Source organism: Callionymus lyra, chromosome 1 (assembly GCF_982586985.1).
Source record: "Callionymus lyra chromosome 1, fCalLyr1.hap1.1, whole genome shotgun sequence".
In the NCBI taxonomy this organism is placed as follows: domain Eukaryota; kingdom Metazoa; phylum Chordata; class Actinopteri; order Syngnathiformes; family Callionymidae; genus Callionymus; species Callionymus lyra.
Genome location: NC_141818.1, coordinates 37,759,924 through 37,904,102, shown reverse-complemented (window position 1 = coordinate 37,904,102; position 144,179 = coordinate 37,759,924). Strand labels below are relative to the sequence as shown.

General features: G+C 37.7%; 4 protein-coding genes across 5 annotated transcripts; 1 reads left to right on the top strand and 3 right to left on the bottom strand.

The window, feature by feature from the left end:
• Window positions 1-12,144: 12,144 nt before the first annotated feature.
• LOC148089394 (uncharacterized) lies at window positions 12,145-19,754 on the bottom strand. The gene is made up of 17 exons (XM_087806420.1): window positions 19,670-19,754; window positions 18,936-18,982; window positions 18,827-18,865; window positions 18,081-18,457; window positions 17,933-17,997; window positions 17,698-17,846; window positions 17,585-17,635; window positions 17,158-17,285; window positions 17,023-17,087; window positions 16,817-16,956; window positions 15,934-16,103; window positions 15,795-15,859; window positions 15,589-15,728; window positions 14,348-14,541; window positions 14,229-14,293; window positions 13,291-13,433; window positions 12,145-13,181 (listed from the first exon to the last, which is right to left on the bottom strand). Exons 2-17 carry the CDS (start codon window positions 18,964-18,966, stop codon window positions 13,078-13,080), a joined length of 1,926 nt encoding a protein of 641 aa, XP_087662546.1. The 5' UTR covers window positions 18,967-18,982; window positions 19,670-19,754; the 3' UTR covers window positions 12,145-13,077.
• Window positions 19,755-22,562: 2,808 nt separating this feature from the next.
• Window positions 22,563-30,144, bottom strand: mettl14 (methyltransferase 14, N6-adenosine-methyltransferase non-catalytic subunit). The gene is made up of 11 exons (XM_087783693.1): window positions 29,955-30,144; window positions 29,684-29,772; window positions 27,046-27,127; window positions 26,805-26,882; window positions 25,978-26,065; window positions 25,804-25,894; window positions 25,574-25,715; window positions 24,800-24,892; window positions 23,878-23,994; window positions 23,363-23,573; window positions 22,563-23,252 (listed from the first exon to the last, which is right to left on the bottom strand). Exons 1-11 carry the CDS (start codon window positions 30,018-30,020, stop codon window positions 22,945-22,947), a joined length of 1,365 nt encoding a protein of 454 aa, XP_087639819.1. The 5' UTR covers window positions 30,021-30,144; the 3' UTR covers window positions 22,563-22,944.
• A 1,311-nt stretch (window positions 30,145-31,455) lies between these two features.
• prss12 (serine protease 12) lies at window positions 31,456-55,578 on the top strand. The gene is made up of 13 exons (XM_087806408.1): window positions 31,456-31,793; window positions 34,439-34,577; window positions 36,425-36,597; window positions 36,658-36,808; window positions 37,163-37,341; window positions 39,353-39,494; window positions 39,570-39,790; window positions 43,058-43,199; window positions 46,086-46,285; window positions 46,696-46,777; window positions 48,020-48,142; window positions 50,168-50,463; window positions 54,837-55,578. The coding sequence occupies exons 1-13, from the start codon at window positions 31,496-31,498 to the stop codon at window positions 55,142-55,144; spliced, it is 2,454 nt and encodes an 817-aa protein (XP_087662534.1). The 5' UTR covers window positions 31,456-31,495; the 3' UTR covers window positions 55,145-55,578.
• A 2,203-nt stretch (window positions 55,579-57,781) lies between these two features.
• ndst3 (N-deacetylase/N-sulfotransferase (heparan glucosaminyl) 3) lies at window positions 57,782-107,727 on the bottom strand. 2 transcript variants are annotated; one of them, XM_087806429.1, is made up of 14 exons: window positions 106,714-107,727; window positions 90,881-90,968; window positions 88,275-88,429; window positions 84,237-84,422; window positions 76,682-76,810; window positions 68,860-69,042; window positions 68,610-68,706; window positions 65,986-66,109; window positions 64,820-64,994; window positions 62,788-62,958; window positions 61,595-61,704; window positions 60,172-60,274; window positions 59,380-59,490; window positions 57,782-58,320 (listed from the first exon to the last, which is right to left on the bottom strand). In XM_087806429.1, the coding sequence occupies exons 1-14, from the start codon at window positions 107,710-107,712 to the stop codon at window positions 58,291-58,293; spliced, it is 2,661 nt and encodes an 886-aa protein (XP_087662555.1). In that variant the 5' UTR covers window positions 107,713-107,727; the 3' UTR covers window positions 57,782-58,290. The 2 variants fall into 2 exon arrangements, with proteins under 2 accessions (XP_087662555.1, XP_087662562.1); XM_087806436.1 differs by having other exon boundaries at window positions 57,783-58,325.
• Window positions 107,728-144,179: the final 36,452 nt, after the last annotated feature.

Below are 144,179 nucleotides of genomic sequence, written 5' to 3'. Positions count from 1 at the left end.
ATGAAGAGACAAATGAACGGATGGCTGGATGGAAGGACGGACGGCCACACAAATGGATGGATGGATCAAATTGTAATCCGTTGCAACCCAACTTCCAGCTCTGTGAGCCTGTGTAGAAGTGTGTTGCTTCACTGGTGCTGCGTGAAGAACTAAGTAAGTAAGTCATTTGTATTCATAGAGCGCTTTTCCAGACCAGGGTCACAAAGTGCTTAAACAATCAAAACAATACTCAATTAAATATATAATTTAAACATACTGACAACACAGGAGTTCCAGAAAATCATGGAAAAGCACAAATAAGAATGTCTTTGGATGTTTCTTGAAGGAGTCAGTAGATCATCAAACACAGAGAGAGAGGAAGATCGTTCCAAAGCTTAGGAGCAACAGCCTGGAAGGATTTCTCTCCTCTGGTCCTGAAACCATCAGTAGATTCTGATCCACAGACCTCAGAGCCCGAGCTGGGGTGTAATTCTGGATCAGATCACTGATGTAAGGAGGAGCCTGACCATGAATAGATCTGAAAGTAAGAACCAGAATTTTAAAGTTGATCCTGAAAGAAACTGGCAGCCAGTGAAGAGTTTTAAGGATCGGATAAATGTGAGTTCTTCTACTAGAGCAGGCGTCGGCAACCTTTACCACTCAAAGAGCAATTTTGACCCGTTTCTGAGGTTAAAAAAAAAACCTGAGAGCCGCAAAACCCTTTTGATTTTAAAATTTGATATAATTCCAGATAATGTTCACTTTCTCTATTTGCCTTCATGCTATATATAAATAAACTTTATACAAAACGTTAGAGATTTCAAAATTCAAACTTCACTATTTTCAGAGTAATCTGCTCCGTTTTTGAGTAATAGGCAAACATTTTTGTTCATTTTAATGTGGCAACTGAAGCTTCGTCTTCAACTACATCCAAAGATACACTTAAGAACATCCAAATACCTCTATGCTGCTGACCTGTAATGTCCATCTTGTATTGAAGCCTCGACATGAGGAATTCTTCTGAATTTTAGGTGAACTATCACTTAGCTAAGCATTGAAAATTATCATAACAATGTTTTGTACTGTATATTTACTGCAGTTGTTTGACTTATCTTAACTTTGTCTTTTCGTATGTAGAGCAATATGTGACTCTGGAGGGTTTTATATACATTAATATACATCATAATAATTGTATAACCATTATTATATCATTATTACTACTATAATTTCAACAATAAAGAATACAAAACGAAACGATTTGATATCAAACTTAACCTAATTTATTATAATGTACACGTTTGTAACTGACTTGCTAAAAAATATTAAATATTTTCTATGTAGGCAGAAAGAAATTAAAGTTCACCAAGTTTTTTTCAGGTCTGCATGAATTTGAAATTACATTTTTGGACAAACCAATGGAAAATACGATAACGATAATACGGTTGTTTTGCGTGTCACTGTTCCTTTAAGAGTGAGACAGGTGAGGGGGGGGGGGGGGAGCGAGGAGTCAGCGTTCTGATGATCGTGAAGAACTAACGTTGTTCTTATATCATTAAATAACTAATGTTGTTCTTATATCAGTGAAGAACTAATGTTGTTCTTATATCATTAAATAACTAATGTTGTTCTTATATCAGTGAAGAACTAATGTTGTTCTTATATCATTAAATAACTAATGTTGTTCTTATATCAGTGAAGAACTAATGTTGTTCTTATATCATTAAATAACTAATGTTGTTCTTATATCAGTGAAGAACTAATGTTGTTCTTATATCATTAAATAACTAATGTTGTTCTTACATCAGTGAAGAACTAATGTTGATCTTATATCATTAAAGAACTAATGTTGGTCTTATATCAGTGAAGAACTAATGTTGTTCTTATATCAGTGAAGAACTAATGTTGTTCTTATATCAATGAAGAACTAATGTTGTTCTTATATCAGTGAAGAACTAATGTTGTTCTTATATCATTAAAGAACTAATGTTGTTCTTATATCAGTGAAGAACTAATGTTGTTCTTATATCATTAAAGAACTAATGTTGTTCTTATATCATTAAAGAACTAATGTTGTTCTTATATCAGTGAAGAACTAATGTTGTTCTTATATCATTAAAGAACTAATGTTGGTCTTATATCAGTGAAGAACTAATGTTGTTCTTATATCAGTGAAGAACTAATGTTGTTCTTATATCAATGAAGAACTAATGTTGTTCTTATATCAGTGAAGAACTAATGTTGTTCTTATATCATTAAAGAACTAATGTTGTTCTTATATCAGTGAAGAACTAATGTTGTTCTTATATCATTAAAGAACTAATGTTGTTCTTATATCATTAAATAACTAATGTTGTTCTTATATCAGTGAAGAACTAATGTTGTTCTTATATCATTAAATAACTAATGTTGTTCTTATATCAGTGAAGAACTAATGTTGATCTTATATCATTAAAGAACTAATGTTGGTCTTATATCAGTGAAGAACTAACGTTGTTCTTATATCATTAAATAACTAATGTTGTTCTTATATCAGTGAAGAACTAATGTTGTTCTTATATCATTAAATAACTAATGTTGTTCTTATATCAGTGAAGAACTAATGTTGTTCTTATATCATTAAATAACTAATGTTGTTCTTATATCAGTGAAGAACTAATGTTGATCTTATATCATTAAAGAACTAATGTTGGTCTTATATCAGTGAAGAACTAACGTTGTTCTTATATCATTAAAGAACTAATGTTGGTCTTATATCAGTGAAGAACTAATGTTGTTCTTATATCAGTGAAGAACTAATGTTGTTCTTATATCAATGAAGAACTAATGTTGTTCTTATATCATTAAATAACTAATGTTGTTCTTATATCAGTGAAGAACTAATGTTGTTCTTATATCATTAAATAACTAATGTTGTTCTTATATCAGTGAAGAACTAATGTTGATCTTATATCATTAAATAACTAATGTTGGTCTTATATCAGTGAAGAACTAACGTTGTTCTTATATCATTAAATAACTAATGTTGTTCTTATATCAGTGAAGAACTAATGTTGTTCTTATATCATTAAATAACTAATGTTGTTCTTATATCAGTGAAGAACTAATGTTGTTCTTATATCATTAAATAACTAATGTTGTTCTTATATCAGTGAAGAACTAATGTTGATCTTATATCATTAAAGAACTAATGTTGGTCTTATATCAGTGAAGAACTAACGTTGTTCTTATATCATTAAAGAACTAATGTTGGTCTTATATCAGTGAAGAACTAATGTTGTTCTTATATCAGTGAAGAACTAATGTTGTTCTTATATCAGTGAAGAACTAATGTTGTTCTTATATCATTAAATAACTAATGTTGGTCTTATATCAGTGAAGAACTAATGTTGTTCTTATATCAGTGAAGAACTAATGTTGTTCTTATATCATTGAAGAACTAATGTTGTTCTTATATCACTAAATAACTAATGTTGTTCTGATATCAGTGAAGAACTAATGTTGAGCTTATATCAGTGAAGAACTAATGTTGTTCTTATATCAGTGAAGAACTAATGTTGTTCTTATATCACTAAAGAACTAATGTTGTTCTTATATCAGTGAAGAACTAATGTTGTTCTTATATCAGTGAAGAACTAATGTTGTTCTTATATTACTAAAGAACTAATGTTGTTCTTATATCAGTGAAGAACTAATGTTGTTCTTATATCACTAAAGAACTAATGTTGTTCTTATATCAGTGAAGAACTAATGTTGTTCTTATATCAGCGAAGAACTAATGTTGTTCTTATATCAGTGAAGAACTAATGTTGTTCTTATATCACTAAAGAACTAATGTTGTTCTTATATCAGTGAAGAACTAATGTTGTTCTTATATCACTAAAGAACTAATGTTGTTCTTATATCAGTGAAGAACTACTGTTGTTCTTATATCAGTGAAGAACTAATGTTGTTCTTATATTACTAAAGAACTAATGTTGTTCTTATATCACTAAAGAACTAATGTTGTTCTTATATCAGTGAAGAACTAATGTTGTTCTTATATCAGTGAAGAACTAATGTTGTTCTTATATCAGCGAAGAACTAATGTTGTTCTTATATCAGTGAAGAACTAATGTTGTTCTTATATCAGTGAAGAACTAATGTTGTTCTTATATCAGCGAAGAACTAATGTTGTTCTTATATCAGTGAAGAACTAATGTTGATCTTATATCAGTGAAGAACTAATGTTGATCTTATATCAGTGAAGAACTAATGTTGTTCTTATATCAGTGAAGAACTAATGTTGTTCTTATATCAGCGAAGAACTAATGTTGTTCTTATATCAGTGAAGAACTAATGGTGTTTTATATCATTAAATAACTAATGTTGTTCTTATATCAGTGAACAACTAATGTTGTTCTTATATCAGTGAAGAACTAATGTTGTTCTTATATCAGCGAAGAACTAATGTTGTTCTTATATCAGTGAAGAACTAATGTTGATCTTATATCAGTGAAGAACTAATGTTGATCTTATATCAGTGAAGAACTAATGTTGTTCTTATATCAGTGAAGAACTAATGTTGATCTTATATCAGTGAAGAACTAATGTTGTTCTTATATCAGCGAAGAACTAATGTTGTTCTTATATCAGTGAAGAACTAATGTTGTTTTATATCATTAAATAACTAATGTTGTTCTTATATCAGTGAACAACTAATGTTGTTCTTATATCAGTGAAGAACTAATGTTGTTCTTATATCAGCGAAGAACTAATGTTGTTCTTATATCAGTGAAGAACTAATGTTGATCGTATATCAGTGAAGAACTAATGTTGATCTTATATCAGTGAAGAACTAATGTTGATCTTATATCAGTGAAGAACTAATGTTGTTCTTATATCAGTGAAGAACTAATGTTGATCTTATATCAGTGAAGAACTAATGTTGTTCTTATATCATTAAATAACTAATGTTGTTCTTATATCAGTGAAGAACTAATGTTGATCTTATATCATTAAAGAACTAATGTTGGTCTTATATCAGTGAAGAACTAACGTTGTTCTTATATCATTAAAGAACTAATGTTGGTCTTATATCAGTGAAGAACTAATGTTGTTCTTATATCAGTGAAGAACTAATGTTGTTCTTATATCAATGAAGAACTAATGTTGTTCTTATATCATTAAATAACTAATGTTGTTCTTATATCAGTGAAGAACTAATGTTGTTCTTATATCATTAAATAACTAATGTTGTTCTTATATCAGTGAAGAACTAATGTTGATCTTATATCATTAAAGAACTAATGTTGGTCTTATATCAGTGAAGAACTAACGTTGTTCTTATATCATTAAATAACTAATGTTGTTCTTATATCAGTGAAGAACTAATGTTGTTCTTATATCATTAAATAACTAATGTTGTTCTTATATCAGTGAAGAACTAATGTTGTTCTTATATCATTAAATAACTAATGTTGTTCTTATATCAGTGAAGAACTAATGTTGATCTTATATCATTAAAGAACTAATGTTGGTCTTATATCAGTGAAGAACTAACGTTGTTCTTATATCATTAAAGAACTAATGTTGGTCTTATATCAGTGAAGAACTAATGTTGTTCTTATATCAGTGAAGAACTAATGTTGTTCTTATATCAATGAAGAACTAATGTTGTTCTTATATCATTAAATAACTAATGTTGTTCTTATATCAGTGAAGAACTAATGTTGTTCTTATATCATTAAATAACTAATGTTGTTCTTATATCAGTGAAGAACTAATGTTGATCTTATATCATTAAAGAACTAATGTTGGTCTTATATCAGTGAAGAACTAACGTTGTTCTTATATCATTAAATAACTAATGTTGTTCTTATATCAGTGAAGAACTAATGTTGTTCTTATATCATTAAATAACTAATGTTGTTCTTATATCAGTGAAGAACTAATGTTGTTCTTATATCATTAAATAACTAATGTTGTTCTTATATCAGTGAAGAACTAATGTTGATCTTATATCATTAAAGAACTAATGTTGGTCTTATATCAGTGAAGAACTAACGTTGTTCTTATATCATTAAAGAACTAATGTTGGTCTTATATCAGTGAAGAACTAATGTTGTTCTTATATCAGTGAAGAACTAATGTTGTTCTTATATCAGTGAAGAACTAATGTTGTTCTTATATCATTAAATAACTAATGTTGGTCTTATATCAGTGAAGAACTAATGTTGTTCTTATATCAGTGAAGAACTAATGTTGTTCTTATATCATTGAAGAACTAATGTTGTTCTTATATCACTAAATAACTAATGTTGTTCTTATATCAGTGAAGAACTAATGTTGAGCTTATATCAGTGAAGAACTAATGTTGTTCTTATATCAGTGAAGAACTAATGTTGTTCTTATATCACTAAAGAACTAATGTTGTTCTTATATCAGTGAAGAACTAATGTTGTTCTTATATCAGTGAAGAACTAATGTTGTTCTTATATTACTAAAGAACTAATGTTGTTCTTATATCAGTGAAGAACTAATGTTGTTCTTATATCACTAAAGAACTAATGTTGTTCTTATATCAGTGAAGAACTAATGTTGTTCTTATATCAGCGAAGAACTAATGTTGTTCTTATATCAGTGAAGAACTAATGTTGTTCTTATATCACTAAAGAACTAATGTTGTTCTTATATCAGTGAAGAACTAATGTTGTTCTTATATCACTAAAGAACTAATGTTGTTCTTATATCAGTGAAGAACTAATGTTGTTCTTATATCAGTGAAGAACTAATGTTGTTCTTATATTACTAAAGAACTAATGTTGTTCTTATATCACTAAAGAACTAATGTTGTTCTTATATCAGTGAAGAACTAATGTTGTTCTTATATCAGTGAAGAACTAATGTTGTTCTTATATCAGCGAAGAACTAATGTTGTTCTTATATCAGTGAAGAACTAATGTTGATCTTATATCAGTGAAGAACTAATGTTGATCTTATATCAGTGAAGAACTAATGTTGTTCTTATATCAGTGAAGAACTAATGTTGTTCTTATATCAGCGAAGAACTAATGTTGTTCTTATATCAGTGAAGAACTAATGTTGTTTTATATCATTAAATAACTAATGTTGTTCTTATATCAGTGAACAACTAATGTTGTTCTTATATCAGTGAAGAACTAATGTTGTTCTTATATCAGCGAAGAACTAATGTTGTTCTTATATCAGTGAAGAACTAATGTTGATCTTATATCAGTGAAGAACTAATGTTGATCTTATATCAGTGAAGAACTAATGTTGTTCTTATATCAGTGAAGAACTAATGTTGATCTTATATCAGTGAAGAACTAATGTTGTTCTTATATCAGCGAAGAACTAATGTTGTTCTTATATCAGTGAAGAACTAATGTTGTTTTATATCATTAAATAACTAATGTTGTTCTTATATCAGTGAACAACTAATGTTGTTCTTATATCAGTGAAGAACTAATGTTGTTCTTATATCAGCGAAGAACTAATGTTGTTCTTATATCAGTGAAGAACTAATGTTGATCTTATATCAGTGAAGAACTAATGTTGATCTTATATCAGTGAAGAACTAATGTTGATCTTATATCAGTGAAGAACTAATGTTGTTCTTATATCAGTGAAGAACTAATGTTGATCTTATATCAGTGAAGAACTAATGTTGATCTTATATCAGTGAAGAACTAATGTTGTTCTTATATCAGTGAAGAACTAATGTTGATCTTATATCAGTGAAGAACTAATGTTGATCTTATATCAGTGAAGAACTAATGTTGTTCTTATATCAGTGAAGAACTAATGTTGATCTTATATCAGTGAATAACTAATGTTGTTCTTATATCAGTGAAGAACTAATGTTGTTCTTATATCAGCGAAGAACTAATGTTGTTCTTATATCAGTGAAGAACTAATGTTGTTCTTATATCACTAAAGAACTAATGTTGTTCTTATATCAGTGAAGAACTAATGTTGTTCTTTTATCAGCGAAGAACTAATGTTGTTCTTATATCACTAAAGAACTAATGTTGTTCTTATATCAGTGAAGAACTAATGTTGTTCTTATATCAGTGAAGAACTAATGTTGTTCTTATATCACTAAAGAACTAATGTTGTTCTTATATCAGTGAATAACTAATGTTGTTCTTATATCAGTGAAGAACTAATGTTGTTCTTATATCAATGAAGAACTAATGTTGTTCTTATATCAGCGAATAACTAATGTTGTTCTTATATCAGTGAAGAACTAATGTTGTTCTTATATCACTAAAGAACTAATGTTGTTCTTATATCAGTGAAGAACTAATGTTGTTCTTATATCACTAAAGAACTAATGTTGTTCTTATATCAGTGAAGAACTCATGTTGTTCTTATATCAGTGAAGAACTAATGTTGTTCTTATATCACTAAAGAACTAATGTTGTTCTTATATCAGTGAAGAACTAATGTTGTTCTTATATCATTAAAGAACTAATGTTGTTCTTATATCAATGAAGAACTAATGTTGTTCTTATATTTTTGCTGATGACATCCAGCTCTACTGCTCTTTTGACCCAACTGAGCCCCAAAGGCTGAACAGCTTAGTCAATTGTTTGCTAGAAATCAAACAATGGCTGAGTGAAAACACTTTACAGCTTAATGTGGACAAAACTGAAACTCTGGTGATTGCTCCTGATGATACGATTCCAGGGTTGAGTCAGTACTTGGGTGACTTAGGTCAGTCTGTCAAACTGAGCCTGAGAAACCTGGGTGTTGTATTTGATAAAGACATGTCTCTTGTTCAACACTGCAGAAAACTGACCAGAAACTGTTTCCTTCAACTGAGAAAAATCTCTAAACTTAGGAAAATGCTGTCACAACATGATCTGGAGCTTGTAATCCATGCGTTTGTTTCTTCTCGTCTGGACTATTGTAACAGTTTGTTTTCATGTCTTAACAAGAAGGAGCTGTCTCGTCTGCAGTTGATTCAGAACTCTGCAGCGAGAATTCTGACCCGCTCTAGTAGAAGAACTCACATTTCTCCGGTCCTTAAAACTCTTCACTGGCTTCCAGTTTCTTTCAGGATCAACTTTAAAATTCTGGTTCTTACTTTCAGAGCTATTCATGGTCAGGCTCCTCCTTACATCACTGATCTGATCCAGCCTTACACCCCAGCTCGGGCTCTGAGGTCTGTGGATCAGAATCTACTTATGGTTCCACGCACACGGCTCAGGACCAGAGGAGAGAAATCTTTTCAGGCTGTTGCTCCTAAGCTTTGGAACAATCTTCCTCTCTCTTTGCGCTTGATGGAGTCTACTGACTCCTTTAAGAAACATCTTAAGACGTTTCTATTTGTGCAGGCTTTTCCTTGAATTTCTCGAACTCCTGTGTTGTTCTCGGTGTTGTCTTGATCTTTGAAGTATGTACTGTTTTGAGTATTGTTTTGATTGTTAAAGCGCTTTGTGACCCTGGTCTCGAAAAGCGCTATATAAATATATATTACTTACTTACTTACTTACTTATATCAGCATAGAACTAATGTTGTTCTTATATCATTAAAGAACTAATGTTGTTCTTATATCAGTGAAGAACTAATATTGTTCTTATATCAGTGAAGAACTAATGTTGTTCTTAAATCATTAAAGAACTAATGTTGTTCTTAAATCATTAAAGAACTAATGTTGTTCTTAAATCATTAAAGAACTAATGTTGTTCTTAAATCATTAAAGAACTAATGTTGTTCTTAAATCATTAAAGAACTAATGTTGTTCTTAAATCATTAAAGAACTAATGTTGTTCTTAAATCATTAAAGAACTAATGTTGTTCTTAAATCATTAAAGAACTAATGTTGTTCTTAAATCATTAAAGAACTAATGTTGTTCTTATATCAATGAAGAACTAATGTTGTTCTTATATCATTAAAGAACTAATGTTGTTCTTATATCAGTGAAGAACTAATGTTGTTCTTATATCAGTGAAGAAATAATGTTGTTCTTATATCAGTGAAGAACTAATGTTGTTCTTATATCAGTGAAGAAATAATGTTGTTCTTATATCAGTGAAGAACTAATGTTGTTCTTATATCAGTGAAGAAATAATGTTGTTCTTATATCAGTGAAGAACTAATGTTGTTCTTATATCAGTGAAGAACTAATGTTGTTCTTATATCAGTGAAGAAATAATGTTGTTCTTATATCAGTGAAGAACTAATGTTGTTCTTATATCAATGAAGAACTAATGTTGTTCTTATATCAGTGAATAACTAATGTTGTTATTATATCAGTGAAGAACTAACGTTGTTCTTATATCAGTGAAGAACTAATGTTGTTCTTATATCAGTGAAGAACTAATGTTGTTATTATATCAGTGAAGAACTAATGTTGTTATTATATCAGTGAAGAACTAATGTTGTTCTTATATCAGCGAAGTTACATCTTACACTAACAGTTTTTGTTAAATAAAAAGTAAACGGAAGAAGATGTTTGCACGTTGTTCCTGCATCATTGTAAAAACGCTAAGAAACATTTAATTAAAATTCCTGCATTTCTACTTTTTTTTTCAAAAATTCAGAGCGCCAGATCAGAGGCTGAAAGAGCCCATGCCGCTCCGGAGCCGCGGGTTTGCCGACCCCTGTACTAGAACAAGTCAGAATTCTCGCTGCAGAGTTTTGTATTAACTGCAGGCATGAACATGAGACCTCAGAGCCCGAGCTGGGGTGTAAGGCTGGATCAGATCACTGATGTAAGGAGGAGCCTGACCATGAATAGATCTGTAAGTAAGAACCAGAATTTTAAAGTTGATCCTGAAAGAAACTGGAAGCCAGTGAAGAGTTTTAAGGATTGGAGAAATGTGAGTTCTTCTACTAGAGCAGGTCAGAATTCTCGCTGCAGAGTTCTGAATCAACTGCAGGCGAGACAGATCCTTCTTGTTAAGACATGAAAACAAACTTTTGCAATAGTCCAGGCGAGAAGACACAAACGCATGGATTATAAGATCTAGATCATGTTGTGACAACATTTTCCTAAGTTTAGAGATTTTTCTCAGTTGAAGGAAACAGTTTCTGGTCAGTTTCCTGCAGTGTTTAACAAATACATAAGTAAGTGTCTTTATCAAATACAACACCCAGGTTTCTCAGGCTCAGTTTGACAGACTGACCTAAGTCACCCTAAGTACTGACTCAACCCTGGAACCTTATCATCAGGAGCAATAACCAAAGTTTCAGTTTTCACTCAGCCATTGTTTGATTTATTGCGAACAATTGACGAAGCTGTTCAGCCTCTGGGGCTCAGTTGGATCAAAAAGAGCAGTAGAGCTGGATGTCATCAGCAAAGATGTGATAAGAAACATCAGAAAAATCTCTGAAGGATTTTACCGAGGGGAATCAAGTACAGCAAAAACAATATCTTTCATAATCATTACATATTTTAGAAAATGTTCTTTGTTTTAACAATATTCAGCAGGAAAAACATCACATGTTGTCATTCATGTATTCAGTTGTATACAATATGATGTAGTTTAAATATCGATTCACATATAAAGACAGTGAAAAGTTCTTCTCTGATGTTTCTAGTATTTTACGTCAGTCCTTGATTTTTACAAGACAGTTTGAAGGTCTTTAAAGTTAATGTGTTGATTTACGTGCATCTTAAATATATGTTGGACTCTATTGTATCATCAGTATGTTTCTGTTTGTACTAAAACTCTCTTTTCATTGAAATATTTATATTAGAAAATGTCTGAAAGCCTCAGTTTTATTTAAAATATATATATATATATATATATATATATAATAAAATGAATGAAAGCCAACACAACATAAGTTTATAAATCATCAACCATTAAAAGATAAAAGCTTAAAAAAACAAATCAAAATCAATATATTCCCTAAATGACCAAACTATACAAATAAAAATTATCATTCGGATTGTAGTTCCAGCTGTGTCCACTAAACGGCGCTGTAACTCGATACAATATTGGTTATTAAACGCATTTAGATTTGTTGTTGTATGTTTTCTATCAAGTGCTGCTAAATACAACACCACTTGAGTTCAATAAACGTGCTGTCAATCATCTTTTTTGGTGAAAATAAAAAAGAGCTGAACTCATAAACGTGACTGAAATGGAGGCTTTAGTGGATATAAAATATATGACGTCAGACTTAAAAATGGTCAATAGTGGCAGAGGATGTTTGATATTGTATTTTTTATTAATCTATTTAATTTACATAACGTTATTCTTTTATAATGCACTGTCACCACACACACAAATCCTGTGTTGTGTTTCCAACACTGGCAACACACGTGACAGATTCTGATACAAACACACAACAGTTTTAAACAACAAAGTAACTGGAAGAAGTTCATCCGAGTGTCATTTAGTGTTGATTTAAACCAGTTTAAGAAGACTTCTCTTTATATTTAACCTTCTAAACCAGAAAGATCTTGGTGCCATGCGTTTGTGGTTAATATCTTTAAAAAATAGATTATTTAAGACAGAAGATTTATTTCTGAGAAGCACAAAACAATAAAATGAACGTCATTAATTGATTAAATTATAGCTCAGTAGGTGGCGCACGAATAATAAACAAAATTGTTCTTAGGATTGTAGAGCAGAGGGTTCCATCTAGTGGCCCCTGTCAACGAGTATTCCCTGAGAATGAAATAGAAAAGTGAGGATTAAGTCTGAGACAGTGATGAACTCGTAGAGAAAAATATTGCATCGTCAAAGGTCAAAGGTACACTTAAATGTTTATTACTCAAATGACATTATTTTCTTCACAAAACAGATCATGGCTTCATCTGGATGGTTGGCTCAAGATAAAGTAGATACAATTTAAACGCAAAAATAATGAAGAAAGAAGAAAGTGTACAAGAAAGAAAAAGACAGTATCACAGCCATTCTTTTTTGGAAAATAAAACATCTTGCTTTAAATATGAAAAGATATACGAAGATGTGAAGGCTTGAGTTTGACGCCCCGGGTTGTTAAACGTCCTTTCACATAAGAAGCTTGTCAGTAAAAGTCTGACTCATGGATAAAAATGACAACAACAAAAAAAAAGTACACGTCTGGTCACACACTGTAAACATCATCATGTACACTTTAAAACCGAGGCTCCCTAGAAGCGGATCAGCGTCTGTGCGGCCGCCACCAGTGCGAGCGAGGAGGCCAGGAGGGCGAGGACGGAGGGCGGAGACTGGCAGCCGGACGAGGCGGTCGACTCTGAAACGAACGAACACAAAGAAACATGGATTCACGACTCGGTGGTGGTGGGGGGTGGGGGGGGCGAAAATAAAACAAAAAACGCCAAGAAAAACGATGGACGACTCACGGGCAGAGACGCTTCCGTTGACCACCTTCAGGACGGAGGAGTTCATCAGCGCTTCGCTGAGCAGGGAAGTGGCGTTGCTCGCCGACGGAACCGAATCCTTATCCTTGTACACGAGCGTCAAGTCCACTTTCACCGACCCGGACCTGCGCACAGAAAGTAAGTAAGTAAGTAAGTAAGTAAGTAATACTAATAATAATACTAATTTATATAGCGCTTTTCCAGACCAGGGTCACAAAGCGCTTTAACAATCAAAACAATACTGAGAACAACACAGGAGTTCCAGAAAATCAAGGAAAAGCCTGAACAAATAGAAACGTCTTAAGATGTTTCTTAAAGGAGTCAGTAGATCCATCAAGCGCAAAGAGAGAGGAAGATCGTTCCAAAGCTTAGGAGCAACAGCCTGAAAAGATTTCTCTCCTCTGGTCCTGAGCCGTGTGCGTGGAACCATAAGTAGATTCTGATCCACAGACCTCAGAGCCCGAGCTGGGGTGTAAGGCTGGATCAGATCAGTGATGTAAGGAGGAGTCTGACCATAAATAGATCTGAAAGTAAGAACCAGAATTTTAAAGTTGATCCTGAAAGAAACTGGAAGCCAGTGAAGAGTTTTAAGGATCGGAGAAATGTGAGTTCTTCTACTAGAGCGGGTTAGAATTCTCGCTGCAGAGTTCTGAATCAACTGCAGGCGAGACAGATCCTTCTTGTTAAGACATGAAAATAAACTGTTACAATAGTCCAGACGAGAAGAAACAAACGCATGGATTACAAGCTCCAGATCATGTTCCGACAACATTTTCCTAAGTTTAGAGATTTTTCTCAGTTGAAGGAAACAGTTTCTGGTCAGTTTTCTGTAGTGTTGAACAAGAGACATGTCTTTATCAAATACAACACCCAGAAGGAGTCAGCGGCGGAGAAGGTCGAGGGTTGAGGTCGAGACTCACTTGAAGGAGTTGAGGATGGATCGACGGAACGAAGAGCCGAACAGTCGCGTACAGATGCTGTTGACCTGCAAGCACGGGTAAGAATGGAGGCTCCGGTGGATTCAGTTTCTCTGCCTCACCTCTGTGAGGACCACGGTGGCCAGGGCCTTGAAGGCGGACGAGGACGAGTTGCCGAGGTCGGAGGTGTAGTTCTCTATCAGCGTGAACAGGAGGCTCAGCGTGCCCTCGCTGGACGACGGGGGATCGGTCGACAGCCCGGAAGCGCTTGCTGTGGTGGCGTTGGGCGCCGCCGTCGCCGCAGCCGCGTTCGATGCTTGAAACGACAAAGATGCAAATGTGACGCTTGTTACTGAACTGACCATCTTGGAGAAGTTGGGTTCGGACGGGCTGAATTTTTATTGGCTGATGAAACTATTTCCATTCAGCGCTAGCTCGGCTAATAGGCGTTAGAAAATATCTAAGTAAGTTACTAAGTAAGTAAGTAAGTAATATTTATTTATATAGCGCTTTTCGAGACCAGGGTCACAAAGCGCTTAAACAATCAAAACAATATTCAAAAAAGTACATACTTTAAAGATCAAGATAATACTGAGAACAACACAGGAGTTCCAGAAATTCAAGGAAAAGCCTGAACAAATATGGCATTTGACCGCACTGTATTGATGGAAAAAATAAAATATAAATTGACTTTTTTAAATGTTCAAATCACATTTTATTTTTCTAATCATACTTTTAATATTATCGTGTTTAAAATGAACTAATCGGATTATTTAATTTTCTATTAACATTGAGATATTTACATCGTTTGTTCATTTTTTTTGTGTTGCATTTCAACTCCTGGCCACTAGATGGCAACAGTCTTTAGGTCTTTCACAGCGTAAGGAACAATGAAATCACAGGGGGTGACTGAGGCCGAGAGGATACAGGATACTGATGTTTTTTGATGTTACGACTCTGTCAAGAGTCATGTGGTCTGTAACATCTGCAACACCAGAGTCAAGTACTCAGCAATACTACAAATAAATCCTTGTTACTACAGTGCCACAATATATCGTAAAATATCGTATCATATCACGAAAGACCTAAATTTGTTGTTTTTTTATGTAATACAAATTTCTTAAGTGTTGTTAGCTTTACAATATTTAAACAAGCGTTTACGACTTCATCAAGAGTCATGTGGTCTGAAAATTCTGCAACACCAGAGTCAAGTACTTGACAATACTACACATATATACTTGTTACTACAGTATCACAATATGATTATTGTAGGATATCGAAACAGGAAGTAGAAAGACTTATCGCTCGTTTGGACTCATGTAAGATACGCAGGGATGACATTAAGAATTCAAGAGAAACTTACTTGCAGTAACGCTGCCAGCCACCACTTTCAGGGAGGAATTGGTCAGTGAACTGCTGAGTTGCGAAGTGGCGACGCTGGCCGTCGGAACAGAACTTTTGTTGGTGAACTTCAGAGTCGAATCGACGACGACTGATCCGTTTCTGAAAAGAATGAAACCGTGAGCGACGACGGGAACTGAGAAGGACAACGGTCGAGCCACGTCTTACTTGAAAGAGTTGATGACGGCTCCAGTGAAAGAGCTCCCGTAGAGTTTATTTCCTATTACGTCCAGCTGAGAGGAACAACAATGGGGGGGGCGATCAAACCTTAGGAACGCGTTTGGCGAGCGAAGTGCCGACATCTTACCTCCTTTACGACGGTGGTTTCAAGAGCCTTGTACTCTGATGAGGACGAGTTGGCGAGTTCAGAGGTGAACGTTTGGTTCAAACTGAAGACCAACCCCAGCGTTGCATCGGCAGAGGTTGTGACAGCCGCGGTGGCTTTGGCCGCCGCCGTCGCCGCAGCCGCGTTCGATGCTTGAAACGACAAAAGATACGAATGTGACGCCGACCTCTTGTTACTGAACTGACCATCTTGGAGAAGTTGGGTTTCGGACGGGCTGAATTTTTATTGGCTGATGAAACTATTTCCATTCAGCGCTAGCTCGGCTAATAGGCGTTAGAAAATATCGATAAGACTATATATGGCAACGTTCGGTTTTTTCGCGATACCGAATCAATATTTGACCGCACTGTATTGATTGAAAAAATAAAATAAAAATGTACTTCTCTAAATGTTCAAATCACATTCTATTTTTGTAATCATACTTTAAATATGATCGTGTTTAAAATGAACTTTTCTAAATATTTACGCCATTTGTTCATTTTTTTTGTGTTGCATTTAAACTTCTGGCCACTAGATGGCAACAGTCTTTAGGTCTTTCACAGCTTAAGGGACAATAAAATCGCAGGGGTGACTGAGGCCGAGAGGATACAGGATACTGATGTTTTTAGACAGTTTTTTTTAAAACAAGCAGTTACGACTTCGTCAAGAGTTCATGTTGTCTGTAACATCTGCAACCCCAGAGTCAAGTACTCGACAATACTTCACATATATCCTTGTTACTACAGTATCACAATATGATTATTGTAGGATATCGAAACAGGAAGTAGAAAGACTTATCGCTTGTCTGGACTCATGTAAGATACGCAGGGATGACATTAAGACTTCAAGAGAAACCCAAACTTACTTGCAGAAATGCTGCCAGCCACCACTTTCAGGGAGGAATTGGTCAGTGAACTGCTGAGTTGCGAAGTGGCGTCGCTGGCCGTCGGAACAGAACTTTGGTTAGAGAACTTCAGAGTCGAATCGACGACGACTGATCCGTTTCTGAAAAGAATGAAACCGTGAGCGATGACGGGAAGTGAGAAGGACAACGGTCGAGCCACGTCTTACTTGAAAGAGTTGATGACGGCTCCAGTGTAAGAGCTCCCGTAGAGTTTTTTTCCTATTACGTCCAGCTGAGAGGAACAACAAGGAGGCGATCAAACCTTAGGAACGCGTTTGGCGAGCGAAGTGCCGACATCTTACCTCCGTTAGGACGCTGGTTTCAAGAGCCTTGTACTCTGATGAGGACTTGTTGGTGAGTTCAGAGGTGAACGTTTGGGTCAAACTGAAGACCAACCCCAGCGTTGCATCGGCAGAGGTCGTGACAGACTCTGTACAAATGCGAGTAGAATTATTATACGAGCGGAAATGCTAGTGTTAGTTTCATCTAAATTGGGATTTGTTTTATTTATATTTTCGATAGTATTGTTGAATTTTCATGAGGGGCATTTGCGGGGGGTTCGCCACCTTATAATGAATTAAAGGACCTGAAATGTTCTAATCTTCCTTACAATACCTATAGTTAACATTGATTTTCAATCCCTGGGGATCTAATGCCCCCCTTTCCTTGATCTAATCTTGTGCCCCCTCCTCCCTAAAACCTTCTCTAAGAGTTCATATTTTTTGTTACCTTTTGGCGTAACAGGAGCGGCTGTTGTGGGGTCAGCTTTAGGGGTCACCACTGAGAAAAAAAACACAGGAATGTTTAATAAAGTTCGTACCACACGTTGACGTTCGACTCACCTTCCGCCTCAATAGACGACGTGTTGACACTGAGGGAAAAGTTCCCGCTTGAAGCCGCCTCCACCAGAGTACTGGCGACCTGACTGGCCTCCGGGAGATCGCTGGCGTTGTTGAACACCAACTCTGCATCCACCTTGACGGACCCCTGGCTGTACACCACCGAAGAAAAAAAGACTGTGTAGAGCGACTTCCTTTCTTCAGGAAAACACAAAAGACCATATTAAAAGATTCTTACCTGAAACCTTTGATAACGGTTTTATTAAACGCAGGTCCAAACTTTTTGCTATAAACGGCATCAAGCTTTAAACAAAAAAAAAGGAAAAAAAAGGTCAATGGATACGTAAAGGAGACGTAAATTATAAAAATGAAACGATTCTTCTTACTTGTCCGGCTACTTCCGTTTCCAGCTTTTTAAATGCAGGCGATGAGGGGTCTTTGAGATCCGCTGTAAAGTTTTTCTGCAATTTAAACTTGACGTTCATTGTTGGAGCCGGGGGTGGGGCAGGTTTGGTAACTGGTGGCGGCATGGTCATGTTGTGGGGTGGATGGGTTTCGTTCTTCGGTGGCATGGTCACGTTGTGGGGTGGATGGGTTTCGTTCTTCGGTGGCATGGTCACGTTGTGGGGTGGATGGGTTTCGTTCTTCGGCGGCATGGTCACGTTGTGGGGTGGGTGGGTTTCGTTTTTCATAGGCATGGTCATGTTGTTACAAGTCATGTTGCCTTGTGGTTGGGTTGCGTTGTGGCAGTTGGTGTCATTCGCTGGAGGAGAAAAAAGACGTTCATTTCAGTTCAGGAGAGAAAAAAGGTGTAGTAACGGTACAAATCAGAAATTCAGAGTTATTTTGTTGAACCAATTTGAATATTTAGATCTTGCTGATAAATTGGTTGATTGTACAGTATATTTATATTTGTAAGTAATGAGATGTTCAAGAAACCAAGCTTTATAAAGCAGTGTCCTTATATTCTGAGCTCAGCAGATGGCGCTGTTGGCTTAAAATAGACAAGGGAATTTTTCATTGAAAGGTTTCCTCAAAGTCATCAATCATGCAGTCAAGAGCGCAGTTTGAAAATGAGGCTTCATGAAGCTTCATGACCATCAACCACGACTGAAAGAAAGAGAGACGTTACCTGTCGCGTTTCCCATCATGGCGGACCACCCCAAGTGTCCTGGAAGAAACAAACAAAAATCAATGAGTTTTTCAAAACTCAAACTCCAAACACACAACGCCTGTAATACCTGCGAACATCAGCAGGATGAGTGGACCCATTGCTTCTGCTTCTTATCTGTGGACAAAAAAAAAGAATCATAAATACTTCATAGAGATAATCCTAATTTTTTTTTTTAAAAACTTGAAATCCCATAATTGTGACAATAAAGCTGGTTGATGATGCGAGGTTAGTCACGTAAAAGGATTAATTGCGGGGAAGTACAGACGTGAATCCACCGGACGACATTGCTGGTCTTGAAGGAGACACTTCACGGATGTTTGAACCCCAAATAAGAATGTATATACCAGGCGTCCCCGTATTCCTATATGACCTTCATTGTAACCTACATTTGTTTTCTTTTTCAGCTCTATGACAGTGGTCAACGGAAAAGTGTGTTTTCTTAAAAATCTATATGTTGGTCCACTTTTAAAAAAGAAAAATCAGCTTTTGAATCAATTTACTTTACATTAATATGAAACATATGAATACATTTTCAATTGGACAAATCCACTACTGAGAAATTTAAATATACTTTGAGGGCCACAAAAACACTTCAGTGATAAATTTAAAAAAAAGATAAATACAAGAATGTTTTGTCACAGTTTTTGTATGAAATAGATGATTATCTAACGCATCATTAAACAAAAAACCTGTTCAAACCAACTTTAAATCCATCCTTAATTATAAATATAACGGCTAAATCTTTTGGTAAAGAATATGTATATATATATATATATATATATATTAAAGAAAGGAACTTACCTGAGATGAGTAAATATCAGGTGACCTCCTCCACTGGGCTTCAGCGACGACTAGATGTGAAGTCCGCGAGTGTTTATCCAAAGTAGAAATACTCACAAAACCTGCAAGACCTGTTTCCACTGATGATGATCAATGACAGAAAAACTCCAGATTGCTAAACAATTTCCCAGCAAGCCTGGCAGGTAGAATGTGAAATGTCAGATGGGGAGGAAACAATGGGCCTGTGTAGAATGTTGAAGCTGGTCGGAGTCAAGCGTGTTGCTTCACCGGCGCTCCGTAAAAGAACTAAAAGTATCTTTGATAGAATCTTTTGCTGATAAAATTGATAATGACTCGTGTCCTCACGTTTCAACAAGTCAATGTTTATAGTCAATATCAGTTAAAAAAGGCTGAGAAAATAAATGACAGGATCAGGATTTAATTCTTCGGTATATTGGTTAATTTATTTTATTCATCAGGAGAGCGTTTCTAATTCGTTCTGTTTAAATTGAAAAAACTTTGACCGTCAAATACTAGACAAAACATAACTGTTGTACTACAATGGTAAAGCATTCAAAACGGATCTATTATAAAAAAAGAAATAGGAAATATATGTAAAAAAAAATCGTATTCTTTAAACATATAAAATGTATTTGTTTCTCAGCACAGTGTGGATGCGTAAGTGTGCAAACGTGGCTGCAGTCGTTCAAGTAAGAAGAAATCGCACAGTAAAAAGTATTTATTAATTACCTTTTCTCAATATATGTTGCTTTATTTACTTAAGACTTTTTCCTTTTTTATTAATACAAGAAGTACCTGACCTAAAAGGGTGTGTAACGAAACTTGACATACATCCGTGGTTCAGCCCCTCGCACAAAGACAGGTTTAATAAACCTCCCCTTTCTTCTTTGTTTTGTTTTTTTTAAATACCAACACGGAAATGTTTTCGATTCACACAACTCATGAATGTAAAAGCCTTAATCTATATTATATATCTATCTGGAAATATTATGTAAATTATATACCGTATATTCAAATATGAATGTGAAGAGGAAATTATATTCAATCCAATCTCAACCATTGTCTTTAGTAAGTATCATTTTATTTGACTGAGCTAAAATGCTTTTTAGTCCATAGTCTTAAGTTAAAGGATTGTGTTTCTATTATATTTTTCGAACTACAGGGTTTTGTTACGTTTTCTTTTTTAGTTTAATTGGTGTTGTTATTTGTGCAAATAATTGACAAATATTTAGTTTGAAAAAGTTCGAAATAAACAAGTTAATTCACTTATATTTCATTTAAGCTTTACCAATTACCTGAAAACATGTATTTTTCAAGTGTATTTTTGGGGTTTTAATTTGATTCTGTTGTTGCGACGTGTTGTTTATCAACGCGATAACCTCTGATCGAGTAACCCGTTCTCCATCACTACTAAAGAATAAAAAAAAAACATGCCACTCCTTAAGCATCCCACGAGACATGAGTGCTTCAGAGTAAATTGTCCTTTGGAAGCACCTGTACCAGTTTATTCCTAAGTGCATGAGATCATTCTCTTTCATCATAGCCACTTTATTTACACCTGAACACTGAATCATCAATTATGTAATTTAAAAAAAAATCACGATTTAATGAATCAAAGAGTGTAACATGTTCGACTCAGTCACCTGACGATGTTGTCCTACACCTGCCATTTAGTCAAACCTTCTGGAATGTGACTTTTCCGCACCAACATCCGAAGCTCAGGCGACGACTCAACGGGTTTTGGAAAATTGCCCCGGGGCGAAGTTGTTGCTCGATTTCAAATGGTAATTTCTGGAGGAATGCAGGTGAACTAGGAACTTTCAAACGTTTATTAACACCAAAATTGTGACACGGACGAGAAGTACATACTTGTAATTTGGTATTTTTTATGAAACATTCTTGCCGCTTTAGTACTGCCTTTTCCAGGTTAAGAGCCAACAGTTAAGGGTCTTTTTTAAAGCTGACCAAGAACATTCTTATTGATACTGAGATGATCAAGATAAAACCTAAATTCCTTGCATTTCACCGCCGACATCAACTTGTATCTAGATCGTCAGCCAAGATGGCAAAAGTATTTCATTAATGAATAGATGAACACGGCACTATTTCTTGAGGGTTCAATGTGCTGAACCTGTTGGCATAAACTAGATAGTATCATGAACATGAAAGGGTTTGAGTCACTTAGATTAGATTGTATTTACACCAGACTGATAAGAGGGGTTGCCAAGCAAATAAGGAAAAGAATGGATGAAAGAATAAACCCTTTATATGAAGGAAAAAGCAAATTGTTTTTATAATGAATTACTATATAATTTATATATATATATATATATACATTTATATATATATATCACAGTATTATTAAATAGTAGTACAATACATTTCAAATTAAAATATTTATTTGCCAAATATTTTGAGGTATGAAAATAACAAAAAGGTCATGTTTAAACTGGATTTTTTTTTGATAAATATGAACATTTTAGGAAACCAGATACTGAAAACAGTCTGTACAAAAAAAATAAAAGAATCTGGGTTGACCGGACTTGTGAGTTTCGGTGCAGGGATTATCAAACGTTCGGAGCTTAAAGGTTTAATGGTGACGTTACGGTGATCCATCACTGTGGGACACGCAGTCACTCCTCCAACTATTAGGTCCAGTGAAAATGTTCCACTTTAGCAGGAGTTGAATGTTACATAACTTTAATTTTGTCTTATTACCTGCAGCTTTATTGCTGCATTTCTGGGTTAAAACAGTTGATGAACTTTTTTAAAGCACTAATTTCATCATAGAATCCTATTTATTGTGTTAAAACGTATAATCGTTTAAATTTTTGACATTGAATATTTGTATAATTTGACATGATTTAATAAAATGATTGTTTGGTAGGTTTTTATTTGGTCATCAAACAGAAGAGAAGTGAGATAAATCTAATCAGCAGTACGAGGATCTTGACACCGAGACGCTGGATCAAACTCAAATGAACAAGTCGTCTGCATACATGTTGTTACAGCAGGTGAACACTGACGTACTCACACACACTTTATTCAAAAATGACAGTATCGTAAAAAAAAAAAAAAAATGGTGACTCCGGGAAAAATCGGCAAGAGGATGTTTAACAGATGGTTATTTTATGGTTAAACTTTCGGAAAAGGATGTGTGAAATCAACAACATTAAGCACTTTTCAAACAAGGCATCATGTACTATGTACCAAGACCAACATGTACTACTAAATAATTACATTTTTTTTGTTCGTCCAAATCCAATGAAGCGGTTTTAACGGGGAGGAAAACCCCGGTGCGGGGCTCCCCGTCCCCGGAATCCACCGCGATCGCCGCGAAAGTTGGGTCTGTTCCTGTCCCGGCCTCGGTCGCCGCCCCTCCCGGCGTTGGGCCCCCCTCGGCCCCCCCTGGACGCGCCGCCTCCGCGGTCGGACTTGAGTTTGCTGGGCGGGGATTTGGGCCTGAGGCGCTCTATCTCTTCGGTGCATCCGGACAGGTTTGCGTCCGGCAGACCGAAATACGAGGAGTACGTCTCTGGGTTGAAGTTGCTGTTGGTCAGCGTGGGGCCCACGGTGAGCCAGCCTGGGGGGGGACGCATCAAGGACAATCGTCAATAACGCTTTTCTAAAAATAAAAAGTAGCTAAAAAGGAAGACGAGGGGAAAAAGAACGACTTCAATGGTGGCGTCTCACCTGGTCTTATGGTGGAGTCGCGTCCGAAAAGGTGCAACCTTCTTCGGCCCAGACAAAAGTGTTCGATGATGTGGAAGATCTCCACGGGCTTCTCCACGTTCCCCATCTCGGGCTCCTCGGTGATGATCAAGTCAATGTCTACGTTGGCGTGGATGAAGTCCCCGTCGGTGCTTCGACGTACGGTTCCCTTGATGCCCATCAGACAGTGCTCCTTCAGGAAGATTGGAGTTCCGACATTTTGAGTGCGCAACCATTTGGTGCCTTGTTGCTTTTACAAATGAGTTCTAGTTCTCTTGGGAATGTACCAGCTTCAGATACACAATGTAAATAAACCAATGTATAAAGAGTACATTGCAAAATGTTTCTGTGTATTTGTTGTTTTTAAATTGGATCTCAAATAATGCCTTTTTAATAAAAAATGATAAACGAAAAAATAAAACGCTTTATTTTTCAAACATTCCTCAACATTTCGATAATTAAGCTTCTATTATTATTCGATGATGCGAGTACATTACCTTGGTTCTCTGAAACACCGCTTTAGGGTCCAGGGCTTTGGTCTTGCCGGGGTTGTTCTTGTTGGTTTTGATCCAACAGATGTCTTCACAGCGCCGGAAGCCCCACTTTCTCAAGCACTGCACACATCGGAGGATGGTGTGGTTTTGAACCATCAGATTTAGTATGAAGTATTAATCGTAATAAATGAACAATGTACAGTACATGTTTGAAAAGAATGCCAACATGGAATATCTCAATATCTCAATAAGAATATAATGTTTGTGTAGTATTGTATAATGTAGATATTATTCGATTTTGTTCAAAGAACGCCACAAGTATGCGTTCCATACAATACAAACAGCTATGATACATGAAACCATGAAGGGCAAATGAATAAAACTTCTCATTTGTTAGTCTAAAAACGCACTTTTGTAAATTCAAATTACTGGTGTTAACGTTTAAAAGAAAAAGTTCTTCAATTGTGACCCAGGCAGCTAACCAATTAAAGTTCGCAGTCGCACTATAACCACTAGAGGGGCTCTGTCTTAATTTAAACCCTTCCAAATCTCAAAACAGCAAAGCCCTTCCAGTAGTTATAAAACAAAAACGTATTATTGTAGACCCATTTCAATAGGTACTAAATTAAAACAAACATGACAAATACACCAAGAACATTTCCGACTACTAGGGAAACCTAAAATACCCTCTTTTTTCTTTTTTTTAAAAAAATAGTTAGCATGCCTTATATAATAATTATGGTTGTACTTACTGACTCCGACTTTATGTGTTACACATGCTCAAAAATCTGCCAAAATGTTGGTCAACTACATAGACGGACCGCGAGTCACCTTAGTATTACTTCGCGAGGGTCCCCGTTAATGAAGTCTGAGTCCCACATTTGACCAATCACACAAAAGTAGACACTCATACGAGCAACGTTACCATTCTTCCCAGATCCAGGCCTTCACCAGAGCCACACCAGAGGAACACAAACGAACGTAAATCTGAGATCTCCTCCATGTCCAGTTTCATAATCTAGAGAAAAAAAGAAAATGTAATAAACTGCAATTTACTATTCAGTAGGACATAACAGAATTCACAGGTGGAATAATTGACCTTACTCTCTAAATCCATGTTTGCTTTTGCGTTAGTAAGAACTTACAATAGTTAGTAAAAACCTGTGAATGACTTACTAGCTCGACAATATTTAAAATATAGTTTCCATATTTTCTGTGACGATCACGATCCACAACAGTAATTGCTCATTTCTATAGGATCATTCATGACTCATACTAGTAGCATGTATGATAACAATGCTCTACAGCAAAGAGTCGAGTGTCACATGACCATCAAAGTGCGTCACAGGAGGGAATTTTTGTAGTTTCGAGGAAGATAAACCAGAAAGTGACACAACAGCAATCATTTACATACAGAAAATTCCCAACTACATTTTTGTTATACTATTCCAACACTAGTGGGAGCCATACACACCATTTAAAAAAACACAGATTAGGCCTTTAAAATAATTGATAATCCTACAATTAATGTACAGCGTACAAAAGATAACTTCTAACTCGTCTTACTTTACATTTATTTAAGACATTTTTGATCAAGTCCATTTCTGAAGGCAGCTGACTCTCACTAAACCGAAGCTGTAGTACAGTCATCGTTAAAGTAAGACATGCACTCGTTCAAAAATACACTCCAATTACTTACATCATCCCAGGACCAAAAGGATTCCGTGTGACTTATGCCCGACTCCCTGTAATACTCCTCCAGCGGAGGCTCAAGCAGAATGACATCAAACTTGCATTTCAAATCCTGGAGGTCGAAATGTCGTGGGTCTGCTTGGAGATACCTGAGAGGAACAAGCAATACAAGCGTCTCTGTGAGCAATAATGAAAACGCTACGACATCATTTCTGGCGGCCACTTGGGCGAGCGTACATTGGTGGCGTGTTGGTGGCGCAGATGAGTTCATCCTTAAGACGGATCAGCTCTCGAAGTTTTGGATATTCTTCAAAGCGGTCCGCCAAACCTGAACCACAGACAACATTGTTGTTAGAGCCTGACCCCCCGCCCTCGGGGGAAGAAGCATGTCCAAATCAAGGCGACACCTACCAACATCTCGAATGAAGTTCTGCGGCCGGTGTCCCGTGTCCACAAAGTGTTGACAGTAATCGTTGTGCGGGTTCAAACTCTGAGTGCCCTGAGAAGGAGAAGAAGAAGAACTGATGACATGCATTTATCTCGTGTAGTTTAAGAGTTTCATCTGTAATATTGATGTAGTTATTTTTTCTGTGTGCGTAAAACAAATACAGTTACTAACGATACTACTTAATTACTATAAAACTAATGACAGTTGGATGTTACAACAGTTATTCATTTCCAAAGTGTATTAAATTACAATCGGGTTGAAGTAATATTAAGGAATTTTCCTCAAGTGGAAAAAGGACATTATTGGTAATTAAACTATAACAATAGAAATACAGTTTTTTTTTTGGTCACCATGTCTTTGTAACATTGTATTGACCTCGGTTACAGTTATATGCAAAATTGTTGCAACAAAAGAAGTAAAGGCTGTGGATTATAATCGACAGTGAGGAATGACGCACGACTAGATGACGAACAATTGAGGATAATTTGCCTTGAATTACAATTATATAAAGAGTATATTACTTTAAATATCAATAGTCTTTTGGGTGTTTCAGTAGTAATGCGTTAGACAGAAATATTTGAGGAACAATGAAGTAGGTCACTGCAAAATGGGGAAGTTTTTGTATGCGTTACTCAACGGCTAGTATAACAATTCCACACATTGTTTTGTGTTTGCATCCATATTTAAAGTGTTTATTCAAATGACTCCGTAAACAAGGACACCACAAACCGATGTAAGATCAATCACTTTAGATGTTGAGGTAATCCGTCTAAAGTTAAGGGTGGCTTACCTTGAGGAAAGTGCTGGAGTCCTTATAGACCTCCTCATACGAGTTGCCTTCTTCCGGGGGTTGCACCTCGACCTCATCCTGTAAAATATCATGAATAATAACCATTAAAAATAATTTTGATAATATACAGCAGTAGGCATAAGGTGTTTTAATGACGCCTTAACTATCTGAAAAAGATACCCGATAAAAGATTAACCGGGACATACGAGTCAATACTTAATGTTGATGAGTTCTTTATTACCTTTTGCTCTTCAACCTCCTCCTCCGTGTCTTCTCCTTCTGCCTTCCTTTTAGATTGTGCGGTTGAACTATCCAGATACGCCCTAAAATTAAACAATGAAAAAAACAAAATCCATATGAAAATTATTGCTCAATAGATTTTATTGACGTGGTCTAGAAAATATAAAATGTTGGTCACTTTATACTCAAGTTACTTCTCTTTTCTTTGCATGATGTGAAATGTTTCATAGCGTAGATTTCTTAATAATAATTAGAATAAAGTCCACTGAATCTTAACAAGGCAACATGAAAACCTACCTAATTTAACAAAGCAAAGGGGATAAAAAAAACATTAAACAAACATTGCAGTTCAGAGGCATTGAATCGACTGGTGTGGATCAAGTTACACAACAGTTAAATGTCAACGTTTATCCCAAGGTTAACTTTGTACAGCGATGACTCACAAAGGTATGAAGGTAATGACAGGTTTAAACCCATAGAATGATCCTGCTCCTTCATGAAATCAAATTGATACTCCTTATTTTCAATTTTTTTAATGTTAAAACATCTTAATTGTAATAATGTTATGGTTGGTTAAATATTTTGTATAAATATATATTTTAATTAAGATTCAGTCAGTAAACAGTTTAACCTTAATATTTTGGCTACAGGTTGTAAAAAGAAAAAAAAAAAAAAAAGATGTTCAGCGAGAAACCAATAATTAAATCTGTATGTGAATTCCCACACAGAGAACAACATGTGATAAACTGGTTTCGGAAAAACAACGCACAGTTGTTATCTTTGACTGCATGAAGAGAAGTCTGCAATCGTCCTCCTCTCGACATTTACCCAAGAAACGCTTGAGCAGCCGATTTAAAGTCTCCACCGTTGTCACTTGTTTGCTCGTGATCTGCTCTGGAAATTATTTTTTTTCTGTAATCTTGGAGTGGAAGTTTAGTGAAAATACATTTTTAAAAGACGTGTAGTATGTGTAATGTCATTTTCATTTTTGTTAGAATTCATCTCATAAAAAGGTATTGTTCAGGAATCGTTTTTGATTGCTAAACTATTGAAAAACATGTTTTATTCAACATATTTTATTGCTTTCAAATCATGTTTTATTTTTTAATCAGTGTTCATTTACAGTAAACATTTTCCCAAAAAAGTGTTAAATTAAACAACAATTTCTTAAAATTATAGAAATATTCTCGACGACATTGCTACACATTTCTTTTGCAAACAAAGCTTTAAGCTGCTAGAGCAGCTGCAGAAATCATGACGGAATCAACAATGAAATCCTATGAGATCCTAGCAATGACTAAGGACAAGAGGATACAGTCGACTCCAACAACCTCTAAAAAGGTGTTTTGACATATTTTGTTTTCAAAACAAATGACAGCAGTCATGTTATCTGTAAATTCCGCTACGCCAGAGTCAAGTACTCGGGTGACACTACAAATACAGTATATACTTTTTTCTTATATATATACACTAGTATCATCATGTCCCTTGTATCAAAAACTATGTTCAAGAGTTGATGTGTGAAATAAAGTCATCTTCTGAAAAATTGTTATTTTTTGTCTTTTTCTGGCTCAGCATTCAAACAACTTCCATTAGAATTAGCAAAACAAAAAAAAGAGTTTTTCTTTTAAGCCACACATGTTTAAATACATTTTTAGATTAAACAAGAAATTTCACGTAGTCCAATGGCAGTTTTGATGTGCAAGTTATTTAATAACATTACATTTTAAGTAGGTATGTGTATATTTGATGCTTCCTAGATATGAGCAAACATCGTGTTTCAACTGTGTTTGCATTGTTTTTGTCACCATTATACAACAATACTGATGATGTAGAACACTAGATTATCAAGAATATCCACATTTTCTGATTGACCAAGTACACGCTTCACAAATCTCGACCACATTTTCCAAGTTTTCACTTGACAAAACTCCCTCACAAAAAATGTAAGGCAAGGGGAAAAAAAATTGAAATCCCTTATGTAATATCAGTAATATATTAATCTGCGAGTCTGCCAGGTAGACCAATGGTTACTGTCATTTTCTCTCACTTATTGCTAACGCTAATGTCATGTATTTAATAAATTTGAAATGCAGTATAACTGTGATTTATGTTCCCATTACTGTACATTTAAACAACTTATGGTGCCTTTTTTTTCCCAATCTGAGCTATTACTTTTCTTCATTTATGCATCATTTGAGATAACTTTCTCACTTAACTTTCATTAAACGACTGATTTAAATGATTAACAACATTATTAGATACTGAAACGAGAACTAAAATATTTGTTTATTTGTTTAGCAAGCTTGCCAACGACACCAGCCTTTTTTAAATGCGATAAATATTAAGCACGTTATATCGTTTTGACAACAACAACAAAAAACACAGGTCACACCTAAAATATTGAAGGATATTTATTTATTATTAAGAAGTTGCCCAGAAATTGGTGAATTTCTTTTAAACCTATTTTAAGAATTAATAACTTAAATATTCATCACTATATCATTTGTCATTTATACTTGACTATGAAACTGGAATCGTAGTGGAAGACCTGCCTGATAACACTTAAATAAATGAGATTATATTGATCGAAACATGTTTAAAATTGTACACACATATATATACACACATAGACTTACCTGCATGTTTCTCTGGTCTCTTCTATCTCTTTCAGTTCATCTTTACTGTTCAAAACAGCACCGATACTGTCTGCACTCTCAGCTCCCAGCTGCAGACAAACAACAAGCATCCACGATTATTATTTAAATGGATAAAAACACGTTCATAATGTATTGCATTAACAATATTTGACCATAGATACCCTTAATAAACGCACACTCGCCACATAAGGTGAGCGAAGATGCACTTGCAGCATCAACAACAATAAAGCTAACTGTTAGCACTACTCGCCTGTTGAGCTAACAGCTGTCGCCTCGGCTTCTGTCGCTCCCGGATTTCCTGAAGTCGACTGTTCATGACTCCGGGTTTTATACTTTTATTTAACACTTGTCTCCCGTTTTTTTCGCCAAAACTTTAATACAAAGGTATACGTTGGTTGTTGTGGTGCGTTCAGGGGAAGCTAACCACCGGCATTGCTTCTTGCCGCTCAAATGACGACGCGTGGGCTCGCTCGATGTTGACAACAGCGTGGCCCGGTTGGCCGTGATTGTTGAGGCGGTGTCTGATGAATGCAGGAAGAGAGAAGCACAAGCAACGGCGCAGCCTGTGTTCAACGCCGCCGCGTTACGCTGATAAATAAATGAAGCTGCGTTCTGCAAGTACGTAAGCAGGCCGCTCAATCAATCACAGACACCGTGGGTTCTCTGCACATAGAAGATGAAAAAAAAACATATATATTTTTTATTTATTAAAGTTAGGTTTTTATGCTTATAGATTTAATTTGCATTGTTTATGAGCTTAATTTCCGCAGTTGTATTTGCTAGATAGTCACATTATCTAAATGCACAAAACTGTAAATTTGTGAAATAGATAATATAATGTAATTTATTAATCCCTCTGGACATTACATAAACAAATATAAAAATGGCACTCAAACAACAATTATATACTTATGGAAAGGGGTATCTATCTATCCATCCATCCATCCATCCATCCATCCATCCATCCATCCATCCATCCATCCATCCATCCATCCATCCATCCATCCATCCATCCATCCATCCATCCATCCATCCATCCATCCATCCATCCATCCATCCATCCATCCATCCATCCATCCATCCATCCATCCATCCATCCATCCATCCATCCATCCATCCATCCATCCATCCATCTATCTATCTATCTATCTATCTATCTATCTATCTATCTATCTATCTATCTATCTATCTATCTATCTATCTATCTATCTATCTATCTATCTATCTATCTATCTATCTATCTATCTATCTATCTATCTATCTCGTCTGTTATTATCTTTCATTTAAATAAAACACCACGGGCATGGATCCCACATATTAATATTAATGTTGTTATTATTCATATTAATTGTATAATTGTTATCATGGTTGTTGGGACCCTGGTAAGACATCTTCAAAACATAAAAATGTTTTACGTTTTTTTTTGTGAGAATGTTTAAAGTGAAACGATTTTGGTTTTAAAATGTCATTAAATCAAGTTCTCATCAGTTATTTAAAGTTTGTATTTATTAAGTTTTCATACAAATAGCTGCAGCTTCCCATTTTTAAATTCCATTAATATTAAAATAAATAAATAATAATAATTATAATCTGCTGGATTAAACGACAATATAAGATTGTAAAGCCATGTATTGTGAAAAAAAATGAATGACACCTTCGATGATGTAGTTTCCTCCCTCTCCTCTCCTCTCCTCCCTCTCTCTCTCCCCCTCAGGAGAGAGACCGAGTCCGTCTCTCCAGTCTGGATCTCCCACATCTCTCCTGTCTCTCACCCACCCCAAAAACCCGACCATGCATCTGACGCTTCCATTCTTTCCTCTCGTGATTCTTCTTTCCACCCATCGCTGCACGTGTTCATTCAGTGCGTGCGTGCGCGGGGACGGCTCGTACCGGGGCGCGATCGACGTCACGGAGTCCGGAGCGCTCTGCGCCAACTGGACCGAGGCGGCCGGCTTCGTGGAGCGACACCCGGGCAGAGGGGTCGGGGAACACAACCGGTGCCGCAACCCGGACGGCAGGATCCGACCCTGGTGCTTCTTCAGGAACCACAAAGGACGAGTGGACTGGGGCTACTGTGACTGTAAACAAGGTAAGCAAATGGGATGAAAATGTCAACAAATGAGGATTTAATGGATATTATTTTTTGTCACAATAATAATAATAATAATACTAAAAAAGCAGAGCAAACTCATCGAAAGGATTTAGAGAATATTTTTATGTGAAAAACTAAGATGCACTAAAATCAAATCACACTGAAATAAACGTTGTTTTTTTAAACCATTTAGTCGCTTTTTCCACTATAGTCTTACTTCAACTGTAAAGTGTCTTGAGATAACTTTGTTATGATAAGACACTTTAAATAAAATTGAATTGAATTGAATAGACAGACAGACAGACAGACAGACAGACAGACAGACAGACAGATAGATAGATAGATAGATAGATAGATAGATAGATAGATAGATAGATAGATAGATAGATAGATAGATAGATAGATAGATAGATAGATAGATAGATAGATAGATAGATAGATAGATAGATAGATAGATAGATAGATAGATAGATACATAGATAGATAGATAGATAGATAGATAGATAGATAGATAGATAGATAGATAGATAGATAGATAGATAGATAGACAGATATGATGGATCTACTGACTCCTTTAAGAAACATCTTAAGACGTTTTTATTTGTTCAGGCTTTTCCTTGATTTTCTGGAACTCCTGTTGTGTTATCAGTTTTATCTTGATCTTTAAAATATATACTTTATTGAATATTGTTTTGATTGTTTAAGCGCTTTGTGACCCTGGTCTGGAAAAGCGCTATACAAATAAAAATGACTTACTTACTTACATGTTGATGTTTTTTGGCTCTTTTTGACAAGATTTATATTGTAGGTAGGTAGGTCTTTATTGATCCCTCAGGAGGTCTCCTTCGGGAAATTGTTTTTGTCCAATTAGAACACAGCAATACAGCAATTATTCATAAAAAAATAAAATAAAATAAGAACAAGAACAAAGAGAAATAAAGAAAAAGAACAAGATGATACAATCTTAAGACATATTTATTTGTTCAGGCTTTTCCTTGATTTTCCTGTTGTGTTCTTGATCTTTAAAATATATACTTTATTGAATATTGTTTTGATTGTTTAAGCGCTTTGTGACCCTGGTCTGGAAAAGCACTATACAAATAAAAATTACTTACTTACTAACTTACTTTTTTTCTTATCACATTTTTGCTGATGACATCCAGCTCTACTGCTCTTTTGATCCAACTGAGCCCCAGAGGCTGAACAGCTTCGTCAATTGTTTGCTAGAAATCAGAGTGAAAACACTTTACAGCTAAATGTGGACAAAACTGAAACAATGGTGATTGCTCCTGATGACAAGATTCCAGGGTTGAGTCAGTACTTGGGTGACTTAGGTCAGTCTGTCAAAATGAGCCTGAGAAACCTGGGTGTTGTATTTGATAAAGACATGTCTCTTGTTCAACACTGCAGAAAACTGACCAGAAACTGTTTCCTTCAACTGAGAAAAATCTCTAAACTTAGGAAAATGTTGTCGGAACATGATCTGGAGCTTGTAATCCATGCGTTTGTTTCTTCTCGTCTGGACTATTGCAACAGTTTGTTTTCATGTCTTAACAAGAAGGAGCTGTCTCGCCTGCAGTTAATTCAGAACTCTGCAGCGAGAATTCTGACTCGCTCAAGTAGAAGAACTCACATCTCTCCGGTCCTTAAAACTCTTCACTGGCTTCCAGTTTCTTTCAGGATCAACTTTAAAATTCTGGTTCTTACTTTCAGAGCTATTCATGGTCAGGCTCCTCCTTACATCAGTGATCTGATCCAGCCTTACACCCCAGCTCGGGCTCTGAGGTCTGTGGATCAGAATCTACTTATGGTTCCTCGGACACGGCTCAGGACCAGAGGAGAGAAATCTTTTCAGGCTGTTGCTCCTAAGCTTTGGAACAATCTTTCTCTCTCTTTGCGCTTGATGGAGTCTACTGACTCCTTTAAGAAACATCTTAAGACGTTTCTATTTGTTCAGGCTTTTCCTTGAATTTCTCGAACTCCTGTGTTGTTCTCAGTATTATCTTGATCTTTAAAGTATGTACTTTTTTGAGTATTGTTTTGATTGTTTAAGCGCTTTGTGACCCTGGTCTCGAAAAGCGCTATATAAATAAATATTACTTACTTACTTACTTACTTACTTACAATCTAAGTCTAATCCTAAAGATAAAGAACATAGATCAAAGAAAAATTGTATTAAAAGCTGAAGAGTCGCTGCTGAGTCAAAGTCAATAAATGGCATTTGAACCATGGTTGTGGTGATACTTGGGTGTACATCAAGGAGAACGAGTGAAGTTTGGATTTGTTTTTGGTTTTCTTTTCCACGTTAAAAGACCATGATGAGTGTCCTTGTCGAATCTTTTTGAGTTGATGGTTTGGCTCAAATATTTGATTTGAATTGCTTTAGGTAAATCCTCAAGACCACTTTTTTAAGTCTTGAATACTCTATTCAACATATTTTGGGAGCGCGATGGACTGATAAATGAAGTTACATCCAGCCAAGATGAATATTGTGAGAGGAATCCAAGTCCCACACCTCATGTATTCACTCCATCTATCCTGTTTTCAAAATGCCTCATAATAAATATACATATATCATCAGTTTAAAACGTCGAGACCTGGCTAAAGGGTGAACAAAAAAGAAAGTTTTGTTCTTGTACCAGGTTCAGTGCGTCTGCAGGGTGGACGCTCCAAGCTGGACGGCAGGTTGGAGGTCTACCTGGGCGGAGAATGGGGGTCCGTGTGCGCCGACAACTGGCAGGACGAGGACGCCGCTGTGGTCTGCAGGCAACTGGGGAGAGGGTAAGGCCGGACACATGTGTCACATGTGTTTGTTGTTTTTTTCCTCACACATGTGTCGGTTAAAAATGTCACGCTCTCCCATAAAACGCTTTTTGAGTTTGAGAAGAGAAATTCCGGACAGATGGTGCCAGCAGCACGGTGGAAACTCTACGTGAACGAGCAAGAATTTCACTAAAACATGAACATATTGACGGATTCTTCCCGTCGCAGCCTTCGCACACATATCTTCTGTGACCCTCACATTCCTGCCCTTCATTCCATCCTGGTATTTAAATACTTTCAGTGCTGCAGCTATTTACTGTCACTTTCTTTGTCCCTCACCTGCCTTTTCTCTTATCTTCAACGGAAATGATGAACTGAACACCACCTCTATTTAGAGATTAAATACAACAATTGCAACAAGATTTCACTACATGTGGGTTATTCCACAATTTCAAGTGTTTATTTCACGATGAAGTATAAATCAGTTTTATCTAATACTTTTAAACTGTTTATATGGTGCCAAAACATTTATTTAAATTTCATTTTTACCATAGTTAATTTATGTTTTATATTTAAATAAAAGGTGCAAAATAATATTTATTCATAATTTGACTTTTTATTTACAATTAACATGCAAATATTCACAGCGTTTGTTCATTTTTGTGCTGCAATTAAATCCCGGGCAGCAATGACATCACGCAAGATCCTAGTGATAACTGAGGATGAGAGGATACAGTCGATTCGAGCAGCTTTTAAACCCTCATGTCGTCTATAAATTCTTCAACACCAGAGTCAAGTACTCGTAAAAAGTATAACCTTGTTCTTACAGTATCACAATACCATATCGCCAGATCCTTGCAAATTCCGACCCCTACTGTCATGACTTTAATTTTAAATAAAATGTTAATTGTCATTGCAAAATGTACAAAAACATTTTTAAACATGTCAAACTGTTAGTGCACCATTATTGAAATGTTGTTAAAAGAAAGCACAACAGTGGTAAACAATACATCGATAAATAATCGGTCTACACATTTTAACCAAAAGGTACATTTTACAGAGGTCAAATTAGACTAAAAGTGAAATTTAGGCACCAAATTAAAGCCAACAAATGAATCAAAAACTAATATTTATTTATTCTTGTAGTTCTTTTTATTATTAAGATAACGTAGTCTTTAGTCAATATCTTGACAAATCAACGCCTGCCCCCAAAATGAATAACAAATTATAAAGTCTAATAGCACAAGGAAGGAATGAGTCCCTGAGTCTATTAGTGTTGCATCATGGGAGGAGCATTCATGCTCCATCTGCTTCACTGATGACAGTGTTCAGAGGATGACTGTCATCATCCATGATGGACAGTAGTTTGTCCAGTGATCTCCTGTCAGCAACTGTCACCAGTGAGTCCAGCTTCATGTCAACCCCAGAGCCAGCCCTCCTGATCAACCTGTTGACACTCCTCCTGGACACATTCCCACCCCAACACACCACAGCATAAACACACTACTAACACACTATTCACTTCTGTATATTTTTAAGAATATCCTCATCACCCTCTAATTAAATAACAGACCTGTAATTTCACTCTCTCCGGTATTCAATCATAATCACTTGGAAAAATCCGTCACACACACACACACGTTTATGTTGCCAATCACCCTTCAGGCATGCCGACACAAACACATGCTTGTATTCACACACACCGGCGGCAGAAGGAAAGAGCAAATGTCAGCCACATGTTAGAGAGAGGAGCTCGTTCGAAACCCCGAGTAGAAACATCAGGGCTGCCGTGCGGGTGTCAGAACTTTGATGTAAGATCAACCCTGATGTCGGGGTCTAGTCTTGATCCTCCATTTCTTCCTCAGCTCCTCGGGCCGTGCACGTGAGGTTCCCCTGTTCCGTCCCGGGTCGTTCAAGCTCCACTGGAGCGCCGTCCATTGCGAGGGACGCGAGCCGGACCTCCTTCACTGCGGCAAGACCCCTTGGAACGGAGGCGAGTGCAACCGAGCTGCAGCGGTGACGTGCACTGAAGAAAAGGGTACGTCTTCCTAAGACTCCAACCCAGAACCGATGATGCAAATAACTGTTTTTATTACAGCGGCGGTGAAACTCCTGATACGCCTCACCGGAGGTCAGACCGGGTCAGAGGGCACGGTGGAAGTCTTCCACGCGGGCCAGTGGGGTTCCATATGCGACGACCAGTGGGATGACAGTGATGCCGAAGTCGTGTGTCGACAGCTGGGGTTGAGGTGAAGGGGGGTCCCACAGGGGGGCCACACGCAAATCATTTGTCGATTTAAAATGCACAATAATTCCGGCGACTGCATGAATCGCCCTCCATGTGGGACAGGGAAAAATTCTCTCCCTCAGATTCCTTGCCCTCGAGTATGACAAGTATTCTTTGAATTCAGCGAGAGATGAGCGAGCCGTAAAAGAACATCTGGCTCTCTGAACTGAATCAGGCTCATTGTTTCCGCGCGACCGCAGAGCTATTGAGCCGCACAACACTTCTTATGTCAATGTTCTAGAATGCTTTGCTATAACTGGGGGTTGGGGGGGTGAATGAATGACCTTGAAGGTAGCTCATTTTATTTCTGTTGCAGTGGCGTGGCGAGGGCGTGGGGCCGGGCGCACTTTGGAAAAAGTTCCGGTCAGGTGTGGCTGGATGAGGTGGCGTGCACGGGCAACGAGCTGAGTCTGGATCAGTGCTCCAAAAGTGCCTGGGGGGGCCACAACTGTCGTCACTCTGAAGACGCCGGCGTTTCCTGTAACCCTCTCACGGGTAGGTCGACGAAATCTGAGCGTCGGATTCAGAACTCGTCGCAGAAATGTTGATGTTTTTTGAGTTAATCTGTAGTTTGTGGAAGCAGCCCTGCTTAACCCTTGGGTAATCTCGGGGTCAGGGTGACCCGAAGGCCCCAAAAACAAATTTGTGGTATCCCTTGTGTTGCCTCTGGCTCAAGATGAACGACCTCAACCAATGCATATGTATTTATGGAAGCCAGGGAGGTCGTTCACCTTGACCTAAAGGCATCACAAGGAAAAACCAGAGGAAATGTTTTCGCTAAACTCCTCTGAAAGATTTAACCCTATCTCAGGGTCAAGGTGACCCGAGGGGCGGAAAACAAATGTGTTTGTGGTATCCCTTGTGATGCCTTTAGGTCAAGGTGAACGACCTCCCTGGCTTCCATAAATACATATGCATTGGTTAAGGTCGTTCACCTTGACCCAGAGGCAAAACAGGGGATACCACAAACACGTTTGTTTTCTGGCCTTCGGGTCACCTTGACCCTGACATAAGGTTAAGTCTCTAAGTTTAGAGAAAACATTTCCTCGGGCACAAATACTTGAGACGGACAACAATTATTTTGATGCTTATACTTCAAAAATGTCATTTCTTTTTCATTTAAAAATGTATTTAATGCTATTTAAAGTGGGTCGTTTACGATGGTGCTATCTGAGACTGAAGAAATGTCACACGTACAACCGTGCATGCAACGAGATCATCATTACAGAGACACCTAATGGAATTATCTGTGTCCAGACTGTGATCAGACCTGCCTTTATTCACAGTCAGAAAAAAAAAAACTCATTATTTTTTTCTTTCCACAGGATTTGACTCGGTTAATTTTTAGAGCATGAACTATCGATTTCCCAAATGATAAAAGTTCCGCCTTTAACTCCGATATCGCTCTACGATTGGCACCACCTCGTGTTTCTGGTGTACATGTCACTCCATGTGCTTGTGATATCTACTCGCTTTAGCAACATGCTCATGCTTGCACCACGTGTGCTTGGTAAATACAAGCTGTAGGACGTCCAAGAAAACGTTTTTTTCCACTCAAAAATGTTAAAATCAAAGGTATTACTGTATATAGCTGTAGAGAGTCAACAATATTAAATATATTTTATGGAATTTTATTTTTTCATGTTAATGGATCAACTTTTTTCAAAAGCAAATAAATCAATGAAGCCTCAGATCCAAGATGCTCATGCCATTTTTATAAATTCCTGTTTATGAGACTCAATTACATTTTATAGCTGAAATCATCATTTTACCATGTTCATTTTTGGTTTTCTTTTTTATATTATTTTAATTTGTGATTTCAAATACCTGCCTTGAAGCCGCCTTGAAAACCTTCCTTTATTAGAATAGATCTTGTGTATGTTGAGTCAGGATGTGAATAGATCTTGTTTATTTTGGTCAGAAAGCTTATTGGTTTTCATTTTTTCAAAGTATATACTTTATTGAATATTGTTTTGATTGTTTAAGCACTTTGTGACCCTGGTCTAGAAAAGCGCTATACAAATAAAAAATACTTAGTTACTTACTTATTGTCACTTGTAACTTGTTATATTAGTTTGAGCTGATCCCAACTATTGGCAGAAACAATGAAGAAATAAAGACCCGCCCAAAAACGTTATTGTGAATATCTGTAATAATTAAATGTTGGTTTAAATGTTTACCATTTAAAAAAAAATCACTTCCACAGCCAGAAATACAACTGGAAACGACGTGACCTGATGATTCCATCAGTGTAAGCGTTAAACTACTACAGTGTCACAATAGTTACGTTGTGAGATTCACTCTTACTGCAGATTCTTCTGAAATTCAATCTCAAGTAAGACAAAGAAACCATTCTTTAGTTTCTACAAGTTTAGGGCAACTTCGCCTTCGACACATAAAAGGGAACTTGAAGGTGTGAAAAACTGGGTTAGAGTTCAATATAATCCTTCTTCTTGTGCGTTATCTCAAATGAACTGTGGTTGAAGTCAAATGATTGATTTTTCAGACGGCTCCGTCAGGCTATCAGGCGGCGCAGGAAGCCACGAGGGGCGTCTGGAGGTCTTCTACAAAGGACAATGGGGGACGGTGTGTGACGATGGCTGGACGGATTCAAACACGCAGGTGGTTTGCAGACAACTAGGCTACAGGTAATCTCTCACCACGGAGGGACTTGTTAAGAAACCCAAAATGGATTTTTTTTTGTTGGGTTTTCTCTTGTCTAGATCCGGGGAGTCTCTTGTATCGGAAGGCCTCGACATCACCCCGGTGCCACGTTTCAGGGCGGGGCCCGGTCCGATCATCCTGGACGACGTGAGCTGTACGGGGAAAGAGCCGAGCTTGCTGCTCTGCAACAAGGGCCAGTGGCACCGTCACGACTGCACGCATCACGAAGATGTGAACGTTATATGCAGACCCGACGGCGACAGTACTGCACCTCCGTCCAGTAAGACTCCATCTCAACCGTTATTTTTATCAGCCCCTTGGTACCTCTAGTGTTCTTCTTTAACCCTGTAACTCCCACTCATAATTCTAAGCATTTTTTCAACAGCTACGCTTTGAATAGAATAGAATAGAATAGAAAATGTTTATTCATCCCCAGAGGGGAAACACACTTTTACAACAGCACAATGAAAATAAAGTGCAAGGAAAAAAAGAAATAATAAAAGAGATAATAAAAAAAAAACGATCTTAAAAATATACAAATTATTTACAATATTAGAAATTTAACACTATTAACAAAATAAAATAAAATAAAATAAAATAAAATAAAATAAAATAAAATAAAATAAAATAAAATAAAATAAAATAAAAAAAATAAAAAAAAATAAAAACACACAAGAAGAAAAAGAAAAACACACTACGGATTAGCATCAGGATATTTAAAGTAGAGAGTTAAATATCCTGACACCAGTTGGGATGAAGGAACAATCTTCCTCTCTCTTTGCGCTTGATGGATCTACTGACTCCTTTAAGAAACATCTTAAGACGTCTCTATTTGTTCAGGCTTTTCCTTGATTTTCTGGAACTCCTGTTGTGTTATCAGTTTTATCTTGACCTTTAAAGTTTATACTTAATTGAACACTGTTTTGATTGTTTAAGCGCTTTGTGACCCTGGTCTCGCTAAATAAATAAAATTTTCTTACTTACTTACTTACTTACCATTTGTCCTTATCCAAATTCTTTATGTCTTAAATGGAGATATTTGTTTCTTTAAAGGTTGAGGAATCTCGTATATATAGGTTTATTAACGTCATTTCCAGAAGACGACTGGGATATTCGGTTACGTCTCCTGCAGTCGTTAAAATATAATTACTATACTTCATTTCTATGAATGAATTTTTTCTGCTTTTAATTCGTGCAGTAGAACTGAAATTAATCCCTTAGTTTTCATCTTAAAAGTGAAGGAGCCAACATCCTGTTTAAGTTAAAGCAGGGTGTCGTATGAGGCACAGCTGTCCTTTAGCTCATGCGACCGACACCCGCGGAAAAAAGAAAAAAGAAAAAAGGAAAGACAGGCAAAGATTGGTTTGTACAATCAAATGAAAACAGTTGTTATATATCAAAGACGAGGTATGAGTATGATCCTGCAAGCCAGAGAACCACACCTTATTAAATATTCTTTGCTCGAGTCAAACAACTCCTACATGCCAGAACAGTAAGAGCTGAATCTGTAGCCTCAAGACAAAAATGAATCCTGTTTTTAATTTGAGGCTTAGAATCTGTTGACGCCTTTAAAATAAATTAAAGTTAACAGAGTTAACAGAAGGAGATTGCTGCTGACCTTCGTGGTATTTTCCACTTCTCAGGTTCCTCGAAGGATAACCAGAAACCTCCCCGTTCTTGCCAACACCCATGTAAAGAATTATAAAGCTCAGACATCTGCGGATTATCTTATGCCTTTGTGAACGTGTGAATCCCTCTTTCCCCTCTTTTTTAAGGATGCCAAGAAACCTCATTGATCTGTGATAAACACGGAACAGGAGATCTCTTTCGCCACATCTTTGTTTGTGCAAATTGCAGGAGGAAATAATGTGTTTGTGTTCCTAAAGATTAAACATCAACACTCGTTTCCCTCCCTGCAACACATCCAAACACACTGACACGCATCAACACGACCGGCAGCGACATTTTTTAGCGATTCCTCATGACTAGTGGGTGGTAGTGATGCAAATCAAAGCGTTCGAAACGATATCATATCGCATGAAAGGGAAGTCTGAGAGAAACAAAATTGGAGAAAACGTGTTTTATTTTAAACACGTTAGATGCAACAATTGCAAAAGTACACAATGTAACAACACTGAGCCACAGTGGAACTGACCAGACCCATTATTCTGACGAAAGACAAACACATCCGTGAAAGATTTGAACAAATGAGACGTAAAAAAAACAACAAATGATTTATTTTTCCCTTGTGGGGTCTCTGGGTCAAGGTGACCTGGTGCCCCAAAACAAGGGATATGTTGGGGTTAAAGGTTATGTTGACGTTGATAAATATATACATTTTAGCAAAATACATTTGGATGATGAAGGGAAAACTTACCAATGGACAGTTGAGTTTAAGACGCCTGCATTCTACTGTGAATCTACCGGATTTAATGGTGGTATGTTTCTATAGTGTGGTCCAGGGTTGTCAAAACAATGGACCCACACATAAACAGACATTGAAGGGTTTTTTAATACATTTAAGCATTTTAATCTTCACCCAAACACTTATTTTTTCACAGAAAGACAGAATAAAATAGTTCAGTATTGGGGGAATGATGTGGAATGATCATGTCCAACCGGTGAACGACAATAAAGGAGACCAAACAAGGTGTCTTGTCCAGATACAAATATCTGATTAGACAAGATTCTGTATTTGGTTTCTTCATTTACTCATGGGTTATTGTCATAAAAATGTTTGACATTAAATACATTTTGTTTTTTCATCTATTTTACATTCTCTGAGCCCAGGGCCATTTGAAATCTATTCAAGGGCCAAAAACTTTGACTTTAGTTCATTACATTTATGCAACTGGTCCGTCAGAAATATTGTCCCCCACGTCGGAGTCAGTTCAGTTCCGGCTTTTGCAGTTTCCTTTTGGCATTTTGGTTTTAATGATCATTTACGGCAACAATTCCCCCCACTGTTGATACATTTTTGGTTAATAGTCAAACAAACTTATTACTTGCTACATTAATGTACAGTGAAGTATTGGTGTTGGAACCTGTTCCTACGAGGAAATGAATGCAGTACTGGCACATTAACCTATAATCTTATTGTCAAATCTTTCATTGATGGATCATAATTAAACGCTCAAAGCTAATCAGAGAATTCCTGTCAACACAGGCGAACCCTTATCACTCATTTTAGGAATGACGCCGGAGTTATGTCTGTTATGCTGTCGGCATGTGGGGCGGACGAACGTTAAGACCTGAAGCGTAGATCTGATGGAATTGAAATCAAACTTGTCTTTTGCGATAAGAAGCCAGAAGAAGAGAGACAACGATATTGCATTATCTGATCCTGTCACAGTTGGTCAAACACTGTTATGATTCAAGTCAAACTGGCTGCGTCTGTGACGGAGACTTGAGCACATAACTAGCATTCAGCAGACGTGTCGGATCGGTGGAAACACAAAGTGCTCTGTTGCTCGAGGGGGTTTCAGTTTGTACAGAGGATGTATATGAATCTGTTCAAGACAATCCTATGTATGTGTGTGTCGTCCAGGTGTTCCAGTGAGACTTGTGGGTGGAGAAAGCCCCAGGGAAGGCCGGGTGGAGATTTACCTGTCTGGCCAGTGGGGGACAGTGTGTGATGATGGATGGAACGATCGTGATGCCGAAGTGGTGTGTCGACAGATGGGATATGGGTGGGTACAAAAACACACAATGAACACAAGGAACAATGAGATCCTGTGAGATCCCAGAGCTAACTGAGGACAAGAGGATACAGTCAACTCCACATATTGGACGTATTTTGGTTTCAAAACAGTACTACAAATATATATTGATAAATCGTATTGTTGCCCTTGTATCGTAATCCATATCGTATCTTGTAAATACAACCCCCTTATATTTATATATATATATATATATATATATACTTTATACGTATCTGTCGCAAGTTTCTTGACAAGAAACTGCGATACCATACGGATTACTGATTGTCAAACTCAAATGCACAAGTGTCCAAAATGTTTTAGCAGTTTTAGACGTGGGCCAAACAAAATGGAAGGAACAGTGAAATCCTGCAAGATCCCAGAGCTAACTGAGGACAAGAGGATACAGTCAACTCCAGCAGCTTTTAAAGCTGATGTTTGGACATATTTTGGTTTCAAAACAGCACTAACAAATAAAGCATTCTTCACACACTATCACATTAAATAGTATCTTTGCCCTTGTGAAAGAAAATAAATTATGTATATGGTGGCTTGTATTGTCAAGAAACTTGCGATACGATACGGATAACGATACAGAGGCAACAATACGATTTATTGTGATGTTGTGATACTATAGGAAGAATGATATATTTGTTAGTACTGTTTAGAAAACAAAACATGTCCAAACATCAGCTGTAAAAGCTGCTAGAGTTGACTGTATCCTCTCGTCCTCAGTTAGCTCTGGGATCTCGCAGGATTTCACTGTTTCTTCCATTTCGCTAAAACATTTTGGGCCCTTGTAAGATCGAGTTTGACACCCCTGGTTTAAAGACTTTTGCATTTAAATAAATATATATACATATATTTTTTAAAGTGGCAAAGAAACTAACTTGTATATAAAAGTACATTTAGGTTAAGAATTAAATACGTGTCCGTCTCATGTGTAAAACATGAAACTTTTCAAGATTTATTTTCCATGTGTCACATTATGTCAGTTTAAATAACCATCAAGACAACATTGTTGGACAGAAAACATTTTTCATGTTTCGTCTGCACGACTTCTATATAATCACCTGCAGACAGTTCCTCCTGTAAAATAGAATCTCCAGGTGGCTTTCGGAGTCGACATCGTAATTTTTCTCTTTCTCGGTCTATTTCTCAGGGTCTGTTTCCACTTTTGCGACTTTTCGGGGCGAAGTTGACGTGGATTCACGTTGAAGCAATTTCAAACTCCACTCTAGTAAAATCCGTTCAAGAAAACAGTTGCAAATTGATAATGAAGGGAAACCATGTTGTAATTTATCCATGTACATCAATCTTTTCGTAAACTTGTGACGCATCGATGCGAAGATAAAGCTCCATCTGGACTGGATCAACTGAGAGGGAGGGAAAAAAAATGGGATGTTACGGGTTTGGCTGGAGGTGCTGAGGTGGTGATCACAAACAGCTCCCAGAGTTCACATTGAACGTCTCCAAGGTCATAAAAACAAATCAGTCGCAGACGATGGATCAACCTCTGTCTTAAGGTGGAAACATCTTCACTACGCATCCCCTGTGTGGTTATTCTGATGATCACTGTCGGGGATCTCATGACCACGTCGATAATCTCCGTGACCTCTTGTGTCATTCCCGGAGAATGTCAAACAATAACAGGGACAGAGCTTCATCACTTGTCTATTCACACCCAGATGTAACAAGAGTCCCTCGGGGAGAAGTTGATTTCTATAGTCCAATCAATGCACGTTAAAAAAAAAGTGCAATATATATCTTAGAAATGACCTATTTAGAAAAATATTATTCCAGGTGTTGTTACAGCTCAACAAGGACCCGCTGTGGCTCGTGTCTCTTAAAGCAGTGGTCCCCAACCTTCTCCGATTCAGGGCCCACTTTTAAGGCTCAAACCGACCTAAAATACGAAGGCTTTAAAATGCGTTCTCATTTCCTTGTCCTTGTTCCTTGTCGAAGGAAAAACAATAGAATGAAAATAATATTTGAAAATGTTTAATATCCCTTTACCTTAACACGTTTTAACATTTAAAACATTATGTGTATTTTTATTTTTATATATTACATCCACCGTCCCACAAAAAAATGATACCATTTTGGAAACGATTTTGCCACCCACTTGCAATACCTTCGCGGCCCACCAGGGGGAGAATCACTATCTTAAAGAGATTTTTTCTACTGACCCTCATGTCGACTAAGGGTGGGGATTATATTCAGAGTAAACGGCTCCTTTTTAGACTTATAAACAATAAAGTAAATTTTAATGTAGCGACTGGAGCTCAGTTATCTTCATCCAAAATGACAAACTTAAAAACATCTAAACACCTCCATACTGCACGTCTGTAACGTCCATGTTGTGTTGAAGCCTCGACATGAAAAGTTGTTGTGAAAAAACTTTATATTTGTTTAAGTTTGTTTGTAGCAGAAGCTAAAAAGAAGGAGTGTTTCCTGTCCGTGTAGCATATTAGCATTTTAGCTTCTGCTACAAATAAGCCTAAAATTTTGTTTGTTTTAATACTTTTCTGAACCATTTCTCTTGTTTCGGTGCGATTACAAGAAGGACGTTAGAGATGAACAGTATGGAGGTATTTGGATGTTTTTAAGTTTGTCTTTTTGGACGAAGAAAATCGGGCGCCATCCTCAAATATAGACAGAGAGGAAACAACCCTTAGTCGACATGAGGGTGAGTAGGAAATAAGTTAGAATTTTAGGTGAAGTCCACTCAAAAACATGATATATATTAAATATATTTAAGTGTTACAAAAGTAGAAAACAGATCGAGAGGTGAAACAAAGAAACAACACAACAAGGTCAATTATTGACAAATAAACCCCAAAATTGAAAATGTATTCAAACTTTGTTTTCCTGTAGCGGGGCGGCGAGGGCTCGCGTCATGGCGTACTTCGGCGAAGGAACGGGTCAGATTCACGCCGACAACGTGAAGTGCGGCGGCGAGGAGCGCTCGTTGGCCGACTGCATCAAGGAAGCGCCCGGAACGCACAACTGTCGCCACAGCGAGGACGCCGGCGTCATCTGCGACTACAGAGAGTCCGGCCCCAGAGAGGTCAAAGGTGAGCGCGGGACTCAATCAACTCTCAGTAAATATTTACTAAACACTTTTCATCGGTCGAGAGATGATGAACGAGGGGTGACCCAACAGCCCGAAGTATTTGCTGGATTTATAAAAACAATTTTCCAGATGGTAGAAACATGAAAAAGTGCCGTCTGTCAAACAGACTCACAATAGTATCTGTTACCCACACATGTGGTTCGACGTGAACTGCACACCATCGTCTCTCACTTCACAAACACGCCGTCACGTTTTTCCAGCCGAAAAGTTCTGCGAAAAGACCCTTTTTTCTTTATATCCCAGTGAATGAAACCACATTCATTCGTCTCAATTATTTATAGGATGTACGCTAGCACCTGGTTTACGAATCATTCTCCCTCCATTCACCTTTAAAACTTGATTTCGTCTCAGGGGAGTCGGCCGACTCCATTTGCGGTCTGAGACTGATTCACAAGCGACAGCGCCGGATCATCGGAGGGGAAAACTCGTTGAGGTAAAATGGACCTGGATAGACGTACTGTTCACATCGTAGAAGACAGTGGATAAAAGTCTTAAGTGTCTCGGTCAAGTAAAAAAAAACAAAAAAACAATCGAACATACAGTATATACATTATAATATGAATATGAAATACCAGTAAGTACATGTCAGTATAATTACACGCAGGTTATTAATGAACAGATGAATTATTTCACCAATTGAATGTTTAATTTAAAAAGTAACCATTAACATTACAAATACAATTTGATTACACTTTTCACCAAAACCAAAAAATTATAAATATATTTATTTTAATAATTATGAAAAAAATGAGTTTCGTGTATTTAAGTTCAAACAAATTCCGTCAAGTTTGGAATATTCTAAATTTATTTTTATTTTTTTGGAGGTAGATTAGCAGAGTTTTTTCTAAACAACTTGAAAAATACGTACATTTAGCATAATTTATCTTGAACTTCTCTCTTATTTGGACATCTCAAATAATGTAAATGAAATATACAGTATATACATTATAATGTTAATATGAAATAACAGTAAGTACATGTCAGTATAATTACACGCAGGTTATTAATGAACAGATGAATTATTGCACCAATTGAATGTTTAATTTAAAAAGTAACCATTAACATTACAAACAAAATTTGATAACACTTTGTCACCAAAACTGAAACAATATAAATAAATTTCTTTTAATAATTATGAAAAAAATCGGGTTTGTGTATTTAAGTTCAAACAAATTCAATCAAGTTTGAAATATGCCAAATTCATTTTTATTTTTTTGGAGGTAGATTAGTTTTTAGAGTTTTTTCTAAACAACTTTCAAAAATATGTACATTTAGCATCATTTATCTTGAACCTCTCTCTTATTTGGACATCTCAAATAATGTAATAATTCACATTTTAGTACATAGTATAGTATATATGAATCCGCTTACCTAAATAAAATAAAAAAATACATATATATATTTTAATGACAATTTCTTAAAGTGCTGGACAGAAAGCACTAAGAGGAAAGTGCAGACATGGTGGAGGTGGCAGTTATAGGGTAAAAAAGCAATAAGGTCAAAGGATGCAGCAAAGAAGAACAAATAGAGGAGGGAAAAAGGGAGGATGATGGAGGTCAGATTGCTAGAAAATGAAGAATTACTACTTTCTAACTTGCCCACAATTAACTTAAAAGTTCAAAAACGAAAACACTTTTGAGTCTGAAACAGGATGTCATGTTTGTGTTCCTCTAAGAGGCGGCTGGCCGTGGCAGGCGGCGATCCGACTGCGAGGAACTCGCGGCGACGGGCGGCTGGTGTGCGGAGCGACGCTCATCGAGAGCTGCTGGGTCCTCACCTCGGCCCACTGTTTCAAGAGGTAACTCACTCGGACACACCCTTCCAGCGAGGGTCACGAATCAAGAATCAAAGAGGTAAAACACACGGGAAACATTACCAACGTGTAATGGCCTGTGAAAGTTTAATTACGGTGCTAAAAAACACAGAGCAGGTAAAAGCGTTCATGGCTCGCCTGCACACGTCATTAAAATACTTTTGTACGTTTGAAATCTTTGTATGAATTCTTTGAACTTCAATTCAGGTCATAGATCTTTTTTTCACATCCTTTTTTATTATAAAACATCTGTTTGCGTTTAAAATATTTTCTTTTTTTCTATTTGTATTGTAAGAATCACAGTTTTTATCATTAAAATTGTTTATTTAAAAAAAAAAAATTCCCTTAAAGCTGTTTAAAGCTATTTTATATGAATCATTGTTGTTGTTTTTACCACGATAGTGTTTTCAATGATAAGAAAATATCATTTGAAATATCATTTGTGTCTGAAAGTTTGATTCTTTACTGTATACGTGTAGTTGCTGGTTCCATATTTATTCAATGGTAAAACTCAATTATTTGCAGCAGCATTTTGTGACCTCGTGCTCAAACAAACTCCAGCAGCTCCAGACTAGACTAGACTGCCAACAGCATTGGATCGTTAAGATGCGTCACAGGTCATGTAGATTCACTCTATTTATACTCCGGAGCTCACATTCTGTCGGCCTGCCAGGACAACGTTCAGTCCGGGGGCCTTTGCACATTTATCCATGTGGCCCCTCATGACTTCAGTGAGAGGAAAACAGATGATTAAAAAACTGAATTCCTGAAAGTGACATCTGTTTTTAAATATTAAATATGCCTCTTTATGTTTATTTATTGATTATGTTTATTATGTTTGAATATAAACATTATTTCTCAATGTTCTTATCGATAAACTTTTGATAAATGTTGCCGTTTCATGCCCATAAATCAATGAAAAATAAATAAAAATAATAATAAGGTGAATCTAAATCACATCTCCTTTTCTATAGAGATTCTTAAAAAATAAAATAAATATCTATCTAATAAATTATCTTTAATTTGTCTGTTTTGACTTGAAAGGTCTTATAATAAGATATCAATCAAAACTTCTTTTAAATTATTAAAAAGTCATTTTCTACTCACCCTCATGTCGACCAAGGGTTGGGTTTATTATTAGAGTAATCTGTTCCTTTTTATAGAGCAAAATGTTTGTTCATTTTAATGTAGCGATTGAAGCTTAGTCGTCTTCATCTTAAGGTAAGGTAAGGTAAGGTAAAACTTTATTGATCCCTCAGGAGGTCTCCTTCGGGAAATTGTTTTTTTCCAATAGCCATCAATTTTTCATAAACAATAAAAAATAAAATAAGAAGAAGAACATAAAGAGGAAGAACAAGATGACACAATCTAAATCTAAAGATAAAGACAAAGAACATAGGTCAAAGAAAAACAACAAAGACAAAGGATACAAAGACTAACATAGAACAGAACATCAAGATACTCTCACTCCACTCCTGCCCCCGAACTCAGAATTGTACAATTTAATAGCCCGAAGAATGAATGAGTCCCTGAGTCTATTTGTTTTGCACCTGGGTAGGAGCATTCATGCACTCATTCTGCTTCTCTGCTCACTGATGACAGTGTTCAGAGGATGACTGTCATCATCCATGATGGACAGTAGTTTGTTCAGTGATCTCCTCTCAGCAACTGTCACCAGTGAGTCCAGCTTCATTCCAACCACAGAGCCAGTCCTCCTGATCTTTATCCAAAAAGACACTTAAAAACATCCAAATACCTCCACTCTGCTCATCTGAGATCTTGTATTGAAGCCTCGATCTGAGAAAAAAATTCAATATTATAAGTTTTTTATCAGTTTAACTATCACTTTGGAAATAACAAGATAAATAAATGTGTTTGAAACCTTCACCTTCAAAAGGGAGACACTGATATTGATTGATATTATCAAATCCGGTGCAGCGATGGACCAATGAAGCTTCATGAAGCAGTGTTTTTGTGCAGAAGTGTCAAGAGTCTCCGATCTCACCGCAGGTACGGCAACAGCACCAGGCAGTACAAAGTGAGGGTGGGCGACTACCACTCTCTGGTGCCGGAGGAGCACGAGGAGGAGTTCGGGGTGGACCACATCGTACCTCACCCGAGCTACCGGCCCGAGAGCAACGACTACGACCTGGCCCTGGTCCGCCTGTCGCCGGGCGCCGTCGGCCAGAAGCCCGGAGGATGCGTGTCGTTCAGCCGCCACGTGCTGCCGGCCTGTTTGCCCATGAAGAAGGAGCGAGTGTTGAAGCAGGCGAGCAACTGTCACATCACCGGCTGGGGAGACACAGGTGAGCGGCATGAAGGCGTGAACCAGGTCGGTCGAGATTTGGGATGCCTTTACTCTGAGACTGAAAACTAGGGCAGATTGTTCGCGATTTTATAAAATACCATTTTTAATTCGCATAGACAGAAAGTAACATCGTTTTTTATTTTTATTTTAACGTCTGTTATTTATGTGTGAACTACTTTTTACATTGTCATTTCTATGCATCTTGTGTAGGGTTTTGTTATTTAAAAAAGGCTAGTTCACCCCAAATTCAAACTTCACTCATTAAAAGTTTGGATTATCTTTACAGTCATTTCTCTCTTTTTAAGGTAAGGTAAGGTAAGGTAAGGTAGAACTTTATTGATCCCTCAGGAGGTCTCTTTCGGGAAGTTGTTTTTTTCCAATAGCCACAGCAAATACAGCAATTTTTCATAAAAATTAAATCAAAATAAAATAAGAACAAGAACAAGATGATACAATCATCTTGTTCTTTCTCTTTATTTGTCATTGTTCTTGTCATTCATCTTTTTCTTACAATTTTAACAATTTTAGAGTTAAAGTAAAAAATGTATGTTCATTTTAATGTAGCGATTCCCCTTGTGTGAGCTCTGGAAGCGCTCGCTATATTCCCCCAGAGTTCTTCTGGTTTTCAACGTTTATTATTCTGTAACAACTGCCAGAAACTCTCCTAAAATATAGATATATAAATATATATCTCTTGTTGAGGCTTCAATACAAGAGGGACGCTACAGACGAGCAGTATTTGGATGTTTTAAAGCGTGTTTTTGGAGACAACTGAGCTCAAATCGCTACATTAAAATGAACAAAACATTTTGTCAATAACTCTTTAAAGTAACAGATTACCCTACAAATAATACAAACCTGTAGTCGACTTTAGGGTGAGTAGAAAAAAGAGTAAGAATTTTGTTGAACTATCACTTTTAAGGATTTTATTTTTACAATTTAAAAGTTAAATAAAGATTAAAATCGATTGAAATATCACTTGATTCACCTTAATCATCGTAATACGCAGGGAAGGCGTGTTTTATATTGATTCTATCAAATTTTGGTAAAAATTAAATTGCAATGTAATGAATTATTGGTAAAAGAAAAAAAGATTTGATCTTTTCCCCCCAGTTTTTGAAAAAAAAGCAACAGATTTCTGTGCCTCATTAAGGTTTAGGTAAGTAAGTAAGTAAGTTATTTTTATTTATATAGTGCTTTTCCAGACCAGGGTCACAAAGCGCTTAAACAATCAAAACAATATTCAATAAAGTATATATTTTAAAGGTCAAGATAAAACTGATAACACAACAGGAGTTCCAGAAAATCAAGGCAAAGCCTGAACAAATAAAAACGTCTTAAGAAGTTTCTTGAAGGAGTCAGTAGATCCATCAAGGTATCATTTTCCCTGATAAAATATTTTGACATAAATACAAACAATCAGAATGTGTTTGTTAATATTGTTATGGCAGTAAATGTATAGTTATATAAAAAAAGAAGAAAATCTATACATTCAACTTAAAGATCCTTCAATTTTCTACTCACTATGAATATTCTTGAGCCGTTGATACCATCAGTGTAATTTAAACAATATTGAGAGTCAGAAGGTCAGAAGAGTTTTTGGGCGACGCAGCTGACTTTGTTGTCATGTGACGTCACACTCGCCGCTGATGGTTGAATTACTTCCAGCTGTCATTAATCACAGCGACTCGGCGCACACAGCTCGACTACACACTTGTAAAAACAACACTCCCTCGCCGGGGAACAAAGCCAGCAGCCGGTTGTGTTGACTGTGTGTGCATGTGTCGGCTTGTGTAAACGACGAAGGCCTTTTAACGTTTTACGAAGACTTTCTTCTCATGACACCGAGCAAATACACAACTTTGACCTCGGAGAGGGAAGTTTTTGCGTTTTTTCCCATGACGGCTTCAAATGTTGTGACACCTGATGGAGCTTCATGAAGCATTACTTCTTAGAAGTTCTTAGATCGCACTGTTTGCTTTAAAATGATGTACAGTAGGGGTGTGTACTGGAAAGAATCTGGCGATACGTATCAGAATACAGGGGAATGATATTGTATTGCGATACTGTAGGAGCAAGGACAATACTTCTACATGTAGTACTACTATATCTAGTACTTGATGTTGTCGTAACTGCTTCCATTTGTTTAGAAATCAAAAATATGTCCAACTGTCAGCATTTAAAAGCTGCTGGAGTCGACTGTATCCCCTCGTCCTCAGTCATCACGTTTCAATTTCCCCTTTAGCTGCGTAGTACACAATGACGGCCGCAATCTGGCGACAGTTTAATTGCAGTACAAATATGAACAAACGTCATGAATATTTACATGTAAATTTGAAAATTCCAAATCAGTTATTTTGTTTTTTGAACACTTTATTGAACTGTTAACCAACTATGGTAAAAAAACTTAGCTATGACTCTATCTATTTTTAAAAACCAACACAGTACTTTTTCAGATAAAGTAAATTATGTATATTTTACCATATCAATTTTTTCTAACACCCTTTACGAACATTTCAATGAAATTCTCGTTGAGTTGAGTTGCTTATCAAGGTGACCCAGATGCGGAAGAGAATAGAATTACAATGGCTGAGGTGACAAAAAACAATTTAATTCAAAAACACAGTGCAATACAACGAATGTCCAGTAGATGGTGGCAGTGTAAGTGAGTCCCTTTTTTCAGTCCAAAAACTACAATTTCAAGTCCAACAATAGCCCGTAAATAAAAGAGACAGTTCAGGGCGGGCATGGCTGCAAGTCGCGGGATCCACTGAAGAAGAGGAGAAACAAAAATGGAAACCTACTCGCCAAGGAGAACAAAAATCGCTGTTGAAAAAACGGTCAGGGAAATGATGAAAAAAGAGTTCAAGGCAGGAGTCCAAGAAGTCAGGCAGTAGCAATAATTACCAGGGTAGCAAGGGCAACGTGCTAACGCCAAATCAGAGAGGATTCCTGTTTTCAAGCTGGGCGGTAGATCTCGCAGAGCAGCGCCCGAGCCGACTGTCAAAAGAGAGAGAGAGAGAGAGAGAGAGAGAGAGAGAGAGAGAGAGAGAGAGAGCACAGCAGGAGCAGGAAACGATGATACGAAATAATAACCCCTGGAAGAGGGACATGACAGAAATAATGAATCGCTAAAAATCAAAATTCAAACCTCACCATGTTCCTCAGTGCATACACCCTGTATTCTCTCTTCATTCTACTAATTAAAATGAAGCTTCATCAGGCGTTTGGAAATAAAAGTTTATATAGTTATGAAGAATACACAAATACTAATAAATATAATGTGTCGGCTTGTGTAAACGACGAAGGCCTTTTAACGTTTTACGAAGACTTTCTTCTCATGACACCGAGCAAATACACAACTTTGACCTCGGAGAGGGAAGTTTTTGCGATCCGATCAGGTTCTTTCCCATGACGGCTCGAAATGTTGCGACACCTGATGGAGCTTCATGAAGCATTTACTTCTTTTAACTTCTTAGATCGCTTTAAAATGATGTGCAGTAGGGGTGTGTACTGGAAAGAATCTGGCGAAACGTATCACAATACAGGGGAATGATATTGTATTCCGATACTGTAGGAGCAAGGACAATACTTCTACATGTAGTACTACTATATGTAGTACTTGATGTTGTCGTAACTGCTTTCATTTGTTTAGAAATCAAAAATATGTCCAACTGTCAGCTTTTAAAAGCTGCTGGAGTCGACTGTATCCCCTCGTCCTCAGTCATCACGTTTCAATTTCCCCTTTAGCTGCGTAGTACACAATGACGGCCGCAATCTGGCGACAGTTTAATTGCAGTACAAATATGAACAAACGTCATGAATATTTACATGTAAATTTGAAAATTCCAAATCAGTTATTTTGTTTTTTGAACACTTTATTGAACTGTTAACCAAATATGGTAAAAAAAAACTTAGCTATGACTCTAGTTAAAGTAAATTATGTATAATTTACCGTATCAATTTCAAGTCCAACAATAGCCCGTAAATAAAAGAGACAGTTCAGGGCGGGCATGGCTGCAAGTCGTGGGATCCACTGAGAAGAGGAGGAACAAAAATGGAAACCTACTCGCCAAGGAGAACAAAAATCGCTGTTGAAAAAACGGTCAGGGAAATGATGAAAAATATGTCCAACTGTCAGCTTTAAAAAGCTGCTGGAGTCGACTGTATTCCCTCGTCCTCAGTCATCACGTTTCAATTTCCCCTTTAGCTGCGTAGTACACAATGACGGCCGCAATCTGGCGACAGTTTAATTGCAGTACAAATATGAACAAACGTCATGAATATTTACATGTACATTTGAATTACATTAGTACAGTAACTCATGTTTGCTGAACTTTTACTGATTTTTTTTTTGTATGTTCGTTTCAGGCCGATCCTACTCCAAGACCCTCCAGCAGGCGCCCATCGCCCTCCTGCCCCGCCGCCACTGCCAGCAGCTCTTCCACGGGGCCTTCACCAGTCGCATGCTCTGCGCCGGGAGCTCCCAGGATTCCCGGCGCGTGGACAGTTGCCGCGGCGACAGCGGCGGCCCGCTGGTGTGCGAGCGACCCGGCGGCGGCTGGGTGGTTTACGGGATCACGTCCTGGGGTCACGCCTGCAGGACTCAACGCTCGCCCGGCGTGTACACCAAAGTGTCCGCCTTCAGCGGCTGGATCCGGAGAGTGACGGGCCACTGAGACGGAGACGCAACCAACCTATAAACAATGACTTGAAAAGAACCAAGAACCCTCATCAAAGTCATCACTTACCTGTTGTTTTAGCACTTACAAGGACCAGGAGCAAAGTTATTTCTCTCAAGAAAACTGTTTACATTTTTGTATACTGCGATGCAATATTGTTATTTATTACACATTTCAACAATAAGGGACCAAAGGTCTCACTCATGACTGCACGTGTTGTGATTGTGAGATTTGCACTACCCTCCTCCTCCTCCTCCGTAAAGGTTTTTTTTTTTTCAATGCACAAATATCATGGTACTGGTCATCATGTCTGCTCAGCTCTTATTTGTTTTGATCATTTAAACTCACAAGTGATGATACACAAAGGCACAAAAACATTAACAAAACTTGATTGTATGTTTTCTTAGATCGATTATTTTACTTTGGAAATGAGCCGCTTGATGATACAACAAAACTGTATTGTTTTGGGATTAAATCAATTTTGGTCTTTTGATTCTCTCTGGCTTTTGTATTGTATAACAGTTAGAGGTTCGTATTGGCAAGTAACAAGTATATATGTGTAGTATTGTCGAGTACTTGACTCTGGTGTTTACAGAATTTACAGACCACACGACTCTTGACAAAGTCTTAACTGATTCATTTGTTTTGAAACCAAAATATGTCCAAACATCAGCTTTAAAAGCTGCTGGAGTCGACTGTATCCTCTCGTCCTCAGTCATTCATAGCTGCGGAGGTCTTAATGATTGCTGCCATCCACAGTAATTATAATTGCATCAAAAAAATGAACAAATTCTCTAAGCATATGCATGTTAATTAAAAAAAGGAAACATTTAAATATGTTTTTACTTTATTCTACATGCATTTCATTTAAATATAAAACCGAAAATAAATTTGATTTAAAAAAAGTATAATACATTAAATAAAATTGGGATCATTGAATAAAGATGATAAGAAATCGCAACATTTAAGTGTATAAATATTTTCTTACACTTCTAATAACTATGTGGCATTTGTTTAAAACATCTTGTATTGATTATTACTGTCTGAAATGTATTTTAATTTCAAGGCTTTCCCCCCCGTCTTTCATATTTACCCTCAAAGAAAAAAACAACTGTTAACTAGTTAAAATAGTTTAAAAAAAACTGTTAATGGGATTTTTTTTCTTATTTTGTTGCATTTCATTAGTAAAAAATACTGCAGATATTAAACCTTTCCTTAGTACAAAAAGAAAAGTAATAGAAGTAGTCAGTGAAATAACAGCACTGCTGGACTTTCCTGCTCATCCGTGAGAGCCTCAACGTAGAATCTCTTCATGGAAAGCCGTTCATTGGTCCATATCTTCAACACACCTGCTGGAGAAGTCTTGGGGCATTTCACACGAGAAAACAAACACAATGAACAACAGAAATCGTGCTTTTGACACCAACCTGAAAAAGTCTGCACGCACATGTGAAACTGTGTGTTTGTAAACACACAAGACCGTATTGTTGGTGTGTAGCACCCACTTCACAGTAGTGCTTTTCAAACAAGTAGACTTTGTAAAAGGTGTTTTAAAGCAATAAACTAAATAAAAGCGCCATTGATGGTTGTGAGAAAATAAAAATACGGGTATATACTCCCTCTAGTGGTGCAACAATGCAACTTTATTTTATTCATTTTGATTGGATTTAAATTTCTTTTATGTGCTTCAAGAAATCTTATTAAGACTTTTTTTTAAATCACAAAAAGCGGATTTTGTAATACTCATCTTTTTTATTTGAATGGACACTTTTGCATTAAATTTGAGGCAAACCATGAGGACAGAAGGGGAGCTGAGACACATGAAGTCAAACATTATCTGCCGTTTCTTTTTGTTTCAATTCCGCCTCATTGTTGTTGCTTTTTAACATCTCCTGCTCTTCATTAATAACCTGCGATGTCCTACAAAAAAAAATAACAAGCAGGCAACTTATCATCAGTAAATTATTTGACATCTGAGACAGTAGAAAATTCTCCAAGTTAATATAAATCCATTGAAAACAAACAAACCCTGAGTCTTTGCACGTTCTTTCGGAGTTTTGACCTTCACTCTTCTAATGGTGCGTTCACAGCGAACATGACAAGTGACGGATGTAAGGGGTTCCATTACGGTACGAAATAACCACTATATCCATGGCAACAACCGCTTTAGACGTTAACCAATCAGAGTCTGGATTTTAAACCAGCAGAGAGTGTAAATGCAAAATGAATTTTTTGGTTAAATACAAATTGTTTCACAGAAGCTGCATCATAACAAAATATTGATACACTTTATTTTACTCAATCAATATTTAACAATACTGTATCGATATTTTTGCGTTTGCTTTCAAATTCCATTTTTATCATATGGTTTGTATTTTAATAAAGTGCCTACAATAAAATCAAATAGAATTAATTCAGGGCGTTTGTTCATTTTTGTGCTGCTAAACTTCCCGCCAGCAGTCATTACGTCCTCCGCAGCTAATCGAAAAAAGGAATTCCGCGAGATCCCGGTGATGGCTGAGGACGAGAGGATACAGTCGACTCTTTTAAAGCTAATGTTTGGACATATTTTGGCTACAAAACAAATGAAAGCGTCACGACTTCGTCATGAGTCATGTGGTCTGTAAATTCTTTAACACCAGAGACAAGTACTCGAAAATACTACAAATATATCTTGTATCTTGTATATCGTTGTCCCTGTACACAAAGGACCCCAGCACTTTGAAAGACAGCAAGTTGTGTTTGGTGTGAACGCACCATTCCGTTTATTCTACCGGTTGAAAAAAAAAAAAGCAATGTGACAGGTATGGAGGAACCAAACGTAGTGCAACAGTTTCTTCCATGTCAACCACACACAGCTGACCAGCGGCGTTTTGGTGTGATAAATAAAACGTGGAAACTTGAACACAACTCTCAGCAGGACTATTCACAGGTCAGTTTTTTGGGGGGGGCGGCACACATTAAAATGCATCCTGTCGCTTCTGAAACCTCCTCTCAAGGCTCAGAAATCGTCCGTCTCTTAAGTCCATCCTCTCTTTCTCCGGCGCTGAACAACTTCCGTCTTCCCGTCTCCATCGCTGACGGGCCACTTGTCTCGAGGGTCGGATGGTCCCGGATGCACTCCTGTGATTGACCTTTGGCCTTTAACCACGGCTCATGGATGCGAAGGTTATCTAACCTTAAGGAAAAGGGGGGAATGGTGGGGAAGGGAAACACAGAAGAGGTGACAGGAAAGGGACAAGAGTTAGTAATGAAAATCAACATTAAAACACTGTTCATTTATGTCTTCTTGCTAAAAAAAATGAACATTTCGTGCCGTTAATGTTATTATATTTATTATTCGTTCATTATTTTTTAATGTGATAATAAAACTTGAACAAAACAAAGATTCTTAATAGTAATAATAATAGTAACCACTGTAAATTGATTTACAGAAAATAACACATTCATACATATATTTATCTATACACACATATAATACATGTATATACAAACACAGGTATATACACATATGTACATGGAGAAATACATATACAGGTGTTTTATGTGTAGGTTGGAGATAAGTAGAATCACATGATCAGAAGCTGAAGTTACCAAGTATTTGAGAGCCAAACCAAGACTTCAAAGGTTATTAATACGATCTTTAAGTCATTTTTTTTTCGTAAGTCAACAGCTGTTTAAATAAGTTACAACCAGTTGTCGGTGTGAAGGAGATTCCTGTGGATGTTGGCGAGGAGAGAATCACGGAGAACATGGATGAATATATTTAGTAAGTCAGTGGTCATGGGCGTCATGTTTTCGTGTTGTTTGGTGCTTTTATATACCAGCTGCTACTACTTCCTGGTTCCAGTACGTGGTGTCAGATAGTCCAGACTAATATGTTGGTAAAGTTGAAGTGTTCTCTGTACGAAGTGTTCTCTGTGCGTGTTTTCTTTTAACTTTCCTTTATCTTATTGTACTTTATTTGTTGCCTCTTTGTAAACATGTGTTGACAACTGTTTTATTCTGGTTTATTAGCTTTAAGTTTGATTTCTGATGGGTGTTCTGTTCTTAGCTCTTCCACTTCTGATGGTTTCCTTAACCTTTTCTGCACATATTTAAAAAAAATGGTGTCTGTAAGTAGTAATTCTGACAAAAAAAAACAACAACTTTGAAAACACGTCCTGCCTCCACTTCGTGCGCTCCACCAAAGGCAGAAAACGGATTAGCTTAAACAACAAAAAGCCGCTGACCTTCTGTAGCTCTTCCCGGAGCCACGAGGGAAGCGGTTGTCCGAGTCGATGCAGCAGCTTAGACAGCTCAACGTTGTGTTCCCTGTAGTACCTGGACAGATATGCTCTCGCCTGTCAAGGGAAAAGCAGTGGAGGTCAGTAAAGAAAAAAAAAAGTCTTAAATATCAATTTGTTAATCGCTAAAAAAATCAGACTGAGGCTTATAAGCCGGCACAGTTGGGGACAGCCGGAGATAAAATCTCATCGAGGCGCAAATTGCAGAAGAAGTCGGAAGCTTAAAAGGAATAAGGAGCTCACAGGGATTAATAAAGTTATATCATATTAGGATTAACCATTTTTTTTTTTTTCAAAAACAGAAGCAGGAAAAGGAATGTCAAGACGATTTTTTTTTTTTTAGATTCTTATTTACAATGTAATGGCCGCGTCCTAATATAGTGGGATTGTTGGCGTCGATCTCCAGCGACTGAGTCATCGTCCTCTGTTGAATCAGTGGCCAGGATGTATGGATCGGATTCTCCCCCGTCTACGCTGTGTTCCAATCCTGATCCCCCCCGTCTTCCCTCTCCCGGGTGCGGTGTCACCACTCAGTCCTGATAATTAGGTTGTAAGTTTTGGTCTCCGGATCTGATTGGTTGACAGTTTCCTCCCCGTTGTCGAGCCCTCTGGGAAATTCCCGGCGGCGGCAATATCCCCCCGGTTTTATTTCCACTTCCACAAACTCCACATAAATATCGAGCTTTTTTTTTTTTTGTTGTTGCCGAGGACAAATCTTACTGTCTGTTGATTGTTTACCTCCGGATCCATGGGCGGATACTTTCTCCCTTTGCTCTTTCCCAAACACTTTGTCTTTCCTCCCTCAAGCAGCTGGCACCAAAAGCCCTTCTGAGGGTCGAACCTGAGAGAAATACAAGTTGAAATCAGACAAGTATTCACAATAACAAAAAGGAAGAGACTGCCATAAAGGCTGCCAAAACCGCCGCACAAGGAAACAAAATGATCAACAAAAAAATATCCACAGCTGTTACTTTAAAAAAAAACATTTGGAAACTCGGTTTATCAGAGGCTACGTTGTGGGGGCAGCAGCCGAGGACGAAGAGGCCCAAACTTCCCTCTAACTAGAATCAGTGGGTCCACCCCAAGGACTCCTCCCAGTTCAAGGGAAAAAAAAGTTCCCGCCACTGTTTAGCATGTTAGCTTAGCTTCCTCGTACAAACAATCTGAAAAAACAGACTTGCATCATTTATTTTTTTTAACAATACCTCTTGTTAAGTCTTCAATACAAGAGGGACGTTACAGACGAGCAATTTGGACGCATTTCGATGATTTTTTAAGTGTCGTTATGAGAGAAAGTGGACAAAAAAAAACATTAGCAACCGTCATATGAACATATATATTTTCCCTGTTACTCCAAAAAGAGACGGATTCATCTGAAGATAATCGTAACCTTCAGACACAATTAAAAGCTTATAACCGTCCAAAAAGTAAAGCAAAGAAACAACACATAATTCTACATTTCGCACATTTTGTTCTCGCGCCGTCACGTATATCATGTGTTCTTTATTCTATTATATATATTTATATGTGGAATAACTGCCTGTGTTTGCCAATTTAATTCCCACTCGGGGAATACGAAAATGAAAGCTGTATCTGCATCTTGGAATGTTGACAGACTTCGATGGAATAATCAACAGATTATAGAGAGGAATAAATAAGAAATGATGGTATGATGTGTTTGTTTACTTTGGACCCCGGCGTTGTACTTGTCAAGACTGTGGCTGGTATACTAATGCAGAGCGCTGACAAGCAGGTGGTGTCAGAGGGAGACAAGCAAAGCTCTGTTGGGATTTGGTCAGAAGCCAGCAGGTTGTAAGATAAGAAACGACAGACTGTTGGCTTTCTCTGCAAGACACTCTTAAACCAAAACACACAGAGCGAAATAAAAAAAAAAGAAAAATCAAGTCATTATATTTTTGTCACATTTACTATAGATTCAAGTTATTCTTAAGGGTCAATCTCATGTAAATCTTGTAAAATCAATATTTTTTTTAATTAATCTATAAATATTAATTTCAGAGACTTTCGCTTGCGGCCACTAGAGGTCGGGGTTGACAAAGTTTTCCTTTATTGATCGACGCTCCTGAGAGACTTTAAATGGCATCAAACTCATGACCTATCAACATGGCACAAGATAAAAGAAGGAATTAAGGAGACTTACGTTAGGGCCTGAGAGTAGTTAAATTGAGGTGTGACTCCCAAAAACCTCTGGACTTCATCCATTACAATCGCAGGGTTGGACCTCAACTGGTGTCCGTCGATGATCATCACCTGGCGGGAGAAGTTGATTTGTACATCTTTAACAAGCGAACTCAAGTTTCATGTTCAGCCCTATGTATAAAATACATGTGTATGTGTGTCTGGCAGAAGTAAGTATTTTTTATTTGTATAGCGCTTTTCCAGACCAGGGTCACAAAGCGCTTAAAAAATCAAAACAATATTCAATAATGTATATATTTTAAAGATAAAGATAAAACTGATATCACAACAGGAGTTCCAGAAAATCAAGGAAAAGCCTGAACAAATAAAAATGTCTTAAGATGTTTCTTGAAGGAGTCAGTAGATCCATCAAACACAGAGAGAAAAGAAGATCGTTCCAAAGCTTAGGAGCAACAGCCTGAAAAGATTTCTCTCTGAACCGTGTTCAGGAACCATCAGTAGATTCTGATCCACAGACCTCAGAGCCCGAGCTGGGGTGTAAGGCTGGATCAGATCAGTGATGTAAGGATCATGAATAGCTCTGAAAGTAAGAACCAGAATTTGATCCTGAAAGAAAATGGAAGCCAGTGAAGACCCATGAGGCGACTCAAAGTTGGACTTTGCAGCATTTAGTAGCAAAGTATCGACGGGCGACGCTTCGTGTGACCCACTTTTCACTCAGTGTCACAAACATCCCTCTATTTTTAAACCTAAATTATTATTTGAAGACACATATATTATTAAATAATAAGAAATACTGGTTAGAAGAACTTAACACTGGCTAAACATCTTCATTCATCTCCATCATCTCATCATGTGTGTGGACTGACGCTCTTTTTGTTCACCTCCTCAACTCTCACAGACATCCCTGTTGGTTCAACTCATGCTGTTTTCTCTCTTTGCTTGTACAGCAACCAACACACAACACATGCATTATTCAATTTTTTCGCAACCATATCCCATTAAATCCTCCAGCAGCATCTGCTGTTTTTAATTCTGCACCAGTATTTGAGGACGAACGCTTCCCTTTATTGTCTTCTCTTTTTTTTTTAGCTCCCACGAGCTCATGACACTTCCACGTGCACTAATGAAGTTGTGGAACATATTCTAGTGAAACACTGTTGATCAGCTGAGGGATGGTGGCAAAAGCTTCACCTGGTTGGCAGGGTAGTAAGTCAGCCAGCGCTCCAGGTGAGTGGAGTAGAGTCCAGGGATGAGGCAGCGGTTCTGGAGCGATCGCAGCTCCGCCGGTACTCCCGGTTTGGCGCTGATGACATCATAGAAGGAGTAACGCAAGGCGGCGCGATCCTCGTGAGCTCTTTGATGCTGCGGAGACACAGCCATGGACAACATTTTAGCAGGTGATTGTTCAAAAGTGAGTAAGTAAGTAAGTAAGTAAGTAATATTTATTTATATAGCGCTTTTCCAGATCAGGGTCACAAAGCGCTTTAACAATCAAAACAATACTCAAAACAGTACATACTTCAAAGATCAAGACAACACCAAGAACAACACAGGAGTTCGAGAAATTCAAGGAAAAGCCTGAACAAATAGAAACGTCTTAAGGTGTTTCTTAAAGGAGTCAGTAGACTCCATCAAGCGCAAAGAGAGAGGAAGATCGTTCCAAAGCTTAGGTGCAACAGCCTGAAAAGATTTCTCTCCTCTGGTCCTGAGCCGTGTGCGAGGAACCATAAGTAGATTCTGATCCACAGACCTCAGAGACCGAGCTGGGGTGTAAGGCTGGATCAGATCAGTGATATAAGGAGGAGCCTGACCATGAATAGCTCTGAAAGTAAGAACCAGAATTTTAAAGTTGATCCTGAAAGAAACTGGAAGCCAGTGAAGAGTTTTAAATGTGAGTGACATTTACCGGACTTTCGGCACAAATGAATCTATCCGGTCCGAATGATTTTGAGGTTTTTGAACGAGAAATTATTGCATAGGGTCATTTGAGTTCTGTGCACAGGTCGAGTGCTTAAACTGATCACCCCAAATTCAACTTTCACTCATTTTCTACTCTCCCTCAAGGGTTGGATTATTTTCTTAATCTGTTCCTTTTTAGAGTTATAGACAAAAATGTTTGTTCATTTTAGTGTAGTGACTGGAGCTCAGTTCCCTTCATCTTCATGTTTGACCCAAAAGACACTAAAAAAACATCCAAATACCTCCATACTGCTCGACTGTAACGTCCATCTTGTATTGAAGCTTCAACATTAGAAATTGTTCCCAAAAATTAAACAAGTCTATATTACAAGCTTGTTTTAGCAGAAGAGAACACTTCATCAGCGTCATTGTTGTGCACGCGCACAAACTTAAAATATATTTAAGTTTTTTTTCAAACAATACCTTGTGTTGACGTTACCGACGAGTATGAGGGCGAGTAAAAAATGAGTGAAATTTTAATTGGATTATTTTTAAGTGCAACTACAGTGAACTCTCCTGACTCACAAGTTTCAAAAAGATGCAGTAAGTCCCTCATCATGACCATATTTTCAAGTTATTACTTTATGAAGTATTCCCTGAAATCTCGGCGAACGAGAGGTTATGGAAGCGGAGTCCATTATGATGTCATTAATGAGCTTCCCTCATCCTCCAGCCAGCTTTAATCGCACTCCGCTTTTTTATACAGCGGTTATGGTAAACTAGATTTAATCTCCAGAAAAACTAAATGTTTTCATAGGGCGAAGCTTAAGCACATTCTCTAATGTAAGTAAGTAAGTAAGTAATATTTATTTGTATAGCGCTTTTCGAGACCAGGGTCACAAAGCGCTTAAACAATCAAAACAATACTCAAAAAAGTACATACTTTAAAGATCAAGATAATACTGAGAACAACACAGGAGTTCCAGAAAATAAAGGAAAAGCCTGAACAAATAGAAACATCTTAAGATGTTTCTTAAAGGAGTCAGTAGACTCCATCAAGCGCAAAGAGAGAGGAAGATCGTTCCAAAGCTTAGGAATGTAAATATTTAAATGAAAAGAGAGTTTTGTACAAACAAACACATACTGATAATACAATATAAGTCCAAGATCTATTTAAGAAACACTTAAATTAACACATTAGTTGCTCTTTTTAAGAAACAAAAGCTACAAAAACTGGAACAGTTCTATATAATCCATTTCATAGTTCTGCATCACAGACCACGAATAAATCAGTTCCAACCATTCTAATGAAGGCTTGTGTCACCTGGTACCAGCTGTAGGCCCGATCGGACGGGTTGATGAGCAGGGTGAGGATCTTGGCCTTGGGCAGCAGGGCGGCCGCTCGGCGCGGCGAGTCCTCCGACGGGAAGTAGTTGGCGCTCTTTTCGAACAGGAAGTCTGTGCTTATGTTGGAAGGGAGAGGAAAGAACTCCATGTACCTGTGGCCGAGACACAAGAGAGATTTTGGACGTCATTCGACAGCGAACACAGTGAATACCCTCTTGGCAGATCCTTCCATTTCTTTGTGGATCCAGATGTTGATTTACGAACTCTACCATAATCCAAACATCTGTAATTTTTTGCATTTTTTAGGTACTTTACAGACACACTACTATGCGGGCAATTTTTTTTAGACTTAATTCTAAACAGGAAAGGGCGCAGACCTCTGCCGTGCAGCTCCATCCGACTTAAATTATTTTATGTATCATTTATTTTGGGTGTAAATCATTAAATAACACACCTGCTGGCATAGTCTATTCAGAACTAGCTCGCACAACACACAGTAAACACAGAAGATCGTCAGTGCAGCTCTATCTTGACAGATATTAAGCCCCGCCCACTAAACACTTATTTGGAATTTTTTTTTTTCATAACCACGCCCACTCTGCTGTGATTGGTGAAACGTGTGTCATCAATACTGGTCTCTACGTCAACATGGGACTTGTTGTGTAAACAAAGAGGAGTGAATTATTGCCATTATTTCGTTATAATGGACTCCCCCTCTCGTAACCTCTCATTCGCTGAGATTTTAGAAAGGGGGAGAGCTTTATAAAGTAATACGACTTACTGCATCTTGGAGAGGAAAACTTCAACATTTTAAATAGGAGGTAGTTTGAGGAAAGTTTTCGCATCAGTTGCTTTTTAAAAAAAAATGTTTAGTGAATTCACGAACAATTGGTCTCCTCAGGAAGGCACACTTTATTCTACCTTCAGAAGCTTTCAAAAATGGAACAGCTGTACCCTGTCATCTAAGTAACACATTTGCGGGTCAAATCAAAAGGCCATATGTTTACAGTCTGACATTAGCATTGCTGAGTGATGTTAAAATTCACGCCTCCGGTCTCAAATAACCTCTTGGAAGAGCAAACATCATAATCCTCCATTCTGTTGTTGATTCCCGTGACGGGAGAAGCGTTTCTGCGTCCTCACCAATCGATTCCTTTGTGGTAGTTGTTCGTGTTGAAGAACTGGACCTCCTCGTACGTCTTTGGACTTGGAAAGTTGCTGAAGATCGAGGAATGCATGAGCAAGAAGAGATAAAGTGCAGTCGTTCCTAAGAAGAAAGAGCATAATTCACAACCGGATCATTGATTCCCTTCGGTCATCAATACACAAGATTTTCTCTTTTGCCGCATCGTTGTATCGGAGTGTGTGACCCTTGAGCGTGTCTGCAAAATCACTTGACACCAATCAGTTCTGTGGATTTGTTCTCGCCCTCTGTCTGATACTCTGCAACCTCTTGACTGCACAATTCCTCTTGTGATTACCCGCACGCATTGTGTTTAATCACTCAACATCGCGCCTTTCACGTGCCGCAACCTCTCAGGCAGGAAGGGTGCGACCTTTCCAAGATGGATTTTTTCTCTCCACTGGAGGTATCACGTAATGGATTGTCACATTTGACATCTGTAAAATCCAAACAATGAAGCTTCCTTTTTCAAAAGTGACGTTTGAGAAGAAAGTTTTTACGCATAAAAATAGCATGTATGACCACGCATGTCCTGGTGAATTTGCTAAAGTTGTGCCACAGTGTTAAAGGTTATAGTAAGGATGGATAAACAGATGGTATTTCAAATAACTCTAGTCACTAGTTTACTATTGTGCTGGTTGGATCAGTCAATTAAAAAGTCATCTTTGTGTCGGTCGTTCCTATATCAAAGCAGAAAACAAATTAAAGTTGCTCTTGCAAACCATGCCATGGCATTATACCATTTCAGTCCGGGCACTTCAACATGTCGCTAACGTCTCTTCTAAAAGCTTATTTGTGAGTAAACAAAAACATAAAACAGTCAATATAAATGTGAAATATGTTGTAGAAAGAGTCCTTCAATCGCACAGTAGAAGTTATTTTCATTAATCAAAACGTTTTTTTTTTTAAAGACGTTAGCGTTTGCAACCTGTGACGTCACCACGTAGGAAGTGTCCGGACCAAAATAGTGCCCAGGAAAATGACAGTGTCAGTTAGGATTAACACAATTACAGTATTCACACGGGCATCCGCACTGACGCCCTCAGACAGCGATCACAGTGCAGATTTCATTACAGTATTGACAAACTGAAGATGTTTTAATTGACAGTAAAACGTTGTTTTATAGTGTTTTTTTCCGACCGTTTTGCACAAGTGCATTCATTCTTAAACACAACTTTATAAGTTGAAGGTACAAGAAACGATTTATTTAGACATGACAATGAGTTTTGTTTCCACTGTTTGTCAGAGTTGTTGTTGGTGTATGTGTGGAGTCTCGTTAGATCAACAACATTGACATTGAATAAACGTTGTTTGTTGAACAAATGTGTTCCCGTGTGTGTTTGTTTAAGTGTCATCATAAGAGGATGATGATGGTTTGATATGAACCATTATGAGTTGCATGTTGTTGTATGAATAATTAAATAATAGGCTATTTTCCACGTCTTATAATTGACTTCGTTCATGAACCTCGGTGCACGTCATTAAGTACTTAAAATGTTATTATAAATCTACTGGTTCAGTGAATAGTTTTCTTACCATTGCTTTTAAAGTTGTGTTTTGCAAATTAATAAACCCGCACAAAACGATCACTAAAACGTTTACTTTAAGTTTTTCCAATAAGTTATATATTTGATACATCCGTCAAAACATCGTCACTTCCAGTTTGAGAATACGGAATTGCGATCTAAATAGTGATCGATTGTTTCCGTCTGTTTGCTGACGGAGTTCAGTGGCCAGTGTGAACACTCGTGTGAACACTATAATCGTGTTAACTTACCATGAAACTAGTACAAAGTGCATGTTTTACTCAACATAACACCGCTAACATATGCAGATGCGAGTTGAGAATCCGGTAATTTTTCAAAATAAAAAATCACGACTCGGAATTAAAAAAAGTGGAGATTTTTTATATTTTTTATCCTTTCTCTGTGGCCCGGTACCTAATGACCCACGGACCGGTACCGACATACCGGACCTTGGCTTTTATTTCAACCTTTAATGTGCAGTGTCCTCCTTTAACCACCAGGATATTCAGGTTTCATGAGTTTTGTTATTATTTATCAATGACAGCAAAGTACTAACATTTTCCCGAAGCAAGGTTTTGTGTACTTAAAGTGATACTTCAAATTTCACTCATTTTCTATGTCGACCTAGGGTTGGGATCAATTATATTTTCTATAGGCAGAAATATATCTTCAGACTTCTCGTCCAAAACGAAAAACCACAAAAAAAATCCAAGGACCTCCATATTATTATCAAACACTATTTAAAAACGTGTTTTGCAATTGTTTTTTGAATCCTGCTCTTTAAATCACATCAAAAATGTTCCAATGAATTCATTTTATCAATAAAAAAAGAGCTTGGATCAAAAGAAAACAAACAAAAAAGGTACGGTTAAAAGGACCCATTCGATTTCTAGTCTCAGGATAAAAAGAAATCTGTGACTTTGAAGTTTCCTAAGATCCTTCAGACAGCACGTTAGTTAAATAAATACACTTCTTTGTTTAGGCAACGAAAAAGAGTCGACACCTGAGTACACACACAGCTCAGGTGTACTTTGTGTATTTTTTTCCCTTCAGCTCACCTGTCTTTTGTGGACCTATCACCAGGAACTTAGGCAACCTGTCGCATGTTTTCTCTTTCGACCAAATGTCTTTGTGTCGTTTGTCATCACATGGATTCTGCAGGGGGAGAAAAAATAGCATTAAAGGAATCATCCATTTCTCCGGCACCGCCCCCCAAAAAAAACTTGTTTTTGATCTCCCCTCGTCAGCGAGGAAGACATGGTGGCACAGGCATTTCAAAAGCAGCATCTATCTCCTTATCTCACACACCTGCCACAGTGGGTTCCTTTGCTCGGGGAAAAGTTGAAAGTATTTGTGCGCCAGCTGAAGCGGTGGGAGCGTGTGCAGCTTCAGGTTGGTCCACGAGTGGATGAAGGAGGCCAGATGAACGAACGTGTAGAGGCCCAAGCGGTCGTTGCCGTAGTTGGACAGATGGGTCATGAATATGCTGATCTGTGGAACAAACAGAAGCGGGTCAGCAGATGAGGGAGGAAATCAGAGGCAATTATACGCGTCATCTGGCGAAGGAGTCCAGGTCTCTGACGATAGAAAGACCTGTTGTCGTGAGTGAAGTGGGTACACTTTGGTTCGTGTCACACAAGAAGAGACCAAGAGCGAAGATACCGACTGCAGACAGGCCGAAGCAAATCTTCCTCACGAGAAATAAATGGCTTTAAATAAGACGTGTCCCATAGTTTGACTAGAACAGTGGAGCGAAGGGAACCTCTCCCGGTCGAGGCTACCAGTCTTCCCTCCGTAACGACGAAGGCTGCTGAAGATACAAAACGACACTGAGTTTGATGGATCAGCGTCTGGTCAACCAGGAAAGCAAGAAAGAATACTGATCACCTCAGAATACTGATGTGGCTGTGGGTGTCCTTGCAACAGCACTCCTGACACAGACGGAAAAGAGCCGTTTGTCTGCAGTTTGTGTGTGAACGTGATGTATTTGTCTCTTTTTGTAAAGCGTATCATAGAGATGTGGTGGTGGATTCCACAGCGGCCACTTCTCCGTGGCATCATGATGTTTTGACTTTTTGTATCTTCTCTGTAATTGTTTTTAATTAGGAACCATAAGTAGAAATGGGTCGGTGTGTGTCATGCTAAACATGCCATGTTTGTTTTTAAATAATAGGATTTAGTGTTGTAGTACTGAAGATTGGTCTTGGTCTCAAGACCCCTATTTTAGGCTCTCTGTCTTGTCTCAGTCTCAACCTCCAAATGTCTTGGTCTTGACTCAGTTTCAACCTCCAAATATCTTGTCTCAGTTTCAACCTCAAAATGTCTCAGTCTTAACCTTAAAATGTCTCGGTCTTAACCATAAAATGTCTCGGTCTTGTCTTAGTTTCAACCTCAAAATGTCTCAGTCTTAACCTTAAAATGTCTCGGTCTTGCCTCAGTCACAACCTCCAAATGTCTTGTTTCAGATTCAACCTCCAAATGTCTTGTTTCAGATTCAACCTCCATATGTCTGGGTCTTGTCTCAGTTCCAACCTCAAAATGTCTCAGTCTTAACCTTAAAATGTCTCGGTCTTGTCTTAGTTTCAACCACAAAATGTCTCAGTCTTAACCTTAAAATGTCTCGGTCTTGCCTTAGTTTCAACCTCAAAATGTCTCAGTCTTAACCTCCAAATGTCTCGGTCTTGTCTTAGTTTCAAACTCAAAATGTCTCAGTCTTAACCTTAAAATGTCTCGGTCTTGTCTTAGTTTCAACCTCAAAATGTCTCAGTCTTAACCTTAAAATGTCTCGGTCTTGTCTTAGTTTCAACCACAAAATGTCTCAGTCTTAACCTTAAAATGTCTCGGTCTTGCCTTAGTTTCAACCACAAAATGTCTCAGTCTTAACCTTAAAATGTCTCAGTCTTGTCTTAGTTTCAACCTAAAAATGTCTCATTCTTAACCTTTAAATGTCTCGGTCTTGTCTTAGTTTCAACCTCCAAATGTCTTGTTTCAGATTCAACCTCCATATGTCTGGGTCTTGTCTCAGTTCCAACCTCAAAATGTCTCAATCTTAACCTTAAAATGTCTTGGTCTTGTCTCAGTTCCAACCTCAAAATGTCTCAGTCTTAACCTTAAAATGTCTCGGTCTTGCCTCAGTCACAACCTCCAAATGTCTTGTTTCAGATTCAACCTCCATATGTCTTGGTCTTGACTCAGTTTCAACCTCCAAATATCTCAGTTCTGTCTCAGTCTCGACCGCCATATGTCTCGCTCTTGTCTTAGTTTCAACCCCAAAATATCTTGTTTCAGATTCAACCTCCAAATGTCTTGGTCTTGACTCAGTTCAACCCCCAAATATCTCGGTTCTGTCTAAGTCTCGACCTTAAAATGTTTCGGTCTTCTTGTCTCAAATTTCAGCAAATGTTAAATCATGTTTGCACTTATTTTTCCTTTTGTAAAATAATGCAACTGGGGTGTGTGTTTTATTTAAGTTTATATTTGTATTGTTTTTTTTTGTTTTGTGGTTGGTCGGTTGTGGTTCTTCTCCTGGGTAAAATAATTGCACCCAGAAAATGACTATTTGTAAAAGATTTAGTGGACACAAAGCCTATAAAAAAGGAATTGGAATATCTTTGGTTTAAACCTAGTATGAAATATTAGCAAATCTTTTAAATGAGTCACATCAAATAATAAATTTGTCCTTGTGGAAAACGTATGAATCATTTTTGATACAATTGTGATATTTCTGTTCACTTCTCTCGTGTTCCACATGTGGTATCAGAATTTTCACAATTCCTAAATGAACACTTTTGTGGTTAGCTGCCTTTTTGAACAAAAGCATGTTGATCAAAAAGTGATTTATGTTCCTGTCAAACCTCTCAGTGCTCTTGGACGCCTGGTTTTGAGGGGGACTGTGTTCTTTATAATTGTGTGCGAAGGAAAAGATGGAGGAGGGAAGACTGAGTGGGAAATTGTTTGAGGGAATCTGATTGTTATTGAACATGGGTGCATTAATTATAGAGCGCGAGCTTAAGTACTGGCTGCCAAATTAAAGTATGGCTGAGAGACAAGCTGATTGTGTTTGCAATTTGAGAACTGAGGAAGCAAAAGAGGTGCCAGGGAGAGCATAACAAAAGAAACGAGCTTGGAAAGATAGTATGAATTATAGAGCGCAAGAAGAACACAAAAGAAAAACCCAATGTGGTGAAGAACTTCACCCACCGTACTCTATACACCCTTTTAAGCGTCTTGCATCTTCTTTGGTTCCTAAATATTGAAGCACTTTTCGGTCCCGCAAGTGTGTTTAATAAAGAATAGCATGCTAATAATTCAGCACCAGATCATTCTTAGATGAGAGGAAAGAAAAATCATTTGAGAAATAGCTCAAAATTGTCCCTTGTCTTTTTCCTCTAACGCCTTTCTCTCCGCCTTTTTTTTTTTGTTTCCCGCACTCATCCCAAGAAGTCAACTTCTTTTTTTTTTTTTCTTTTCCCAATCTCATACTGACCTAGATGTTCTGATGAGGCATGTCAGTTCAACAGGGAAACATCCCCCCACCCCTCCAACATGATAGGGTTTTAGTGAAAGCTGCGCCATCAGGAAAAAAAGCGTCTCCCTCCATCGATCAATTTAGTCCCATTGAATCAATCCGAATTTCTTCATCTGTCCTTCAACTGCATCAACACATTCTTAAGTCACGTCTCGTGCACCCATGTGTTGTCATAGTTTTCTTCTCGTTTCTAACGGGGCTGAACGTCAACGTCGGTTCAATTATTTTTAATCACCTTTTCGCTTGTATCGACTCAAGAATGAAGGTCATTAGAAAATAAACGTCAGTTCATCTTGACAAAAGACACCGTCGTGTGACTCACTAACTCAATCAGCTACATATTTGCCAGCAGTTCCCTGCAACCATGTCATCCAATTTTCTGAAGTCTCTGCCACAAGGACTTCTGATCCACCTGAAGAATGACAACGATGACCTGTCATTCGTTGGAGTGGTTTGTTGTTGTCAACAAAAGACACCTCACAACTGAAAACAGGTTTTTTTTGTTTGTTTTCAGCCAAACTCTTCAGGTGGTCTGTGCTCTACTTCCTCACCCACTCGTCTTCTGGCAGCAGCAGAGATGGAAGCCTCCAGTCATCCACGGCTGCAGATAAGTTAATAATAGGCAGTGCCAACACTACTTTAAAATAGTAACTTAACTTATGTCAAAAGTAACTCGCTTTACTATAAGTGACGTGTTCCTTTCAAAGTAACTCGTTTTTGTAAAAGAGGGAGAAATGAAAATTAGCCAATTGTAGGTTGGATGGTTTGATTAAACAATTCAGACAAAAGAACACAAAATAAAATAAACAAAAAACAATATGATTGGAAATAAATTAGGGATGTGATGATCATCTTTTTTGTGGCCATATACGGATCCCTAATTTTTTTGAAAGTCTCTACATTAAGATTGTCTTTCCAGCCTTAGGAACTTAAACCAAAAGTAAGTATATTTTTTACTATTGATCAAAGAAACCTATTAAACAATAAATTTACAAGTGTTGAATTAATAACTTGTAAAATAAAGTTTTACCTTACCTTACCTTACCTTAAAACAAGTGCAGACAAAAGTCAACTAATCAAACCCACAGTGTAAACTTCACTTATCACTACATCAACGGCATGTTTTGCTTCACAAAAAAGAGTATTATGTCTTCCCAACTGACTGAAATATTAATTTATTAAAAAAAATCAAAATATTATTTGTATTCAGCCATATACTGTTTCATGTTTAGTTTGAGAATATAGGTAGGTAGGTAGAACTTTATTGATCCCTCAAATTGTTTTTTTTCCCCAAATTATCCACAGTTAATACAGCAATTTTTCATTAAAAAAATAAATAAAAAAAACAAAAAAACAAACAAACATATAATATAAATATAATATAAAAAATATGATGCGTTCTTCAAAACGCTTCAAAATGCGCTTTTCAAAGAAAAAAAAAAAACAGAATTCAAAGAAGAACTCAATATGTCTTTGAAAAAAAAAAAGAATTTTAAGAAATTATTAAAAATAAATGTTGAAAAACATCTGCTGCAAACTTTATTTATGTCGAATGTTTCTTAATTACACACAAAATGTATCTGGTAAAACGACTGCTTTTTTTTTGTCTGTTCCTCTGAAGCATCTGCTTTTTATGTAAAAAGAAACTTGTTAGAAAACATCAACACATAACTAGCTGTTAAGAAAGACACTTGTGTTGTCGACTTCGTCTTTGTCTACGATGCTTACGGACCGTTGCCTGTGTTAAAATGACTATTATCATTTGAAACATATGTAATGAGGTCTAATGAAGATGTTAGGCTATTTTTTAGTCCATTACATAGTGAGTTATATTTCTCATCCCCTGACTAGCAGAAGGCGACTGAGCGCTTCAGTTTTAGTGGAGCTAAATAGAGACCTTCAGTTCAGAATAAACAATGATTTCTGAGGCTTCCATCAACCCCCGTCACGCTAACCCTTCTCTCCGCTCGCTCCCCTCAGCCGTCTTGGTTTAATCAGCGACTCATTTATAGCTGAATGTCAATACTGCAAAGTATTTGATTCAATTTACCTCCAGTATTTAGTTTTTCTTTCCCCCTCTGCAGTCTTACCAAGCTTCACTTTCACCTTGCAAATATTTGCAGAGGCCGTCTCTGATTCATACGTTTGTTATGTGTTGATGAGCTTCCAGACTATATGAGCGTCAGTCAGCGAGAACGTCGATGGAGAACGTTCCACTGGAAGCGAGGCTGGCACCACAAAGATTTAGAAAGAAAGGGGAAACGTAAATAGACCTGAGCTAAAATAGAAAGCCACCAGAGCCCAGGACAGGCAGCAACTGGGTGAAGAATGTGAAAGTGAACTGTGGGTAGAAAAACTGTGTTGATATTTGGTTAATAAGCTTAGCGGCAGAGCTTAGTGCCAAGTGTCAGAGATGATTTATATACACAACTCTACTTAAGTCAGCAGAACGCACACATGCTGACACTTGTGCGCAGTTGAGCAACACATATCAAGTTTGACACCAGCTGAACCTAAACTATACCTCTATACCACAGAGAAATATATGTTTTTTTAAAAGTGAAGCCAATGCAAAAGTGCAAAAAGCCGCAGTTCACCGAATGTCCACTTGAGGCTTTAAGTAGCGTACAGACCCAGCCAATGGTATTTAAAGAATATCAGTATCAGCATGCACTCAATGGGCGACATTTTCTTCTCTAACATTTAAGTTAGCTAAACCTGAATGGGTGCGATTTTAATACCAAATCAAAAGGCAACTCTATACCATAGCCAGGCTAAACTGGAATACTGGGTTTTCAAGATGGCTGTGACCAGACGTCCATTTGTTCTGGTCTATTGATGACAATGTCATATATTTCCCAATAAATACATGTTTGTTATTCTACTAAGAAGTTATCTTTACATCAATAACATTTGTAACTGTTCACACAGTGAATTGTAATTTAATCAAACTTGTTGAAATAATGAACTCAAAGCCATTGCAATATATATATCAAAAATATATATTTGCCACTAGTGAATAGAGGTGTGAATTGGCAAGAATCTTGTGATACAATATGTATCACGATACAGAGCCAAGGATACGATATATTAAGATACCGTAGTAAAAATTATATACTTGTACTATTGTCAAGTACTTGAATCTAGTGTTGCAGAATTTACATACCACATGACTCTTGACGAAAGTCGTAACTACTTTCATATTCTAATAAACCGAAATATATCCAAACATCAGCTTTAACTGTCGACTGTATCCTCTCATCCTAAGTCATTGCCGCGATTTCGCACGATTTTCATAGGACGTAAGGACTGCTGCCATCCAGAGGCAACACAATAATGAACAAATGCAGTTGATACTCGAATAATATTTTAACAACGTTATTTAATTACAAACCATAAAAGAGCTAAGGTAAATAGTAAAATATGATTAAAAAAATAATAATTTATTCGATACAGTACTGTCGAAAAATGATACAGTATTGTAATATATCTCTCTCTATATATATCTACCGAAGTTATATTCTATAACTATATAGAATATAGTTAGAAATTAACTATACTCTATATATAGATATATTTTCTATATATCTATCTATATATAGATAGATATATATAGAATAAAGTTAATTTCTAAAAGACCTACTGGTGTTCCCAAGCAACCCTAAAACAAAGATAAAAAAAGAACATGTTTAATCAACACGCTTTATTTTGTCATTTATTGTTTTATTATTATTTATTTAGTTTTTTTTCTGAACAAAGCAGTAAACGCAGCCTCTATACGAGTCCAGCCACAGTATTTATATGGAATCAGCCACGTTACACCTTTGCAGACCATCAACCCCGGCTTTGATGCCGGATTACTATTGGAGTAAGAAGAGATACGGATGTGAATCCCTCAACTCAACACCATCATTATTCTCGGTGTGTTTGGATCAAAGGACAGCGCGCACGTGTCATGTATACACACCGAAACACATTTTGAGAGAAAAAAAAGAAAAAAAGAGAAAAACAGCACGGGCAGACATACAAAGGGAAAGAAGAAAGAAGGATGAAGATTAAAAGGGAAGTAATGTCAAGAGCAGGGAGCGAGAAGTGGGCTGTTGTGAGAAGCGACGGTTAACTCTGATCTTCATTGACTTCTGACAGCTCCTGTAGTTCAGAGCCTGTAGTCGCCCAACCTGACGCTTCCTGACAAGAGGCGTGTGTGTGTGTGTGTGTGTGTGTGTGTGCAGGTGCGAGTGTGTTGCACACAAATTGAATCAGAGCTGTGACTCGGTGACTCTAATCTCTATACATTGCCTTAAATCCCACCTTTAAAACCTGCCTTTAATTCAAAGCAAGTCAGGCTGACAGAGCACAGCAGGGGGCATCGGAGGATACATGTGCACGGGTGGTGTTGAGACCTCATTTAAAGTGTGGAGACGAAACACAACTCCACAGCGAACGAGTCGCCCTGGCAGGGAAGTCGACGCGCCAAGAACAGAAATAACGCCGGTGCCGCTCACAGGTGAAAGGGACTGAAATAGAACCTCCATTGTTTCCAACAAACACGCCCATGAATATTGGAATCACGTGTTTTTTTTTTTTGTTCGTGAGACTCACCGGGTTGAGGAGAACGGTGAGGAACAGCTCGCCGCCTTGGATGCTTTTGTCCAGCTCTTTGGGTCCGCCGGGATACTCCTTGTAGTAGATGGTGTGGGTGAACAAGCCGCACGTCTGACGCGGCAGCACCTGGGAAAGTGAAACCGCCGTAATTCATCTGATCAAACCAACACACGTATTAAATTAACCGTCAATTACATTCAAGATTGAAGCGAAGGCAACTTGCTGGTTTCTAATGGTTGCCTAGCAACTGTTGGATGTAGTTGCGAGACAAACCTATTCTTGTGTTGGGTGTCACCAAAATTGGAAATTTCCAATATTGTCTGTTATTACTTTTGGTTTATACACTCACGCCCTGAACTCTAGAGTAAACTAGAGGCTGCTAAAATCAACACTAGTAAGTATGGGTGAAAGAAAACATCCATATAACGATATATCGCAATGTTTTTTTTCCCGATACTGTATCGATAGACAATCATTCAATGTTTTATTTAAAAATTAAGACTCAAACAAGGCGCGATTAAACCTCCGGCCACTAGTTGGCGACATTTCCTCTGTCAAAGTAACAAAAAAAACAGCGAAATGGCAACAATGAGTGAAAAAGAAAGGATACACCAGAGTCTAGTAGCTTTTAAAGCTGATGTTTGGACTTACTTTGGCTTTATTCAGGATATCGCATGTTGCTCCAGGTTGTTGTAACAGTTAATGTACTTTATTGTTAATATAAGTTTTCATTTTTTTGTTAATAATTTGAGAAGCACTTTCCTACAAGTACTTTTTTCATTTAATTAGAGAAAGTTTTTGCTCATTTCTTTGCTCTAAAACACAGAAAAAGTGGTGTTTCTTTAAAAGAAACCATATATTATTGTTACTACAGTATCGCAATATTTCCTATCGTCACACATTTATCGTTATACGTATCGTATCGCCACAGTTTTGCCAAAACACAGCTCTACTAGTAATTACTTTTTCTTTTTACAAATCTCAATCTGCTTATCTCGGTCATGATGTTCGTTCTGTTCTTGTTGGTGTTTTGGTTTTCACAACAAGTCTATTCTGAAAAGTAACATCAAAACTGCTTTAAATAACACGTCATAAAGGAGAAATTAGAAATAAAAATATGTACATTTACTTCAAGTTATTGATCTTCAACACAATTTCGTATTTTAAATCCCTATAAAATCTGTATCAGTATCTACCAAAAAGGTCATTTTGAGCCTTTTCTTTCCACGCTATAACTCAGAAACTCCCAAATTACAGGATCATCTTCACTTGGATCAGAAGTGACACGTTGTTCAAACACATCCTTCGAGGACACCTTCATCTGAGTCCGATATGAACTGACTGCGGTTCCGCAGTGACCCACATATGCAGGAACAGCTCTTGATAAAATGTCACGCAGCAGCCAGAGATCGATCCTTTGTGGTCATTGTTGCGGCGATCTAGACGTGTGCATCACTTTTTACCGACTTCCTTTTACTCGATCATCTTTCTGCAATCAGACAAATCGTGGCTGTGGAACGATATTGCTCTGCTTCGTCTGTCGTTTTTTTTTTACGAGTTTATACGATTGTCGGTTGATTTAGTGGAAGTTTGACGAAATGTGATCCGCCTCGATTGAAAGACTTGTGTCTGACCTACTAAAATAACTTCTTTTTTTTTACATCTTTTAGATCAGATCTTAAGAACTGCATAAATAAGCATAATAACACACTAAACGTTTTTTTTTTTACCCCTGCAATCAATCCTGGCATCTTGTCCGTTTACATATCTGACCTCGTCATCACCGCTGAAGCGAGACTTAAGATATCGAACCTCAGGGTTCGTGTTTGCATGGGTGATTCAGAGTCAGCCACAGGAGGTTTATATCTGCTAAAATACACCTGTTGGCTGTTTTTGTGAGTCAATATTTACAAAAGCGAGAGAATAAAATCATGGATTTGTTTTAATCCTAGAACTGCATGCTGCTTTGTCAAACAACAAAAGCCACAATAGCAAACTATTCCTTGTGAAGTCAAGCAGAAAACTTTAACATATTTAGTTTAATATATTTATATTTATGTAAGGGATTTAATTGGTTGCAGAAGTTAAAGTTTCTGTTAAGTTGAACCTCATATACAAGTCAATCTGGTTCCGAATAGAGCGCAGATCTAGTATCTGTTCATTTATTTACTATTAAATGATTAAATGTCTGGAATTACTTTGAGGTATTTGTTTGACAATTGACACTTCTATTTAACTGAGATTTATTTTTTCAAGTTATACAATCTTATTTAATTATAAAGAAAAGAATAATCTTCATAAACATAAATGCGTTACTTTTGATTTTTTCTTTTTCTGGTCAGAGTTATGGAACCTAAGCTTCTGGAATTTCCTAGCTTGGATAAATCTTCAAGAAACTCTGAAAATGTCAACATGGCACCTACTGTATATTACGGTACATTTCCTGGAGATTCAAAATCAATCTAATTTTTGGTGATTTGCATATCCAGCACTGCACTGCACTTTTTTGACAACCTAAATCAAAGCCAATAATAAACCATGTACATTTGGGGAACACAAGATTGTGAATATGGGTTACTTCTCGATTTTCAAAACGAAGGAACCATGCAGTGGTTAAAGGTGACTCTAAAATGTTCTGTATGGCTTTCTTTGTCTTTCAAAATAAAACTGAATGTTCTTCTATTAGTTTATAAATCTCTTTTAAGTCTTAGTCACTGTTTAATCCAATTTGCCTTTATCGTGTCGCCCTCTCAAACACTCATAACTCTTAACCTTGACCCAGAGGCTACACAGCAGTTAGGTGGTCATAAGAGTAAGACCTGCAGCCTATTGAGAAGTCACTGTTATTCTGGCCCATACCTGTGGAATCAGCAACCTGACGAGATTTGGGCTCTGAGACCTACATTTTGAGTGTTGCTTTCGTTTGTTGCTTAAACTCTGTCGAGGACTTTGGTTGGTACGATATATCTACTGTAGTAACAAGGATATATTTGTAGTATTGTCGAGTACTTGATTATGGTGTTGCAGAATTTACAGACCAGACTTTCATTTGCTTTCAAAACATGTCCAAACATCAGCTTTAAAATCTGCTTGAGTCGACTGTATCCTCTCACCCTCAGTCATCACCGGGATCCTGCAAAATGTAATTGTTCCTTTAGCTACTGGACTGCTGCCATCTAGCGGCCGGAATTATAATTGCAACACAAAAATGAACAAACACAGATTTTCATGTTATTTTAAATAAAACATATTGAATTATCTTATCATATACAAAATGCATTTAAGTCAAGAACTATGATAAAAATAAAATATGATTTGAACGCCAAACAAAAAAAAATGTTTTAGTTCTGTGTGAAATTTATATTACTTTTAATACATAATCATGACTCTTATCATTCATTCATTCATTCATTTTCTAACACACAAAGGTTCTGGGCACACAAAGACAGACAACCATTCACACACACTCTCATACCTATGGATAATGTCCCAAAGTTATCAACCTCTGTATGTTTTTGGACTGTGGGAGGAAACCGGAGTGCCCGGAGTAAACCAACGCAACACGGGGAGAACATACAAACTCCACACAGAAAGGTCACAAGTTGGCTCGGCCTGTGTTAAGCTTTTTCAGCTGCCCATCCATATGAGAATGAATTAATGAATTACTAAATGTATTTTTGTTGTACACCTGGCCATTACTGATCTGTAAAGGGTGTCCCCTGTTTCTCCCCCTAACTAGCTGGGATACCCTTAAGCCTCCACGCAAATCCTTAATAGATCAAGGCGGCCGATTATGGCGACGACATCTGACTTGTGTAGCACGACTTTCTCAAGTAACGCTACATATCTCCAGGTCTGTCCGGACCAGAACCAGAAGTTCGGCTGCTAAATGTAAAAAGTAATCGGGTATTGCTCATTAAGTAACTTTTTAGCAGAAGCCACACATTTTAGTAAACGCACGACAGATTTCCCGAAAAAAAAAATACATCTAATGGCCCTATCACACCATCACACAGTCAGTAAATGGGGCGAATGCTAAGTGCAGGACTTATTATTCCCTTTTAGGTCATTTTATTTCGCTGAGGAGAATAAAAAGGGCTGAGACGAGGTCTTCGTCGTGAACTCTATGAGCTGCACTTCTTGTTTTGAAATAGAGAGTTAAGTCTGGAAGCCTCGCTATTGGTTTATCTATAAAACACTGCAGACTCATTCAGCCCGTACACACACACACAAACACACCAACACACACATGCACACAGTGAGAGTGAAGGCCACTCGAGCCACACACACACTCAGCACTATTTCACCAAACCAATTATCCACAGAGCTATAGCTCAAACTGATATAGTACATTTTAAAAGGAAACACACACCAAACACACACACACACACACACCAGACTGTACATGTTTGTGTGGGCGCACACACGCCAACCCACAGCACAATCCCATATTTCAGTCTGATTTGTTCTGATACTGTGGGTCCAGTGGGTGGCTCTCAATCTGCTCGTGGAGAAACACAAATGTCAATTTTACTGCCATGGGACAACTTCCTGTCCTCTTCCCGAGCAAACAAAGACGGAGCGAGAGTCACGGGAGGAAGAGATAAATAAATGACAACACTCACGAGAACAACTGTGTGTGTTTGTGGCCCAGTTAAGGTCGGTGGTTGAGTCGCTTTTGTGGGTGTAAAAGTCATGACAATAACCGGAAGATACAAACCGTCATCGCAAAAATCATCATCATCTTTGTAGAGATATTAAAAATAATCTTTTTTTTTTGGACCATGAACCAGTTTAATGTCAGCAGTATTTTAACAGAACGTCCTTCAGATGAGAGCGACGGAATTTAAATCGCATGATGGCAATGAGACGTACGTTAATGTGATGCAAATACATCTTACTTTAACGCTGAATCAGCAGGTCGTGTGTTCAGGCTTATTTTTTGTAATAAACTTGACTTTAACAAGTATCTTGATGACCCAAGAGCAACTGGCTAAAGATACTTCGGATACAATCAGGTATTTTTCTAAATAAAACACCTTCTACACAAACAAAAAGTGCTTTTTTTTTCTTTCTCTGTGGCTCAGTATCCTATGCCTTGGGGGGTAAAACTCAGCTTGTTGGAGAGCGATAAATAAATGTGTTTTCCTTGTAACCATGGTGATCAAAAGAAGAGGATGTTGTGGGAATTCTAAATGTGACCTATGTTTTTTAGTAGTTTCCATAAGAGCGATAGATGGAATGAGAGGAAGGAAATGTGATAGAAGACGGCAGACTTGACCATTTATCTCAGGGTGACACGATGGCTAAAAACAAATGTGTTCGAAAGTATCCCTTGTGTTGTCTCTCGGTCAAAGGATTGGACAAACACAATTTATTTTTCAGGGCCTTCGGGTCACCTTGACCCTGAGATAAGGCAAGGGTTAAAGAAAAAAAAAAGTTGAAGAACAAGTCAGTCAGTCGTCTCCACAGAAGCTACCCTGCCTGCACTCTCTTCTTAACCTTCCTTTACCCTTTAGAGCTGATTCCAAGTATCGTCAACTTGTTTTAATGTCTTCAGCTCACTCTGTGCGTAGATTACACGTTTAAACCGATGGCTTTTGTCGTCCATATAAACAGAATTACGCACTAAACTAAAGACATTTTTTCTCTAACTCTGTTGAACAAAATGCTTCACAAATTCCACAATAGCAACATGAGCATGTGTCAAACAGACACTGACAGAAAGTGTTCCATGACAAGCTCCAAAGACACAAACTTCAAGGACTAATTAAAAACAGACAAAGCTCTCAGCTTTTAATTGTTTTCTCAAGAGTACAGCAGAACAACTTGGATCTGTCGAGTTTGATCGTCTCTTTTGTCACTGACGAAGCTGTCGGGCGGCTTGAAGGAGCCGACGAACGTTTGAAAGGATGATCGGAGTTGAGGCTGATGAATGTTTGAATCATGAACTCAAACAATGTAAATGTCAAACTAGTGTGTTGATTTAAGTGTGTCTTGAGTAGATCTTAGGACTCTATTGTGTATCATACTGTGCTGTGATTTGTCAAAAATCAAGGTGTGTCACCATGCGTCGTCAATCCTGGAAGTCTCCACCTCCAAGGGACTCGTTTTATAAACAAAGCGTGGCGTGACTACAGCTGGCTGGAGGAGGAGTGAAGCCATTAAAAGGTCATAATGGACTCTCGTATCCTCTCGTTTGCCAAGATTTCAGAAGGGGGAGAATTTATTACTTCAAAACATGGTCATGATGAGAAATTTACTGCATCTTGGAGAGAAAGACTTCAACATTTGAAACGTGTGGTAAACAAGATATCATCAGTGTTTTAAGTGGGCGGGGATTAAGATTATTTTCTAATGTAAATATTTCAATGAAAAAAGAGTTTTGTAAAAACAGAAACATACTGATGATACAATAGAGTCCAACATCTATTTAAGAAACAATTAAATCAACACATTATTTGAACTTTCACAGTCAAAATACTGACAACATCTATTTGAATTATATAAAATATATTTAGTTGATAAGCTATTGCTTGGGCTGATCTGTTCGTATTACGATTGTCAAGGCTGTGTTCCAAATTAGTCCACTTAGTATTTTGATTGCACAAGTGTGTCCCAATTAGCAGTGTGCAAAAATGAAGTGCTCAATGGCGCACTCAATTGGCCAGAAAATTGAGTGTGGATCGATGGACACTTTCCACCCTCAACGTCCACCATTTTAGTGACGAATTTGATGCTAATCGGAAGCTACGTCACTGACTACAAGTCTTCGGAGCAGATACCGGCGTAAAATGTCTCGAGAAAACACTGATATTACCACAAAACAGAACAACAATAATAACACAATGAAACACAACTTGTTTCGATCGACGAAAAGTGTCGGCGATCGTGTTCCAACTTCTGTTTGCGATCAGCATTAAAAAGTAGTAGAAGAAGAAGCTGTCAAGTCTATTCCTGTTAAGTGTGTAGTGACAGTGTTTGATTTGAGACAGTACTACCCTGTTGAAAATTTGCGCACTGGCCAAGTACATGCACTTATCTTAATGTGTACTATAAACCAGTGCACTCAGAGGAGTGAGAGATTTGGGACACAGCCCAGGACTACACTATAAAACCAGGAAGTGAGACGAAAGGAAACATAATTGACGGGACATGATGACGATACTGGGGTGACGGTAAGATGTATTGTAATACCGTAAGGACAAGAATATATTTTTGTAGTATGGTAACGAGCACTTGACTATAGTGCTGAATAATTGACTCACACATAAAAAATATATCATCATCATCATCATAACCTGTGATTTGCTTTCATCGATGTGGACCAACAATAAAAAATGACGGACAGAGGACACAAAAACATTGTGTTTGATTCTGGGGTGCACATCAGTTCCAGTCCCTGCATGCATTAGTAACATGCAACTTGATCAAAGAGAATTTATGGATGAGCACTTGAATGAGCTTGACTGCCCGCTGACACCCCCTTCCCCGACCCACTACCCCCCACAGGGTTTTTACAAATGAACAGTGCTGAAGTGTCATGTCTCACCATGATGTTGTTGTGGATGAAGCCTTTGCGGTAGCGGGCCGGTTTCAAATGGGGGTACTCTTCTGTGCTGGTGACCTGGATGTTCCAGACGCGTCTCCAGGCCTCGTACAGCTGAAAATGGACCGGGTACACCCCCGAGTGGTGGGGAGCCACAGCATAACCCATGTCCACCGGGATGTTTTGTTCCTGGATCGGAAAGAGGAGTTTGTATCAAAACAGTCACAAATAAATTCAGAATCGTCCAAACAGTTAAATATGAATAAAGTATAATCATCAGAAATAGTATTTTTTGTTTTTATGTGGACACTTTAGACTCGGCACAAACACTATTTTCCTTTTCATTAATGTCTACCAGGTTGTCGACAACCTCCTGAATGCTGGCAAACTCTTAGATCAGATTTTCCTTTTTTAGTCTCACAAGGGAAGATTTAAGTCAATTTTTAGTAAATTTCTCTCCTATCAAATTAGACAATAACGATATCTATATTATTTCAAAATGCTAAAAAAGGAATATCATTCTCAGTATTATCTTGATCTTTAATGTATATACTTTTTTGAGTATTGTTTTGATTGTTAAAGTGCTTTGTGACCGAAAAGCGCTATATAAATAAATATTACTTACTTACTTACTTACTTACTTACTTACTGACTTACTTACTTACTTATATTATAGGGGGAATAAAACAAAGTAAAAACAATTGGGTAAGGCTTAGATGTGTGAAAAAATATGATACTAAACAACACTGTATCAACTTTAATTCTGTATTTCATAGTTTTGAAATTTTTAACATTGTTCTTTTCTGGTTAATATTTCAATAAACTGTTTCAAATATAATAATTCAACTTTGTATTTACACTAAACATGCAAATATTCATGCAATTAAACTTCCGAAGCAGTCATTACTTCTTCTGCAGCTAAAGGAACAATGAAAATCCTGTGAGATCCTGGCGTTGACTTAGGATGAGAGGATACATTCGACTCCAGGAGCGTTTGAAGCTGATGTTTGGACATATTTTGGTTTCAAAACTGATAGAAGCAGTTACGACCACTTAAAGAGTCACGTGGTCTGTAAATCCTGCAACACCAGAGTCAAGTTCTCGACAATATTACAGTCTTTGTTCTTACAATTTTGACATCTATAGTATAATTGTCCATGTATCGTGATACCAATCGCCAGGATCACCACTAGTGAAAATCTGGAAACAGTATTTCTGTTGAGCTGCTAGCCAGAGGTCTTCTTTTCTGGAATATTTTCTTCTTCTTTTTCTTTTTACCAATCCTACGTACTGTGGGTGTTAAGTTTCGGTTGCATATAGACTGCTTTGAATCAGCTTTAAAAAAAAAAGACAAACTGTCGCGTCTTCTTTTAATTAAAGATAAAAGGTTACACAAATACTTGCCTTGATCTTAATGGCATTTGTGATTGGTTTGTTATGACGCTGGATTTCAATGGCAGAATAAAAAACTGTATTACATCCTTTCATCTTTTGCAGAATGATGCCGTTGTCCTTCACTGTGACACACACCTACGCACTAGTCAAAGGAAAGCATCGGCAGGCAGAGGATAAAGCGTGTTTATTAGTGTGTGTGTGTGCGTGCGTGCGTGTGTGTGTGTGTGTGTGATAAAGGTTAGGGATCCCATTTTATGATCAAATTAACCTTTCGCTAGATGCTCCAGCCTCCTCTTCGATTGTATTGAGTTTGTGTTTGTGTGACACAACAAGGATTGTCGAACATCACACACGCAGCACGGAGAAAGAACGAACTGACAAAACACTATCAACAACATATTTTAAAACCTGATACTTCAATTTAAAAGAAGCATTTTCATTCTTCATTTCAGATTAAAACGTTACATGATGTTTTTGTAAACACTACTTTTGTTCAACATGTTCAGAACATCCCCGATATAATACTTTTTAATTGAAGACATCAATCAGATGTACACAGACAGATAGCTAAGCCTACTATGGTGTATGGTATTACATTTAACACCCTAACACTTTGTTTCTTTCATTTTGAAGATAAGTTAAAAAAAAGTTTTTATTCCTCAAATTAAAATAAAATAAAATGGAATATTTAAGAAAATGAAGAGCATCTTCTTCTCACTTTTATAAGGTTAATATCAAATTTGATTTATTTTTGTGAATGGGGGGGGTTATGTGTGTCTCGGATCATTTAAAACGAGGGGTGCATAACCTTTTGTGCAACTTGGAATTACTTTTACGGATCTAGATTTTAATAAGATAAAATAGAAGGGTATTATAAAACACATATAGAGTTGTTTTTTTTAAGAATCTTCACTAGTTTACAACCTTTTTTGGGGGCGGGGAAACATGGCCAAACAAGTGTCTGGACCTTTTAAAAGTCACAGGCTAGTTTTATTTAAGAAAAAAATCGAGTTTTTCGTCAATAGTGATGGTTAAATGAGGCCTCATGATACAGCATCAGTTGTTTGATGCTGTCATCATTTTAATATTAGATGGTACTGTCTCCTCTACAATCATCGACTCTAAACCACTCATTCAATGAAACCTTGCCTTATGTGGACAAAACTGAAACTCTGGTTATTGCGCCTGATAATAAGGTTCCAGGGTTGAGTCAGTACTTGGGTGACTTAATTTCAATTCAATTTTATTTAAAGTGTCTTATCATAACAAAGTTATCTCAAGACACTTTACCAGTCAGTCAAACTGAACCTGATAAACCTGGGTGTTGTATTTGACCAAGACATGTCTCTTGTTCAACACTGCAGGAAACTGACCAGAAACTGTTTCTTTCAACTGAGAAAAAACTCTAAACTTAGGAAAATGCTGTCACAACACGATCTGGAGTTTATAATCCATGTTTTTGTGTCTCATTTAGACTATTGTGACAGTTTATTTTCATGTCTAAACAAGAAGGAGCTGTCTCGCCTTTCTGACCTGCTCTAGTAGAAGAACTCACATTTCCCCGATCCTTAAAACTTAGCTGCCAGTTTCTTTCAGCATCAATTTCAAAATTATGGTTCTTACTTTCAGAACTATTCATGGTCAGACCTTCCATCAGTGATCTGATCCAGCCTTACACCCCAGCTCGGGCTCTGAGGTCTGTGGATCAGAATCTACAGATGGTTCCTGAACACGGTTCAGGACCAGAGGAGAGAAATCCTTCCAGGCTGTTGCTCCTAAGCTTTGGAACAATCTTCCTCTCTCTCTGTGTTTGATGATCTACTGACTCCTTCAAGAAACATCTCAAGACCTTTATATTTGTTCAGGCTTTTCCCTGATTTTCTGGGACTCCTGTGTTTGTCTTGTGTGTTGTGGCCTTTTAAAGGATGTATTTTTGCTGAATATTGTTTTTGATTAAAGCGCTTTGTTACCCTGGTCTAAATAGTCGCTTTACAAATAACATTATTTACTTACTTACTTACTTACTTACATGGTTGAAAGGTTAGTGAAACATCATGATACGGCATTAGTTATTTGATGCTTTATCATGATGCAGTGTCTTCACTTTTATATTAGATGATACCGTTTCCTCTAAAATATGTGATTGAAGCCAAATATTGTAAAGGAGACAACGCCATCTAATTTTAGACTGTATCATGAAATAGTACCTTCAGTACACAGCTTGATCTTGATACCTCAATAACCCATTACTAGACAGTACTAATTAATACAAGGATCTTTACGGGGCCATGGCTTGATGGTTTAGGACATAAACATCGAGGTTATAGTCACACGCCTCCGTATGAAAGACTAACTAGTGAGAGAACAGTGTAAATCTACATGTATTGACAAGAACGCTCGGGTTTTGTAGCCGAGGATAGCAATAAACCAAGTGATACCTTCAATAAAGTGGCTCCATCACCGAATTACCTACTTAAAGTCATGCTCAGAACGATTTAAAACCTAGAAACAAGCACTAATCTGTCAGGTAATAGCAGCACGAATGATAATGGAAAAAAGAAAGGGGGCTGGTGGGTACATAGAAAAAATAGATGACAAAAAGGAACAGCTGCAAATAGTATACAATTCCCCGAGATTTCACCTTACCAGAGCAAACTCCTTGTTGAGCACCATCTGCTCCAGCAGTGAAGACTCGTTATGGAAGAGGTGTGGCTGCATGTGGCTCCACATGTGGGGGAACCACCAGAACTGGTCCACGTACTTGAGCAGCAGATCGTCTCCCTCGTCTTCCTGCGCCGTGCCTGTACACATTAGACAAGGACGGAACAAACGAGATTCTGTTTTTTTATAGTCGCATCCTTTTCGTATTTCAGTGTCAGTGAACGACAATCAATTTGAGTCGTGCTGCCGGCTTTACTGCATCCATTACTTTTGTCCTTGCAGCTGCAACGCAACTGATCGAAGAAGAACAACAATAGCAGGAATATTTAGCCATTTTTATCTTGTTCGATTGTCCTATTGTAACAATACAAAGTCAAGATGATGGAAAAACATCTCCTTTAAGTCAGAGATCTGTTGAGGCTTCACGAAACAATCTTCAAAGCTCAGTAGATGGCGCTGTTAGCTTTGAAATAATAGGTTTCATTTAAATAATTGCTCAAAGACAAAGACTATCCATTAAAAGGTGCCATCTAGTGGCTCTGAAAATAATGACAATGCTTCACGAAGCTTCATCAGCCCATCATTAGTATATACAGTATATATAAGTATAGACTAAGCAATGTTGACACAAAAGAAACTAGAATACTTTTTTTCTATTGATTTGGTCACAAGGGGTGTTAGAAAATATTGATGATATATTGCAATATATTTTTTTCAGCGATATTGTATTGGAATAAAAAAACAAACAATAAACAAATATTACTTCATCTTTTAAATCATATTTTGCTTTTTTAAAATAGTTCCTTTATGGTTTACAGTTCTTTAAAGTGTGTTTAAAATAAAATAATTTGATTTAAATCTACAATAAACATGCATTATTCAAAATACTACAAATGTATCCTTGTTTGTATAGTATCACAATATATTGCTATAAATAAGATCATTATCTTGACTGTTGATTAATGAAAATATATATGTTTTTGTCTCATATTAATTATTTCTTTGTGTTTTCTAATCATGATTAGTCTTTATTTATTGTGTCAGGATTTAACATATTGTTGAGGAACAAATGGAATGTTATCGTTCCTCCAATACTGCACATTTTTTGCTTATTTGTTTTACCTTCTGTATTCAAGATGGTATCAGAAGTGCTTAAATGCCACGCACGTCTTGAAGACACAAACAGAAGTATAACCTTTTAAAATTATTTCTGTACCCACTTTCAAACTTGGCAAACATGGTCACATAAAGAGGTTGTTCCAAATATCACGTCTGACGCACATCATCTCTGGTGATGCTCGATTTTTGAGGTTTAAACATCTCACTATTTTGTGGCGAAAACTGTCAAACTGACCAAAATGGTGACTAATGTGTTGATTTAAGTGTGTCTTAAATAGATCTTGGACTCTATTGTATCATCAGTATGTGTCTGTTTGTACAAAACTCTCTTTAAATTAAAATATTTACATTAGAAAATATGCTTAAGCCCCGTTCACTGAAAACATTTTGTTTTTCTGGAGATTAAATCTTGTTTACCATAACCATGACCACTGGCTGTGATTGGTCAAACTTTCGAGGTTTGTCATGCAGCGTCATCAATCCCAGTAGTCTCCCCCTCCGAGGGACTTGTTGTATAAACAAAGTGGGACAGCTGGCATCTTGATAAAAATATGATAAAAAGAATGCGGCCTGCAGCGTAACACTATACTGTTTGACTTCTTTATCACGTAAAAAACAGAATCATTTAATGCTATTCATGTGATGATAACTACAACTGACTTTATGTTGGACAATTGATGCCTAATAAAACCGACAATAAATGTAACTTTACTTTGTTTGGACATGAAGACAAAACTTCATTTAATTATATTTAAAAACACCATGTATCACTCCATCGCATTAAACCAGTGTGGTGCTTTAAATAGACCAGACGTGGCTATGAATAATTCAACAGTAATGACTGTAGGAATAAAAAAAACACACACAAAAACACAATAGAGTAAAAGATATATGATACACGCCTGTTATTGAATTAGGACATTGAATTTAATAGCAATTAAATAACATTTTGATAAGGTAAACATCTTATTTGCCTTAAAAAAGCGAAACCCCTCAAGATTCTGGGTTATTAGGTTATCACTTTGTTAGAATTTATATTTGAAAAGTTAAGGAACCTGTTTTAAAGAGAATATTGTCTTTTTTATGTGGATTCTTGTTTGGACACACTTTTATTTAAAATCCCAAAAATAAAAAGCCTTTCACTCCCCATTCACGCCCGCTTTGTTTATACAACGTGTCCCTAGGAGGTGGTTACTTCTGGGATTGATGATGCGTGGTGACAAAACGTTGATGCTTGGCCAATCACCGCAGAGTGGGTGTGGTTATGGTAAACAAGATTTAGTCTCCAGAAAAACAGATTGTTTTCAGTGGGCGGTGCTTAAGATCGTTTTCTAATGTAAATATTTCAATGAAAAGAGAGACACGTACAATAGAGGAACAAGATATATTTAAGGCACACTTAAATCAACACATTAGTTAATTTTTAAATTAAATAATCTAATTGAGTGAAACGACGATGATTCTGAACTTACCTGTGTGATAGAACTTTCCCGAGAAGCCCAAGTTGAAGGTGAAGTTGGATATCTGTGATCGCAGTTGTCTTTGAGTATCCAGCAGAGCCTGCGTCGAGATAAAAAAAAAAAAAAAAAAAGATTTTATCAAAGCAGCAACCAGAGAAGACATTTTATTAAAGGCATCCGATGAATAATCCCCCCCCCACCCCCCCCAAAAAAAGCCATTATTCTTCTGATTCACTTTAGTCAGCTCAAAATCATTTCAAGTATTTTGCCCCTCATTAGTGTTCATAAGCAGTTTCCCCGACAAGAAACTTTCACCATTGTCTGCTTTTTCTACTTGAATCAGGATTTTTCTCACTTTTTAATGACTTCATTAGTTAACTGGCCTTTAAACAAAGATTTTGTAATGAGTGTTAAGAGAGCTGCACACAGTCTCACTCACACCGTCAGTAATTCCAGTTAATGAAGGTCAATGCATTAGTACCCTCCTGAGGGTGGACTAATAACGCCTGTTCTACCCCCGTATACACAAGACTTCCTTTTCCTCACTCGTTTCCATCCTTCCTCTACAAGGAGAATCCCTCGTCCTCCTCCTCCTCCCCTCGCCTCTGGCCCATTGTCCCCCTTTTTTTTTCTTCCATCTTCCCGCTCGCATGAGCCTGCAGTCGTCTTGCCGCCGCCGCCGCCGCCCTCCCGTTCCCACCCCACAACCCCCACCACGCTCGTCTGAACCTCCATCTATCCCTCGCCTGCTTCTGAAAATGTCACATTCTCGGGAGACGGGGCTGTTCTAATTTAAAAGGAAGGCTGAAGCAGCGTGGAGTATATATCCTCCACTCTTACTTTAACTCTTCCTTTCTCCGGATCGTTTTTTTTTTTTTTAACATGATTCAAACTTTTTTTTCACGGGGAACTCGCTTGTGTCTAACTTTTTGTCTCCAATTACCTTTTTTTGTGAAGACACGGAACGTACAACGATACATGATGGACCGGCATAGTCTCTGCTAGAAGAACCCTTCGAGTGGCGGGACCTCATAGAAAAATCGATTCTTTTTTTTAAATAAAATAAAAAGTGTCAGCGATGAGCTCGCTCTTGTGCGAAGTGAAATATTACATTTTAAACAACATTTATTCCAGTTTTAATCCTTGGATTAAAGTTTATCCCCCCTAAAACTCGTTTGATTAAAGACGTGAATTTTTACGCGTCCACTAAACCAACAGTTAAAAAATTTTACGTTCAAAACAAACCCTCGCAATTTATACACCGTCAGATAGTTAAGAAGTGTTTTTATGATATTATTATTTATTTAGCTTCTATCTGTATTTGATTATACAGTTAAAGTCAAATTGAAAGAAAAATAATAAAGAAAAATTGCCATATTTTCTGTGGCAATTGGAGAAAAAAAACATTTCCCGAGGAGAGGGATCAATAAGGTTCTACCTTACCTTACCTTACCTTAAAGTGATAGTTCACCCTAAATCCAATGCTTTTTTTTCTACTCACCCACATGTCAACTAAAGGTTGGGGTTATTTTAAGAGTAATCTGTTCATTTATTATTAGTTATAGGAAACATTTATGTCCGTATGGCGGTCGCAAATGACGGCTACTTTTCTTCTTATTTCTCGTCCGAAAAGACACTTAAAAACATCAAAAATACCTCCATACTGCTCGTCTGTGACGTCCCTCTTGTATTGAAGCCTCGACATGAGGAATTGTTGGAAAAAAATGTTAAACAAGTCAATTTTTTAAGCTTGTTTGTCGCAGAAGCTAAAAGGCTAACATGCTACTTAGACAGGAAACTTTTTCCGTCTGTTTAGCATGTTAGCCTTTTAGCTTCTGCTGCAAACAAGCATAAAAAAGTAGATTTATTTACGTTTTTTCGGAACACTTTCTCATAGTGTGGCTTCAATACCAGATGGACGTTAAAGAAAAGCAACACAGAGGAATATGGATGTTTTGAAGTGAGTCGTACATACGTTTCTGCCTGTGACTCTAAAGAACAGATACATATTACTCTGAAAATAATCACATTCAATCGATATGACGGTGAGTAAAATATTTAATTTTCGTTTCCACTATCACTTTCAAAAGTAAAGCATTTCTAAAGAAAACCCATCGTCAAATAAGACAAAAGTGACGCATAATCCATAGTGGAACCACCAGACAAAAATACACAAGACAATAAACAATAAACAGCTCCAGGCCACAGTCCAGCTGAGGTTTTTTTTTTTTTTAAGAGTAAGTAAAAGTGTCTTCTCTCTCGGTGTAGTTCTCTATGATAGAGCTTTGAAGTTATCAGGTTAATGAGACGGGAGAGAATTTTCGGGACGTTTGTCGCCGCGAGTTTGAGGCATCGGTCGAGCGCAACTGCAGAAACTCACGTCACCTAAAAACTCAAGTTTTAGAGGTTAAGAGGATATCTTGATGTTCTTTTTTTAGACCTAAAATGTCCATTTAATTCTTGATCAACAAGGGAAGAAGTGAGATAGAGTTTATTATTTTACGTGTATTATTTTACTGGTACATTAGTTAGCTTTTATGCTAGCTACAGCAACATGTAGTTATTAATGGAAGAAAGGGGATCAATAGTATAAGATATTGAAAGGTCTGGAAATGCTATTAATTTTAGCAAACAACAATATGAATGTTGAAAATGTCCTCTTGACGTGACCCGCTATTGAACTTTAGCGTTGTAACCCTTGCTAGATGGGTCACCAAAGCAATAACTACACTTTTCTATCAGGTTACAGCACAGTTTTTACTAAAATAAACTGATAATAGTGTTTTTTTATATATATTAAATTAACTTTAATCCAATGAAATTTGGGATTTTTTTAATTAAATGAATTGTTTGGATATAATCATCTGTTATTAGGACCAGAGGAGAGAAATCTTTTCAGGCTGTTGCTCCTAAGCTTTCGAACGATCGAAGACGTTTATATTTGTTCAGGCTTTTCCTTGATTTTCTGGAACTCCTGTGTTGTTCTCAGTATTATCTTGATCTTTAAAGTATATACTTTTTCGAGTATTGTTTTGATTGTTAAAGCGCTTTGTGACCCTGGTCTGGAAAAGCGCTAAATAAATAAATATTACTTACTTACTTACTTACTTACCTACTTATTATGGTACTTTTATTTAAAGAGTTGTATTATAATCAGGCAGATATTTGACTGAAAAAAAGGACAAAACAAGGAGTTAATAAAATCAGTCTCTCAGTTAAAAAAAAAAAAAAAAACTGTTGGCTAAATTCTAAGAAACCTAAACGTTCATTGATGAAATCTGCGGCGGTTGTTTTGTCTCTCAGTGCGGCAACATGTAGCTGAGATAAGCGTCCCTTGACCCCATTATGGAATAAAAAAAGATCATCTTTTATGGACTTTTAAAGTAATTCCAGATACATTTTTTTTACCCTGAGGCAGCCCCAGAGTTTCGCACTTGGCTCCGAGAGAAAAACGATTTTCCTCCCGTGCTCTAAACGAACAGATACACGGCTCGAGCACAGAGCGTCTTCATTAGCGCTAATCTAATCTGGCTGAAGACGACTTGCATGCTGACAGATGTGCACGGCTCCCTAATCTGATCTCCTGTCACCGCCGTCGTGACATCCGCTTCATCTCCAGCACACGGACAAATCCAAATACACCGAGTCTTAAGAGAGAAATTAAGTTTGTAGCTGAGTGCTTTGCATTCTAACTCAATATGCTCTTCCCAGTTTACTCAGTCCAGCTGCATTATTAATGGCTGTTGTCGTCTGCGGCAGTTCGGCAGAGGTGTGTGTCCACCCGTGCGGTGTGTGTGCATTTTTTACTTCCTTGTTTTCATTCTGCTTCTAAATTGTCACCGCAGACGTTTCTACTTCCTCACGCATTGTCGGTGATATTCGTGGGAAACACAATCTTTTCTCTATCTTATTTAAAAAAAAGAAAACATATTTGAGGATAAAAAAAACAACAACAATCAACTGAAATAATTAAATGACTTTTATTTCATCTTTGAATTATATAAACCACGTCGAGAACCCAACGGCAGGTTCAGTTACGGAACTTTACAACGCACTAGAGAGTAGACGAGATGACCGTGTAGAGTTTAGGGCTGACCTCGGCAAAGTACAGCACTGTAAGTTCAATATTTAGTTTTTTTTTACTTGATTGTTTTAAGATTTAATATCTGTTTTTTTAGGAGGTAATCTGTTCATTTTTTGAGTTATTGTTCATTTTAATGCAACGGACAGCATTACTTGTTCATCTTTGTCCAAAAAGACACTTAAAAACATCCAAATACCGCCATGATGCTCGCCTGTAACGTTGTATTGAAGCCTCGACAAGAGCAATTCGTAAGAAAAAAAGAAAAATTTAAGCAAAAGCTCTAACTTGTGGAAAGCTGTCCCCTTGAAAAAAATGTAATTGCCCATCTTTGATCAACAGCAGTGGCCAGCTACTGACAAGCCTGGTTCATGAGGCTATTGTTACCGTCAGTTGTGGTGATATTATCTGAAAAACATTGGCCTGTTGCTCTTGACACGTTAAGACAATCTTATCAGTTAATTTTACTCTATATTGAATATATTAAAGAGTGAAAATTGGTAAAAAAAATAAAAAAAATGTCATGGTACAGTTTGCAGATTAACTAGTTCAAGACCCCGATATATATTGTGATACTGTAGGAACAAGGACATATTTGTAGTATTTTCCTAAGTACTAGACTCTGGGGTAGACTGCTTCCTCTTGTCCTCAGTGGCCAGTATCTCGCAGGATTTTATTGTTACATTTGGTGCGACTATATCTTCCATCCATCCATCCATCCATCCATCCATCCATCCATCCATCCATCCATCCATCCATCCATCCATCCATCCATCCATCCATCCATCCATCCATCCATCCATCCATCCATCCATCCATCCATCCATCCATCCTCCCATCCATCCATCCATCCATCCATCCATCCATCCATCCATCCATCCATCCATCCATTATTCCATCCTACCATTCATCCATCCATCCATCCATCCATCCATCCATCCATCCATCCATCCATCCATCCATCCTTCCATCCATCCATCCATCCATCCATCCATCCATCCATCATCCATCCATCCATTATTCCATCCTACCATTCATCCATCCATCCATCCATCCATCCATCCATCCATCCATCCATCCATCCATCCATCCATCCATCCATCCATCCATCCATCCATCCATCCATCCATCCATCCATCCATCCATCCATCCATCCATCCATCCATCCATCCATCCATCCATCCATCCATCCATCCATCCATCCATCCATCCATCCTTCCATCCATCCATCCATCCATCCACATCTATGTGTGTGTGTGTGTATGTGTGTGTGCGTGTGTGCGTGTGTGTGTGTGTGTGTGTGTGTGTGTGTGTGTGTCTTTGTTTTGTTTAAATCGACACAGTGCTGTCGAATATCGATAGAGTATCACCGAAAAAAATGTTTTCTTACACTGCAAATCTGCATCATGGTGAGATGTATTTTTATGGTCCTAATGTTTTTTTCAGTCGGTCATGCTATTTTACGTATTAAGGTCACTCAGCAGCCACTTAATAGATTACTCAAATTGTATCATCAATTCTCTGTCTCCTGATTCCTGAAGGTTTTTTAAAAATCCACTCATATCTTTTACACAAAAACCGAAGATGTCCAGCGGTGTTCCATAAACATTCAGAACGCAGAATCAATTCCTCTCCTGCTGTTTTTTTTTTTCTTTGGAATTAAGAGCTGAATCTCAAAGAGAGGAGACAAACAGAAAAACCAGTTGAGTTGATATTGAGCTGAAAGATTTTGAGTAAAAAAACATGGCGGGGTACTCCCACAGTGGTTCCATACGGGGAGGCGATGGTGGTGATGAAACACGCGCGGATTAGCGGCTAGTGAGACGCTTCATTTGCCCAGTTCTACAGATGCTACTCACTGGTGGTGTTAGAAGCAGCGCCAGTTGGGCACCAGACAGCGATGGCACATCCCATAACACCTGGCATTCAGCTGCGAACCCCTTCAACGTCTTTCTTGTTCAACGATTATTTCATTTTCTGCATTTGTGGACTGAAGATAAACGAAAAAAAAAATGTGACGGTCCATTATAATGAAGCATTAGGATGATTTAAAGTTTATGTAACACCCTCTCTTTGTCTCTATTAGTTTAGCCAGAAGCCTGATACAACAACGAAGCCTTGTAAAGTACATTCCAGTTACGAATGTCTACTTGTTGTGAATGACAAATCAATAATGTTTAGAGTGGGAACACATATTAACTAATAATAAGCTTATTCTAGTGTGTAGTAACATCAAATTAGCCACATATTAAGCATCATGAAGTACTAACTCACACCTTGTTCAGTGTGACTATATTATATAACTAAGTTATTCACTCTGAACTACGCCTCAATTACTGGATATTAACAGGAAGTAAAGAAGTTAAAGATTGACTTTGTTTAAAACTACAACTTCTCTATATTTACCCCTTATTAGGTTTAAGAACCATGAGAGGTAATTTACTATTAACAATACTGTCTCTTTTTCAGGAAAAAAAAAGCCAAAATATACGAGTATTAATATCATTGTAGTTACTCAAAAATAAGTATTCTGAATTTGGAATATGTCCCCTATTCTCAAGGGAGCATTTTCATATTTAATTTAAGTGTTTATTGAGTATAATTTACCTGTATTTTACAGTTATAATGTCAAGAATGTTTAATACTTAACAGTCTTTTTATTCTGGGGAAAAACACAAATATAAGTATAACAACATTCTAAATATTATAGATATTTACAGACTTATTTTTTGATTAATTAGGATGCTATTAATTCTATTGTTAACTTTCTCCTTTTTATCCCTTTTAAAGGAGACAGTACTATTAAAGTGAATTACATATTTTTAAGGTACTTTGAGAACTAAGTTTTCACCAAAGTTCATCTTTAACAACTTCTATATTTCCTGTTAATAATCAGTAATTGAGTGTGTTGTTTACACTTTAATATCACGATGTTTAGGGTAGAATATGGGCGTTTATGGCGCGTCATAGCTCAGATGGTAGAGTGGTTGCCTGCAGTCCAAAAAAGGTTGCAGGTTCAATCCCAGCTCCAGACAAGCTTGTGTCGTTGTGTCCCTGAGCAAGACACTTTACCCTGATTGCTCCTGATGGTAGACTTGGCGCAGGTGTGCAGCCTACTCCCATCAGTATGTGTGAATGGCTGTCAAAAGCACTACCGAATTTCCCCTCGCGGGACAAATAAGGGATTCTAAAAAAAAAAAGAAAAAAAAAGAATAGTGTCACAATGAACAAGGTGTCAGTTTCAAATGTTTATAAATGACTAAATAAATATATAGTTCGGCTTTGTAGTACTACTCTGTACAACAAAGCCTCGTGGAGTAATAATAGGGTGACTCGTGGTGCCATATATATCGGTTTGATTTCAGTTGTTAGATCCAGAACTTATACTTAAGGCTCGCTGACGTTTTTTGAGACAAGGATTTGAAGTGTTATGTGATTTATCTGTTTTGTTGGCTATTTTTTTTTTTAAAGAGTTACACAATCAATCGATTAACGCTTAGTCCGAAGGAAAAACTGGGAAGACCAGACCAAACAGGGGGCCACATATGGACCCATGACTTCATATTTTTATGCAGCCTGGATGAGGTCAGAGCTAAACTGTATTGACTGATCAAGTAGAAATGTCTCTCGTAAAGAGACACCAGACTCTATAGTGAAGGTGCGCTCGGTTTGCTTACCCAGCTGTCCAGGAAAAGGCATAACATGTGTGTGCACACGATACCTGCGTTTAGGGTGAGCGTGTTCTGAATGTCAAAAAAGATGACACACGCTGTCTAAATCTTCCGATGCTTAATAAAACACAATGTAACATCTCTCTTCCAGCCAAACAAATCGAAGAAATATTAAGGTAGTACATTTTTCAGAATAAACTTTCTGGTGTCAAGAATGTGACAATATATAAATAACGTCAAGGTTTAGTTATTGCTCAAGACAATGTCACTTTTTGAGACTAAAGCCCTGTTCGCACAGGATAAGTATTACCTGAGGGAACTCGGTGTAAACTTTGGCCTCTTTGATTTTTTGCCGTTTTTACGCATAGGTGTCCATGCGAGATAGAGGCTCGGACTGTAATTAATAAGACCACTGGTCAAAATTTCCAACATTCTTCTATACCAGTACCATTGAAATACAGGTTACTGTACCCCATGATTCACACAGGACTAGTATTATCGCCCGACGTCTGTGTTTGGCGAATTCGCGGCGGAATTATTACAATACAAATCACAGACATGGCGCATTCACACGAGATTAAAACTCAGACATTCTACGTAATTATTACAAATGACCAGAGGTCCCCAGGTAATACTTATCCCGTACGAATCGGACTTAATACCCAAATATATAAATCGCTTCATCACAGTAAGATTCTAAATACAATCAGGTCAAAGTGTCAATAACGAGATGGGTCTCGAACCCGGTATTTTGTTTGTAGCCATTAGCTATACTAGCTAAAGTTGAGGCAGAGGATACTGATCTAAACTACCTCATGGCCACGACTTAATTTTCTTTTTTACCATGTCATGCGTCAAACTTGTCCCTTTAAATGAAATAAAAATCTATTTTTCTATTTCTCTTTATTTTCCTTTTAAAGAAAGTTTGTTGTAATATTATATTTCTACTAAATATTTCACGTTAAAGCTCTTTTCATTTTCGCCTTTCACGAGAGGCTGTATTGTGGCCCCTCAGGAAATCGAATTGCCCAACCATGTCCCAGATTGCGCCGGATCTGGACTCCCGACTGGGACCCAGCAGTCGAGCGCGAGCTCAGTCAGCATCGGGCGACAGTCTGGAAGGTGGACGGAGTCAAACAACTGTAAGGTTTGAGAGCAAAAAACAAGAGTGATGGAGGCGAACAAATGTAGAGAGATGGAGGTCAGCGCTGATGAAGATGCTGTTTGTTTGTGTGCAGGAGCTCCGCGAACACAAGAACAGCGATTTTAACTGGGTCAGGCATCTCTATTTCATGAGCTGGAATAACACCTCACTACTTACTGCTACTCTCGACTCTTTTTTTTTTCTGCTTGCTTCTTCCTTTTCCTGCCTACAGCTTTACAAGAATTCATAAATTAATCTGATCGCTGCCAGTAACGGATGAAGTAACCTGGGATTTCATCGGCGGCTTTTGTAAACTCCCGTCTAGTTTTTCCTGACACTTGAGAAACCTTCCAATTTCTGTCAAGCGAGTCAACATTTACTTTTATCTGAGAATTTAAAAGTCAGCAAAATGTGGTTGTTGATTTGTTTGTTGTTGTTTTTTTTTGGGGGGGGGGGGGGGGGCACGGCGTCATCTTCCTGCAGCGCCGGGTGAACGTTTGCTTGTCAAGATCCTCACTCAGAGCTAACAAATGTCAAGTCGAAAGGCGCTAGAAGCAAAATCCAGTTTCTCACTTGTGTTACACGACATGTTGTCCGCTGCATCTTGGTCATGTTTTTGATACCATTAGCGGATGGACATTTGTAATTCTAATAAACCAATATGTGTAATTCTTGAATATTTATAGACATTTAACAATTTTTTATTTTTTTATTTAATAGTAGAATGCAAGCAGCTTCCATGTTCCCCATTGATTTTATTTTTTAATTTTTTAATAAATGCTATTTTTTTCAAGACTACAAAGCAAACGTAACTAATAGTTCATGTGAGCGGAAAAGGTTAAAGGCTTTAATAAATACGTAAATGCCTTTACAAAAATAAATATATATATATATATATATATATATATATATATATGTATGTATAAATATAACATATTAAGCTACACAAAGCCACACATTTTTATGAGAGTTTTTTTTGTGATGCCTGTAAACCAAAACAAACTGTTTTATAGTCATAAATATCACATCGTAGCCTTCTTAAGAGGGTTGCCAGATCCTGCATGAATTCGAACAAAAAAAACGATTTCAATTAGAGTTAAAAGAATCCTTGTGCTTGTACCGAAAGCGGTTGCGGCGCCATTTTACTTTTCTGCCGCCTTATAGAGCTAATGGAAATCCACGTTGACTTCCATACATTTGCTTCACACCAACAGGCTAATCCGTCGACCTTCATCCTCACAATTTAGGGTCAAAAAGGGGCAGTTGTGTAAAATAACTCAAAAGTCTGTAGAGACTCACATCACAGCCCGACACCTACACAGATATGAACACAACAACATATGGACATGCAGCGGGTCACGGTCTCCTTCACGTCATTCACAACATTTCATCGCTTTAATCCAACCATCATTGACCCTCCAAATCCAAGGGCAGCTTTGCTCAGTCTCAAATCGCACACTTCTCTAAGTGCACTGCTTTACAGTACACTAACTTGTGCAGTGCTCAAATTTCAACAGGGTAGTACTGGTTTCAAATGAAACACTGAAACACTACACACTTGCCGGAAAATACGCGACAGCTACTGGTTTTTAACTCTATCGCCGACATTGTCTTTTGTGTTTTTTATAATTTTGAATTGTGTTATTATTGTTGTCGCGTTGTTTTGTGGTAAAAACTTGTGTTTTCTCAAGACATTTACGCCGGTATCTACTCCGAAGACACGTTGTCAGTGACGTAGCTTCCGTTTAGCGTCATCTACGTCACTAAGATGGCGGCCGTTGAGGGTGGAAAGTGTCCATCGATCCACACTCAATTTTCTGGCCATTTGAGTGCACCATTGCGTACTACATTTTTTGCACACTGCTCATCGTGACGCACTTGTGCACTTTAAATATTAAGTGCAGAAGTGCACAATTTGGGACACACCCTACGTCTAAAGAAAGCTGCCCATTGGTTTATATTCTGACATGTGGGTGAGGGGGGGGGGAAGATCGTAGTAAAATACGAAACTCAACAACAGATGATAATCCGTACGTAAAACCTGGAAACATCGCGGTCACAAGAAACAAGTGCTATTTGTTCATAAAGATGTAGCATTAAATTCAGAAGAAGACGGAAAAACTTAACTTGTAATTGCTCAGTCGGAGGGAATTTTTTTATATAATGAGATTTTAACTGGTGTTTCAGTGCAGGGAAAAAAAAGAAGGTTGTGATTATGCCTCAGCTTAACTCGACATGAGACTGCAAATTAAATCACATATTGAGACGAGAAACCCGGTTGTGGCATTATTTCTCAAATGCAAATCCCTATTGGAGTTTGACGGTATTCAACGTTGCGTGGTACGATAATTAACACAAACTTTTATGTGTCTTGTGTGTCTCTTTTTTCTGATCTCTTTTTAGCGTTTGGGGGCGTATCCTCCATCTTAATGCTATGGACAGCATCCTCTGAAACACCTCTCAGAGAGCGAGAGGTTAAGTGAGGAATACAAATATACGATGGATAATCAATAGCCGAGGTTGAAGGGGGGGACGAGGCGAGATTGAGAGGGAGGCGGTCGCCACGGCAGCCGAGGCCAGACTCCGACACCTCCCTGATGACACCGGGAAGACCTGTGAGGATGAATTAGGAAAACACAAGTACCAGCAACGTGCGGATCATTGATGGGAGTTTCTGACTGGCATCATCTCTCATTTTGAGAAATGTCACCAGCGTGGCGTCTCACTGGGAATCTTTTTTAATAGATGCAGCCGTTTCTCTGTGTGTGCGTGTCTGCAGGCAGGAGTCGACGTAGGTATTGTTTGTCACCAGATAAACTCGTGGGGCGAGACTAATGAAGAGTGCAGAGAAGAGGAGGGTGGCATTTTAATTGGCCTTTCTCTCCCCTCGTCTCGAAACGTCTCTCTCTCTCTCTCTTCTCTCCGGGACGTCAGAGGATGAATTTTGACGAGAAACGTTGGGAGGGATTTAGGGCAATATCGCTGCAAATGTCCCCTTAATTAATCTGAGCATTCGTCTTGTAAGTTCCTCTGGACGGGAAATGATTAAACGTACTTAAAGTCGGGGGGGGGGGGTGGATTACACGCTCTTGAAATATCCGTTACATTCTTCAGCTCCCAATTAGGTCAACAATTAAAGTTCATTTTCAATAGAATTTGGCTACATTCTGAAAACATATTTCGTCCTAATCATCGGTGAGTCATCGATTTTGCATCCGCGGGACTATGACGCCCAGGAGACAGAAGGAGGTCAAGTATTTCCTCGTCTTACGACGGGTGTCATGATGTGGCATTCATGAGGTCTCCGCATCGTCTGTCATGGTGAGAAAAGAGCTGAGCCAAAAGACAAATCTCTACTTGTCCATCTGTGCACCTGATGTCATACACCGTCACCAACCTTGAGTCTAAAGTACAAGATCATAGATATAAAGTGGCTAAAATAATGTGAGAAGCTCGGTCATTCAGGAGAGACTCAAAGTAGAAAAATAAATTGACCTCCTTTTTTTTAGGATTCCTTACCTGATCAAATCATTACCAAATCATTTTTCATTTTTTTTATTATATTACATTTTTTTATTTTTAGGTTGCAATTACAATTCCGGTCTCTAGATGGCAACAATCAATAAGTCCTCTGCCACTTAAGTTACGATTATATCCTGCACGACGCCTGGCCAGGACTGAGGACGAGAGGATACGGTCGACTCCAGCTGCTTTTTAAAGCTGATGTCTGGACATATTTTTTTCTTTCAGTTCTATTTATTCACATTAAAAGAGAGCGAAACAATCACAAGGTGTCACTCAAATTCTGCGTCCCTGGTATTCGTATCCATATCGTGAAATAAATACATCATATCGAATTGTATCGTGAGATACAGTGTATCACTATGTATATTTTATTAATAAAAATGACAAAAATATTTTTGAATTAACAACTACACTTGTTTTTAAATGTAGGTGACCCTGGTCTGTGAACGGCTCTTTACAAATATAAATGACTTAACATGTTGGCTTTGTTATTAACTCCCTCTCTGGTTTTCCTAATTTCCCTTCTGTATTTTTTGTTTCGTGAAGTTGTGAATTTTAGCCAGGAGCGTGTCCCCTGGTTGAGCACACACTCTTCAACTTTCCCCCACTTCAACGCTGCCATCTACACCATCATCCAAAATGAAGGACTGTGGAGAGTTCTAATGCATTAACGCTGCCCTTTCAACACCGTTCTGAGTCTCCGCTCTCTCCTCCACGCCGGGATTATCTCCTCTCGTCCTGCTGTTTTTGCTTCAACCAGAGTGGAGTGGAGAGAGCGACTCATTTCTGTACATGAGCGTGTGCTATTTAAGAGAAAGGAACTCATTACGTCCAAGTCACCTGACGACGCCGCTCGATTAATCAGCCTGTTTCTCCACTTGACAGGTGCCCGTAAGTCACAGCTAGTAGCCGTCCACAAATTTGACGTTTGTTATATACACCCTGTGCAGTTTATATACTTAGAAAGTGTGTAATATGAATCAATAATTAATACTGGATTTTTACTCTTGTTAGCCGTTCGCAAAAAAAACATTTTTCTTTGGAAAAAAATCAATTATAAATCAGTCAATGAATAAAAAAATATATATTTAAATAAACAATTATAAGTATTTCTACTTTGGTACTAATTTGTATTATTTCTCAATATATCCGTTCTTAATATTACTTCTTAGAGTTCTTGGTTTTAGGACTTCATTTTGAGAAAAAGAAATTGTATCATGTAAACATGTTTTCCGTAGATTATTATGATTATTATTATTATTATTATTATTATGATGCTTAAGACTTAATTTTACTTTAAGTCATGCATTTCTGATAATATTACCTTAATATTTTGGATCATTTAAAAAAAATAAAGACAATTTGGCTTGACACCCCTGTTTTATTGTATCAAACCGCCTGGACTGCCAAGAATTTTTTTTAAATAATAAATTGTTGAAGTTTCTCTTATTGTTTTTCCTAATAAAACTGAAACACCCGAAGAGAAACTCCCTGATTTGTGACTTCATGACGGTGGCTACTCATGCAAGACTTTGTAAAACAATGAGTGAGTTGAGAGGCGGGCTGCATCACCAACTTCCCTATAGTTTCACAAAGAGGGGGAACGTGGGAAAAGAGAAATAAGTAACCCATTCATCTCTTCACAGGCCCATTCACCCCCTCTCTTTCTTCCCATCGCCCCCCTAAAATCCCCCTCCTCCTCTTAGGCTCTTCAACTCCACGTCTTTGTTCTCGTAAATGGCCTCTTTACTTCTGGATCAACTTTTTTATTTGAGTTAAAAAACTCTCCATCGCCCCCAAACACATGGGCTTTACAAACAACACACTTGGTACACAACACTCAACACATATTCTTCACCAAATAGCCCTTCGGTGCCGCCGTGCCAGAGATAAAAATCCTCCCAAGCACACTCCAATTGAAATCTTGCGCTGCTTCCAGACTAGCAGTGTATTAAGTAAACATCTCTTATCTCCGGCCGGGACTAGCCGCGGCCGGTTTAAGAACTTGATAGCGGAATCACAGTTCCAAACCACTGGCAAGCGAACGCTTTATCCTCTACATCCAGCTTTATTGGGGGGGGGGTTATGAATAACCTATCATGACCGGAGCTGCATGACAAGCACGACATGTCGTTGACTCTTAAGTATGTTTTGAATGTCAGCCGTGGCAGATTTGCTTACGTTTGATTAAAACATCAAATTATTAAAAAAAAAAAAAAAGAGACATGAGCTGCAGAAGGTTTTACATTTTTCAGCTCAACCAAACAAACGCGGAAATAAAAACTTTCCTGACAAGCAGCTGAATCTTGTAGGTTGAATATAAAATATATTTTTGCTTAACTGACGTTTTGAGGTAATTCGTTTTGCACCATATTGGTTCGTCAGTCTGGCTTTATTGAATTTTGTTTCTTTTAGGTGAGAAACGATTTTAGTTTATTTCTAGTGCTGGATTAGTTGCTGAAACTTTTTTGTGCAGAGTTTGTCATTTCTCCCTATGGGTTTACTGCTGAAACTCTGGTTTCCTCCCAAAGTCCAAAACCATACGACGTGCCCCGGTCTATCATCCTAGGTAGCTGGGAGGCAAATTAAATTTCAACTTTTTAATACCATTTGAAATTAATTATATGACCAACTCAATCGACAATCAACTAATTTTTTTTTAAAAAGGAAAACACCACATACATTACATACAGTGGGTTTAAGGTCAATTTAACCCACATGTTTTTTGTTTAAACACGACATTAAACAAAGAATGAAATACAATTTTCACCACACACACGTTGCCTGGTAACGTGTTCAGAAAAAAAGTTCTTATTGAATTTACACTTTTACTGTTTCGTTAGTTCCGCTGTTGTGTTCCAATCTGTAAATTATTTTAAAATGTATAAATAAATCAATGTTATCAAATAGGTTGTAGATTTGAAGTCTTACTTATCATGTGTTCACATTTTTTAAGATGTTTTAATGACGAGTAAAGCATTGTTTCTGGATCAGCGGTAGCCCTGGTCCAGAAACATCATAACCCTGATAAAGGGAAAAGGGGTTGAAAATGAATAATTGTGTGAAAAGAAAAACATTTTCAAAGCTGATGTACCCAAAACAAATCCACTTTTACTCATCCTGCACATACTCCAAGCGTCGAACATGTCGTCTTCAACAACTCATCTTAAAATTGTAACTCAAAAAGTTGTGTTTTTCAACAAGACTCATCTGTGAAGGCTTCTAGGCGAGAGATTTGAGGCCTCAGGAATGAGCGCCACTGGTTGCTTCATAGTTTCTGCTCATGGATCTTGAATCATAGAAGCTGTTTTATGGTATGTTGCGTTTTCTATTAAGTCATGTGGACTGGTCCTTGCCAGAAAGTGTGTAGTTCTTCCCTAGTTTACCTTTAGTGTAGCAGTTGAATTGTATTCATCTCACGTACCTTGACATCCTTGATGTTCATCCGCGTGCCTTCCTTCCCGACAAAAATGTCATCGATATCCACCAATATGTGCCGATCCAGGCTCAGGGAGAGCTTTCTGTCGGTGAGGTAAGAGATGGCGTCCACCAGGATGAGCCTGTGAAGCCAGTAGCCGAGTCCCTGTCCGAAAAACACCCTCCTGACGCCGTCGTAAAGTCCCACGTCCTGGACCACGGTTGCCTGCAGGTTGTGACTGAACCCCGAACTTTGATGATCCCCGCTGCCTCCCCCCGCTCCTTCTTTGGCCCGGGCGTGCAACACCGCCTGGTACGTGGAATGATTGGACGAAAAAGAGGTCCAGTCCTCCCCGGGTAGGGACCCTCGATCGGTGCCGGGCTTGGTGAGGTGCAGGATCGGGGAGCTGGACACCACGCAGCTGTCCCAGAGGGCCTGGTTCGTCCGGAGAACCAACGGAAAGCCTCTGAGTTTAAGCAAAGGTGGCGAGTTCTCTGTGGACCGGTAGAAAGCTATGATCCCAACTCTGTACTCGGTACAATACTGATGCAGCAACTGTCTGTTCCACGTGTCGGCATTTGCATACTTTAATAGATTCTCATAAATGATGAGCGAAAACCGTCCTCTCCCCTTCTCCGTCAGCGGCGGGAGGTCGCCCTTCCCTGAGGCTATTTCCATGCGGAACTGAAAGTGAGCCGACTCCAGGATCGCCACGACTTCCTGGCCCAGCTGGGAGTACTGGGACTCCACCAGGACCAGCGCGACGGGGTCGGCGTGCACGTTGGTGTGGGGCGGGTTCGGCGGGTAGGGGTACGGCAGGTGACGGTACGGGGACGCCGACAGGGACTGCGAGCACGCCGGCTCGGCGGATTGTCCGAGCTGCATGGAAGGCGAGGAGTTGGTGAAAAGAAAGTACGCCGAGAGGAGAAGCGAGAGGAGGCAACAGGAGGCGAGCAGGAGCAGGAGCCTTCGCAGGTGCCTGCGCAGGCGCACCGCCACCGTCATCGCGAAATCGATCGGCTATGGACGAAAGGAAGCCTCAGGTGTTGCGGCCAAGCTTCCGGCTAAGGGATTCAAGGGCCCACGAAGATCCTCTTAGAAGTAGCACTCAAGAGGCGGGTCATGTCACCATGGCAGAGGGATGGGAACGCTGCGCTGGACGTGCAAAGATCCTCATTGCACTGAACCGGGACCGGGTGATGGACGTCTGCGGGAGGACAGGGAGAGACAAAAAAATATATAAGGGTGGACTTTTTAGGTCCGCGGGGGAACATCTGGGCACAGCTGGTATCTACAGATTGGATTGAAAAACAACTTAGATCCTCAGAGCTTTACCCCCGACCCTCAGTCGCACACACACGCACTGTAACATGGCAAATAAAAAAAAAAGCACAGCAGACAGTCCGCTCAAACAAACAACAGCTGGTTGTGTGTTGGAACAGCGGCGAAAGGGGAGGTGGGCGAGCTGAAAATAATCAGTCCCGTAATGCTCCGCCGAGAATTCCCCGCTAATTGCACCAAACTCCGAGCACCCCTGTCCCATTTCTGATCCTAATCACGTGGAATGCCGCAAAAAAAATTGGGAGACGGAAGCCTCTTCTGCCAGAAGCCCTAATCTGGAGAAGCCCACGACAAGAAGCAGATAGAAAAGAATAAAGCAGACAAAGAATATAAGCAAAGGAGGAGAACAAAACGCAATGAATTATAGAAAGCGAGAGAGAGAAAAAAAAAAAGGGGGGGATTAGCATCTTAATGTATGTGCCGGCAGCCACCGAGAAGAAAAGATTCAACAGAATCTTTTTATCTCTCTCTTATTTCCTTCTGTTCCTTATTCCCCCCTTCTCTCCTTATCAACCCCGAATCTTTCTCTTCGCATACTTTTTTTTTTTTTTTTTAATAACAGCTTTTGCTCTGGATCAATTTAGGTTTGGGCTGCCAGAACGAGAGAACAGAAAGAAAGTATACTCATATTAAGAATACGTTTAATTCAACCCGGTTCAGCATTAAAAGTCTCATTAGACGTAACTATTATATAAAAAAAAAGATATGTTTGTCTCTCCTTTAGTTGTGCAAACTTAAGAGTAGTTCTTGACACATCGTCTCAATAGAAACATGTTTCGAGATTAAATTCCAAGGTTTTTATATAAAAACTAAATCATGGTGAAATACATTTTGCCACAAATAACACCCGCATGTCACAATGTCTTCCACAGGGTGACGCTGCCGATAGACTTGCGAAACAGGAGCAATAGAAGTTTTCGCTGCACTTATAAATAACAAGAATAAACTTTTGCGCAGTTTAAAAAAAAGGAAAAAAAAACAATCTAGGATTGCGGCAACTTTTTAGCCTAATAGTTTAATTATAATTGTATTATTAATTAAATATATGTATTAATTGAAATAAGTAGGTGCGTATTTTAAAGTTATTATTATGAATGGGATATAAAACAGTTAAAACATTTTTTAAAAATCCTAAGAGAAATTAAACTCCACCACGTTACTTGGAATCGTCACACAAAACGTACACAAACGTGAGAGACGAACAAGTTTAAAAAGAGTCAAGAGATGCGAGAAGAAAAAAACGAGGCGCCTGCAAGGGTTTACCTCTCCGCGGGGCCGGGTCGCTCCTCTGCGGGCACGAGTTGCGCGTCGATGCCGGCGAGAGCGTCGCTGCTGCGGGGAGACTCGCTGCTGAACCACTCCCATGTGTTCTGGAAGCGAAACCGTTGTGCCATCATCCTAGTCTCTCTCTCTCTCTTTTTCTCTCTCTCTCTCCCTCTCTCTCCTTCACTACAGCACCCGAGGTCGCCAGCTGGAATGATCCGCACTCCTCCCCCTTTTTTTCTCTCGTTCCACTCTTTCTCTCTCCGGTTTTGGTCCCTTTTTTTTTCTTCCCCCCTCCCCAAGCACCTGTCTCTCTGAAGGATGCTCACAGTCCTGCCTCTGTACGACGATCCAAGATAGCAGGGGAGAAGAGTGGGCTGGACTTCTCAGTGTGACTGACTGAATACCCCCCCCTCGTCCTCCTCCTCATCCTCCTCTTCTTCCTCCTCCTCCTCCTCCTCCTCCTCCTCTGGAGAGCTCCAGGCTCTGGGTGGGTTGTGTGGTCTCAGGGCAGTGGGAGGTAATGGTCCGCTCAGCTGGTTCTCTCATGCCTCCCCACAGAAGTTTGCCCACTGAGGCATCAAGTGGGGGGTCCGTACAGCAACTTCTCTTAAAGCAGCTTAAATGTAAATTAGAGTTGTGTAAATACATCATGTTTGTGTTAATGTGACTTTAAATTGGAGTTTAATCATGTTTTTTTTCATTCATGTCCAGAAACTTTAAATTTAAACCCACAGAATGTCTTTAAAAAAAACACGTTTCAACATAAGGGGATACCACAATAGTATTTGAAAGATAACACAAGAGCGAATAAACTATTTAAATGTATTTCAGTCGTGCCCCGTTCATTTTTTAACGCATCATTCATATTTAATCTAACAATTTCCAACTGTTTAAAACTGTGTTTTATACATTTTAAACTATGACCAAACCATTTTCACTGGAACTATATCATTTTCAACTGTGATCAACTATTTTTTATATGTAATCAAACAATTTTCATCTTTTATGAAACAATTTTCATATTTAATCAAACTTGTTCATCTGTTATCAAACAATTAAAAAATATATATATAATTTAAACTCAAACTAAACAATTTTCAACTTTTATCAAACAATTTTGAACTGTTATAAAACATTTTTTTAACTTTTTATCAAACATTTTATGACTATAATCAAACAATTTTCAACTGAAATCAAACCATTTTCAACTTTAATCAAATAATTTTTTAACTATAATCAAATCATTTTCATCTTTTATCAAACAATGTTCAACTGAAATCAAATCATTTTAACTATATTCTAGCCTTTTTCTAAATATAAAAGTTGAATTGGCTTTACTGAGATAGCAAAATATCATACAATCTGCCACTAAAGTCAGGGACAAAATCCACACTTTATGTTGGCAAACCTTAGGTCGCAGTGTGAAAGCTAACAAACACACACACACTTCAGCAATGTCAGTCAAGTCCTCGGAGCAAGTGTTTTTAACTAAGCATTCCACATATTCATCCAGTCGGTTCATCAATCTCTACAACCTAGTTTCAGTGACACAAACTCATGGCTCTTAATGTGGTCTGGGGCCCCTTCATTAACATTCTAATGGCTCTACAATAGACTCCACAATAGGGCTTATCACAAGTGTGTGTGTGAAGAGGACCCCGTTTTTTTCCAGGGCACAGAAGATACTTTGAGTGTTACGTACACTGACATCCAGAGTTTTTCTGAACAATGTGTTTCAGATATAAAACATATTTATAAGTCCAGTGAGTTCAACTCTTTGTCAGCTGGAGGAATTCATAAATATACCTTTTAAAAGTTGGCAATTTCAAATACACACTAAAGTACTAAAATTATATTTTATGTAAGCACAAAGACAAAAGAAGAAATTGTAATTTACTACATAACAACTACATATTCTGAAACTAGAGGGAGCCAGAAACCCTTTCTCTTTACTACGGAGTGGGTCTTTAAAGTTATGCACTAGAGAATTCCTAGAGAAACCAATATTGCAAGTTTTGCTTTTGTTTTAATATATTTTTGATCCTCTAATAACAATGAAATAATGTGCTTTGACTTCAGCGGTTCGTGTGAGTCCACGTTTAATTCAAGCCATTTGATAAACACAGGAAGCATTAGGAACGTGACGGATTTTTCACGATAATATCAAGTTTAAACGGCAAGGTTACTACTCTCATTATGTATTACCTCGCATCGAACAGTACTGTAGTGTCTGCCATGATGCCTGTTTGCACAGCTTTGCCATAGCAACATGGCATTTGAATTTAATTGTAGTTTAAAAAAAATTAGCAGAACTACATTTGGAAAATATATATATATATATATATATATATATATATATATATATTGTCGAACCATAGACTAAATTACCATTGGATAGGCAGCCATCACGGGATGTTACAAAAGTTTAAGGAATAAACGTCCTGCAATTTTGAACTTTACAAACTGTTCAACACTCAAGCTTCTACCACAGCCATCTAGTAAATAGTGTTATATTGGATATGTAATATTGTGTGATTACAGTCCATGGGAGAATCCATTCATCCTTTTCTAACCATCACTCACTCCCATTTTAAACACAACCCTCAATTTTGTGTAGCGGCAGCAGATAGTAAGTAAATAAGTAATATTTATTTGTAAAGAGCCTGTCTAGACCAGGGTCACAAAGCGCTTGAACAATCTAAGACAGTACACATTTAAAAATATCTACAAATATGAAAACTCTAAAAGGCCAAGACATAAAACAAACACAAGAGTCCAAGAAAATCAGGGAAAAACACAAATAAAAATGTCTTAAGATGTTTCTTGAAGGAGTCAGTAGATCATCAAACACAGAGGAAGATCGTTCAAAAGCTTAGGAGCAAAAGCCTGGAAGGATTTCTCTCCTCTAGTCCTGAAGCGTGTTCAGGAACCATCTGTAGATTCTGATCCACAGACCTCTGAGCCCGAGCTGGGGTGTAAGGCTGGATCAGATCACTGATGGAAGGAGGAGCCTGACCATGAATAGATCTGAAAGTAATAACTAGATTTTTAAAACTGATCCTGAAAGAAACTGGCAGCCAGTGAAGAGTTTTAAGGATCGGGGAAATGTGAGTTCTTCTACTTGAGCGGGTCAGAATTGTGGCTACAGAGTTTTGTATTAACTGCAGGCGAGACAGATCCTTCCTGTTTAGACACAAAATAAACTATTACAATAGTCTAGACGAGAAGACACAAACGCATGGATTCAGATCTTGTTGTTTTAGCACTTTTATGAGTACCCCGAGACGTGTTATACTTTATATTATAAATGCATATCTTACTTGAAAAATGCATGCACAAATCTGAATTCATTTTTTAACCTACTCTATGTCTCTATACATTTAAAAATATTTGGCTTTTATGGCTCTGCCAATCAAAAAGGTTCCAGACGCCTAGTCTTAAGAGACCAAGAAGAAAAAGGAAAACTACCCAAATAAACCTGGTAGCATATCTTATCTTCAACTTCGTCATATGTTGTTGTTTATCCACAATTAGCTTCTTCTCTTGATGGCTAGTCATCCTTCATACATCCACTTGAACTCCAGGCGACCACGAGATAGATTTTACGACGCTATTCGCTAGTCCTCATGGGAAATGTGGCAAAACACTAAAGCTTAAGTTACCGGCGCGGCCAAATTAAAACCAAAACCGAAAAATTCCTGTTGCTTTAGAGAGAGATTAAAAGCAACAGTCAGTAATTCAAGATAGAATCAGTTGAAAAAAAATCTGTATGTTAAGCTCAGCATCACACTCGCGATGGAAGAGTTGTTTTTAAACCATTTAAAGATTAAAATGGGTTTCGCCATCGAGTCCCTTACACCAACATGCATCCTCACACACGAGAATAACAGAACAGGGAACAAAGGATAGAAGATGTGAAACATGTCAAAGCTGTCATGTTCTGCTCGCTCCTGTCTTAACAGAACAGAGTCGGGGAAAAATGAAAGAGCACGAAGTCGACAGAGAGCGCGAAGCAAACATGCTTTTTGTCTTCATCAAAAAACATTTCTAAGTGGGAGATAAGAGGGGAGATATGTTTCTTCTCTCTCATTCTTCTTTCCCTCCACATCTCTGCTGCTCGGCTCGAAATCTTGGAGGAGTTCCCAAGTGAGAAGTTTCAACCACCAATTTCTTAAAACTAGCAGAAAAATGAACCATGTTGAAAAATAGTTTACTTCCATTCTCTTTCTGTTCGGGGCCAATAAGTTATCTCCGCATTGGATACGCGAAGCTTCTGTATTTTCCAGATGGCATAAATTCAGCTCAGCGCAGCACAAGCCGGGAAAAAAATCACTAAAATAAAAATAACTTAAAATAACACAAACTTGGTTCTAAAAGCTCACCTGAGCTCCCAGTGACTCAGTTCACGGCAACACTGTTATCAGTGCACATGCGTGAGATTTACTCAGATAGATGCCGAATTTTCCACTAAAAAAAAGCATAAAATATACACTTAACGCATTTTTTTTCTGAACCATTTCTCATGTCGAGGTTTCAATACAAGATGGACGTTAACAGACGAGCAGTATGGAGGTATTTGGATGATTTTAAGTGTCTTTTTGAGGTGAAGAACATACATTTCGGGATGTCAATCCAAAAAGGCATGGATTAGTCCATGTTCCAAACCGTAAGTCAACATCAGGGTTAGTAGAACATTTGTAACATTTACATTTTGGGTTAACTATCACTCTAAGCCCCAAAATAATAATTCTACAAACAGTGTAACTAAATCAAAGTTTGACAATGGAAACATCTTTAAAGTTTTGTAGTTATATTTCCTGAGGAATCACTTTTATTTAAGTTTTTGGGAAAATGTTGTGTTTGTTCCATAACTAGCATTTTGTGTGTTTTAAAAGTACCTGCTTGGCATTGGTTAAAACCTAAAACATTCCTATTACCACAAGTGGACAATCTTAGGAGAACAAAACCAACTGAATATTGAAGAAACTAAAGGTAGGTTGGTCTTTATCGGACCAAAAAATGGAACCGCACGTTGCCAAATAGCTGTCAAAATGTGTAGCAGTTGAAATTTTGCAACACAAATGCAGGACTTTCAATTAACAGAAATCAGCAACACAACTCAACTTTACCAAAGGAAAAAAACAACTATCACAGAGTTAGCTGTGACGCTAATGCATTGAGAGTATTATTTGATTTCTGGTGTTGGTGTATCCCTTTCTGATTTACTTTGAGAATTTTGTTGATCACTTAGGTACTCACCACTTTCTGGTTTAGTTAATTTGTTGTCAGGTGGTGGTTTGTTTCGTGTTTTCTATTGCGACTTATCGTTTATTTGTCTATTGACATTTTGTTTAAAAAAAAAGATTACTTTTAATTAATTAATTTATCATATGAAATTGATTGGAGCTACAAGTGTCAAATTCTGTGCAAAATGTCTTGAGAGGATTTCATGGAAACGTAGTCGGGCAGGCGGTTTGTTTTTTTTGCGGTTTTTTTTATGAATTGATTGAAGGAAATCGTTTTTCTCAATATAGAAAAGAAAAAATAAACAGGATTCTTCTGCCCCATCTCTCGACTCCACCGCTGACTATCCTGTCACAACAACAAATGTCTCCGTCCTTCAGACGTCCTCGATCAATCACTTTCATCCGCTAACTGTATGCGTTGTTAACAGTCATTCAGTGAAACGTACTCTAACAAAGTTTAATTCATGATTTAAAAAAAAAAGGTTGAAGCCAGTAATTATCTCCTAATCCGTTTTATTTCCTGACTGTTTCCTTCTTAATAACTCTTTTTTTTCCTCTCTCTCTCTCACACTCTCAGTCCTCTGAGGTGAATTCGCTTTTTTTTCCCTCCATCCCACGGTGTAAACAATACAATGTCTCTGCTTTGTTTGCATGTGTTGGCTGCAGTGCTGCCATCGCTATTTTAATGATTCCACTCCTCCAAACGTGCCTGTTGGTGTGTGTGTTCGGCTGATCAAACTGCCTGACCCCTCGGCATGCCTGGAAACGTTGATAGATAGATCTTCGCCTGACAGCTCGAAGGCTAACTGAACAGAACCTTCTCCCCTCTTCCCCCCTTATGTCCTCCCCTCACGCCGAGCACATTAGAGGAAATATCTTTTGACCAATCAATACAGCGCTAGAGATTGATAACCCCCCCCCCCCCCCAACCTTCTCCCACACACACACACACACCCGTAATGCACGATAGAGATATTTGCCTCTTCCATTTCCAAATGTGAAGTGTATAGAATAACCAGACTTGAATCAATCTCTGACTGGAACTCTGCCAGTATCATCATTACCATAGCAACATAAACCAGCCCTCAATCATGTCAAGTGCACGCTTTATTCTGAGACCTTTACAAACCTTTATCCATCAACTCTCATAGAACAACATTTCGAGAAAACATCTCTGAAAATAAATTCTATCTCTTTACAATCTCTAGTGAGGCTGATTATACACAGTAGAATCATCAGTCTGTCTAGTTTCAAGATTCATTTGAAGGGTTTAATTACAGTTCCTTACTTTATGTAGGAGAAGTACACTTCTATACATGCATTCTCTCTCTTCTCTGTGCTTCATCTCATGCTTTTTTCTTTTTTTTTTAAAAGGTGACATCTTGTTTACTGAACACAAAAGACCGAGGTCGTCAAACACCACGCAAGTGCTGTCGATAAAGACGGCAGCTGCCGGTGTAAAACGGGTTGATGAGAACAAAATGGAAAAAAAAAATCATGTTTTACAGTATGAGAAAATCGACAAGAAAATCAAAATAAATAAAAAACAAATAGACACATAAAGGGAGGGAAAAGGTGGAAAATACAAAAAAAAACAAAAAACATGTTTTACAGTTATAGATAGAATTTAAACATAGGAAATGTGGTGTGTCAGCACAATAGTTTCACAACATTGGAAAATAATTGGGGCGATTTTGGAAACCGAACTTCATTGTTTAGTTCTAGCTTATGAGAAACAACACTTGCTACGAACCCTGGCTTGCACAAAAGTTACTTAAATTTAAACAAAGTAACAAAAACAAGCATAAAACAAAACTATCTAAGCATCAAGGCTCAATCAAAGGAGACTCTTAAAGTTAAGGTTCAGAGAAGCTATCACCAGTTTTTAATGTTTATGTTTTTTCACCTTAACCCCAAATATGACTTAAGATAAAGCTAATTGTTCAGGTATAGTTAAAAAATAATACAGTTAAGATTAAGTCAATCTGTCAATGTTTTCATGTCTAAACAAGAAGGATCTGTCTCGCCTGCAGTTAATACAAGACTCTTCAGCGATAATTCTGACTCGCTCTAGTAGAAGAACTCACATTTCCTCGATCCTTAAAACTCTTCACTGGCTGCCAGTTTCTTTCAGGATCAACTTTAAAATTCTGGTTCTTAATTTCAGATCTATTCATGTTCAGACTCCTCCTTCCATCACTGATCTGATCCAGCCTAACACCCCAGCTCGGGCTCTGAGGTCTGTGGATCAGAATCTACTGATGGTTCCTGAACACGCTTCCAGACCAGAGGAGAGAAATCCTTCCAGACTGTTGCTCCTTAGCTTTGGAATGATCTTCTTCTCCCTCTGTGTTTGATGATCTACCGACTCCTTCAAGAAACATCTTAAGACGTTTTTATTTGTTAAGGCTTTTCCTTGATTCTCTGAGACTCTTGTAAGTAAGTAAGTAATATTTATTTATATAGCGCTTTTCCAGACCAGTGTAACAAAGCGCTTAAACAAACAAAACAATACTCAAAAAAGTATATACTCTTGTGTTCGTCTCTGTGTTATCTTGACCTTTTAAGCATCTATTTTATTGGCTATTGTTTTGATTGTTTAAGCGCTTTGTGACCCTGGTCTAGAAAAGTGCTCTCCAAATATTTCTTACTTACTTATTTTAATAGCATAAAATCACAATTTTATTTTTTAAGAGGAATTCTCAAGTCAACGGTTTCCCATTTATTCCCATATATTCATGATAAACCAAACAAAAATCATTAAAAAAAAGAAAAGTAAAGATGACATGAAGTGACAATCCTTGATGGGAATTAAAGAAATTAACAAATAAAACTGACTGATGAAGCAATGAATGAGTGAAAGCCTTGAACCTTCGGCTATTGATTGGCAAGAAGGATTATCCATCAAGATGATTGCGCCGCTGGACGTTTTTATATCTCCGTTATTAGCTGAAAGACGGAATCCAATCCCGACCGCCCTGGCAACAGAAATAAATACAAACGCTCACCTCCTACATCCGGATCACATCCCGAGCCCCCCAACGTATCTGTAAACAACCTGCTACTCCGGCAGTTCACCAGCCACAACCACCGACAGGCCATTTACGGTGACGGAAAGCACCTTCATCTCATATCACATCAACACTTCATCTCCGCGCTGATAACAAGTGAAGGCTCTGACAGGTAGAAGACGCCACGCTGGGGAAGAACAACGGGCCTGTACACGCGTGTGCGAGGAAAAGACAAACAAAACACGGGTCGGCCCCTGTCGACCGGCGTTAGCGTCAGTGTAAAGTCATGATTAAAATAATCCGAGAGGAGGATCTGGGGGGGGGTTTGGTTGTTAGGACGGAAATCAGATCACAAACCACTCAAGGGAGGTTAAGTAAAGTGATCTATTCCTGTCTCACAATTTGGAAAACCTCTTGAGTAACGACCTTACCTTACCTTACCTTACCTTACCTTACTTCACTTCACTTCACTTCCCTTCCCTTCCCTTCCCTTTCCTTTCCTTTCCTACCTTACCTTACCTTACCTACCTTACCTTACCTACCTTACCTTACCTACCTTACCTACCTTACCTTACCTTACCTTACCTTACCTACCTTACTTTACCTTACCTTACCTTACCTTACCTTACCTTACCTAACCTACCTTACCTTACCTTACCTTACCTACCTTACCAGACCGTACCTTACCTTACTTCCCTTCCCTTCCCTTCCCTTCCCTTCCCTTCCCTTCCCTTCCCTTCCCTTCCCTTCCCTTCCCTTCCCTTCCCTTCCCTTTCCTACCTTACCTTACCTACCTTACCTTACCTTACCTTACCTTACCTTACCTTACCTACCTTACCTTACCTTACCTTACCTTACCTTACCTAACCTACCTTACCTTACCTTACCGTACCGTACCGTACCGTACCGTACCGTACCGTACCTTACCTTACCTTACCTTACCTACCTTACCTTACCTTACCTTACCTTACCTTACCTACCTTACCTTACCTTACCTTACCTTGCCTACCTTACCTTACCTTAAAATAATCCGAGAGGAGGATCTGGGAGGGTGGAGGGGGGGGGGGTTTGGTTGTTAGGACGGAAATCAGATCACAAACCACTCAAGGGAGGATAAGTAAAGTGATCTATTCCTGTCTCCCCCTGACCTTGTTCACCGTCGACAAAAACCTGACTTACAACCCCAAACTGAATATGATAGCTCCTCTTTGTCTCGGCCCCCCCTGTAATAAATCGTGCTGTAATTACCAGGCAGGATCGATAGCAGTTACATCACCCCCCCCCACACCCTCCCTCCATCCTGCCCACACCCTCCCACCATTACTCCTCAACTCCCCCGTCTGCAAGTGCCATGAACGCGTTTATTGTTTATTGTCACGGCTATAGATGACACTTTAAAGCCAGAAAAAAAGAAAAAAAATCATCGTTGCCTGTAGGATTTCGAACACTTTCCTCCGGAGCTGCTGGGAGGATGCCAGGGGTCTCAGTTGCTATTGGAGATGTCTCCTCCTCAGCTGAAGAAAGAATGACCAGCCTCTCCGAGAATAGCTTCGCTCAACCTCGATCTTATGAAACACGGGGATGAGAATAACCTAAACAGTCACGCCGCCGTTGCACCCGGGTTGCTTTCTCCTTTGACTGGAGGAGACAGTGCATGGCGTGGCGAGGTCGATGGGCGTGCACGAATCCGTGCACGTTCGAACAAGGGGTGATGGTGTTTAATGGGAAATTAAAAATATCCGATAACTATTTGTCACACCAAAAAACTGCTATCACGCATACATTAATGTAGTGTCAAGGGGGGGTAGGTGGTTTAATTGTGGTGAAAAGAAAGTGGTGTTGAAAGTTTTGATTCCTGCTGAAGAAGAAGAGAGAGGAAGTCATGTTTTACTCCCATGTTTCAAATGTCTTCCTCTCCAAGATGCAGTAAGTCCATCATCATGACCATGTTTTGAACTCATTACTTTATAAAGTTCTCCACCCTCTGAAATCTCGGCGAACGAGAGGTTACGAGAGCGGAGACCATTATGACGTAATAATGGCTTCACTCCTCCTCGATTCCAGCTGTAATCACGCCCCGCTTTGTTTATACAACAAGTCTCTTTGCGGTGGAGACGGGATTGATGACATGCGGTGACCAACCTTGATGCTTGACCAATCACAGCAGAGTGGGTGTGGTTGTATATAAACAAGCTTTAATCTCCATAAAAACAAAGCGGATACAATGAGTTCAATAGCGGTACAATATAAATTTAAGAGACACTTAAAAGTATAAAATAAAAGTACACCCAATAATAATGTTCTGGCTCTTACTGAGACATTGTTTCTTTAATACACATTCTCTTTTCTGGCGCCCCCCTCTGTCTCGCAAACATTTTCCTCAAAACAACAACGTGCCTCAGAGACTGTCTAAAATGTGGACGTAGCATCTTCGACCTTTCCAATTCTTTTACATTTTGGAAACACAGTTTTCGATTTTCTTTCGAATCCAACGGTGGATGTTCGTGCAGCTGTTTCAACAACGTGACCTCAACAAGTAGACACTCAATGAAATTCCGTTTTATTCCCCAGCATTGGATTCGCTTTTTTTTTAAAAACTAGTTGTGTCAACTTGCTCATGCCTTGCATCTAGTGCCTAGATGCCTCTGGCAAAATATCACACCCTCTGACTCCAAAAGTTCACCTTGACCCCCAGATAGGGTTCAACTTGGCTTTGGACCTCTAAATTCATACTTTCCCATCAGGTGTGTGAATAATTTGACGTCATCTTGCTCTTATTGTTAAGACAGTATTAGCTGAAAACTTAAAAAATATGCTAAATTGCTGGTTTGTATCGGACGATGGTAACAATTTAAAGCCTTTTTTGGATAAATGTGAGGCAGGAAAAGACGTCCATTGAAAAGTGAACGTATACATCTGGACGCTCATCGGCTGAGACCTGCAGAGAGCGTATGATTAACTGTTCTGTCGGAGGCGAGAACTCACTGGGGTGCAGCCAGCGATGGAGAAAAGGGGGGCAACTGAAGAGGTGGGAAATGGATTGAAGATGATTGGGGAGGAAGAAAAATTCTCTGTGGTAGCTTTTTCAGAATTGCTTCTTTTTTTTTTTGGTTGACACACGTTTGTAAATTGTTGCTATTGCTGCTGTTAATGTGCCGCCATTCTTCACAAGGACGTCGTTCGTCGGCAAACAAGCCACCGAGTCAAAGTAGATCTTTTAAAACTACAAATGAAAAACCCAAGTAGGTCAAATCAACAGTTTAATTACAAATATGTCACTCGTACACGTGCTCATGAATACACAAGAACCAAAGAGGAGATAATATAATAAATAAATCAAATAAAAGTAAAACAATAATGAAGAAAAACTTAAACTAAACTCCGATGAAATATTTGTTAATTAAGTTTCAGATAAATGCAAAACGATTGACCAAATGTAGGTAAAAACACAATTAGACTCTCATTTAATGAGATATTATTCTTTAAGCTTGTAAATAATTAAAGAATCACAAAAGAGCAATTTGGAAAACCTCTTGGGTACCGACCTTACCTTACCTTATCTTACCTTACCTTACCTTACCTTACCTTACCTTACCTTACCTTCCCTTCCCTTACCTTTCCTACCTTACCTTACCTTACCTACCTTACCTTACCTTACCTACCTTAACTTACCTTACCTTAGCTACCTTACTTTACCTTACCTTACCTTACCTTACCTTACTTACCTTACCTTACTTACCTTACTTACCTTACCTACCTTACCTTACCTTACCTTGCTTACCTACCTTACCTTACCTTACCTTGCCTACCTTACCTTACCTTACCTTACCTTATCTACCTTACTTATCTAGCCTTACCTTACCTTTCCTACCCTACCTTACCTTACCTTACCTACCTTACCTTACCTTACCTTGCTTACCTACCTTACCTTACCTTACCTTACCTTTCCTACCTTACCTTACCTTACCTACCTTACTTACCTAACCTTACCTTACCTTACCTTACTTTACCTTACCTACCTTACCTTACCTACCTTACCTTACCTTACCTTACCTTACCTTACCTTACCTTACCTTACCTTACCTACCTTACCTTACCTTACCTACCTGCCTGCCTACCTAGGAATCTATCCATCTACGTATTAATGTATCCAACCATCTATGTGTCTATTCATCCATGTATTTATGTATCTATACAGTATTTATATGTATCAACCCATTTACGTATCTATCCACCAATTATGTCCCGTATCGGTCATTTAACGGATCAAAGCCGACCGGGCAGTTCAACCTCAGGATGGTCAGCTACTGTCTTTTATAAAACTGAGCGGCGACACATTCTCATTCCCGGCCTCACCCCACACTCATCATGACTTTATTTTCCAGCATTTGTCACAGTCCGTGTGATCTCCCGATGCTCGCTCTGAGCAAAAGAGTCGAGATCCCGGAAGCCTTTTCGCTCTTAATCACTTTCCATGAGGGGGTTTTACTGCAGACGGAGGCTGCAAGATTGTCAGAAAAAAAAAAACGATTTTGTAAAAAATGATATAGTTCAGCGTGTAAGGCCTGAGCCTTGCTCCGTGAAACCAGCAGGGTTGAAGGAGACACATCTTTGGCACGTTTTTGACATCATCTTCAGATCCTTCAACATCAGGGTGACTAAACTTAGCAACAGCCTTTACTTTCACAACCAAAAAACATACTTTTATAGACGTGTCTCAAATCCCTAGTTTTTCTTCTTTAATTTAGGTAGGTAGGTAGGTAAAACTTTATTGATCCCTCAGGAGGTCTCCTTCTGGAAATTGTTTTTTTCCAATAGCCAGTAATTTTCCAAAAACAATAAAAAAAAAAAAAAAAATACATAAAAAATAAAATAAGAAGAAGAACATAAAGAGGAAGAACAAGATGACACAATCTAAATCTAAAGATAAAGACAAAGGATACAAAGACTAACATAGAACAGAACATCATGATACTTTCACTCCACTCCTGCCCCCAAACTCAGAATTGTACAATTGAATAGCCCGAGGGATGAATGAGTCCCTGAGTCTATTTGTTTTGCACCTGGGCAGGAGCATTCGTGCACTCATCCTGCTTCTCTGCTCACTGATGACAGTGTTCAGAGGATGACTGTCATCATCCATGATGGACAGTAGTTTGTTCAATGATCTCCTCTCAGCAACTGTCACCAGTGAGTCCAGCTTCATTCCAACCACAGAACCAGCCCTCCTGATCAACCTGTCCAACCTGTTGACACTCCTCTATTACTTATTGATGCATCTTAGACACAATCTTTCCTACATGCATGTAAACGAACAATTAGAAAGTTCCTGGAGAGGATCGTACACATTCTTTCAAGTGCTTGTATTTCTTGTGTTTTACTAAACGCTAATTAATGCCCACTTCAGCAGATTTGGTGATGGAGCGAGTACTTAGCTTATTAACACTCCATTCAGTGTCTTGCACTACACTTCCATTCACCGACTTTCCCATTCCCGCCCTCCTGCTATTCAACATTCTCTCCTCTGGCGCTCCTCTTCTCTCTCTTTTCTCCCTCCTGCGAGGCTCGGCTGTTTTCTATTCCCTACCGTTCTTTCTTGGGTTTTCCCACCCCCATTAATACCACCATTCTTATGCGGTTGGTTTTTTGTGGGTCCCATGTATCTGCCTTCTCTTCGACTGTCGACTCAGCATTTTTTAGAAAATGCCATTTCATCGCAGCAACAATTGGCCATGAAATATATTTGAGTGACATGTTGTCTGCAGTTCTACTTATTAAGGGCAGTAGTTAGTCCTGACCGTGCGCTTTTAGAGTTATTTTCTATTGGTTTTGTTTAAATAAATACACAACAAAGTTTTGATATTCAAATCACTCAAACATGCATAAGGAAATAAAACGTTTTTTTTTGTGTGTTTTATTAAAAAATAAAATAAAATAAAATACTATCCTTTTGCGTCATTCATTATATTAATGAATAAATAAATAAAATGATTTTAAATGAACCTTAAACTGCATTTAAGCCCTGACGTGGCATTAAAAGGTTGATGTTTGTTAAAATGTACTGAAATGAAACAGTTGAAAATATGATTTAAATATTAAATCGGATGAAAGGGTATTCATTGAATTTGTTGAAGTCAAGTTTATGTATTGACACCTTTATGATATAAAAGCTTTATAAAAAAAAAACTGACATCAAAATAACAACTATTTGAAGCAGGGGTGGGCAATAAGATTTCCTCTGGGGCCACATCATATACTGTGATTATTGTGAGGGGCCATCAATCCAAAGGAGAGGAGCAAAGAGCTAGAATATGACAGAAAAACTTTGAAAAACAAAGCAAGTAAGAATAGTAAAGAGGAAATATAAGCATAAAAATAAACCTGTCTATGTCAAAACACTTTTATAAACCTTTTATGTAAAAGAAACTGATGGGAAAATAACTTTTTACTCTAAATATGATGTCAATAGTTTTGATGGGCAAGAAATTTACATTAAAGTAAAAACAAAACGAACAGAACAAAAATCAGAAATTAAATATATATATTTAGAGTTAATACAATAATAAACGCAATATTAAATTGTAAGCTGTCGGAAAGAATGTCTGTGTTCTACTCTGACCTTTCGAGGGCCACATGAATAACGTCAAAGGGCCACATGTGTACACTTTTCCCAGGTGTAGTTCACTAATACAATTAAGGTAAAACTTTATTGATCCCTCAGGAGGTCTCCTTTGGGAAATTGTTTAAAAAATTTAAAAAATTTAAAACTCATTTTCTACTCACCCTCATGTCGACTGTGTCGGTTTAGCATGTTAGCTTTTTAGCTTCTGCTACAAACAAGCTTAAAATACAGACTTTTTTCCATTTTCTTTCCCAAAAAATTCTGTCGTCTTGCTTTAATAACATGAAGGACGTTACAGACGAGCAGTATGGAGGTATATGGATGTTCTTTCAGTGACTTCTTTGAGTGAAAAGTGGACGCTGTTCACAAATCTTTCATTACTTTAATTATTAAATACAAATATTCAATAGAAAAAAGTCAAACCTTTATTATTTGAATTATTAAATACAAAATATTTAATAAAAACAAATCTAATCTTTAATTACTTGAATTATTAAATTGAAATATTTAATAGAAAAAAATCAAATATTTAATTATTTCAATTATTCAATTGCAATAGTCAATAGAAACAAATAAATTATTTCATTACTTGAAATATTAAATTCAAATATTCAATAGAAACAAATCAAATCTTTCATTACATGAATTACAAGCTTAAAATCTATTCTTTTTTCCATTTTCTTTCCCAAAAAATTCTGTCGTCTTGCTTTAATAACATGAAGGACGTTACAGACGAGCAGTATGGAGGTATATGGATGTTCTTTCAGTGACTTCTTTGAGTGAAAAGTGGACGCTGTTCACAAATCTTTCATTACTTTAATTATTAAATACAAATATTCAATAGAAAAAAGTCAAACCTTTATTATTTGAATTATTAAATACAAAATATTTAATAAAAACAAATCTAATCTTTAATTACTTGAATTATTAAATTGAAATATTTAATAGAAAAAAATCAAATATTTAATTATTTCAATTATTCAATTGCAATAGTCAATAGAAACAAATAAATTATTTCATTACTTGAAATATTAAATTCAAATATTCAATAGAAACAAATCAAATCTTTCATTACATGAATTACAAGCTTAAAATCTATTCTTTTTTCCATTTTCTTTCCAAAAAATGTCTGTTGTCTTGTTTTAATAACATGAAGGACGTTACAGACGAGCAGTATGGAGGTATATGGATGGTTTTTCAGTGACTTCTTTGAGTGAAAAGTGGACGCTGTTCACAAATATTTCATTACTTGAATTATTAAATACAAATATTCAATAGAAAAAAGTCAAACCTTTATTATTTGAATTATTAAATACAAAATATTTAATAAAAACAAATCTAATCTTTAATTACTTGAATTATTAAATTGAAATATTTAATAGAAAAAAATCAAATATTTAATTATTTCAATTATTCAATTTCAATAGTCAATAGAAACAAATACATTATTTCATTACTTAAAATATTAAATTCAAATAGTAAATAGAAACAAATCAAATCTTTCATTACATGAATTACAAGCTTAAAATCTATTCTTTTTTCCATTTTCTTTCCAAAAAATGTCTGTTGTCTTGTTTTAATAACATGAAGGACGTTACAGACGAGCAGTATGGAGGTATATGGATGTTTTTTCAGTGACTTTTTGGAGTGAAAAGTGGACGCTTTTCACAAATCAAATCTTTCATTACTTGAATTATTAAAAACAAATATTCAATAAAAACAAGTCAAATATTTCATTACTTGAATTATTAAATACAAATATTCAATAGAAACAAATCAAATCGTTCATTATTTGAATTATTAAATAGAAATATTTAATAAAAACAAATCTAATCTTTAATCACTTGAATTATTAAATTGAAATATTTAATAGAAAAAAAATCAAATATTTAATTATGTGAATGATTAAATTCAAATATTCAATAAAAAACAATCAAATATTTCATCACTTGAATTATTCAATTCAAATATTCAAAAAAAACAATCAAATATTTCATCACTTGAATTATTCAAATCCAATATTCAATAAAAAACCAATCAAATCTTTCATTACATGAATTACAAGCTTAAAATCTATACTTTTTTCCATTTTCTTTCCAAAAAATGTCTGTCGTCTTGTTTTAATAACATGAAGGACGTTACAGACGAGCAGTATGGAGGTATATGGATGGTTTTTCAGTGACTTTTTGGAGTGAAAAGTGGACGCTGCTCGCCACCATCATATGGACATACATTTCCAACTGCAGATAGAAGTCCACGTACCTCATGCCGGCTGTAATTAATATCCGATGTTGTGTAGGGCACCTTTAGATGAAGCCGCCTTCCCCCTTATGTCACCACTTCTTGCTCATCATGCTCGTCCATGTAAATGGAAAATGCAACACGCATGTAAAGGGCAAATGCATTGACTGCCAGATGTAATCAAGAAATAAATGTGTTCCACGTCCTTTCAGCATGTACAGAGGAGGAAGCGAGAGGAAGTAAGACATAGAGAAAAAGCTGCCAAGTAGTGATTTATGACCTGAGAAGACAGATTAACTCTGCTGGCTGCCTAACTGGCCCTGAAACAGGCTAAATTACGGCCCGGACCAGCAGGAGAGAAGAGCCGCGGAATTGAAGGTAGAATGAAACGGAAAGGTCACTAACATGGCAAGATTGAAAAAGAATGAAGATGACAAGATGGAGGAGCAGATGGGTGTTGAGGAACTCAAAAATGAAAAGGTTAAAGGTATGGTGAGGGGGGCGGGGGGAAAGGTAGATTGAAGACTGTAGGGACGGATAGGAATGGAGTCGGTGCGGAATATTTTACGAAAAAAAAAGGATCCCCCCCCCACCCCCCCGTACAGGCCACTTGAGTTTTTGTGATCCGGTGAACTCTATTACAGTCGGCGACTCACGGGCCATCTTCTCTCACGGGCAACTACTCTACCTGCTTCCAGAACATTAGATGAATGAAGTGTTATCAATTCAACAAAGTCATTCTCATCTTAAGCCAATCCCACCCACAGAGGAAATGTGCTCTTTGGATAAAAGAAAAAGGTAGAGGAAAAGAATCTAATTTCTGATCTCGGTTAGGAGGCTTAAGCGCGGCTGACAGGCACTCCTCATATCCTTCAGTAGATCAATGAGAATGTTTAAAAAGATTTATAGGAGGGTTAGGGTCTATTTTTATCTTCAACGGCCGCCTTCATATTTAAAAAGCAGGAGAATCTTTTCAGAGGACGATCCATAAAGAAGTTTGACACGACAACAACATGATGTTTGTCTCACTTTAACCGCCAATGATTCTTTTTACTCATAAGAACTTGAGCTACAGAGTCAAACTTGTTAAGTATCGACACTTAGCAGCTTCACTTTGTTGTTTTCATCATGATCTCGTAATAAAAAAGGTAGTTTGACATTTAAAAAGCCCTATTTTTTTGTTGAGATAGGTTGCATTTTTAACATTTCCTGATTGCAAAATACAACACAATGGCTGCATGATATCAAATTTGACACATTGTCAGGAAAATCCCTAAATCGACGCTTATTAACACTTCAATGCTTGTATGTTGTCACCTGACCGTCTGCGCGTCGCATGATTGGCTGAAAGTTCAAGTGGCTCTGAACACTTTTGGTATTGTTTGATGGCACAGTTATACCGACATTATTTTTAAATATATTATCTAAATAACAATATTAAAGTCAAAAGTGTAAAAAAAAAAAAGAAAGATAAATTCAATTTGAACATATTCAGATTATTGAATTAAAATATTCAATAGAAACAAATCAAATATTTCATCATTCAAATTATTAAAAACAAATATTCAATAAAAACAAATAAAATCTTTCATCATTGAAATTTTAAATTCATATATTAAATAGAAATGAATCAAATCTTTCATTATTTGATCCAATAAAAATGAATCAAATCTTTCATTATTCAAATTAAAAATCAAATATTTAATATAAACAAATAACATCTTTCATCACTTGAATTATTAAAATCAAATATTCAATAAAAACAAATCAAATCTTTAATTATTTCAATTATTAAATTTAAATATTCAATAAAAATGATTCAAATATTTCATTATTTGAATTATTAAAATCAAATATTCAATAAAAACAAATCAAATCTTTAATTATTTCAATTATTACATTTAAATATTCAATAAAAATGATTCAAATATTTCATTATTTTAATTATTAAAATCAAATATTCAATAAAAACAAATCAAATCTTTAATTATTTCAATTATTAAATTTAAATATTCAATAAAAATTATTCAAATCTTTCATTATTTGAATGATTCAATTCAAATATTCAATAGAAACAAATCAAACCTTTTATTATTCGAATGATTACATTCAAATAAAAATGAATCAAATATTTCATTATTTGAATTATTAAAATCAAATATTTAATAGAAACAAATCAAACCTTTTATTATTCGAATGATTAAATTAAAATAAAAATGATTCAAATATTTCATTATTTGAATTATTAAATTCAAATATTCAATAGAAACAAATCAAACCTTTTATTATTCAAATAATTAAATTCAAATGTTCAATAAAAATGAATCAAATATTTCATTATTGGAATTATTAAATTCAAATATTCAATAGAAACAAATCAAACCTTTTATTATTCAAATAATTAAATTCAAATGTTCAATAAAAAACAAATCAAATCTTTCATTATTTGAATTATTTGAATTAATTAATAAATCATTTTTAAATGTACTTACTGGCTTCCATAAATACATATGCAGTGGTGGAGGTCGTTCACTTTGACCCAGAGACAACACAAACACATTTGTTTTCGCAACTTTGGGTCACGAATAAAAGATATAAGGGTTAATCCTTGATTATTCTGATGATCTACTTCCGTATTACTCATTCAAAAACCCATAGAGAAAAGCTGAAGCCACAATTTTATCACGATCAAGCGCGGCGTGGATGTTTTAAACGCATCTCCTCGTGATGGACGCGCACAAATAAACACCAGCAGTCACAGTGTCAATTAGAGCTGCTGGGAGAATAAAAACACCTTTCAGCGATCGCCCTCGTCCTCCTGATGTCAGGGATGTTTATCAAATGCATGGTTTCATGCTTCTGAGCGTTTCTGCACACGGGCACAAACCCACATACATGCACGTCCATTAAGTGCGATTATTTTGTGAGCGACGTGACCAGTCGCTAATTGCAGAATGTTTATTTTCAGCAGATTACCTGAGGTGTTACGCATCCCTCTCTCCCTCCATCACCCGGGCGACTTATTTTTCTCAACGACCGCCGTGCATACGTGATGAAGACCCGGGGTATGGATTCCATAAATCACGCTCTTGTTTATAACGGCTTTTCTCTTGCTTCTCAACTCCATCTGTCTTTCGCCTTCACTCCAAGTAGCTGAGCCTCTTTAAAAGTGTCGCGTGCCAGGACACACACACACACACACCGTCCAAGGAAATCATCACCGGCGTTTTCCCTTTTTCAAGCGATTGAGTCTTTCGGTCCAAGACCAACACGTTCAGCAACACTGCGAGTTCATTCTCAGTTGTATCCCCCCCAAAAAAACATCCTTTGCTAATCACTCATGAAGCGATTGACTAATAAAAGGATATGAATCGTATCTGATGAGACACAAACGTGTTTTTTAAAAGGTTATCTTGGCTTCTCGACCCCGTTTTCAAACCCAACGATTCATCAGTTAAATTGAAAATGTCACGTTAAAGCAGAGGAACAACTTAAAGGCGTACGTGGATTACAGTTAGAGCGCCCGTGTATGACTGCTTGAGCATGCAGCAGAGGGATTTTGCGCAAAAAAAGGAGGTTTTGAGGGTACAACAACCAAGACACACTCACTCAAAGCAGTGGCAGTAATCTTACTCCACAGCCATCCTCCATGACGTGACGTTCGGCACAGAGTCATCAAAGTGTTTGGCTTTTAAGTGCGCCTTATAGTGCGTAAAATACGGTACTTCTCTTAGTGCACTGGCGGTAAGTATGCACCAGGATAGTGTACGTACTAACTAGTATGCAAATTCTCGACAGATGGTATGTCTCAAATCAAACACTGAAAGTGTTTGGCTTTTAAGTGCGCCTTATAGTGCGTAAAATACAGTACTTCTCTTAGTGCACTGGCGGTAAGTATGCACCAGGATAGTGTACGTACTAACTAGTACGCAAATTCTCGACAGATGGTATGTCTCAAATCAAACACTGAAAGTGTTTGGCTTTTAAGTGCGCCTTATAGTGCGTAAAATACGGTACTTCTCTTAGTGCACTGGCGGTAAGTATGCACCAGGATAGTGTACGTACTAACTAGTACGCAAATTCTCGACAGATGGTATGTCTCAAATCAAACACTGAAAGTGTTTGGCTTTTAAGTGCGCCTTATAGTGCGTAAAATACAGTACTTCTCTTAGTGCACTGGCGGTAAGTATGCACCAGGATAGTGTACGTACTAACTAGTACGCAAATTCTCGACAGATGGTATGTCTCAAATCAAACACTGAAAGTGTTTGGCTTTTAAGTGCGCCTTATAGTGCGTAAAATACGGTACTTCTCTTAGTGCACTGGCGGTAAGTATGCAACAGGATAGTGTTCGTACTAACTAGTACGCAAATTCTCGACAGATGGTATGTCTCAAATCAAACACTGAAAGTGTTTGGCTTTTAAGTGCGCCTTATAGTGCGTAAAATACGGTACTTCTCTTAGTGCACTGGCGGTAAGTATGCACCAGGATAGTGTACGTACTAACTAGTACGCAAATTCTCGACAGATGGTATGTCTAAAATCAAACACTGAAAGTGTTTGGCTTTTAAGTGCGCCTTATAGTGCGTAAAATACAGTACTTCTCTTAGTGCACTGGCGGTAAGTATGCACCAGGATAGTGTACGTACTAACTAGTACGCAAATTCTCGACAGATGGTATGTCTCAAATCAAACACTGAAAGTGTTTGGCTTTTAAGTGCGCCTTATAGTGCGTAAAATACAGTACTTCTCTTAGTGCACTGGCGGTAAGTATGCACCAGGATAGTGTATGTACTAACTAGTACGCAAATTCTCGACAGATGGTATGTCTCAAATCAAACACTGAAAGTGTTTGGCTTTTAAGTGCACCTTATAGTGCGTAAAATACGGTACTTCTCTTAGTGCACTGGCGGTAAGTATGCACCAGGATAGTGTACGTACTAACTAGTACGCAAATTCTCGACAGATGGTATGTCTCAAATCAAACACTGAAAGTGTTTGGCTTTTAAGTGCGCCTTATAGTGCGTAAAATACAGTACTTCTCTTAGTGCACTGGCGGTAAGTATGCACCAGGATAGTGTACGTACTAACTAGTACGCAAATTCTCGACAGATGGTATGTCTCAAATCAAACACTGAAAGTGTTTGGCTTTTAAGTGCGCCTTATAGTGCGTAAAATACGGTACTTCTCTTAGTGCACTGGCGGTAAGTATGCACCAGGATAGTGTACGTACTAACTAGTACGCAAATTCTCGACAGATGGTATGTCTCAAATCAAACACTGCCGTTACACACTTACCGGAAAATGACGCAGAAGCTTCTTCTTCTACTACTGTTTAACGATGATTTCAACCAGCTGTAGGAACACTATCGACACCTGCTGGCAGCATGTTTTGTTTGGATCAAGAAATACTTTACGCCCGTGTCAGCACCAAAGACGTGTCATCGTCCTTTGACGTAACTTCCGTTTACAACGTCAAACTCACTAAGATGGCGGCCATTTAGAGTAGAATGTGTCCATTGATCCATACTCAGTTTTGTGGGCGTTTTAGTGACAATTAAGTGTGCATGGGGCACTACATTTTGTATACTAAGAATATTATATAATAATGTATTTACGAGTGCGTTTTGTAAATAAATACAATCATTTGTGGCCAAGCAACCCAGTCCAAAAACACACAGAGGTTAATGTTGGGGTGTGTGTCTTTGTGTGTCCTGCGACAGACCGGCGTCCTGTCCAGGGTGTCCCCCAGCCTCTCGCCCACAAACCCAATAAGGGATTACGTTTTTTGTTGTTGTTGTTCTTCGACTTCTTCCGAAATTTGTAAACATTGACTAGATTTTAATGAGGAGAGGTTCTTTTTCTCCATCGTTGTGTGCGATTTGAGCACACAACAACAAAAAATCATACGTTGTCAACATGAAGTGCAAAATACGCAGACTGAGATGTGACGTTCGTCTCATCACAACAACACCTCGTCTCAACAAAATGGATTTAAAAATAAAAACCGCCAGGAAAATGATGATCAACACGACAGTTGGCAGGTTTGTAATTGGTCGCCATGAAGGGTGTTGGTCGCCCCGGCAACCTATTTATGACCTTCTAATTAAGAGATTTCGGTCGGATATTTATAACCGGCCATATTTAATGATCTGAGATCTTTCAATTGGCTGAAAATCTAAACTTGTTTTAAACCATCAATGGATATGGAAAAAGATGAGGATTAGCAAACGTGGATTGAACAGTATAGAGTAGGACTGTGATAGTAAAGGATTACAAGGAAGACGCAACTGATTCAATGTTTTTCAGAATTTGTGTCTAAGAAGTTGTGTGTTTGTGTTTCAGAATTTGTGTGTTTATGTTTCAGAATTTGCGTGTTTGTGTTTCAGAATTTCTGTTTCAGAAGTTGTGTGTTTGTGTTTCAGAATTTGTGTGTTTATGTTTCAGAATTTGCGTGTTTGTGTTTCAGAATTTCTGTTTCAGAAGTTGTGTGTTTGTGTTTCAGAATTTGTGTGTTTATGTTTCAGAATTTGCGTGTTTGTGTTTCAGAATTTCTGTTTCAGAAGTTGTGTGTTTGTGATTCAGAATTTGTGTGTTTATGTTTCAGAATTTGCGTGTTTGTGTTTCAGAATTTCTGTTTCAGAAGTTGTGTGTTTGTGTTATAGAAATTGTTGGCTAGTGTTTCAGAAGTTGCGTGTTAGTGTTTCAAGGGTTGTGTGTTTGTGTTTCAGAATTTGTGTGTTTATGTTTCAGAATTTGCGTGTTTGTGTTTCAGAATTTCTGTTTCAGAATTTGCGTGTTTGTGTTTCAGAATTTGCGTGTTTGTGTTTCAGAATTTCTGTTTCAGAATTTCCGTGTTTGTGTTTCAGAATTTCTGTTTCAGAAGTTGTGTGTTTGTGTTTCAGAAGTTGTGTGATTGTGTTATAGAAATTGTTGGCCAGTGTTTCAGAAGTTGCGTGTTAGTGTTTCAAAGGTTGTGTGTTTGTGTTATAGAAATTGTTGGTTAGTCTTTCAGAAGTTGCATTTTATTGTTTCAGAATTGGATTTTTTTGTGTTTCAGAATTTTTGTGTTTGTGTTTGCGAATTTGCGTGTTTGGGTTTCAGAATTTGTGTTTCGGAATTTGTGTGTTCGTGTTTCAGAATTTGTGTTTAAGAAGTTGTGTGTCTTAGAAGTTGTGTGTTTGTGTGTCAGAAGTTGCATGTTCATGTTTCAGAATTGGAGTTTTTGTGTTTCAGAATGTGTTTAAGAAGTTATGTTTGTGTTATAGAAGTTGTTAGTGTTTCAGAATTTGTGTGTTCATGTTTCAGAATTGGAGTTTTTGTGTTTCAGAATTTGTGTTTGAGAATGTTTGTGTCTGTGTTTCAAAATTTGCGTGTTTGGGTTTCAGAATTTGTGTTTCGGAATTTGTGTATTTCAGAATTTGTATGTTCGTGTTTCAGAATTTTTGTTTAAGAAGTTGTGTATTTCAGAAGTTATGTGTTTGTGTTTCAGAAGTTGTGTGTTTGTGTAAGAGAAATTGTTGGCTAGTGTTTCAGAAGTTGCATTTTCATGTTTCAGAATTGGATTTTTTGTGTTTCAGAGTTTGTGTTTGAGAATGTTTGTGTTTGTGTTTCAAAATGTGCATGTTTGGGTTTCAGAATTTGTGTTTCGGAATTTGTGTATTTCAGAATTTGTATGTTCGTGTTTCAGAATTTTTGTTTAAGAAGTTGTGTGTTTTAGAATTTGTGTGTTTGTGTATCAGTATTTGATTTTTTGTGTTTCAGAATTAGTGTGTTTGTGTTTCAGAATGTGTGTGCTTGTGCATCAGAAGTTGTGTGTTTGTGTTATAGAAGTAGTTCGTTTTTCAAAAGTTGTATGTCCATGTTTCAGAATTTTCTGTTTGAGAATTTTTGTGTTTGTGTTTCAGAATTTGTGTTTCGGAATTTGTGTGTTTCAGAATTTGTATGTTCGTGTTTCAGAATTTGTGTTTAAGAAGTTGTGTGTCTTAGAAGTTGTGTGTTTGTGTATGAGTATTTGATTTTTTGTCTTTCAGAATTTGTGTGTTTGTGTTTCAGAATGTATATGCTTGTGCATCAGAAGTTGTGTGTTTGTGTTATAGAAGTAGATTGTTTTTCAAAAGTTGTATGTCAATGTTTCAGAATTTGTGTTTCAGAAGTTGTGTGTTTGTGTTAAAGTAATTGCTGGCCAGTGTTTCAGAAGTTGCCTGTTCATGTTTCAGAATATCTGTTTTAGAAGTTGTGTGTTCTTGTTTTAGAAATTGTTGGTTTGGGCTTCAGAATGTGTTTTCTTGTTTTAGAGGTTGTGTGTATCAGAATGTGTGTGTTTGTGTTTCAGAATGTGCGTGTTTGTGTTTCAGAAGTTGTGTGTTTGTGTTTTGAAATTTTCGTGTTAGTGTTTCAGAATATGTGTTTTCGTGTTTTAGAGGTTATGTCTTTCAGAGTTTGTGTGTTTGTGTTTCAGAATTTAATTTGTGTTTAAGAAGTTGTGTGTTTGGGTTTCAGAAGTTGCATGTTCATGTTTCAGAATTAGAGTTTTTGTGTTTCAGAATATGTGTTTCAGAATATGTGTTTGTGTTATAGAAGTTGTTATTGTTTCGGAATTTGTGTTTTCATGTTTCAGAATTTGTGTTTTTGTGTTTCAGAAGTTGTGTGTTCTTGTTTTAGAAGTTGTTGTTCCTTGCTTCAGAAGTTGTTTTCATGTTTTAGAGGTTATGTGTATCAGAATTTGTGTTTCAGATGTTGTGTGTTTGTGTTTCAGAAGTTGCATGTTCATGTTTCAGAATTGGAGCTTTTGTGTTTCCGAATATGTGTTTCAGAAGTTATGTTTGTGTTATAGAAGTTGTTAGTGTTTCAGAATTTGTGTGTTCATGTTTCAGAATTGGAGTTTTTGTGTTTCAGAAGTTGTGTGTTCGTGTTTCAGAAGTTGTTGGTCCATGCTTCAGAAGTTGTGTGTTCTTGTTTCTTGTTTGTTTGGTTTTTAAAAAACATCGTGGAGTCCGTTATCACCTCCTCCATCACCGTGTGGTTCTCTGCTGCAACAGTCGTGGACCAGAACATCGGGATCAACGACTAAACTAATCCATCTCTCCTGAATATAAACTTTAAGTGCATCATTTCACACCGATATTCACTCGACATGCACATAAACACATTTTTTGTGTTTCAGAAGATGTGTTTGTGTTATATAAGTTGTTAGTGTTTCAGAAGTTGTGTGTTTGTGTTTCAGAAGTTGTTTTCATGTTTTGGAGGTTATGTGAATCAGAATCAGAATTTGTGTTTTAGAAGTTGTGTGTTTGTGTTTGGAAATTTTTGTGTTAGTGTTTCAGAATATGTCTTTTCGTGTTTTAGAGGTTATGTGTTTCAGAATTTGTGTGTTTGTGTTTCAGAATTTGTATTTTAAGAAGTTGTGTGTTTGTGTTTCAGAAGTTGCATGTTCATGTTTCAGAATTGGAGTTTTTGTGTTTCAGAAGTTGTGTTTGTGTTATAGAAGTTGTTAGTGTTTCAGAATTTGTGTGTTCATGTTTCAGAATTGGAGTTTTTGTGTATCAGAATATGTGTTTCAGAAGTTGTGTTTGTGTTATAGTAGTTGTTAGTGTTTCAGAATTTGTGTGTTCATGTTTCAGAATGTGTGTTTTTGTGTTTCAGAATTTGTGTGTTCATGTTTCAGAATTTGTGTTTTTGTGTTTCAGAATTTGTGTGTTTGTGTTTCAGAATTTGTATTTTAAGAAGTTGTGTGTTTGTGTTTCAGAAGTTGCATTTTTATGTTTCAGATTTTTTTTTTTGTGTTTCAGAAGTTGTTAGTGTTTCAGAAGTTGTGTGTTCGTTTCAGAAGTTGTTGGTCCATGCTTCAGAAGTTGTGTTTTCTTGTTTCTTGTTTGTTTGGTTTTTAAAAAACATCGTGGAGTCCGTTATCACCTCCTCCATCACCGTGTGGTTCTCTGCTGCAACAGTCGTGGACCAGAACATCGGGATCAACGACTAAACTAATCCATCTCTCCTGAATATAAACTTTAAGTGCATCATTTCACACCGATATTCACTCGACATGCACACGAACACGTCCTCACGTCTTCAGCCCGGGGTGGATCGAGAGGCCCTCCTGCACAGGCGCTCAGTGATACAAAAGGACAGTTTTGGGACAGAGCTGAGGAAGAAGGTGTCGCGGTAAACGAAGATATCTCGCCGTCATTAAAAGAAACCCCGCGGGTTTCGCGCGCGTTTCCGTCGTGACATCGTGCATCTGCTCGGCGAACATTTGCCGCGCATGAAAAATGCCGCGGCGAGAAAAACTGTCTCGTAAAATTGGACTCGGCGCGTACGCGGCGGAGAAGACGTGGAAAATGAAATACGCAAACCTAGCTTAGCGTCGTGTAATACACTTTTTATCACTCACTGCTCTCTGGGATGGAAAAATAAATCCGGCCTTTGGATTGATTTACTTGTTTTTATCGCCGGCTCTGTCGCGCGGATACACATTTTACGGCTCTATAAAAAGACCTGCTGAAAAGTGGGGGGGGTTCGGTTTCCGACTGTTTGTTCCATTTAGGCTCGATTTTCTCTCGTCGTCTTCTCTCTTCGCTCTTGACCTCTTGAAAAGAGTCGCAGGTTTGCTGGAGATCAACTTCTCCAGGGTCGACGTGACCTCCTGCCGCCGCCTTCTTCCTCCTCTTCTGTTCGCATCAGCTGAACAAATAGCACCTTCTCTGCTTCCATTCCACGCAGCCCGGGGCCGCTCCAGGCTTTTGTCCTGCTCGCGTGTGTGTGTGCGTGTGTGTGTGTGTAACGTCTGTTAATGTTACACTGTTACATTTTCAAGGAGTCCTTATGACAAGGATTCTTGCTTCAGTAGTTGTGTGTTTGTGCTTCAGAAGTTTTGTGTTTGTGCTTCATAGGTTGTGTGTTTGTATTTTAGAAGTTGTGAGTTTGTGTTTGAGAAGTTGTGTGTTTGTGCTTCAGAGGTTGTGTTTGTGTGTTTCAGAAGTTGTGTTTGTGTTTCAGAGGCGGTGTGTTGATGTTTCAGTAGTTGTGTGTTTGTGCTTCAGAGGTTGTGTGTTTGTGTTTCAGTAGTTGTGCGTTTGTGCTTCAGAGGTTATGTGTTGATGTTTCAGTAGTTGTGTGTTTGTGCTTCACAAGTTGTATGTTTGTGTTTCAGAAGTTGTATGTTTGTGCTTCAGAGGTTGTGTGTTTGTGTTTCAGAAGGTTTATGATTGTGTTTCAGATGTTTTGAGTTTGTGTTTCATAAGTTGTGTGTTAGTGTTTCAGATCCTGTGAGTTTGTGTTTCAGAAGTTGTGTGTTAGTGTTTCAGATGTTGTGAGTTTGTGTTTCAGAAGTGTTAGTGTTCCAGATGTCATGTATTAGTATTTCAGATGCTGTTTTAGTGTTTCAGAAGCTATATGTTTGTGTTTCAGATGTTGTGACTTGGTGTTTCAGAAGTTGTGTGTTTTTGTTTTAGATGTAGTGTGTTAGTGTTTCAGAAGTTGTGTGTTAGTGATTCAGATGTTATGTGTTAGTGATTCAGAGGTTGTGTGTTTGTGTATCAGAAGTTGTGTGTTTGTGTTTCAGAAGTAGTGCGTTTGTGTTTCAGAGGTTGTGTGTTTGTATTTCAGAAGTTGTGTGTTTGTGTTTCAGAAGTTGTGCGTTTGTGTTTCAGAGGTTGTGTGTTTGTATTTCAGAAGTTGTGCGTTTGTGTTTCAGAGGTTGTGTGTTTGTATTTCAGAAGTTGTGTGTTTGTATTTCAGAAGTTGTGTGTTTGTGTTTCAGTATTTGCACGTTTGTGCTTCAGAGGTTGTGTGTTTGTGTTTCAGAAGTTGTGCGTTTGTGTTTCAGAGGTTGCGTGTTTGTATTTCAGAAGTTGTGTGTTTTTATTTCAGAAGTTGTGTGTTTGTGTTTCAGTAGTTGTGCGTTTGTGCTTCAGAGGTTGTGTGTTTGTGTTTCAGTAGTTGTGCGTTTGTGCTTCAGAGGTTGTGTGTTTGTAATTCAGAAGTTGTAAGTTTGTGTTTCAGAAGTTGTGTTTTAGAGGTTATGTTTTTCAGAATGTGTGTGTTTTAGAGGTTATGTTTTTCAGAATGTGTGTGTTTGTGTTTCAGAAGTTGTGTGTTAGTGTTTGAAAAGTCGTACGTTTGTGTTTCAGATATTGTGAGTTTGTGTTGCAGAAGTTGTGTGTTAGTGTTTCAGATGTTGTGTGTTAGTGTTTCAGATGTTTTGTGTTAGTGTTTCAGAAGTTTTGTGTTGGTTTTTCAGAAGTGGTGTGTTAGTGATTCAGATGTAGTGAGTTTGTGTTTCAGAGGTTGTGTGTTAGTGTTTCAGATGTTTTGTGTTAGTGTTTCAGATGTTGTGAGTTTGTGTTTCAGAAGTTGTCTGTTATTGTTTCAGATGTTGTGTGTTAGTGTTTAAGAAGTTGTGTTAGTGTTTTAGAAGCTATATGTTTGTGTTACAGATGTTGGGAGTTTGTGTTTCAGAAGTTGTGTTAGTGTTTCAGATGTTGTGAGTTTGTGTTCCAGATGTTGTGTTAGTGTTTCAAAAGCTATATAATTGTGTTTCAGATGTTGTGTGTTTGTGTTTCAGAAGTTGTGTTAGTGTTTCAAAAGCTATATAATTGTGTTTCAGATGTTGTGTGTTTGTGTTTCAGAAGTTGTGTGTTTGTGTTTCAGAAGTTGAGTGGAGGTGTTTCAGAAGTTGTGTGTTAGTGTTTCAGATGTCGTGTGTTAGTGTTTCAGATGTCGTGTGTTTGTGTTTCAGATGTCGTGTGTTAGTGTTTCAGATGTTGTGAGTTTGTGTTTCAGAAGTTGTGTGTTAGTGTTTCAGATGTCGTGTGTTTGTGTTTCAGATGTTGTGTGTTAGTGTTTCAGATGTTGTGTGTTAGTGTTTCAGATGTCGTGTGTTTGTGTTTCAGATGTTGTGTGTTAGTGTTTCAGATGTCGTGTGTTTGTGTTTCAGATGTCGTGTGTTAGTGTTTCAGATGTTGTGAGTTTGTGTTTCAGAAGTTGTGTGTTAGTGTTTCAGATGTCGTGTGTTTGTGTTTCAGATGTCGTGTGTTTGTGTTTCAGATGTCGTGTGTTAGTGTTTCAGATGTTGTGAGTTTGTGTTTCAGAAGTTGTGTGTTAGTGTTTCAGATGTCGTGTGTTTGTGTTTCAGATGTCGTGTGCTTGTGTTTCAGATGTCGTGTGTTTGTGTTTCAGAAGTTGTGTGTTTGTGTTTCAGAAGTTGTGTGTTCGTGTCTCAGGAGTTGTGTGTTTCAGATGCCGTCTGTCCGTGTTCTGGAAGTTGTGCGTCCACTAAGGGAAACAAGGCCATTTTTTAACCGCTCTTTTTGGCCCCTGAGTTTCAAATCGACGCCGACTGAAGCTCTTGGCAGTCTCGAAATTGGTCTTCGATCTCTTGCAGTGTCACTGTACCTTAAGGCTAGCTATTAGCCATGTGCTAAGTGTAAAACAATGCAAATGGTGGCTCCGGGGTCAAACCGGGGATCATTAACAGACATTCAATTATACAGCAGGTGATGCATGGTGGCATCGAGGCCATTCTCAGGCCGATCGCTCCTCAGCACGGCCGCGCTGACACTCTCTCACGAAGCAGCGGGTCAAGGGAAGTGCAGGCGAGTGTGTTTATCGGCTGCTGCCACGTTATTACCAGGTTCAATTGACTCGCTGATGTCTTGCTTCCAGCGCAGCTTTGTCCAGGTGATCAGGAGAGACTGTCATCTGGGAAGAACCTGCACACGGATCCAGGTGTTCCAGGAATGTTTCCTTCGAATGTTGACGCTTTCGCTGTGTTTCTGCAGGACGACCATCGATCAGCAGGAGAAGCCTCGTCCTCGACCCTCATCCCTCCCATCCCTGTGTGAGACACGCACCTGGTGTACTTCATCCTGGATTGTGGTTGTGAGTTGCAGGAGTTGTGCGTTCGTGTTTAAGAAGTTGTGTCCATTTTTCAGAATTTCAGTGTTAGCGTTTTAGAAGTTATGTCTAGTGTTTTCAGAATTTGTGTGTTTGTGTTTCAGAAGTTGTGTGTCTTATGTTTCAAAAGTTTGTGTGTTTGTGTTCCAGAAGTTGTGTGTAAGTGTTTCAGAAGTTGTGTGTTTGTGTTTCAGAATTTTCGTGTTTGTGTTTCAGAAGTTGTGTGTTTCTTGTTTTTAGACATTGTGTGTTCATGGTTCAGAAGCTGTATTTATGTTTTAGAAGTTGTGTGTTCTTGTTTACGAAGTTGTGCGTTCGTGTCAAAGAAGTTGTATTGTACATGTTTCAGTAGTTTTTTGTTTTTATGTGTCTGAGTTTGTGTGTTCGTCTTTCAGAAGTTTTGTGTTGGTGTTTCAGAAGTTCTGTGATGGTGATTCAGAAATTGTGTGTTTCAGAAGTTGTGTGTTGATGTTTCAGAAATTGTGTGTTTCAGAAGTTGTGTGTTGGTGTTTTAGAAATTGTGTGTTTCAGAAGTTGTGTGTTGGTGTTTCAGAAATTGTGTGTTTCAGAATTTGTGGATTGGTGTTTCAGAATTTGTAGGTTGGTGTTTCAGAAGTTGTGTGTTGATGTTTCAGAAATTGTGTGTTTCAGAAGTTGTGTGTTGGTGTTTCAGAAGTTGTATTTTGTCTGTTTCTAATATTTAATGATGTAAAAAAACAAATATATAAAAACACTAACCAACAAATCATTTGATGGATGACATCAAATCAAGCATCTTCATCTTCATCGTCGAGATATTCTTCAGGGACAAACTGGAGAACATTTTACATTCGCAAACCAGGTTGTTTCAAAATGTAATGTTGTGTATTTGACATTCTACGGTTGATAATATACATCTTCACCCCTGCATTTATTTGTTGTTTTTGTTTCAGAAGTTGTGTGTTGCTGTTTCACATTGTTTTTGGTTCATGTTTCAGAAGTTGTGTGTCTCATGTATCAGAAGTTGTATGTTTGTGTTTTAGAAGTTGTCTGTTTCTTGTTTCAGAGGTTGTTTGTTCATGGTTCAGAAGCTGTGTTCATGTTTCAAAAGTTGTGTGTTCGTGTTTACGAAGTTGTGCGTTCGTGTAAAAGAAGTTGTATTGTACATGTTTCAGTAGTTGTGTGTTCATGTGTCCGAGTTTGTGTGTTCGTCTTTCAGAAGTTGTGTGTTCATGTTTCAGAAGTTGTGTGTGCTTGCTTCAGAAGTTGTGTGTTGGTGTTTCAGAAGTTGTGTGTTTCAGTATTTGTGGGTTGGTATTTCAGAAGTTTTGTGTTGGTGTTTCAGAAGTTCTGTGTTGGTGATTCAGAAATTGTGTGTTTCAGAAGTTGTGTGTTGATGTTTCAGAAATTGTGTGTTTCAGAAGTTGTGTGTTGGTGTTTCAGAAATTGTGTGTTTCAGAAGTTGTGTGTTGGTGTTTCAGAAATTGTGTGTTTCAGAATTTGTAGGTTGGTGTTTCAGAAGTTGTGTGTTGGTGTTTCAGAAGTTGTGTGTTTCAGAAGTTGTGTGTTGGTGTTTCAGAAATTGTGTGTTTCAGAAGTTGTGTGTTGATGTTTCAGAAATTGTGTGTTTCAGAAGGTGTGTGTTGGTGTTTCAGAAATTGTGTGTTTCAGAATTTGTAGGTTGATGTTTCAGAAGTTGTGTGTTGGTGTTTCAGAAATTGTGTGTTTCAGAAGTTGTGTGTTGGTGTTTCAGAAATTGTGTGTTTCAGAAGTTGTGTGTTGATGTTTCAGAAATTGTGTGTTTCAGAAGGTGTGTGTTAGTGTTTCAGAAATTGTGTGTTTCAGAAGTTGTGTGTTGGTGTTTCAGAAATTGTGTTTTTCAGAATTTGTGGGTTGGTGTTTCAGAATTTGTAGGTTGGTGTTTTAGATGTTGTGTGTTGATGTTTCAGAAATTGTGTGTTTCAGAAGGTGTGTGTTGGTGTTTCAGAAATTGTGTTTTTCAGAACTTGTGGGTTGGTGTTTCAGAATTTGTAGGTTGGTGTTTAAGAAGTTGTGTGTTGATGTTTCAGAAATTGTGTGTTTCAGAAGTTGTGTTGGTGTTTCAGAAATTGTGTTTTTCAGAATCTGTGGGTTGGTGTTTCAGAATTTGTAGGTTGGTGTTTTAGAAGTTGTGTGTTTCAGAAATTGTGTGTTTCAGAATTTGTGGGTTGGTGTTTCAGTATTAGTGTGTTTCAGAATTTGTGGGTTGGTGTTTCAGTATTAGTGGGTTGGTGTATAGTGATTGGCATTGAAATATATGTCCTTGTAAACATTTTGTTGTAGTTGTTGTGTCGGTGTGTATATAACCAAGTGTGTGTATTAACACTTGCACAAACATCACCGTCCTCAACGCTCGCGTGTGAGTCTTCACGTGAGCGCGGAGATGATGAGAAACATGTCAACACATCTATTTTTCAGAAGCGATAGTTCCCCCGTCTATACTCTCCCGCAGATGGAATTAAACACGGCGTCGGTGTGCGAGGCAGGAGTGTCGTAGAGTGGTCAGGGATGGACATCAGAGCGGAAAATCATCGCACAACCACAACTATATCATCCTTGTTTCCTCGCGTCTACTACCCCGGCGAGCCAGGGCGACGCGCAGATACCACGAGAGTAAGGAATGAAAAGGGATTGTGTTCGGTCGCCTGTCTTATAGACGCCCTTCTCGCTTATTTACAGAGAGAATAAGAGGAGTGGGTGGGTTGATGGTTAAAGACTCCCTGTGGAGACAGCTACTGTTACCAAGGAGAGAGTGACGGAATGTGCTTTCTATTGGAAAAATCCATCCAGTCCATTAAACCAACAAAAGGTCCTTTTATGTGGTTAGAGTTGGATGATTATATGCTCCGAAAAAATGAAACATACACAATCTTTCCCACATTGATTTTAACAGACAATATGTTCAGATCCTTGTCACGATCGGTAACCAATCAACCGTCCTGAAATGAGCAGTTGAAATTATCTAGTGTCATTCATTAATGAACATAGCGGTGGTGAACTTATCAGTGTTTTATTTAAACTAAATTAAGTCTCTCAGGCAAAGGCCTGACAACTCCTGGGTAACAGATGGAACACCAAGAAAAAAAAGACACCTGTCATCTCAAGAACCCCATTCTTCTCACCTCCACATGTGATGACATACACACACAAACACAGACACACACACACACACACACACACACACACACACACGCGCACCCTCTGTCATTTGAGCTAGCGCCTCTGTGAGTTGTCGGAGGTAGATGTCACCTTGAACTGTCAATTCCTTCGTTAACACCATCTACTGTACTGTCACAAATGAAGTGTGTCAATTTTTGTGTGTGTGTGTGTGTGTGTGTGTGTCAAGTGTGTGTGTCAATCTGTGTATAACTGATTGCCACGTGACCCTAAAAGCAGAACACAACCGGGGGCAGGAAGGGGTTCATAAGTGACAGACATGTAATAAATCAGTTGCTTTAAAAGAGATTTTAACTGTATTTGACATGTAAACATCATTTTTGGATGTTTAGCGAAGGAGCATAAAATACTTAAAATGGTGTAACGCAAAAAAAGGATTAAGAATTGGGTAATAGTAAGAATTTTTAAAACAATAACTAAATGTATTGTATTTACATACTTGAAAAAATGGACTCAGTCATGATGAGAGTAAAAAAGAACCTGTGTTAGACTTTATTTAAAACACTTTTACCTAATAACGCTTAAAAAAAGGGGTCACATTAGGAAGAGAAACCCAATGTAACCCTGGTTCTATGAAAGCATGCAAGGCTCTTCAGCAGAGCTTCGCTGATGGTCTATCCCCTGAGGCTATTTCCCGCCACTTGGAAAAAAACA

Bases quoted from the DNA above. Each gene is read 5' to 3' on its own strand.
- mettl14 (XM_087783693.1), bottom strand. From the start codon at position 30,020: ATGAACAGTCGACTTCAGGAAATCCGGGAGCGACAGAAGCCGAGGCGA. The intron at 29,773-29,954 runs GCGAGTAGTGCT...GTTTGTCTGCAG, and splicing joins GACAGCTGTTAGCTCAACAG to CTGGGAGCTGAGAGTGCAGA. The intron at 23,574-23,877 runs GTAATGTACTCG...ATCTTCCTGAAG, and splicing joins CGGTGTTTCAGAGAACCAAG to GAGCACTGTCTGATGGGCAT.
- ndst3 (XM_087806429.1), bottom strand. From the start codon at position 107,712: ATGACGGTGGCGGTGCGCCTGCGCAGGCACCTGCGAAGGCTCCTGCTC. The intron at 64,995-65,985 runs GTGAGGACGCAG...TCTCGGCCACAG, and splicing joins TACCACAAAGGAATCGATTG to GTACATGGAGTTCTTTCCTC. The intron at 59,491-60,171 runs GTAAACAATCAA...TTCCCTTGACAG, and splicing joins ATCCGCCCATGGATCCGGAG to GCGAGAGCATATCTGTCCAG.
- LOC148089394 (XM_087806420.1), bottom strand. From the start codon at position 18,966: ATGGGTCCACTCATCCTGCTGATGTTCGCAG. The intron at 16,957-17,022 runs GTAAGACGTGGC...CATTCTTTTCAG, and splicing joins GCCGTCATCAACTCTTTCAA to AAACGGATCAGTCGTCGTCG. The intron at 16,104-16,816 runs GTAAGTTTGGGT...TGTCGTTTCAAG, and splicing joins GGCTGGCAGCATTTCTGCAA to CATCGAACGCGGCTGCGGCG.
- prss12 (XM_087806408.1), top strand. From the start codon at position 31,496: ATGCATCTGACGCTTCCATTCTTTCCTCTCGTGATTCTTCTTTCCACC. The intron at 43,200-46,085 runs GTGGGTACAAAA...GTTTTCCTGTAG, and splicing joins TGTCGACAGATGGGATATGG to CGGGGCGGCGAGGGCTCGCG. The intron at 48,143-50,167 runs GTAACTCACTCG...ATCTCACCGCAG, and splicing joins TCGGCCCACTGTTTCAAGAG to GTACGGCAACAGCACCAGGC.